Source organism: Diorhabda sublineata, chromosome 7 (genome assembly GCF_026230105.1).
Source record: "Diorhabda sublineata isolate icDioSubl1.1 chromosome 7, icDioSubl1.1, whole genome shotgun sequence".
In the NCBI taxonomy this organism is placed as follows: domain Eukaryota; kingdom Metazoa; phylum Arthropoda; class Insecta; order Coleoptera; family Chrysomelidae; genus Diorhabda; species Diorhabda sublineata.
In genome coordinates this window covers 18,056,000-18,177,895 of record NC_079480.1, presented here as the reverse complement: position 1 = coordinate 18,177,895, position 121,896 = coordinate 18,056,000, and the positions used below count along the sequence as shown (strand labels likewise).

The following is a 121,896-nucleotide window of genomic DNA, read 5'->3' as shown; positions in this document are numbered from 1 at the left end:
TATTCTTCTCCTTTCTTGGAAGTGTTTTATATAAATAAATAAGGGATTGAAATTTTGACAGACACTCGAAAGATTTGGCTTCTAGTCCAGTCAAATTGGCTTGAAAACAGATGATTTTAAAAAAAAAATTTTCATATCTTTAAACCAGTGAAAGCAGTTGAAATAAAAATCGTCAAGAAGATAATAACCTAATCGATATGACCGATCTAATTCCTGCACTATTCATTTTCAAAGAAACATGTTATTAGTTGAAAAATGGATTTTCGAAATTAATAATCAATTTATCGAAAATTTGAAATCATTTTATTTGTCTTGAGGAAACCTATCGGAACTTGCAAAAATTCAATTGATAATAATAATAACTGTTTATTGCAAAAAATTCAAAAATTCAAATTTAGCCTAAACAACCTCTAGTTTCGTAGGTTTTTTGTATACTAGAAATTTTACACTACATTAAAATTCATCAGAGCATCAGTTTTGTTTTCAAAATAATAGAAACCATATTTTGAGCCCTTATACGGAGATATAAAAAAACTGACCTTTATTTTTCACAGTAGCTCTATATTGGCATCTGACATACGCAGATCAATTTTCTTTTGACAAAAGTCTAATTTAACTGGACTATTTGTCATCATGAAATTGATTTGTCTTGAGTAAATACTCATGAGGTACGTCTTAATAATTCGAGGATTACTTTGGCTTACAGTTTATGTAGCAATATGTGCAGTTACTTGCGAGAGAGCCCCGAACGTCGCATCTATGTAGTTATGGGTAAATTGTTAAAGAAAATTACCTAAAATCCAGCTCGTGAAAAACTTCACGTTATCTATTCTATCAATTCATATTTTCATAATCCATCTTTCTATTTTTTAAAGTTTTCTTATTCAATCCTCGTACAATAAAAATAAATGATTATGAAAAACAGTATAGGATTGTTAGGATTTTTGTGAAGTAAGTGCGGCAACTATGTTTTAAGTATCCAGAGACAAAACTTTTGCTAGAGAGGAAGTCAAACATGCCCTCAAATACTGTGCCAATTTCGTGATGATTTTCTTGATAAAAACATTTCTACTGGTAAATGTACTAGTTCTACATATAAGTGACATACACGCAGAAAATTATAAAATTGGTAAGTGGGGTTTGTTTTATTCATAGTAACCTTGAGTAACATTAATTTTTTGGTAACTAACATTAAATTTTTACTTTATCGATCGTTTATCTATCCGTGTTTTTAATCTGTGATTTTTTTAAATTCAAATCTTTTAATATAAATCATTTCTATGTTTGTCTTGGTAAAAGTTTGAATACATACTGGAATGTCTTGAATTTTCAAAAACTATATTTTAGATGAGAAATTTGATATTTTCAAAATTCCATTCACACATTTCATCAAAAAAAAGTTGCCAAATTGACTAATTAAAAAATGTTGGAATTATTAGTTTCTAAATTAACGATTTTTGGAAATTTGCAACTGTGTCTGTTCCAAATACTTGAGTCAACATTTTTTGATATATTGATGTTTTGAAATATAATTGATTCAAAAAATTGGCAAGATGTTTGTCGAAAAATTAATATTATAATAACAAAATTCGAGGAAAATACATGTTTGTATGAAAAATGAAATTCTAATTATATTTATATCTAGTACAAAAAAACAATGCTCACGTTAACAAGCAAATTCGGCAAGATATTTTGTAGAAAGCCCAAATAGACCAGCAAAAAAGTGAGGATTTACTAATTGATCATTTATGACACCAATCCACATACTAAGCGAGAATATTGACTGGAAACGACATTCTCTAATATCATGAAGACTTTTTCTGTTAACTCATGTGAATTGCGAGAGTTATTTACGAGAATTGTCCCAGAAGTACCTTGTCTGACCTGGAGATAACGGTAGTTGCTTGAAAAATACCACTGCATTAGAACGTACATAATATATACATCATATGTGTCAAGTTTGAAGACGTTTGTTTAGTATTTATTTGGTAGCAACCAATAGTGAACGTTTTCAGTGAATGTGAAACTGATCCTGCATTTTCAACTGTAAAATATTGGGTAGCAGAGTTTAAGCAAATATGTACCACCTGCGAAGACCAGCAGGTAACAGAACTGTTGATGAAAGCGGTACTAGATGATCGTCGACTGAAAAGGCGTGAGCTAGCAGACATAGTAAGCATTTCAAAAAGTGCGGTATATCGCATATTAACTAGAAAAATTTGGACATGAGAAAACTGTGTATAAGATAGGTGCCGCGTTTGCTCACAATGGAATAAAAACAGTGTCGTGAAGATGTTTCCCTCGTGTATTGAGAAATATTTCTTAGAACTAAAGCCGTGCTCACACCCGAAACAAAAAACAATCAATACAATGGATTGAGAAGGGAAAACCAGTTTCAAAGGAGGAAAAGGCCGTTACATCTGCAGGCAAAGTCATGGTGTGGTTTTTTTGGGATGCGCGTGGGATAATTTTCAAGAACTATCTCGAAAAAAGGAAAAACTATCAACGACGAGTATTATGGGAACTTATTACAGAGAGTGAAGAAATCAAGCTAAAACGCCCACATTTGGCTTAGAAGAAAGTTTGATATTCGCCAGACTTAGCCCCCTCGGATTATTTCTTGTTCCCAAACTTGAACAAACGGCTCGGTGGTCAAAATTTTCCAACAATCAAGAAATCTCCTTTGATATTATCTAAAAGCAGCTCTACTATTATCATCACAGAAAATTTTGTCGGCTATTCTGTAGTCCAAAACTTACATTTAAGTATCAAAACGTCTCTAAATCTAGAAATGTCAATTTGGCAGAATAACTCGTTTTATGGATCAAAATATCAAAATTTAGTGCTGAAAAAAGATATTTGGTGGTGTGATAGGTGGACCAAAAATGAGAACTTTCAATTAAGTTAGCAGTGTACCACCCGTGACCGCGTATAAGTAAACAAATTTAAAAAAAAGATTTCCGTTTTTACTGCTGTCATAATGATGCGAGCAGTCATAGGGCTGAAAGACGACTTTAAAATCGGTATTAGTGAAACTGAGGGAAGTCACTGATGACTCTTCAATTAAAGCTGCCGGTAAAGTCAGAGAAACTTTTGGAATATGTTTCTTTTTCCTTTTTTCATATCATTCAGTGCTAACATCGCAACGCAAGCAGTATTATGGGTGCAAAGAGACTCTAGAATATTAACTGACAGAATCGAAAGACGCCACTAATTGGTGTTCAGTCAGGAGTGTTGTTGGAGCCAAGGATTTTTGAAAAATATTCTTCCAAATATCGATACCAGCAGTCTTGAGAGCTGCAAGAATAACATAAAATGTCTCCTACGTTGTTGATTCATCTACACATCATACAATACAGTTAACTTATGATAGTTATAAATATTACTTATATAATTTCTGCGATTATTATTACTAAATCAATTTTTCCACTGCGGCTTTTTACTCAAAACTAACTGCGTTTAAACAATAATCAAAAGAAATAAATAAATAGACCCTCCTAGAAATCATTTAGAAGTAATACTGTAAATAAAGCGCCTGTTACTAACAAAATTAAATGCAATTAAACATAAAACTAGAGTTCGCCGAATTTTTGAAATTCCATTGTAGACAGGGCTGGCCTAGGGAACCATTTTGTGAACTTGATCGTATAAATGTAACCTAGATACAAGCAGAAGAAATATTAATTGTTGTACACATAAATAATGGATGATAATAAAAATATTGATAATGGATATAAAGAAATATCAAACGTTCAACAAGAATCTTGATTTTAAAATTTATTATATATCGAAAATTATGCTCAAATTTTTGACTAAATATAAAATTGAAAAACAATTGATTTTGCTCTCAGATAATACAGTATAATGATGGTAAATATATAGTTAAATATACACATACATACAAAATTATGTTATAATTTATTTAAGATTTGATCGTTTACTAAAAATTGAATAAAAGTATGACATTGTCGTACATGTCCTTTCCATTGGTTACTTTTGTAATCTGAAAATCATTTATTGCATTATTATATTAAAAATTATACAGGGTGCAATACAAATCCTTAAATTGATTTTTTCAAAGCTAGTTCTGGAATTTCTAAGTTTAACTAATACTAGTCGAATGTTTCTCACGAATTTATGTTGAATTAATGATATGAGTGGAGCAGAACAAATATACAGTTAATTATTTGGATAGCTTTTGGAACAAATACGTCTTATTCCTAATTATGTTTATTAACGAGCGAATACTTCGTTTCACTGATGTCCTATTTTTGAACGAAAGGAATCTGTTTATTTAACCAATGTATAGAATTAGTCATCCCGAAATATCATATATTAATGTAACCAGAATCTTCAATTTTTTCATTGGAATTGTTCCTATATCATATAATATACTATTTATAAAAACAAAAAGTTGATTTCGATTTGTGAAGAAGTTCACTTTCTACTAGGCCTTTTCCGCAATTGTTTGCCAAACTTATAATTGGCCCTGGAACTTTTACATGAGATGGGTGTCTTTCTATAATTAACTGGAATATAATCTCGAGACAAAAATTTAATACTATGATAGAATAACGATTGTTTCTGGAAAAAATTAAGTTAAATGGAACTATTGGCTTTTCTCAAGATTGAAATGTGATTAATAGTTCTAACAAGTATAAATTATTGAGAATGATTATCAGACAAACTCTAAAAATGCTAAGGAATAGCACATTTTAAATAAAAAACTCGTAGCTTATGTTTTTAATGTAAATAAATCACATGCTAAGAAAAGTAATGATTACAAAAACTTGTAATAGTAAAGTTAGAATTTAAGGTGAAAAAGTGATGTAACCCACTTGAAGTTAGCACACATTCTCATGATAATGAGTCTGACAAAAATTAACGATGGAGAGTACAAAAATTGGAAATCAGGAAAAGCAATTTTTATTTACTCTTCAAATATCGAAGCCCTATTATACGGATTTTTTCGTACTATTTCTAAATTCATACGAGGAAATTTAGGAGGCAATTGCTGGTATGAAATTAAAAAAATTTCTTCAACCCACCAATTTGTCACCTAGGTGTTGACTAGAATGAAGCTTATTTCTTTTTTCTAAAATTTTTATAATGCAATAAACTTCAAATTCTGTAATTTTCGTAGCTACTGAAAATTATGAATTATATTGTTTATTTTTGTTTTTCGCTCTGTACTGTTGGTTTTGGGGAAAAATTTGTAATATGCCATTCGGGATAAATTAATTTTTTGAAAAACTCGAAATTAGAATAAATAAATTCGAAGTGACTATTTTGTCACAATACGTGAGCAAAGGAATATTTAAGATGTTTGAAGAAAAACGTTACAAACCGAATGCATGTTACAAATGAATAATATGAAAAATATTTTTATATACAACAAGTATTTTCAGTTATCATTTTATTCCATTGAAATTCATCTAAAAAAAAAGGTTTGATATGAAATATAGTGACTGTTGTTAAATCCAACAATTCCCAAATGCCAAATCCAATTTATCACAAAAATAAGAAAAAAAAGTTCGTAATTTGTCCTTTGCTAGTACACAAAAATTACAGAATTTCAAGTTTCCAGCCTTGAAATCTTAGAAAAAAATGAAAACTCAATTATAATCACCATTTTCAAGGGTTATATATTGGAAAGGGATGGGATGTTATAGGAAATACCCATTTTAATTTCATCACCTCCTGAATTTTCTCTCATGAATTTAGACACACCCTGTATTTCCCACAAAATTTTCATCCTACTATCGTTATCACACAAACCGCTTGAAATCCGGTTTCATGGGTTTTTTGAGATTTGTAGTAAGAGATGTGAAGTAAGAGATGTATTAGGGTGGACACTGATATAACAAAGATGCACCTGTAGGGCTCGATTTGTGATGGATTAAGAATGGTAGAGTAACATGTAGATCAACAGAAGAAAAAAAGATAATAAAATGAAAAGAACCGAAGGCCAGATCAATAAACGGTTCTTCGCAGAATTCAGGTAGACAGTTACAGCTGTAATATTCCCTTTCATCGGCTATATTATTAATGTGTGCTACCGATGATCAACGTGGGATTCGTAGAAGGTGAAAGTTTTTGAGGAGATGGTTTGTGGTGCAGTTGGCATCTGAGTTATCTTCAAGTGCCTTGATAAGACAGACTTACCATCATACTCTGTTCAGAGAATGAAAGCTAGGATGTATAATAGCTGGCTTATTTTTCTGCCATAGAGGGATTGCTGCAGAACTTTGTTCAACGACATCGGGAAGACAAGCATTGTAGTATGTTGTGTTTCTCAAGACATCCAGTTTATTTTCCAATTAACTTTTTTTTTAGAAACGATACTGTAGAACTGGCTTTTAATTTGTTCCAACTAACATTCGAGTTGTATTCCAGGAGCCTTCTTAAAATTGATAAAATTCTTCATCACGTTATATCTTACAACAATGATAACTAGATGAATCTCTGGGATATTCTTAACATATTATGCGCAATCATGCGATTCTAATTTGCCAAAAATAAACTCCTGGACAAAATTAGTGGCCCTTGCTTATAACACAAAGTTCACAGATTCAATTTTGCAAGACTACATCAGAATAGAACAATCAACTATTGGAAACGGATTCTATTCCTGATGGAACTATGAAACTAGAGTTAGCCTTAAAGCTCCAGATTCACGTGAACGTGTCTGGCGAAGGCAATAAGAAAGGTTTGTTAGCTGTAATATCTTTCCTGAAGTGCCTTTTGATGGTGGTTCTAACATATTTTGGGGAGGAATTTGCTTCGATGCTCGTAAGGAATTGGTCCTTACGTACGAGGTCTATGAAAGACCAATATAATTTAGACAACATTATTTTATATTAATGAAGGACAACGATCGTGCCCACCTAGCTAACCAGGTTATTCGCTACTTATGTCAATATCCCTTTATCAGAGTGGCCACCTAACAGTCCAGGTATGAATCCTATAAAACATCTATGGGACTCTCTCAAAAACGGCAAATTGAGGTTGTGTTAAGGTCATATTCGAATTATTTGTAGGTGTTTATGATTATTTATATGTATCAGAGTTTTATTTGTATTTATATTGTAAATATTTACATTAATTAAAGTGATGCGTCAATTTTATTCAGGAGTTAATATAAAATTGAGTTTTACAAATTCCTATGCTCTTGATACGAATGAATTTGCCGAAATTCCACAGTGAAACTTAAAAAAAAATATGTTAACATGAGCTCTTGGACTAAACTTTCTGATACCATTTCCAGAAATACGTTTTTGTTACGGAATTCAACCTTTTTTTGTTCTCCCATGTAAAAATCATCTTAAAAGTTTACAGGACACAAGATGAATGTAATTCCTTTGAATATCTTTTTTGGTCTCCTATTCTTCTGGCCATTTTTAGCATTTGCTTCATTTCCTGTAAGAATATTCAATATAAAGAATAATCCATAATTCTTCTCAAATTACTTTGAAAATACGATTGCCATATCTTCCCAAAATATCCAAAACGCTACGAAACTTAAACTTACTCCAACATTCTTGTCATAACTTCAAAGAATAGCCCCATGATAATACCACAAAACTGATACAATTTTTATAAAATAGCCAAAAACGATAGTGCCTACGTCGCTGCTCCTAGAGGAATCGTATAAGATGAAGAAACCAATATATTTCAAAGAAAACGATGAAAAATATGATGTTTAATCTATGACTTTTTCGTGATTTTTGAAAATACTCCTATAGTGAATCAATTCATGAGCACTTGGGAGATTCTGCGAAAAGTCCCCTTTATCTTTGATACCGTTAGATCTAAATCAAATTAGTTTGATCTCAGTAACACCAAGCAATACCTCCACACTGAATTTCTCACAGGAAACTACCTTCTCATGAAGAACCTGGTTATAACCAGTCTGTATAGTAGAAACTAACGAATGTGGATTCTATAATGAGAAAAAAAAAACAGTATAGATACGAGGATATATTGAAAATTTCTTAGCCTATTATAGAACTAAACAAAATTTCAATGTCAAAATATTTTATTACTCAACATATTCTCCTCTTAATTGTATACATTTATTATAGCGAACCTGCAACGTCTCTGGAACTTTCAAAAAAACTGTTTCTTTTTGCTCTACAAACCAGATCTTCACAGCTTTTATTACCTCTTCGTTGGAAGAGAATATTTTCAGTTGAGGAAAGAGATGATAGTCGGATGGAGCCATATCTGGTGAATAAGGGGGTGTTCTATTACTTCAAACCCTAAATCACGAATTTTTTGCATGGGAACATGAGATTTGTGTGCAGGGACGTTGTCCTGCAAAAACAAAACACCTTTGGATAGCTTTCCGCGTCTTTCCTCTCTAATTTTTTCCCGTAGGGTGGTTACTGATGTGGAATAGTAATATCCAGTTATTGATCTACCCTTATCCAAAAAATCAATCATGATTACTCAATGGCAATCCCAAATACCTGAAGCAAGAACTTTTCCAGCAGATTTTTGGACTCGAAACAGAGTGTCGCCATTCCATCGATTGTTGCTTTGTTTCTGGATCGTAGAAATGTACCCAAGTCTCATCCATAGTAACAATTTGGTTTAAGAAGTCCACATCGTTTTCAAATCCAGCACAGATCGAACGCGAGGCTTCTACCCTTGCACGCTTTTGGTCAACATTCAAACATTTGGGGATCCATTTCGCAGCATTTTTTCTCATGTCCAAATTGACGTGAACTATATGATGAACGCATTCGTATGAAATATTCACTGCTTCAGATATCCGTTTTAGCTCAATTTGACGGTCTGATAAAATCATGTCATGAACTGCATCGATATTTTCGGGGACTGGCACAGAAACTGGCGTTCCCGATTGGAACGGAATGGAAATTTTTTCTCTTTTAAAGCTTGCAGTCCAATTTTTCACAGTCGCATACGAAGGACATTGATCACCAAGGGTATTAAGCATATCTTCGTAAATCTGCTTACCTCTCAACCCTTTGAAATACAGGTACTTGATGATGGCTCGATACTCCAATTTTTCGATTTTCACAATTTCGGTGGAATCTTTTTTCTTTTAATTCATTGCGTAACTCTGATTTACTTTTTTAACGTCGGAATGTACAATTTCAGGTGCCATATTTGAAGATGAAGACACCAATCAAAGAGAAGCTATTCAAGTTGCAGTGGACGAAATCAATCAAAATGAAAAAATCAATTTAGAACTGATCGTAGAATATATTTCTAGAGATAATCCTTATCAGGCGTCTAAGGCAACGTGTAGCTTGTTGGCGCAAGGTGTCGTTGGAATATTAGGACCTCTATCGGAAGATAACTCAAATACTGTACAATCCATTTGTGATTTGAAAGAAATTCCTCATCTTGAAGTGAGTATCCTTTTAAATGATTCGTTATCATATAATCATTATAAATGAAACCACTTCCAGTGGAATTGAAGTAAAAAAAATTCTAGCGTGAATCTTGGTATACAATTGGTCACTAAGAATGATTTTAATGATAAATAGCGATGATGATAAAGCTAAAAAGTATATTGTGAATATACACTCTACGAGTGTAGAGGATAGTTCGTTATATAGACAACAATATTTTTCCATCAACATAACATTTGATACATTGGTTTGTCAATGCTTTCTAGCTTTATCGCTTCTGAAATACTTTGGTGAACTGTCGGATTTGCTGGCTTCAATTTTTCTGTATGAATTGTCCTCTAAAGTTTGTTTTTACTACAAGGTAAGGTGAAAAGGTTAGATTTAACAACGCCTTTAAAACTGAATATCATAACATTGTCCTATTGATCTCAAACAGAGCAGCCTTTGAATACAGTACTGTTTTATAAGCTATTGTTCATTCAGTTTTTAACATTATACTCGTATCAAAGGCATAAGTTCCCATGTCTTGCCCACGGGTATGCGACAATTTCCACTTGTGCAGTGGCTCTAAAGATTATCCTGTTTGAACCATGACTCTTAGATACTCCATTGAAAAATATTAGTTGAGTTCAATGAAGATATGGTGATTTTTTCTACTTGAAAATGGTACTATTGCAATTTTATCAGTTGGTTGAAAGTTGCCGCTCATCACCGAAGAGTTTAATTGTGTTTAGTGCGTTTAGGTCCAGGAAAAGATTATCTTTCCTATCACTCCCAAACAAATTAACATGGTTTGAGTTTGAGGATATAAGAATGATGTCTTATGATTAATATTTCAACCTGCCCTCCCCTTTATCGATACGTGACTGATGTTTGTTTGAAAATAAGAGGCTTTATTGATGTTGACATTAATACAAGCTACGCTATCTATCGACAATAATTCAAACTTTCTTAAATATTATAATATTAAAAACTCTTTGAACTAATAACAATCTATTATTTAGAAACTCACCTTTATGTCTTGGGAAAATGAATTATATCACACTTATCATGAGGAATTGTCTTTTACAAAAACAAAAACATTTTTATAGCAAGCTACCACTACTAGATTATCGGTGTAGCATTCTTAAGGACTAATTTGCACCAAAAATATTAGTTTTAGTTGTATGAAAATTATTTTTTGTGATCAAATTTTTTTTATTTTATCATTTTCTGTTCAAGACTCAAAATAGTTGTAAAGAGAAAGCTTTCGAGTAACGTTAAAATTTTCATTTACGTTCTTAATGGGATTCGAAGTACTAATCATAGGAATTCTAGGCCGAGTTCAAGAACCATTAAAACTATTTTAAATTCAAACTAACCACGCATTTTTGCTTTTGAAGGACAAAATTCGTATAGGAAATCAAAGTAAATTTGTTTTATAATATTTGACAGTCAACAGAAACTCATCATTTTTCATCTTATTAGATTTTTTATCTAATGATAAATCAGTCTGCGTTATTTTGTAAACGCACTGTATAACCGTGTAACCCAACTTTTTGGATATACATATGTGGATATATATTTTTAAAAATTCAACCTGTGAAATTAATTCCAATAATTCAGTTTCTACTTTTTTATACGGTGTTTTATCTTTAACTGTTAGGTTGACCAAATGTTATAAATGATAAGATTAGACATTATATTTAAATGTCAAGAAAAATGTGTTAACCTTGTCCTTTCAAATTGAACGACTGCCCAAGGTTTCAATCTGTTTACTCTTCTTTTGATAATCAAAACAGAAGTTTTGAGAAACATAACAGTTTAAATCAATTAAACCGCATCACAAACCATTATTTACCCAGGATGTCATACATCTATGTTCAGAAAATCATAGAATTATTTTTCTAAATGACGTGAAGGAAATTGTCATTCCACAATTCCAATGACCAAAATTCTGCTCCTTGATTTTCCTCTATAGTTGAAAATGACACTCATCAGAGTTAAAATCTCATGAATGCCATAATACGAGATAACATTTTATATTTTGAGATACATCTCTTTTTAGGAAAATTATTTCATTTCTGTCTAAATCAATCAGATATATATATATATATATATATATATATATATATATTTTCGCAACAGAAATTTTCACAAATTAAAAAAGACCGTCGTTCCTTGCAATGCTCTCAAAAAATTGCTACATTCGTGAAACTTGAAACACGTCTGTGTGTTGGAGGAAAACTAGAAATTACAATTGCTGGGAAGTGATGCCACATGCTTCATATAACCCTGATCTGTAACCATTTGATTATCATTTATTTTGAAGTTTGCAAAATTCTTTTAATGGAAAAACTTCCACAAATAACCATGACATTCAATCGCACTTGGTTCAGGGTTTTGCTGATAAAGACAAGAAGTTTTATGAGCGCGCGGAATCATGAAGTTGAAAAAAAGGTGGACGAGAGGTCATTGAGCAAAATTGAAAATATATAATTGATAAAAAACTGTTTTATTTTACACTAGAAAACTTCGTCGCCAATCAATACACAACCCACTTATTTCTTTCAATCAATGGTTTATTATGTTTTCAGGTGAGATGGGATGATTATCCAGCCAATGGGACACTTATTAACTTACATCCTTATCCAGATACACTTACAAGAACCTACTATGATCTTATTGCGGCGTGGGGTTGGCAAAATTTTGTGATATTATATGAAAATAATGAGAGTCTGCAACGGGTTGGGGAAATTATCAAACTATTCAATCCACGAAAAAATAGGATAGTTCTGAGGCAGTTGAATATACAGTCAGGAGGTGATTATAGGTGAATATATATGTTTCTTTCAAAAACTACAGAAACATTATTCAATACAATCTAAGAAAGCTCATATTTCAGTAAAAACAGATGATAAAACTAACAGTTTTTCTTCTGATTTCATTACTTAAAGGTATTTGATCGATTTCTATCACCGGTAAATAATTCAATGCAAATAGAGTTTTTTCGAAATAATGGAAATACAATTTTGAATCAACCACATTTCACTAATTTATTGATGAAATTAACAATAAAATTAATAAAAATGGACATTCAGCTCGTCATAGTTCACTTTGTTTCCATTGGTAATAATTTCGCAGTTGGCATAAGTTACAGAACGTATTGCCACAGCGGAGTTTCCAACAGGTGCATTAAATTTCTGATTAGAATAATGTCAAAGTATATATATTTTCCCAACGATCCCATAATAATGATAAAAAATCTTGCTTCCATAATTATTAATAATCCTGAAATGCAATTCACCTTAACAGGTATTGAATCCTGAACTCAAATGCTTGACGTTTTAACTCGAACTTTCTATAATGTGGAGAGGTTTGTTTTTCCAGATTTTCTAAATCCACCCATTGCATTTATCATCACAGAACCTCTGGAATAGGCTTCTCTAATAAGTTGTGTAGCTTGGTATTGAGAGACAGCTAATCCTGAATGAGATCTTAATCATTGTTGCCTTAGTGTGATACAGTTGCAATAGTTTGAAAACTGCAATGTTGAAATCTATGGGTCGTATCACCTGGAAGTTTTAGCATAATGACCCCATTATTGAGAGTAAGTTCAATTACCACAAGGTTTTTCCAATGCGTGCAGTGACCGTCCAAACACAAGTAAAACTTTATTGTCTACTGTTAGGTTCAACAAACTTTAATAATGTTTCTAAGTAACAACAAGGTTTTTATTTATGTAGCCAGTTTCGGAAATTTGTACTAACTAGTCTGGAGGAGCGCCAACGCCCAGATCTGGATTCACTCTATCACGTTTGAATATCAACATCGGCGTGACAAAGTGGCCGGCTGCACTTCCATATACAACGAATGTCGTATTAAAGATACTTTCTTCAGCAGCAACTGTTCCAACTTGGCATTAACCTTTCAGAGCTTTAGAGCTAGATCTTTCCACACTTCTCTACTACAATGAAAAACCCAGTCACATTCATATTAAAGATACATCATCATCATTTCATCAAATATTTTCTCTAGGATGTCAGAAAAGTTTTGTCGATTACATTATTCATATCTAGCAGTAGAAGTAGAGACGGGTTGCCTCAAGGAGAGACTAGAATGGCTTCATATAAAGGTATAAAACCATTTTTTGTCAGCAAGTTCCTTTTCTTTGTTAGGCGGCTTTGCACACACATTCTTTAATGGTTACGCAAAAAATATTTTTTCTCCAGATTAAGTATATGATTGACTAGCCTGTCTTCTAATTCTTGTGGAAAAACTGCAGTTCGACCAATGCTTCTAAACATCTTTGTTAGCTAAATCATACTTCGAGTCGAGATATCTCTAAAATGTCACTTATGAAACATTGTATATACGACACGTTTCATTTAATCCACACTTCTTGGCTTTATAAACTTCTGGAGCTTTTTTATATTAATTTCAGCACTGTTCATACTATTTGGGCTTCTTCTACATCCTATGTAGCCTTATGAAAAAAGATGTTTTCAAAATTGAAAATACTGTTAGCTCATAATTTAATAAAATATTATTGAACAGTTTTGAAATTGCCTGAATTGCACCTGTCCAATCATGGCAATCGATCAGTGGTCCAATTTAAACAACAAACACGTATTTTACAAAGCCGTCCAGGAGAAAAAACATGGTGAAACTAAGAAAGATAAAAACGTACTTAATAACTTCCACAAAAAACATTTTCCTTATGGTTTTTCAAATGAACTATAATATTGAAATAGCGTAACTTACATTTCGCTCTGAGCGGGAGTATGCTACAGTGTTGCCAGATGATACGACACATTTTTAGTTTCAAGGAAATGTACAGTGGTCCAATTCCCCTAATTAAATAAACGCCTCACATTTGCATATTTATCTATTTAAAAATGCTAATAAGCGAATAATGACTATGTTTGATGCTCTAGAAATGGGTAACTAATATAATCTTTGTTTATAGGCGTGTACTTAAAGAAGTATGGAGATCCGGAGCAACACATTTTCTATTAGATTGCAGTATAGAAATATTGGAAGAAGTTTTAAAACAAGCACAACAAGTGGGCCTAATGACTAATAAACATCATTTTATCATAACAAATTTGGATCTGCATACAATTGAACTAATGCCCTACCAATACAGTGAAACTAATATAACGGGGGTAAGTGGAACAAAAAAAGTTTTCGAAAATAATTGTTGATATATTTGATCGATGTTTCACTTTTCTGCATATCGTGTTATGGTTTATAAAGTGGTTGGACTATAGAAAATATCCCATCTTGGTATTTGGCAATATTAATTAGGTTTCAATTGAGGGATAAAACATTTGTCAACCCTCTCCTTTCTGATTACTTATCCCATTATTTCTAAATAGAAAATATACCATGTATGGTACATCATTGGAAAGTCATTTGAAAAAATCTCAATCGTCAACAATTTTTTCCCGAAATACACATTGTCTTGATTAATTTGTAAGAAGAAATCGATTCGCAACATCCTCAAGAAATAAGGTATCAGCGATGCTTAGTCGAGTTAGGAGCACTCCTTTATTTGTTTTTTCTCAATCACCTGGATCCGTCTCAGAACTAACATCGATATGTTTTAGTATTTCCTCAAAATCTTAATTACTACTTCTCAAAATCGAGATGATTCGGTTTTTGTAGTCCATTTCATGAAGAATAAAACCAAGTATATGGAAAGTGCAACGACTCCATAAATAACAATCAAATAAAAATGATCACAGAGGAAAACGAGGAATATTTGGTAGATATGGTAACAAGTAAAGTAGACGAAAGCAGTGAACAAAAGCATTTGGAGAAAAGAGAATATAGACATATATAACAAACTTTATTTAACGCTTTAAATTAAAAAAAAATTATAATCGTTAAGTCGAATAGAAATTAGTGAATTATGTAATATATTTTGAGATGCCTTAATACTTTATTGACTCAGAATTCATAAGATTATATAGAAAAACTATTATGGTACATTTGTATCTCATCTACAATATTTCAACTTTCATCAAATGTACTCAATATATTATTTTCAGATGAGATTTGTGGATCCCGATGAAGAAGAGCTAGGTGAGAAAGCTGCAAAAATCTACGAGAAATCTCAACCGACATTTCCCGGATATAAACTGAGGCTTCAAGAAGCGTTGACTTTCGATGCTATAAAAATGTTCGCTAAAGCTCTAGAAGCTTCTGAGCCTTTGGTAGAGGCTAACCCTATCAGCTGCTACAATGACGATGAGAAGCTTCGATCCGGAACGACTATTGTCAACGAGATGAAGAATGTAAGAATTTTATTCTTTCTAATGTGTGAAATTGTATGCAATCGAATTAATTGGAATAAACATGATTTTTTTGACAAAAAATGCACTAAAATCTAGAAATATGAAAGAATACATGATAAATATGTATAGTTTATCCAATATCAATTACAGAAGACAATCAATATTCTATAAATACGCACGGCACTCATGCCAAAATAAGAAATAAAAAATATTGTTCACTCTTCGTATAAAAATCTCCACTATTTACCATGAAAACATGGAATAGTGAAAAAAATCATGTCTTTTGGCCAAAGCTGTCTGAAGCCGTAGATAGAATTGCTTCAAAATATTCCTGCCAGACAGTTGAAATGTTTTTTTTCTTATGTTTTATTAGCGAAGTTTTTATTTTCCTTTATGGTTTTGTTTTGAAATTTAGTTTTAAAAAAATTAATAGGTTTAAAAAAGGGTTCAGTTTACGTCCGGTACCCTGTTCAAACCAAATGCGTTTACAGGCAGGTACAATTTACTCGTTTATTCACGATTTATAATTTAATATTCAGTTTAAGCAAGTTAACCACGTATAATGCCGCCCAACTTATAATGATTATATTACTTTTTAACGAATTTATAAAATGAGGTACCTAGGCCTATGGTAGATCAAACAAAATTGTCGAAAAATGTTTTTATGTGCAATTGATATTAGAAGAACTATAATGTAAATGAAACTGAAGTCGTTGTTACATATTTACATTATATTGATATTTATTGAAGATTCATATGTTATCATTAGATACTTTTAAATTCAATACACAAAAATATAACAATATAAATTTGCACTGTTCGGTTCTTAAAATTTTTGGCAAATAGAATAAGGAATAAGGTACCAGCTTCCGAAAAACAATAGGGATTCAGATCTAATAGATCAACAGAGGACGCAATATTCATAGTTCGTCAGTTGGTGGAAAAGTCTAAAGAATTTCCAGTCTTGAGAAAAACAACATAGACTATAAGTACCAACGAGTCATCAAAGAATTTTATCCCGGAACCAGAACAAGAATTAAAACTAAGGTAGGACTCATTAAAGAAGTTCAAATTGATACCGGTGTTTGGCAGGGAGACAGTCTTAGTCCAACCCTATTCAACATCATAATGGATTAAATTATCGAGGAAGTCAACAAAGTCGATGCAGGATACAGAATGGGCCACCGCTTTCTGAAGGTATTGTTTCATGCAGACCATGCTATTGCAGAAAATGAAGACGTCTATTATATAAGATGAAAATTTCTGCCGATAAATTTGATATGAGCTTCTCAGTCAACAAGACACAATCCATGGTAATTTTAAAAAAATCCTATAAGATGCAAATTGGCAGTCGATAGCGGAATAATACAGCAGGTATCAAGATTCAATTACCTGGGAGTAAATATATCTAGTGAAAGAAACCTGACAGAGAAGGCACGAACACAAGAGATGAAAGCATCATTAAGGGAGTCACCATCAAGGACCGAATAAGGAGTAATGACATAAGAGAAGAATTGGGAGTACAGGATGTGGTCAGATGGGTCTGGGACGAAAAAAATTCTTGAGGAATCCGATGACCGAACACACGCAGAACTGTAGGCAGACCACCAAAGAGGTGGTACGAGAGCTGGAGTTCAGCTTCTCAGAAAGATCCAGGAAGAGGGCCAAACGTACGGGATTGAATAGTACCTGTTCCCATTAAAAGGGGAAGAAGAAGAAGAAGACTTTAAAACTCAATTTCGTTAACATTATTACAAACTAAAATTTTTTTACAAATCGATACTGTAAATAGTAAAACTTTCGTATTTATCAAGCACTTCCTCCAATTTTTTATCAAAATTAATTAAACTTTCCTAAAAATTTTGGAAATTATTCCAATAATTTATATTTCTTTACAGTTAGAATATACAGGACTGACAGGACCTATAAAGTTCGATATTAAAGGATTTAGAACAAGCTTTGCTTTGGACGTTTTCGAATTAATGGAAGGAGGACAAACTGTTGTAGGTCATTGGAATACTTCAAAATCTCCATCTCTGAATATATCACGATTACGTCACAACGAGGAATATGACGGCAATTCGGATATACGTAATAAAACATTCAAAGTTATGATAACACTAGTAAGTATTAAAAAAATTGGAAACTGTTTTTTTTTTATTTTCTATTTTCATTTGAATCCTTTCCCAAGCCTCGCGACGAGTTAACTTAATAAGTGGAGTTTCGCATTTGAAAAATATCCAATAAAAGTCATGGTGCTACTTTCCTTTAAGTCGAATCGAATTCACTACAGAAAATATTAAAACTGTTTTAACAACATCAGGAAAGAAAGCACTTCCTACAATCCAGCTTGCGTAAAAAATTTAATTATTATTTTGAATAATTAGAATCCAAATGCTCTTGATTCTAGATCTCTTCTGTTTTAAAATTAGTTTTTTTTTAATAATTTATGTAAGATGAAATTTGACGTTTGGACTTTTCTTTAAGTCTTAATAAAAAAATCTCCGTTTTTCTATTTTGCAATTTTGTGGAGGATGTTTTCGTGATTTTTTAGATTCTGTTTGGCTTCAGTTCCATATGTAAGTTCAATGTTATGGTAGGCAGGCATTATTTCGTCCATGCCGGTATAAATTTTTTTTGATAAAGACTTAAAGAAAAGTCGATACGTCAATTTTATATATCTTTAAAAAATTATTAAGAAAACTAATTTAAAAACCGAAGAGACCTAAAATCAAGAATATTTAGATGCATTAACATATCAAAAGGTCTAAGAAATAAGAAATAAAACTATTTATTATTATATAAAACTAATAATTTTTAAATATTTCTTATGTAAATGTAACTCAAACTTAATAATACGGTGGACAAAATCTTACATAAAATATGAGGTGGAGAGCAAATGTACCCCAACATTTGGGCTTATTATTAATTTTCTAATGGTATATAGTTTTAGCAATTCTGTTATTTATATCTGCATGTTGTGTCCCGTTTTTGTCTTTTATTGTTCCTAATAGTCCGGAAGCCGGCAATCTTCAAAGACCCGTGATCGCGAAATTGCAAAATTTTCATATAAATCGACAGCTATTAGTTGGAGTAACAAAATCCACTCAGTAAGCGTCGATTTGTTTGGCCGATTGTATGAAAAAAAAATAATTATTAAAAAAAAATATTTCCTGTCATTGCAGATTTCGATAAAAACAATCCATTTTGTTAATTAATGAACAAAAAATTGGCTTACCAAGCTTACTAAGTAAATGGAAAAAATACTAAAAATCATTCAAAGGTGGAAAGAATCTTCGCGGGAACTACTCGACAATAAATCAGAACATATGGAAGAAATTGTACAAATTGATATAGCAGAGAAGTCGAAAATGTACATTAGTAAAGAAGAGATAGAACATGCAATCACAGACAGAAAAGATACACACACAACAGATTAGCAAAAGGCACTAATGGTACCAATTTTCATAAAAGTGATGTAAAATACTTCAATCAATCGGTTTACCAATTTGTTCCAGCAAGAAGAGCCCGGCTTACCTATTTAATGAGTATGATTGGGAGATAAAACATTGCCACCATTACGAAAACCTTCTTTTCAATTTGCTTATGTGAATTCTATAAATATCGTGGTATACGTACGTAAAAACAACCGGAAATATTGCACATACAAGTTTTATTGTATACGGACTCGATTCTCATCAATGGCAATAAGCCTTCAATTACATCGTTTCTCTCTGTAGTAAGCGTCTATTTAATAATAAAAAATGTTATTTATATCTTAATTTACAGTTGTAAAAGGATAAATAGAATCAAAGGAAATATAGGAAACTTTTTTCGAGTTCATTTTTATTTCAGTTGATTAAAATATCGTAATCAATTTAATAATTTAATAATATATATAATAATATTATATAATACAATAAACGATTATTTATACTAAATTATTATCATTCATATAAACTATAATCACAATTATAATGTTTTTCAACCTCTAATTTTTCATTATTTTCATGTTTACTCAGAATTTCTTCAACTTTTAGTTGAAATTTTATCTCCCAATCACACCCTTCAAATAGGTAAGATAAGCCGTTCCTGCTGGAAAGAATTGGTGAGCCAATTTTTTCTTCATCAATTCACAAAATTTCCTATCCAATAGAACGTTTTTTATCGATATCCGCAATGACGGGAAAACATTTTTGCTTTTCTTTATATATAAATATTTTTTTATACTTTCGGCCAAATAAATCGTCTCTTACCGAGTGCATTTTGTTACTCTAATTAATAGCTCTCGATTTATATAAAAATTTTGCAATTCCGCGATCACGGTTCTTTTGAGATTGGCGGCTCCCGAACTATAGGTATTGGTAGTGTTTGATTTGTTCCAGTGTTTCTACATGCTTTGTTTACCACCTTAATGTTTTCTTATAACTCTTTTTCGATCTTTGCTTGGTTACACGAATACGATAAATAGTAATAAACTAAGGCTCCCTCCATGTCTCAATCCAATATTTGTAGTAAAGCGTTCTGATATTTGGTTATTCTCGTTGATTTTCCTCTTTCGACTAATTTCTTCCATATTTTTTCTCTTGGAGCTCTATCAAAGGCTTCTTTTCTTGTATTGCTTTTTCTGTCATCTGTTTTTTATAAATACTCGATCTTGTGTGCTTCTTCCCATTCGAAATCCACTCTAAGATTCTTCAAGTATGTATTCTACTGTGGATCTAATTGATTTCTCTAATATGTTCCACAATATCTTCATCTCTGTTTTAATTAATGTTATTTCTTAGTATTGATTGAAGTCTTTCACAGCACCTTTCTGAAAATTGCTACCATTAGTGCCTAATGTTAATTTGTTATGAGTGTATTATCTTTTACTATAGTTTTATTGAAAATATGAAACTTTTCATATTTTCCCTTTTTGTCCCATATTTTTGATTTTTTCTGGGGTTACTTTGTCATTTGTTGGTGCTTTTCCATCTTTTCTGTCCGTGATTGCATGTTTTATCTCTTCTACTGATTCTTCTACTAATTTTTACTTCTGATTCCTCCGCTATGTCAATTTATACAATTTCTTCCGTACGTTCTGATTCATCATTGAATCTGGTAAGATTCTTTCCAACTTTGTATGATTCCTTCCTTATTTTTCTAATATTTCTTATTTTTAAAAAATATTATATTGCTCTTCTGTTCATTTGAAATGTCATTTTTTCATGCTATTCTCTTCTTATTTACATGGTTTTTCATTTACTTCGACCACCAGGATGTTTGCTTCAAATTACGTTTCCTTCTGTTTCCTTCTGTTTTCTTCTGTTCCCTTCTGTTTCCTTCTATTTCCTTCTGTTTCCTTCTGTTTCCTTCTGTTTCCTTCTGTTTCCTTCTGTTTCCTTCTGTTTCCTTCTGTTTCCTTCTGTTTCCTTCTGTTTCCTTCTGTTTCCTTCTGTTTCCTTCTGTTTCCTTCTGTTTCCTTCTGTTTCCTTCTGTTTCCTTCTGTTTCCTTCTGTTTCCTTCTGTTTCCTTCTGTTTCCTTCTGTTTCCTTCTGTTTCCTTCTGTTTCCTTCTGTTTCCTTCTGTTTCTTTCTGTTTCCTTCTGTTTCCTTCTGTTACCTTCTGTTACCTTCTGTTTCCTTCTGTTTCCTTCTGTTTTCTCCTATTTCCTCCTGTTTCCTTCTATTTCCTTCTATTTGCTCGACAGCTTTTGATTTAATATTTTTGAAGTAATTCCACAATTCTTCTACATTTTCATTTATTATTCCTTTGTTATTCTGTTTTTCATTAATCTTTTCTTCATATTCCTGTGCGATGTTTTTCTTTCTTAGTTTGTGTGTTTTTATAGATTCATATTGTATTTTTCTTCTTTATTATTGCTTTACAAGGGTAGCTTTTTCTGTTCTCATATTCAAATTTGGCAGATGGACAAAGTGGTCTAAAACTCAGAAACCGAACACACGCAGAACTGTAGGCAGATCACCAAGAGTTGGTACGAGAGCTCTTGTTCAGCTTCTCAAGAAGATCCTGGAAGAGGGCCAAACGTACAGGATTGAACAGTATCTGGTCCTGTTGAAACAGGACGAATTTTAAATACTCTACGAAAGAGGATGCAAGCTCTTCAAGAAATATTTTCCTTCCTAATCCTACGCCAATGGGGGAATTGTTTTGTCAGTTTTTTTTTGATTCTCAGATATTTTGTAGAACCGATTTGGGAAAAATTTTACGAGAAATATCTACAATTACATTCCAATAAGATTTATTATTTTTTAGACAGAACCATACGGTATGAGAGTTGAATCTATGGATCCAGTTTACGGAAATGATCAATATGAAGGATTCGCAATAGATATAATTAAAGAACTTTCAGCTATTAGAGGCTTTAATTATACATTTGTTGTCAGAGAAGATAAAAAAAATGGAGAATTTGACAATAAAACAGGCCAATGGAATGGAATCATTGGAGACTTAATAGATGAGGTGGGTACTCTATAAAAAAGATATTTGTTTGATATACATATGACGATTTTAACACTGCGTATGCATTCAAATTATTCAAGGAAATTTTCTTCAACAAATTTTTAATATAATTATTCAAAATGTTTTATTGTAAAATTATGGAATAAATTGTGATTTGGGTTACTATAGAACCATTGGAGAGATGAGGTACGCCCTAGCAATTAGGCTTCAGTCTAAAACACATAAACTTCTTATTTTTATTTAATAAGGTGAATTTTTGATTCGGATTGTTATGTATTAAAACTCCCTACACATCTTTGGTAAAATAACCAAAGAAGTTATAAGTTATAGTCCTATTATAAAATGAAAGTTACAAAACCATCAACCTTTCCACATAAAGAATATTATGTTCCAACTACTACCACCAAATTCGTGAGGAAGTTTTTAATTTAATTTTTGTTTGATTGTAGAACGCAGATCTAGCGATATGCGATTTAACGATCACCAAAGATAGAGCTGAAGTTGTGGATTTTACAGGACCATACATGATGTTAGGTAAAGTTCACTATTACAAATCGTTAGATTTTTGTAGTTCAGTAGCTTACCCATGGTTTCGCTTATGAGGTTTTGTATGTTTTCTTTTTTTTTGATTTATTTAAACAGTGCTAAATGATATTTGATTTATGTACACACTTAACATCTACCTCCTACTACTAGTTTACCTTCAGCCTCTGAACACGATAACTTGGTTATCGAAACGCGCGTCATATAGTGTAATTCTGAGTGTTGGTGTAGTAGTGATGTATACAGTGTTTCAATTCGAATATTACCAACAGTTCCAGAAAATCCAGCTTAGTCAAAGCCTGTCGGAACAAACATCGTTAAAAGTAAGCTTCATTGATTGATCACTTAATATATCTATCCGTTCATTGAAGAGGAATTTCTTCATCAAAGCATAAAGATGTGATGATATGAGTGATTTGAGAAACGATGTGTCAATGATGTTTAACCAATCTTCAAGATATTCTCTTTGAATTCTTGTGTAAACTGAAAGAGTAAGTTTTACCTCAAATGTATTTACTCGGTTTTGATTATATGTATAGAATAATTATATCTGGTCCTTGTTCAAAATATCAACTTGGTGAACATATCAAATTAAACATTTATTCTGAAAAAATGGAAACAAAGTTCTGATGTCAATGAGAACAATCTACTCAAATCGTTACCTCCTGGACAGCAATCTGACTTCGGCGAGGAATAGCAAATTTTTGAGCAGGGCTTACACGTCTTCATACAAGTTTTTAAGTGAACCACTCTGCAATGTGCGACTCTCTATGTAGTTAACAACTTTCATAACCTCAACAAACCTTGATGCAAGTCATTTGGCATTGATTCAGCTGCCAAAGCTAGACTATGTAAATCCTCTTTCGCAGTTGACGTTAGTTCTCAAAGTGGAAATCGTCAAAAATGAGCTTCTTTGACTGATCCCTTAATATATCTATCAGTTAATTGTAGAGATCAGCATTTAGTTCAGGTATTTGAACGGCTATAATCATCAAAATTACTTCATCAAACCATAAAGATGTGATGATATGAGTGATAAGAGAAATGATGTGTCAATGATGTTTCACCAATCTTTAAGATAGTATCTTTGAATTCTTATGTAAACTGAAAATTTCTAAAGTATTCGTTCTTCATTTTTATGTTTCTCCTCAAATGTATTTACTCGGGCTTGATCATATAGAATAGTTATATCCGGTCCTTATTAAGTTCAAAATATCAACTTGGTAAACAAGTCGAATTAAACCTTTATTCTAAACAAACGGGAAAGAACTTCTGATGTCAATGAGAACAACCTTCTCAAATCTAACTTCGGCGAGAAATAGCAAATTTTTGGGCAGGGCTTCCACGTCTTCCTACAAGTTTTGAGGTAATCCACTCTGCAATGGGAGACTCTCGATGTAGTTAACACCTTTCATAGCCTCAACAAACCTTAATGCAAGTCGTCTGACATTGAATCACCTGCCAAAGCTAGTCTATGTAAAAACCTCGTTTGCATTTGACATTAGTTCGCAACGTAGAAATCAAACTTCAGTTTTTTCTTGGAATGGTTCACTACAAATTGAAACAACGCTCCAATTAATTTCGAAAGGAGATATGTTGGGGAAACTAAGAGGTTCGTTGGTGTCAGGTTTACAGAGCACATCGCTCATTCAAAATATGGATAATCGAAAATCGAGTCATTGAAAATATACATATAATTAATCAAAAATGTTTCCAAAAAATATTAGAGCAGAGCGTTTTCTGTGATTCACTCTGTAAAAAGCAAAATGTACATGTGATGGTACTGAAGTTTTATTATTTAACAAAAGAACTACAAATTAAAAAATTGATTCTATCTACCGATTGTTTCGTATTTTTCTAATTCCAGTTTCATCTTTTCAATTATAATAATATTTCCAATACTTTTTTAGTGAATTTTGTTTCCAAAATACTCCATTCACAGGTTTAGACTTTTCTCTATGTGTTCTCCAACTACAGATTCCTCAGAAAATTGATATAAATTGATTATTATTCTTTAGGTATCAGTATATTATACAAAAAACCTACAAAAGCTCCCCCAAGTTTTTTTTCATTTGCTGATCCTTTTGCATTCGAAGTTTGGAAACTACTGATAGTATCTTGGGTTGGAGTATCGCTCGTATTGTTCGCTTTGGGAAGAATATCCCCTACCGAATGGGAGAATCCGTATCCTTGTATAGAAGAACCCGAATATTTGGTGAACCAGTTGGATTTAAGAAATTGTGTATGGTTCATTACAGGTTCCATTATGCAGCAAGGTTCAGAAATTGAACTCAAGTTAGTTGAATCGTGTTACCATATCTAATTTATCATTAATTTGTGTTATGACTGTTTTCAGATCAATTTCCACAAGAATGGTTGCTGGAATGTGGTGGTTTTTCACACTTTTGATGGTTTCTTCTTACACCGCAAACTTAGCTGCATTTTTAACAACAGAAAAACCCGATCCTCATTTCTCGAATTTGCATGAATTGGTTGAAAATTCAAGGTTGATGAATATTATGGTTGGGGCAAAGGCTGGTGGAGCAACTGCAAATTTTTTTAAAGTAAGTTGAAAAAAAAAAATAACTGGACAATTAATATCAATTGCTAAATATCCATTGTGAAATATAGCTCTAAATCATTAACTTGTTCAAATGAGAGATCTATAATATACGGTGTTTCTGAAAAGTTTCCTTTTTTCTTTTAAACGCTAATACTTAAAGTGATAAACTTTGAGCTGATGAAAATGAACTGCTGTGAGGAACATTTGTACAACTTTATTCATATCTTTTACATCAAATACTTGTTACAAATAAAGTTAATCTTTTCTTGTTAACATCAAACCGCTGAGGTTGCACGAATTTTTTCAGTAACGATATCTGATCTAATTTAGGAGTAAATCATTGATTCTTTCTCAAAAATCGGCCTGAAATCTTGCGAGTGGAAAAGATTATCCCTCAAATGAATTTTGTAGGAATCAGATTACAACAACTACCGTCCTATTGATGTAGCCATTGTCAAGGTCATAAAGAAAGTCGTTAACCAGAAAATCTTGAGATGTCTTGATTTTACTAACGTCATCAGCGACCATCAATACGGCTTTCGTGAACATATATCAACTATATCAAATGCTCTTCTGAGCTTTCCAACATAATCTCCCCTAGAGCAGTTTTTGCAAGACTTACTGGAACACTGAGCTCACCTGCAAATGTACAGAACGTCAAGTTGTCGAGACTCTCTCCTTTGGATAAGTGCAAGCTTGTGGAATCAGCTACGAATTTCAAGATCAATATCCACAAGTATTTTTCTACAACAGGCACCACTAGAACTAATCGAGTGTAATAGTCCTCTTGTGCTTGCTTTTCATCTGAAAAAATCTATTTCAGATTAAACGGAATATTTTGTGCAAGTTTTTGATTTGCTTGTTTGTTTTCTACGTAATGAATTTAGAAAAACAATGTCATTTTGAGTTAAAGACGATAAACATTCAATTCAGTACACCTTACAATGTTAGAAGTAATAAATATTCGACGTGTCAAATTGTGACTTGATTAGCAGCTGCTATGCGACGTGGGACTGTTTGTCTGCAAGTTAATTTGATTCTGACGATCGCTTAAAGCCCGTGGATTCCGAAGAAACGAAGTATGTGATTGATCAGTAGGCTGTGGACTCCAAATTGGAAACCATGTAACGTAGAATAGATATTATTCTCCAATTTGATATCTGATAAGAATATATTCATCATTATATGGTCGTGAAGAGATTTTTGAATTGAAGTCTACTTTGACGTCAACGTTAAACACAGTTCTTCTTCTGTTTTTTTTGTATAAATGTTGCTTGGTACGTTATGAATATGTTGTTGAGCTAGAGAATTTCTCAAATTTTGTTTCCATTGCCATGTTTGAATCATTACACTTAAACCACAACTGTATCACTAAATCTTTTTCATTACCAACAATATAACAACTAAAGTATCATCTTTACAAAGGTACTTTTGTCCATATAGTGATCTCAATCGTTTATAAACCAAAACTTTACGGATTCACTTTTACAATTATATACAACGTAAAATCAAATCACGTTTTTTAGTGTTCTCAAGTTAGTGGTTGAATGATAACAGTTATAACCCACTTTTTCCTGAAACTCAGTATCCTTTTTTGTGTTTGTAGTGACACATTATGTCAAAGTTATCCATAATACGTTTGATTCTATTTATAAAACAGGGGACTACTCTTATCCTCATAATTTTGAAGAGTAGTTCAATGTAGGAAATTACATTAAAACAATCACAACTAGGATTGAGATTCTTAAAAAAACAGTTTAGTTCTTAGTAACGATTATACAATTGTAGTCGACCTTTTCATTATTGTGTGATGTTTTACTTTCAGAGTAAATACGCAGCAGATCCTGATAGCGATTTTGGTAAAATTTATAAGTTTATGTTAGAGGATCAAAAGAAACTCAAAATCATTGATAATAAAGACGGGGTTCAAGCTGCTCGAAAGGGATATTACGCTTTCTTCATGGAAGATAAGTCAATAGAGTATGAAGTTCAGAGAAAATGTGACCTCTATCAAGTTGGAGATAAGCTGGATGAAAAGGGTTATGGTATCGCAATGAGAAAAAGTAAGTTTTGACCTTATAATATAAATTGTTACAGTATTTTCTAATAAAATATCAATGTTTTGAGCTTATTATGATCCTAAGCTTCCCATTTTCGAAATATATATATATATATATATATATATATATATATATATATATATATATATATATATATATATATATATCTAAATAGGTACAATAGAAAATACAAAAAAAGTGCGAATCGTTTTATTGAGAACAATGTGAAAAACTGACACAAAATTTGCATTTTTCTTGATCAAAGTACTCAACTTATCTCGATATTGAATGCCATAGACAAATTATAATAACCAACGTACTCGGATTTTTAACAAAAACTCGAATTCATGATTAAATTGAATTAGTGTCCATGTCCATCCAATATTTCAATTGGTACACGAGTGGTGATTTCACCGATCTCATTTAAAATTCCAAATTACTTATACGTACATAAACTATACAAACTAGATGATTTAAATAGAATTCAATTTTTGAAACTAAAAATTTTCTTTTCCTTTAATCAAGTATTAAAAAATAACAGTAAAATCTATGAACAACAGAAAGGAGCATTCCTACGTCTTCATAATGTGATTGCAGTCTATTGCTAAACCAATCTTTGGCCTTTTCTTCACAAAAATATTCAATTCAAAACATCATCACGTGTTCCAAACATAAAAATTTATTGCAGCCTTGGCATCCGTATTTTGTTCTTCTATTGTTTTTTAAACAGCAGTAAAAACATCTTTGGAAAACATTTTCCATGTTTCGATTCGCCATTTTCTCTTCTAATTTACAAATCTGACACAGTCGAATCCGAAGAGGTTTCGGTAGATACTGCGCCGAAAACAGAAACGCTCGAGTAGAATATGCAAATTTATCACTCGTTTGGATAATTGCGCAATTGCGTTTTTGTCGCACAAGAAACGCCCACACACCAACTAACGCGTCTACAAGCCACCGGAAAACACAGTTTGAATTAAGCATTTTTTCAAATGTGTTTCTACAACAAACGCGTCTTACTCGCCGGCAAACGGTTGCGTTTTTGTCGCACGTGTAGAATGGCCATTAGAAACGCCCACACGCCAACTAACGCGTCTAAAGACGACAGGAAAACACTTGTGTAAAATGCATAATTAAAACTTTATGTTTCTGCAACAAACGCGTTTTATTCACTTCGTTTTTGTCGCGTGTTTAGAATGGACTTTAAAAAACGCCCACACGCCAAGTAACGAGTCTACAAGCGACCGGAGAACACCCGTGTAGAATGCTTAATTCAAACTCTGTGCTTATTAATCATAGCATGCATAATACGTATTATACTACACGTGTACTCTTCTTCTTGTTTTTCTTTTCGTGAATTTCGCTTGCTTGATGTAAGTTAATTGTCTAAGTAGCGATGTATCATAATTTCTTTCTATTGTTATAATACTGTCTCTACATTTCATGATTCAATATTGTAGAACGTTTCAGAAACTTTTTACTTTGATCAACTATTTTTCTTTTCATAACATTGTTTATAAGAACTATGATACAAATTTCAGACACTGTGTGACTTTTTCTAGCCTCCCTACTGTTTTTAGTGCTAGTTTGAACTTTGAAACCAAACTATAGAACTTTGTAAATTTGTAATTTTTAAAGTTCTGTCTTTTTTTCAAGATTCCACTTATAGAAATAGCTTGAGTACTGCTTTATTATTGATGCAGAATTCTGGAAAAATCGATGAAATCAAAAGAAAATGGTGGGAAGAACGTAAAGGTGGTGGACAGTGTTCGGTATGTAATCATAGAATATCTTAGTAAAGCAAACGACAGATTATATATATATTCTTATTTGGTCCTTGGCTTTCATATCTTCCACTCTTTATTTCCATCTTTTTTCTGTAATTTCATTCGCTTTCTATGCTCTAATTATATGGGTTGTTCTTGAGTACATATAGAATTATTATAGTTGTTCTTCTGTGATTATTTGTTTTTGATAAATCTTTTGAAATTAACAATTTCTGCTAATTTGCTCTTTTTCGCTTTTCTTTTTTCAATCACTATTTTTTCGTTGTTGCACCTTCTCTAGTTTGCAGCTATTATTAACATTACTTTCCATAGTACTATCTATTTTTTCTTCCACTGTGTTTCATTACAATGTATTTTGCTTTTTTGTTGATAACTTGGTTATATTTACTTCTCCTCCAGTACCTTGATTACACATTTTGTATATTACAAGTACAAAAGTGCTATTCCGCGTTTGTTCACATTGGAACAAAAACAACGTGGTGGAGATGTTTTCATCAAGTGTTTGGCAATGTTTCACAGAAATGGAGCCACAATTTTGTCCTCGATACAAAAGAACAATCAAAATAATGGACTGAAAAGCGAGAATCGGCTCTAAAGAAGGTTCCATCTGGAAGCATGATAGAGGCGTTGGAATAGTTTCCATTGAACATCTTGAAAAACAAAAAACTATGAACGGCGAGTATCATGCGAACTTATCGCAACAAAAAAATCAAGTAAAATCGACCGCATTTCGCTAAGAAGAAAGTGTTGTTTCATTAAGACAATGTACTAGCTCACAGACTGCAATTCTATGCACCAGATTTAGCCCCCTCGGAATATTTTCTATTTCCAGACTTAAAAACATGGCTCGGTGGTCTAAGATTCTCTAACAATGAAGATGTGATGTCAGCAGTTAATGGCTATTTTGAAGAGCTATCGTTTCTTATTATAATAAGGGTATAACACTTTTGAACATCGCCAGGGAAAGTATATGATACTAAAAGGAAAGTACATGGGAAAATAACTATACTTTTGTCCAAAATTTTTGTGTTTTCTTTGTTGAGTCAAGTACTTCTGTGACCATTCTCGTACTAGGAAGTGGTCGGTATCCGCATCGGCTTTCCTATAATTTCAGACATCTCTTACTCTCAATATGTGTTACATCTCTATAAGGATGTGATAAATTTGATTCTTTGCCGTGCCATTGCTTAACAGTAATCAATTGTGTGAGCCCGAAAATAATGATATTTATCATTATTTTTATTAGTAATGAATTTTTATGAATAGTAATAGTCGATATGTAACGTAATATGCAGCGCCGCTCTTTAGAAATTGGTATCAGTTTCAAGAACTATAAGACTGTCTCTGAAGCGGTATGTGCTGTACTTCTTTTTGATTCTCATTGTACATACTCTATCGAATTATTAATATCGATGGTATTTCAATTACCTACACTAAGAAATTTTGAGAACAAGAAATTGTTTACCATTTACAGGCAGACGCAGAGAATGGAGATGCTACTCCACTGAATCTAAAAGGAGTTGGAGGAGTATTTTGGGTAACAATAGGTGGAACTATCCTCTCTTTCTTTTTAGCGATGTTCGAAACGACCCTTTATTGCATTAAAAAATCTAAGAGATTCAGATATAGTTTTTGGGACGCTCTGAAAGAAGAAATCAAATTCTACTTCAAGTAAGTATAATGATATTGTACGATTTTTCACTTATTAAACCTTTATATGTTTTTTATGATAGTTTGATAGTTATACTCAGGGTGTTACTAAATTTATGCGACAACAATCAGCAGTCAATTGGTCGTATGAAATTAAGATGGGTCTTTCCTATTAATAAATTACATGTATGTGAGACGATTCATAGTGAATGCTGGAAAGTGAGGGTTGCTAATTTAACCCGCGTATAATGTAATAGGAATATAACAGAATTTCAAAATTCTAGCATCACCGACATTCTATATAAAGAAATAGAAAATCAATTTTAGTTACCACCTTTTAAGGGTGATATCTCGGATAAAGGTGAGTTGAGAAAATTTGTGAAGTTGTTGCTACCTGATTAGTGAGCATGGGGGTACACAATGGATCAATAAATCAAAGTGCTAGCGAGGTAGAAGCTCATCATCTAACTCATGTAACTGTTGAGCCCCAACACTCTTACTGCTCCTTAATACAAGTTGTGGTATCATCTCAAGCATCTCTATATTCTTTTGGTACTTCCCCACTGACATACACTGCTCAATCATATCCAAAATTTTACGTTTCCATTACCTTTTTAATTCTTAAATCTGTTGCTTATTATGGATACGTTGAAAGCAAAATTGAATAACACCAACCATACTATGGGGTCGTGATTGGTCGAAATATTATTTTCCATATAAAATTGAGGAATTTATTTAAATAAAAAACCTTACAGATGAGATTTGATAATGAAGCTAATTTGATAGGAATCTATTTCAAATGCCAACGTGCGACAATAAAAATAATTAGGTGTTGTAGTTCTAGAGTTAATTATAATTTGAGATATAACAAAAACGGAAATCCAAAAAGATAAATTGATAAATGTAGATTATATTAGGTTGAGGCCTCGGTGGAAAATCGCGAAATACTATACGTTGACTCTTGTTTATCAAGTCCCAGAGAGATAAATTTAACCCGTTGTATAAGCATTCATAATTCCCTCTTCTTCTACTACAAGTTTTGTATTTCATTCGATAGAAGTCTGTATATTCATCTGTAGTAATCGAATCATTTCTTTCAGGTTTGGAAAAATGGAAAAAGAAGTTGGACTTCCAGAAGAGGCCTCTGGAGAAATGTCTGATGAAGGACCAATGGGATACGGACTGGTAAACAAAGAAAACAGCGCGGAAACATTACAAAGCAATAACAGCAGCAAAAGCAAGAGAAGCAAAAAGAGTAGAAGTCAAAATAGAAAGAATAATTTGAGACCTCCCAGATTATCCGTGGAGCCACAAATAGGCTGGAGACATTCGGAGCAGAAAGCCTGATATTTATATTCTAAACTAACAATATATCAATAGTTTATAAATTGTTTTGATGAAATAACAAGTTTTGAAGGTTTTTGTAATATATTTAAGTATAAGAGAACAAAATAAATGAATATATAGATAAACCAAATTTCTTCCTGTATTTTTAAGGTCTCCTCCCTACTAGAAAATATGACCCAGTTTCGATTAAAAAACTAATAGATGATTCACCGTCAAATTAGACACTACCCACTATATCTGTGGCAGATATTTCATTGATTTGTTGCGTATGAACTTTAAAATATTTGTATTTGTGTCTTTCAGAACAGCTCATAAAATTTAAGTGGTGATCTATATAAATGGCATTTTTAATCTTACAAGGATTGCTACTTAAGCTTTGAGATCTTGCAACACTGTATGAATATATCAAATATGAAATTGTTATCATGAAGATTGAGTGGTGAACATCCTAGGAACGTGTTGTGATACGAGTGCTATTTGAGTTGTTTAGAGATACTTGAAACATTCATTTTGGTCAAAATGGTTTTCCGAATTCAATCGGGGTCGCTTTTCGTTATAGCATGAATGAAGATCGTCCAAAATCAGCTGTTGGTTAGAAAAGAAAACATCGATTCTGCACGTAAACTTTTGTACAGTCAAAACACTGGATTGGTGGTTTATCCGCTGTACAGCCCTTGTTGGGAACCCAATTATTTCTTCTTATTCTCACAGATCAAAACTAAATGACAAGATCAACGTTTCTCTGCACCTGAAGAAGCAGTTAATGCCTTCAAATCACATGTTTTGAAAGTATGGGATGGGAATGGGAAAATGCTTCGACAATTAGTTCAAACATATACAAAAGTGTATTGATCTTAATGGAGCATATTTTGAAAAACAATATTCAGTTATAAATATTTGTTGTTATTAGTCTTTCTAAATACTTGAAACATTTTTGGAAGCACTGAAAAACTTCATTTATAAACCAACGTAAATTTCCAACGTGGGTTTTCCAACCTCAATCTGAAGATGTCAAAAATATGTGCGCATGTATTTAGAGATACTCAATAAAGTCTTTCTGAAAATGAAATTGAGTATCAAGCCATCATTGAATATTGGCTGTTGGAAGCTAAGGCTTCTACGTAAATAAAAGAGCTAGACATTGATACTAAGACTCTATGCCGTTGAACTTAAACGTGACCGTATCAGCTTGACTAACGACAAGTGTTCGGTACAGTCAAAATTTCGAAATAGAGGGTTCTCTTACGTAGATGCTTCATACTGCGAATATTACACGAAATAAAAAGGAAAAACTTGGTGGTGTTGAACTCCTAACATATCCAGCATTTAGCCTGAATATTGCACTTTCATATTACAATTTATTCAGATCTTGCGTGGGAGAAAATTAGAATCTAAGGAGATGTTGAGAATGCATTAGTATCTAGACACAAAAAATGGTTTCATCGAGGTCTAAAAGAGATTATTCAACGTTAGGATGCAACGATAGAATACGATAAGCTTCAATTCGAATATTCAATGCTTTATTTACAAACTGAACATTGGAAGTCGATTGATGGAGAATGTCGAGATGATTTTTGTAGTTATCCCTTCTTTTATATTACTCGCAAATTGACATTCAGTGGAAAATACATATTTTAGCATATAATCAACTGCTGATCATTTTTTTTATTAATCTGATGTGTTAAACTTGACAGGCGTCCATATTTGGTTGTGGTACTCAACAAATCACAAGATATCCCGAAATCCCCGATTGAGATCCCCTACTAATAGTTTTTTACAATTTTCTCTCAACAGATCGCGAAATGAGTAATTGCTCATTATTTTTAATATTATGGGAAGTGCTAGTAATAAAAGATTCAGTTCTATCTAAATTTTATTGATATTATACAAAAAAATTATTTTCCACTGTTACCTTTAGATTTGGGAATAACAAACCCGTAGGAACCGGTTTTGGATTTCGAACTGATACTAGATATCGGGTAACTCGATTCGCACTGTTGTGATTTAGATTCGACACTGCCATTATTTACAGGAAAAACGAAACCATACGGTTGTGGTTTAGATCTTTGGTTATCAACAGGTTCAGGTTTAACATATTCATTGGATTGTGGTGTATAAGAATTTCCATTCAGAAAAGACTTCCTTTTATATCTCAATCTAGCTCTTGATATCGAACTTGATCTAGATCTGGGAGATAGTGACTTAGTTTTTGACTCAATTATCTTCTCCTCTTCTTCGATCATTTCTTTTTGGCTATCCTCTTCGGTTTCCGATTTATTATCTATCATCAAATTTGGTTTACTAGGACTGTTGAAGTTTATATAAGCTAACCATTCTAATTTGAAAATTTTCAATAGAGATGTTTTGGTTCTAACTTTAACTTTACATATATATAATATATGTTCGAATATCACCAGTACAACTGCCAAACAAGTACCGTAAACAGTGCAGGAAAAACAACCTTCAACGTTTTTTATTCCTAGCGGATCTGCTTCAGAAACTTCTTCGTTACCCTAAAAAAAATTTGTGTTATACATTCGAAAACTACTCATCCTCTAGAAGGTGATCTCCGAATGAAGTGCCAGAAGGCAAAATAGTTATTTATGCAACAAGTACAAAAATAAGTGTTTATTGTCAACATGTCGAGTGGAATAAACACTTTTTACACTAGTTGCAAACAAGTTCGTTAAAAAATGGTTTAGTTTGGTGTAGAAAAATAAAAATGTAATTTAAGAGAAAAATATTTAATAACACTGGCCGACAAGATTTTCGTAACACAGGCCTTTACTTTTAAAATGGAATACCCGTCCAATAATAGAAAAAATATTTATTAAGCCCTAACACGTACCACTTTTCAATAGCTCAATTATTCCCGTTTATATTAGCATTTTGTAAAGGGACGAAAAAAGTCCTAAACTGTATTATTCAGAATAATAAACATAAAAATAGCATCAAAAATTAGTATTCTGTTGAGTTTCATAGTAATCGGTTCTCTGTTCATAGTGCAAAAAGTGATGATGAAAATGTCGAGTCAAACGCACCGCAGTTGCAAAACTTCTCCTGACAAATTTTGCTATATTTGTGGAGAATTTATGGTGAAATCGCTAAATGTACTAGTACTTTGTATCTATACATTGTCATTTTCTTTAGCTTGAAATATTTCTTGTTTGTTTGCTTTACGAATCCTTCCGCTACCGTCAACGATTTCCATTTGTCGTGTCGTTTGAGCTCTAGTATATCGCAAGAAGTGTTGCGGATTATCTCCTGAAGCAGTAACCTGTGTATAGCTAAGGATTCTCCAATTAGCAAAAGTGTTTTTATCAATACTTTTCATTTCGGTAATTGATAAAAAAAGTGGAATATGACTGGGACGTAATTTCGTAAGCTTCGTTCCTTGTTTTTGAACATTGCACTTTTACAATTGATATCGAACCTACTTTTTGACTTCTTGAAGCTCATCTCTATAACGCCCCTACGATGCCATATATTACAGGGACCAAAGATAGATTGTTGATTTCTCCAGTTTTAACTAAAGTATATTGGAGACGTAATGAGCAAATTCAAATGCAGAGAACTATTTTTAATATTATTGATGGTTCTAATACTGGGAAATGTGATTAAAGATTAGTAATGGTAGATCATTCTATGAAGTAAGTATAAGTTGATTAGAATTGACGCTAGCCTTGTGTATGGAAAAAAAAATTTGCTGGGTTCGTGGAAAATTAATGCTGGATGTTACAGGACTCTCTTTTTTTGTAGTGCGCTCAAAGTTCAACGTGGATGCTATTGGGAATTGAATGTGAAAAAATATTTTTTGAAAAACAACGGAGTTTGGTTAGGCAAAGGAGATGAAAGGGCAGACCTACCAGTTCACTAGGCTACGAAGAAACCTCAAAAAATCAGTTAAACTGATAAATGGAGCGATAAGATCTGAGATTTGGATTTAGCGATTGGTAAATCTTGGAGAAAGACTGTGAAATTTTACTGTGAATTGACTACTCTCATGACAAAAGCCTGTTTTTAAGGTGATATGGAAGGATGCAGTAGATGTTTTCTCTTTATTTTATTATGGGTCCGATAAAACTTTTATACTATTGAAGTAGGGTAGAAAGGTGTGTTCTTCCGAAATTTTCTGCTATGAGATATCGCCTCCGTACTTGGTTCAAGGTAACAAGATCGATTAAAAAAATGAATGAATCGTTCCTCTAGACGTCTTTTTTGTAAAGAGGCATTTGGTAGTAGACGACTGTTGATCTAGATGAGGGAATGTGAAAAACGATAGCTTGAATTTTTGGTGTATCGATTATAAATCTCCATCTCCTGCATCAAATCGAGAATTACATCATGAGATTTCAGGATCATAAATTGAAACTAGCTAGTGAGAAGCCTTGTGGAACGCCTGTCTGGATTGTGAATAACCCATTTTGATACTTATAAGATATAGATAAATAAATTTATATGATGTTTGACAGACGGATACTAAAAAGTTTCCTAACAAGTCTGCTCTGCCAGACCTAAGCGAAAGCTTACTGCATATGCATGGAAATGACAGCACAGAATTATTTGTTCGGTTTCTATCCTAGATCAAACGTTCAAAGCTTTCACCAATGTCATTGATGTGCGATATAGGTGGTAAAAGTCAAGTTTGTGAAAGTTGGTGAATGAGAATTGAGTTGGCAGATTTCCAACATGGATAGAAGTATGAAAATGCCAAGCAGACTTTGACGAGGCCACAGATGAAGGAGAAGATCTTCTCGAGTAGTGTTTTTTAAGCTTTCTTTGAGGATTACGTCTTTTTTGACATGGGAGTTTCTTCCACATCTACATGCTGATTGAATGACTCCGGTGGTAATAGAGTCAGTTGGCTGTGTAGTTTTGAAGACAGACGCTTTGTCTTGAAGTTTTGATATTTTTAATATGTGACTGTCCTCTTTTGGCATATGAGCTTGTCGACAAACTATTTTTTGAGCCAGCTGTAATGGCTTCGTATTTCTCCATTTTCTAACCCGACTTTTAAAACGATTCAATCATATCTTGTTTAACTGTATTTTCTCAAAAACTTTCTCTAGGAAGTCGGACCGTCAATGGCGTTTATTGTTGTTAATGGAACAGTGAAGTCCTATACATGGAAGATTGAGGAATTTTTGGAATTACTTGACGCGTATATTTAGGTCTTCGAAGTCCGATGATCAAGGAATTGATGAAAATTTGATACGATTGTGATAAAATTATTTTTCACAAGAGATACATACAGAACAAGCACCTCCACCTCTTCTTTCTTCCCACCACTTGGTTTTCAAATCATCAAGGAAATGGTTCTGTTGAAGTTTCAATATTGCTAGACTCAATCTTTTTCTATATGGAGAACCTGAAGAAACAAAATTTGATCAAAAATTAAAATATTTTCAACAAATATTTATAATTATGTACACATTGTCACTTACAGAAATAATTTGAAAGAAGCATATTTTTTAATCTAAGCTAAATTTCAACGGGTGTGGTTGGTGTTTTCATGCATTTAAAAATTTTTATGGTACAAAAAATCACATTTGCCCCATGCAAAGTAGAAAATTGACCATATTTTGGGGTAAATGTGAAAATTTTCTTTGGCAAAGAAATAGAACGTAGGTGGTTTTGAATATGGTCAATACAGCGTCTCGATACCCAACAGGCTTACATAGCACACCATTTTAACAGAATTATTGGAGGGAGATATGAATCGTTTGATGCTATGCAATCCAAAACTCCCTACCTGAGCCTCCTGACATACAAGATAATGTTTTTACCCCTCAACAATTGCTCGCACCCTACAAGAGTCATTATTGAATCCACTGTATTAAATAGAAAGTCAGCTTTAGTTGGGTTATTTAACGACATATCCATAACTTAGCTCTTTAAGCTTATTTCAAAAATTATACACAACAAACGTGCATTCTTTCTAATTTTCTGCAAATATTTGCGCTTTTTAAATGATAAATTTTCCATGGAGCCCGAATATCAGACGTAATATTTTATTTCAATAGCTTCTTCAATGATTCCAATTTGCTCTTTAAGCTGTAAAGCTTCTTTTCATCGAAGAGCAAACCCATTAGAGCTCGAGTTGCACTCATACTAGTAATGGGATTCTTTTGCCTTTAATTAGGTGGAATATAACTAATAGGTATATTCTATGCTTGTATATAAGTTTTTTTTTTCATTCAATACATCATTGATAACATTGACAAGATCTTCTTTAGTATATTGCTGAAGTCTTTCGTTTTTTTATATAATTTCTAACCGTCGTGCATCTGAAAAAAAAAACTATGGAAGTTCTAACAATTTCGATATGCCCCCACAATTACATATTTTAGGGCAAATTTAAATACGCTCACTATTACCCCCAAATCAAGTTTACAATTGAACTGTCCTCAATTTTCCTGGGACATTTGTAAATTTATTAGACAAATACCATATTGGACACTTATCTCATACGCAAATTAAAAATTTCAAAAACAGTAAAAATGTTCTACAAGTTCTTAAGCAGCCTACCCATAGAAATATTTCACGCTCGAAACACACCGAATGCAGCAAGGTCCAGGGCGTCACTATATCTACTCGAACCGATTTCAACTGCCAAATTCGAGAAACATGGAAGTTGTTTACAATTGCCTTTGTTTACGATTACCACAACTGACCCAATAAATTCTTTCATCAGACTGAATAGATTACGTTATTTTTTCTAATGTTACCAAAGAGTTACCCATGTAGGAGGCCCCAGACTTAAACGACGGAGCTTAGCTTGGGGAAACCCAGCCTTGGCAAGAGAATAATATCCCAAGCTTGGTTAGTAACTCTGGGTAACGTGACCTCGGTCATCCTATAGTCAATCAGGCTTGGCAGAATTCTGAGTAACCTGACCACGGCCATCCTATAGTCAGCCAGGCTTGGCAAAGCTCTAAATAACTATATGTACTGTATAGTTTTGTACTAATATCTTATCCATAATTGATATCTTAACATTAGAAGTAATTATTTTCGATTAATAAAATTCTTTGTTGCAAAGATAATAAAACATAGAATAATAAAAAATAGTATCATCAATAAGTGGAGTGCATCGATAGAAATTTGTCATAAATCTATAATTTTATTAACAATATACTAAAAATCTATATTTACAAGAAACCAGCCTGACCCACGGCTGGAGACCAGTCTTGGGTTTATCTAGGCAACCAGGCCTGGTCTAGACTTGCAAACCAAGCGAAAGACATTGTTATCATCCCTAAGTCCTACCAAGTCTAAGTCAATAACGGCTTCCAAGCTAGTGCCAGAGTTGTATATACTTGGCCCAAGTCTGGGCCTATACTGAGCCCATCTTAGAGTCCTCTATAGGAATTCGCAGGTCACATTTCAAACGTAATTTCAAGAAATTATGGTAATTCATTTGATGAGCGAAAAATTTTAATGAAATGTTAGAAAATCAATAGAAATAGAAAAAAATTTGACGTGATAGCCTAATTTTTTCCGTCAAAACTACTATAAATTTACATTTGGAAGAATGCTCATAATTCACCCGCTATAAGGGTGGTTTTGCATACTATCTACATGTTTTAATGTACTATCGTCTTTAGAACTTGATATACATGATAATGAACCACCTCAAATTAGAATATTACCCTTTCTCATCGCTATACCATATCCTTTTTGATCAAGATTATCTCCATATTGTTCTAAAGTACAATGCCTCTGTGTCGCATACTCGATAGAAGAAGATTCCATAAAAAAGGCGAATGGTTCTTTTTCTGCTCTTGCTACGCCAAGGTCGTTCTCTTTTGGTAAATCTTCAGGATGATGTAGCATATGTTGGCCTACTTTCCAAAGCAGCGTTCCCTCTTCTGCACTCTAAAAAAATCAATTTGTTCAGGACGATTTCATAATCGCAAAGTTTACAAGTCTTTTCAACCACTCGCCATAAACCATGAGCTAGTCGACAAATAAGAAGTTCATATCTAATCCAAATATGTATCGTAGAAGATGGTGGAAAGTTGTATTACTGCAACACTTCTAGAAAACTGATATGAAATCTTTAATTGTTTCATATTATATAACAAAACTAAATTGAATTATTAACCGTTCGTGCAGGAACGGAGATATTACAAACTGTTTGCAATCGAACAACTGCAATAATGTACATTAAAATAGTCCAGGAAAAGCTTTGGAATCTTGACATATAGTGTACAGAGACATAATAATGAATTTCACTCTCTATCTCTCATGTTTCCTTTGTCATTCTCAACTTCGATTAAGTATCCTTACCGCGCTCTTTCTCTCTCTCTCTAATATTATCTCTACAGAGATGGATCATACTTCTAGACCTCATTATAAAACTACTTTTGAGTTGCTGTATTTTTGACTGTGAGTTATATATATGTAGTGCGGTCCATGAGTTCTTGGTAGTAAATACATTTCATTCGCAAGAACATTTATGCACATGTTAACAAGTCTGAACAAGCTTTGCAAAGAGTTTTCACTGCTTCGATCTATTTTGTTGAAGTAGAGCTTGAAGGAAGTTTTTTTGAAAAATGTATATATATATATATATATATATATATATATATATATATCAGTTTGACGTTACTTGGTAGTTTCAATCTTAACAGTCCGTCGTACATGACATTCCACAGGAGTGGGCCTAGAACAGAGCCCTGAGATACACCTCCTGTAATATCGTACTCCTTAGGACCATTCTTCGTGTCATATTTGAGAACTCTATCGGTAAAGTAGCTGGCTACTATCCTACACAGATATGCTGGAACGCTTTTCTCTCGTAGAGCTTGCATGATGCAGTTCCAGTTGGCGGAATTGAAGGCGTTTTTGATGTCTAATGTCGCCACCAGGCAATACTTCTTTGTGCCGCCTTTCCATCTGGTTCCTGCGATCGCTTCCTTAGCGATATTAACAACCAGATTAATGGCGTCCAGTGTTGATCGTCCTTTCCGAAATCCATACTGGTTGTCTGCTAGGAGTTGATCGACTACTTCTTCTATTCGTTGATGAATTATACGCTCTAAACTCTAAAATCTTACCTGCTGTATCTAACATGCAAAGTGGACGGTAAGATGACGCTTCATCCGGCGGCTTTTTTCCTTTCGGAAGCAGTACCAGTCGTTGCTGTTTCCACTTCTTTGAGAAGGTCCCTTCTTTGAGGCAGATGTTGTACACGTCTAGGAACAATGTCGGTGCTGCCTTTAAGATGGTTTTCAAGGCAATATTAGGGATTCCGTCCAATCCCGGCGCATTATTATTTCCTACACGGTTACAGGCCTCCATCAGCTCCTCTTCAGTGACAGATGGTATGTGGTCCAGTTCACTTGGAGCCAACTGGTAATCGAAGTTTCTTTACTGTGGGAACAGCGCAGTGACGATTTTTTGAAGGAGATGAGATGTTTTTTCAAGTGGGTCATGACCACCTTAAAAGGTCTACCTCACACGTCTTTGTCTACCTCGTATATAAGTTCTTTCCAGCATCTTCTTTTGCTCTCTTTAATAGCTTTATTCAGCTCATGACGCGCTTTTTTGTACCCTGCGACTAACTCCGCTGAGTTGGGCCGTTGATAGCCGCGCTGAGAGATTCTTCTCTTCCTGTGACACTCTTTACGAAGGCTGCTGATGTGGTCGTTCCACCAATGTACTGAAGATCTTGAGTTCATGCCACGTTTACGAGGCATACTTGCATCACAAGCATGTGTTACTCTCCTCATCAGGTCCTTTGTCTGTTCTTCCGCACATCCAAAGTTGATCGGATCACTGTCGAGAGCTATTAGCAATAATTCTGGGTCAAAAGACTTTACTTTCCAACCAACGTTGTTAGATAACTTGATATGCCTCCAGTTCTGGTTGCTTGATATTTCCCAGAATATTGCATGATGGTCGCTGGCGGTGTAGGTATCCAATACTTCCCATTTGTCGTTACCTTTAGCAAGGCTACTACTGACAAAAGTGAGATCTACAATCGAGCTTGCGTCGCTCTTGGTATAGGTCGGCGTATCACCGCTGTTGAGCAAGACTACATCTAGTGTAATAAAAGCCTCCAGCAGTGCCTTCCCTCGTGCGTTGGTATGTTTGCTACCCCAGTCGACTGCCCAGGAGTTGAAGTCTCCGGCTATCGCTACTGGATGGTATTGTTTCGCATCTTCGATTAGTCGATCCAGGAAATCAGTGAAGTCACCAATAGAGAGGCTAGGTGGTGCATAGCAGCTATAGAAGCGGATGCCCTCTACTGATGCTGCTACAAAGCCGGCATTGTTGTTGTCGACTGCGTTCTGGAAAGGGAGCGTGCCACATGACCAGATGACAGCCTTGGATGTGCTGTCCGATTCCCAGGGTTGGGTGCTTAGGTGTTTATATGGCTCCGCTATCAGTACCAAGTCATGCTCTAATTCGCGCACCGTCTGCATGAGCAGATCATGCGCAGCCTCACAATGATTGAGATTGAGCTGCAGTATCTTCATGTTCTTTTGCTTGTGATCCTCTGAAGTGCCTCTTGGAATACCGGGCATTTGTGACTGCCGGCATTGTGAGCAGCATTCTCTGCGCCTTGGTTCTCAGCGCATAATGTACATTTGGCTGGATTTTTATACCCGGCGATCTTGCGCCCTTCTTGTCCGCACCTGATGCAAAGCTTAGAACGATCTACTTTGCTTTTGCATTGAGATCCATGATGCCCAAAGTGCCAGCACTTGAAGCATTGGATCGGTCTCTTCGTTGCTCTAATTCGGCAGTTTACCCAGCCGATCCGAATTTTACCGCTTCCTTCCAGGATCTTCTTCGCTGCAGCTGCTGGTAGAGTCACAACAGCAATATGAGTACCTCTGTAGACTTTTCGGATCCTAATTGCCTCCAGTGGTATCTCGCAGGACTCTCCAATTTTCATCTGCAGGGCGGCTTGGGTATCCTCCCTGGTTGTGGTATCGTCAAGATCTCGAAATTCGAGATCTTCCTGTGGGCCTTTACAGATTACTTTGGCGTCTTCCTGTAGGATGTCCACAATAGTTTTCTGCAAGGCCTGGCCTTTATCGGTACTTTTCCTAGAGAGCGTTATCAGCATATTTCCGGCCCTGGTTTTGTGGATCTTATTCACGGTGGTACGGACCTGCTCTTGGGGGACGTCCTTCTTTATTCGACGCAAAATCTCTGCGTACTTCGCCGGCTCAGATGGGCGGATGATTAGTGCATCTGGCTTGATCCGCTGACGCGGTTTTCTGCGCTTAGGCTCCGGCCGGGACTTCTTCGTTGGCTTCTCCTTCCGTAGCTGTTCTTTCTTCTGCTTCTTCAAGTCTTTCTTGGACTGAACAAGCTTCCAAGCCGTTTTGGTCTGATTCTTGTCCGCGTCGAGCGTCGCTAGTTTCGTCGGCGGACTTTGTTTCGCGTCCAGCTTCTTCGTCACTTGAGTGTCCACAGGATCAGGTCAACTCCATACCCTTTTGTTATTCTTCTTGGGGACATTTTTATTGAGGTCACCAGCAACTGACTCAGTGTCAGCTTCTGCTCCGGTGTCCATCGCTTCAACAGGTGGTAGTTCCGCTTGTTTTGGCGTCGCCGTCTGCAGTGACTCGCTTGGTTTTAAGGTGACGTGGCCATGCCGCTGTTGCATTTCCTGCCATTGTTGATCCTGATTTTTGAACCTTCTCAGGGCACTGCAGAGGTTCATTGACGTCGTTTTGATTTCCTTGTGGACATTTAGCTTATTTTGAAGGAAATCTTACAGCCCATTAACTAGCTTTTCCAAATGTTCTAGCGCATCTGTTCTCTTCTTCTTCACACTGAGTAGTAGTGCGTCTTGCTGAGCATGAGGCACACTTCCTCCATTCTTTTGTGATTCTTGATTAAGGTTCTCCATAAACTATGATATGACTCCAAAGCAAAAGGTCGTCTCCGAACGCGATGCCTCCGGAAGTGGGGGGGGGAGATCCCTCCTACAGCTACCCCCATTGCTGTGAGAGTTTCTGGCCCTGAAGCGGGAAATTTCAACCGCTTCGACCCTGCACCTGCTTCCTTCATCGGCTTCCTCTTGCTTCCATGGGTGCGGCACGTAGATGCCGGGAGCTACCATATACACCGCGCTATAGGGATCATATCGCACATCGCATCAATTGAGGTATGCGCTTGCTTCATGACATTCCATGCGGTCTTGCTTTTCAAGATAATTTCACACGAATGTGACTTCAAAGAGATGGATCTCCCACCATATAGCACTAATCTGACGCCGTACGACTATTTTTTTAATCACAAAGCTGAAGGTTGAGTCAAGGGTTAAAAGTTTTAACATTAAAGATGAAATTGAGTGGAAATAAAAGAGAAATATTTGAAAAGTAATCATATTTTCTTATTGAAAATGTTCCTTTTTGTAGATATATACATAGACGAATATATATATATATATATATATATATATATATATATATATATATATATATATATATATATATATATATATATATATATATATATTGTAAAAATATCCATAGTAACAATAGTATTTACCATAAAATAACGAACAGTTGCTCCACCAAATTTAGCACCATATTTAATGTCATGTTGATTGTCGTAGAGGCTCTGAAGATCAGTAAAAAGTTTTATCGGATTCTCTGTCGCTAAGAAACAAGCTAAATTGGCTGTGTACGACGCACTCATTATTAAACAAAAATACCACCATATACCAGAAGCCATACGTGTAGATATTGCACTAAAAGGAATATTTTTATGAAAAAAAATTGCTAAATGAATAGGAAATTTCTTAGTCTATACTGAAAAATTTAAATTTTCAAAATATGTGAACAGTATTTTAAGCCACATCTAGTTAGTAATGTTGCAGACTCCGGACTACAGGTTTCAATTTTCGCTCATTTATTATATTAGCCTACTGAAACATAGATGGCGGAAGCACTCGTTTACACATTAGTATTAATGTGAGTATATTGAGAACGAATTAAAAACGAAAGAAAGGATTGTTCATCGCCGAGCGTAAAAAATCTATATGTTGAAAATCAAGTTACAATCAGTACGCTAGAATTAACAAAGTTTTAACGAAAAATATAAGGTGTCATCATGACAGATTTTTAAGACGCTATTTTTTACTAAAGATCAAGATGCTTTTGTGTTTGGGTTGGACACAGTGAAGATTTACGAAAAACAGTGGTGATGGCCACAGAAATATTGAAAAAGTGTCTACATTGTTGCCAGACGGATAATATGTCAAAACTGACATTGTAATAATAAAATTTGACATTTCAATGGCGAACGTACTCAGAACGTATTGTTATACGAGTGCTATTTGAGTTGTTTACAGATACTTGAAACATTCATCTTGGTAAAAAATAAAATTAAATCGCAAACATTTTCGAGCGATGATTTTATATGACTTTCGACGTGGTTTAAGTAAGCAACTCGCTTCGACTTTTGGCGATAAAACAATATTTCCAGTTCCTCTAGTTTTCCTAATTCAATGGTGGTCACACTTTGCTACAGAATGAATTTCATTAAGGTCGTCCAAAATCGGCTGTTATGTCAAGAAACGTCGTTGCAATGCGAAAACTGATATTGCAAGATCACCATGTGACACACCATAAGATTGAGGTATATTTGGGCATTAATTCCACTCCCATACATTCAATATTGCATGATTATTTGGCTGTCAAAAAGATTTGTTGGCGTATAATTTAATAAACGCTGAAAAAAAGCTCGTTCATAAAATCGTGACAGGCAGAGAATCATGAATCTATGCAAATGTACCTGAAACTAGACAACAATCGACTGTATCACAAAATTAGTGACTAATCTATCAGTCTCAACTTCATTTAATTGTTTTAATTGTATTTCCAAGAGTCTGTCAAATACGAATCTTGTAGTGTAGGATTTACAATGCCCATATTTCATAAATAAACTAAAATTTGAATATGATTTGTTTGGCATCAAATAGCAATTACCACCGGCTTTGATGGTCCTGTAAACTCCAGCGGAGGTTCTGCTTATGACCGAATACAACTCTTCAACTTGCCACCTACAAAACAGTTTACCATCCAGTATCAAAATGTTCGAGGCATGATTTTCGAAATGCTTCTATAGGCTGTTCCTTGCTATTACCAAAAAATGGTTTAATCCCTTCGAGAAAACACTAGTGCCAACTCTTTCGACCTGTCGAATATAACTAATGTACTTCCATGGTTAATGTTATTGGACTCAAGATAGTTTTGATGGGAGAGGTGTAGCATTTTACGTTAATTTATTTTCCCCCAAATTTGAACTCAGATGTATACGATATATTTTATAATATTCTTACAAACTGTGTCATTATGATGGTCTAATTATTAATATTTCCTAGGGTGTCTAGAGATAGTGATAAGAAAAAAATGAACAGGTGTACTCAAAAAAGCATTAGAGATTAGTCTTAACAAATTTAGTTTGAGGTGTAGGAATTTTCACGTATGAAAACCGACTTATGAGACACCCTCTGTATTTTCATGCTAAGAATTTGTTTCCTCATGATTTGAAATGAACATTCGTCTATTTCAGTTCTACTTACATTGGAGCTATTTCAGATCCTTGAGCTAGTAGAGCTCCGGTGGCGAACCATAGTGCGTTCGAAAGACTGAACTGGTTAACCAAAAATTCAGGCTCTTCTATGCACGGATACGGATTCGTCCATTCGTCGGCGCATAGTCTGCCCATGAAATAGAGCGCAACAGATACCGTAAAAAAAGCTACACCCAAACATATCCAAGTATCCAAACCGAATGGATCGGCGAAAGAAAAGAAGCTCGGAGGCGCTTTTTCGGCTTTTCTAAATAAGATACTTATACCTAAAAGTATATTGGAGACTAGATAATTCAAATTCATTATTATGAATTACTGAGTATTTTTTATGGTGACAAGCTTTTGAACATAAGAATAGAAAGAACTAGTACTACCTAATAAAGGAAACAAATTCTCGATATTTCCGGACAAAATTCTGAATGTAGAGTAATAAAATCGGTTTTTATTGCTCAAATATTGCTTATAACATAACGGACTCGTCAAAAATAGAATATATTACTTACTCACTCAATCCGTCTTTTGTTCAATTTCTTACTATCTTATCCTTCGTTTTTGTTCTTCTATCCAGCTCCTTAGCGATCTTCTTTTCTTTTTTGGGGAGTTCACGCTTCATAGATCTTTCTTATTAATCGTCCTTCTCCCATTCTCCTAACATGGCATAACCATCTCGATTTTCCTATTTCAATTTCTATGTTATCCCTTATTTTATCGTATCTTGATTTAATATCTATTTTCATCAGAAATCTCATTTCTGTATTTTGTATTTTACTTTTTTGTTTCTGTGTGAGTGTCCAAGTCTCAGATCCAAACGTGAATATGGGCGAATATCCATTTCTATTAAATTTGTTTTGGTATTTTTTTCTTAGGTAGAAATTATGTCTGGACTGCATTGAATAATGTTCCAGCTGCTCCAGTTCTTCCGTTTACATCTAATTCCAATCTTCTATCTTGTACTAGTGTTATATCAAGATATTTAAAACTTTGCATGCATTTGAGTATTTTGATTTCATCTTATGTTAATTCTATTACCAGCTTAACGTCTTATTAGTTTTGAGTTCGTTTATTTTCATATCCATTATCTGACCATCATTGAGTTTAAGATTTTCTCTCTTCCGCAATTATCACCATGTCATCTACGTGTAGTATCTCCGATATTCTGATGTCTTTCATTTTCCAATGTTCAATTTGTGTTTTTGTTTTTTTTTATTCCTCCATCTACACTATGGTGAATAATAATGAACTTAGTCTACATCCAGTCCTTTTGTTTTTTTCGAACTTATTCGTTACCTCTTGTTTAACTTGGACATACTTTTTCGACTGTTTATATAAATACTTTACCATATTAGTTTTTCTCCTATAAATCTTCGCTTATCTGGTTATCTTGTAGTTGATTTACATCTTTCGAAAAATTCTTCGGTATCTTTTATTCTTTTCATATTTTTATCTCCACTGTTTTCTCTTTCTATTCATTCTTTTCATCCAGTTTTAGTTACCGCTTCGCCACTGGCTATTTTCTTTATCACTTGTTATGGACCTTCTTAAAAATTCTTTTCACTTTTCTGATTTTGTACTTTTTTTTCTGTTCCAAATTTTCTCCGTTTGTGTTACATAAATATTAACTTTTATTTTATTTAGGTTAATTAATAATTTTGTTACTCATTGTGGTTTTCTTCTGTATATTGAAATTTTATTTTATTTGTATCTATATGGAGTTATTGTTTGTTTTTTCAGTTTTTACAAGCTTCTGTCTAAAAATTGTTACAATTTTTCAACAATGAAACATTCCACTCTCTCCCCCCCCTTCTCTTTCTCTAACCTACCCAGCTCGGAGAATTGATTTTCTCGTTAAATGCTTTATATATTTATCCTCACTTTTTCAGAGAGAAAATAATATCTGAAACGAAATCATCTTGATTCTTTTCGAAAATTTTCAAGCTCCGTCTATGTTGTAAGTATTTTCACTTTGAATTAATATAATTTGTGCACTCAGTAAAGCTCACTTCACTTTCCTTTACTTTTATTTTTATTTGTTACTTGGATACTATTTATCATTCACTTCATTTCACTACAGAGCTATTTTAATATTTTTAATCGATAATTATATGTTTTCGCCCCTTGTTTTGTTTGTGTTGTCTGTCATTTAAATTAATGGCTTCTTTTAGGCAAACTATTCATTTGAATTGGGTTCATAATAAAGTGAATTTATTACCTAAAGTCATGAAAGGATCTGTGAAATCAACTACTTCTTCTCTATCTGATGTTATTGTGAAATCGCAAATAGCCAAATCAGACACCTAAAAAATAACACACAGCAAGTGAGCAAGTTTTCAAAAATATATAGCTTTTGGAAGTTGTAGAGATCCTTCAATAGGAAATTTCAAATTTATAACTGCAATTATAACCAAATAATTTGATGAATTGAATCATATCAAATTTGAAAAGCGTTAATCCAATAACTCACGTTGTTTAAAAGGTCTCCAATCATTCCAGTCCACTTTTTTGTTTTGTTATCATAAGCTCCATTACTTTTATCCTCCCTAACTATGAATGTATAATTGAATCCTTCCATTTCTGCTAACTTTTCAATTAAATCGATAGCATAACCTTCATACATTCCATTTCCAGAAAGATGATTGGTTGTTAACTTTAACATACCATAAGGTTCTGTCTGAAATTATTTGAAATAATAATTATAATAACGATAAGAGAATTTTATTATTGTTACAAAATTTATTACAATACAAAAAAATATTAGCATTTCACATACAGCTTGTTGACTTGACTTGAAACTCTAGGAATTTCTTCATTTCTGTCGGGCATTCAAGTGTCTCCATATGTTTGAACGCATCAACCGCTTCTTCATGTATAGAATAACGTTTACCTCGCAATTTATTTCTGATCTGTGAGAATAAGGAGAAATCTTTGGGTGCCAAACAAGGACTGTACGGCGAATGACCCATCAATTCCATGTTTTAACTGTTTTTGACCAAGATCAATGTTTCAAGTATGTGTAAATACCTCAAATAGCACTTGTCTGGCAACAGGCTCTGAATACGTTCACCATTACAATTGTCAGAATTAAAGATGACAATGTGTGGTGTATGGTTACGTGGAAGTTTAACGCTAAGGTCTTATGCATACTTACCCCAATCTGGAATACAGGGTGGAGAATGAATGACATCTTCTGAATCACTGGGTTTATAATTATACCAAATATAATTTCTGTACCTTTGTTATTTTTAATAGAATATCCTGTATATGGATACATATCTGAAATTTACATGAAATTTTATTATATTTTTGTCTCAAAACTTTCTTTCGAAAAATGCATAGTTTTTGAGTTGCAGACCCTTATAAACTATTTTTTTATGAGAATACCCTTAAAGGTATGAAAATGGTTTCTGTTCATTTGCTTTTAGCAACATCAGACGTATTTGAATCTATGTTGAAACATTTTTCATTTTATACAGGGTATGTATAAATAGTATTCTAAGTTTAACTTCACAAATATCCAATTTCTTTTTTTTTTAATAGTACCACCAGGTTTTTTATATTTTAATACATTCAGGGGTAACAAATAAGGCAAATTCATGTATACATCCCTATACCCAAACCTCACCGTTATCCAGATATAAATGTTTTCAGTAAATTTTTAAAGATGTAGGTGTGGTGTAAATTTTATTTTAACCCGATGAAACAACACTAAGAAATAAAAAAGTATTTTTCTTTATCTTGTCAAGGTCTGTAAAAAAATCGAATCAAATTGTATTTACTAATCCTATTCCAACTTCCAGTCGTTTCCGAGATATTTGAAGTTTTAAATGTTTAATTTTTTATGTATACTTTTAGTAGACTTTGTAATAGATGACACTTATTTAACTGTCATTAGTCAATTGTTGATACTTTCGAAAATCGTTTAAATGACTCGTTCTCAATGTAATAAGAAATGAATAAAATTTAAACCACATCTGCATTTCTAAAAATTTACAGATAGCATTTAATATCTGGATAACGGTTTAGTGGCTTAGGGGTTTAGGTATAGGAAATTATACATGATGTATTTTCCTTATTCTTCACCCCTGAATGCATTGAAATAGAAAAAACCGGGTGGTTCTATTTAAAAAAATAAAGAAATTTAATATTTATGAAGTTAAATTTTGAACAGTTTTTATACACACCCTGTATAGAATGAATAATTTTTCAACACAGATTCAAATACGTCTGACATCGTTAAAAGTAACCGAATAGAAACCATATCCATATCTTTAAGGATATCTTAAAAAATAATTTATAAGGGTCAAATTTTTTACGAAACTATTAATAACTCAAAAAGTATGCATTTTTCGAAAAAAGTTTAAAGACAAAACTACATTAATATTCCACGTAGATTTCAAAATATATCAATATATAGGATGTTCTAGTCAAAATAAGAAAGTTACAGTCGACTGCCAGTAGAACTGGAATTCAGCCATCTTAGTACTTACTAGAGTGATTTGTACAACGAAAGATTTATTCCGCAAACTTTCCTCATCTTCTTCCTCGATAGTATCTTTAGCTCTTGTTATATTGAGACCCTTTGAAAAACTCCATGTACCAACATCTGTGATACCTCCCTCCAATAATTCAAAAACTGTCAATTCGAAATTGCTGCGAAAGCCTTGGTTATCGAATTTAACTTGTCCTGTTAATCCTTCATATTCATACTAGAAATTAGATGGATAATTGAGTTTGATCATCATAAACAAATGGATGAAAAAATATTGAATAATTATCCTAGATTTTTGTATAACTACTATGAAATTGATAGTTGCACGACGCGACGATTAATAAAAGACCTTAGACTGTGGACCGAAAGGAAATTTTGAAAGGTGAACTTCTATATCTCTCTGCCTTTGATGGGACACGGCTTAGTACAAACACCTCTACCCCAGCAACCTTATACCTGAAGGGGTAGAAATGCATTAAGTAAATGTACACACGAAAAGAACTTATAATATTGAGTTTAAATTGCTCTATTTCACTCACAAAATAAAGTTTTTTGATAATCAATTCATAGGAGAAAACCATTAATAAATAATTAATAAAAATTACCGATTTCATCATGTTGACCAGACTAAAGCCATGTTCCCAACTATTGGTGTCATCGCATTGTAAACTATTATTATTCTCAGCTACTATTCTAATTGAACTTGATTTCTGTCTATCAATGAAAGAGTTTGTAAACATGGTCATAGCGTCTATGACTAAAGCAGTTTCTGAAGTCAATTTCCAAGCTGAAAGTTCCAATAAATCTGTATCCTTTGAAAAAAACTCTTGTGCTATTTTTTGTGTATATTCTTTTTCAGGGTCCACTAATCTGATCTGGAAAAAATATTTTCTATAGACTACAGTAGAAGAGTTTGGAAGTAGTTCAATGAAACTATACTGATCATAAGTAATCAATATAATAATAATCACGAATAATTTACCGTTTTTCCAGTGTTTTGTCATTTATTCTATAACAGATATCGCAAAAGGAATCAGGTCCTGCGAAGGATTTATCAACTTCTATTTTAACAAGTCTGTCAGTTATTTCGCTTCCCCACGCTTTAGCTTGTCAAATTTGGATTCTATGATATTGCATCTTAGAGCTCTTGGCGGTATGACTATCAGACAAGATTATAATCTCCTGTTTGCGATTATTTTTTTATAGGTCGATCTATAATAGAAAATTTCCACAATTATATATATTTGTGCTTCAAAATACTTGGTGTATTGCTCAAGCTTTCAGAGTGTTTGGTTCTGACTAACTGACTCTTATTCTAACATTGTTTCTTATTTTGGAGCCATCTATTTACAATTTGTTGGCATTTCTCGTTTAGTGTTTTGATCCTTTTAACTTCTATAGCTTAGTTTTGAGGTAAATTTTCTCTTGAAGCCAAGTATTTTCGGTATTTCATCCTGATTTGTATCTCAGATTCTTCGAGACTAGTTTTTCTTTGTCGACTCCTCATCTGAACATTCTAAGAGAAGTTTTTTCGTCACTATTCCTCGCTTCCCAATACATTATGGAGATATGTAAGATTCAAAATCACTTCTAGTGCATATAATGATTATCGTGATATTTATACCTGTTCTAGTACCCTAAAAAACTGCAAATAGTAACGTGTTCAGACAGATCATTCTAAATTTCGATTTGAACAGCTGCCAATTGCGCTTGATTCTCTACCACAGGAACTCTGTAGTGCAACGGAGCTTTTTATCTAACGTGATCAATTGGATCGACGTATGTAGAATATATTGTCAATTTACTACATTTTTGTGAACGAGGTTCAAGGACTCGTTTAAATAAGAGGTTAAATGGATACTAGCTTTATTTTGTATGAATGAAAAGTCAAATCTCGTGAATAGAGTGAATTGGAATTAGTGCAAAACGTCTAATGTATCCATTCTCATATAAAGTATCATCAATGGCTACTAAATCCATTTGTGCTTCAAAATTAATCCCAACTTAGATCATTAATGAACTTTAAGCAAAAGGGAAATATAAATTGTCTGTTATACTCTATTCTACCCTTTAATAAATCGACTCATTTGTAAACAGAACATATAGTTTGACAAGTTTATTCTGGCTAGTAGATATAGTCATTATAGCCTTGGGGTTTCTCCGATTTACAGGATTTTGATTCATCCATTTTTTAATGGGTTTATCCCGTATTATTTGAACATCTCATACGAGAATCGTGATCTGTACCGGTGTGGACATCTGCTCTGTAAATACTGTTATATCATATATTGGTCATAACTAGCCGTGGAGATTTTGAAGTAGTCTTTTTCTTACGAATCTTCCAGTTTAGCACCAATGAGCCAAATTTTGGAAACTTCCCGGAGGTTGTTTCGTTCTTGGTCAAACAAAACACCCAGACACGAGTGGCTACTGGCTTGGTACTTGCATAAATTATATCTTCTGTGATTTACCCGCTTCCTCCTTAAAACCTGCGTTCCCCGGTGTCTACTTTTCATTTTGATTCCATGAAGGTATTCACTTAAGTGATACAAGCCACGTGAGAATGCTTACGTTGTTTATGCTCAAGTGGAAGCATTTATCAGATTTTTTATGCATTGATAGGAACAGTCTCGAGTGTAAAATACCGGATATAGACGCCCATTTAAGAAATTAGGTGCAGTTTTTCATTTTCTAGAGATCTGTTTTCAGGTCTTGTGAAGAAAGTATAAGAAACATTCAAAAATTCATTCAGTATAAATTTTCTCGTTTTCATTTAATTATATAAATACTTACACCGGTAATGTTTGCGTTACTATATTGAAACGGCATCAAATTTTCAGTATGAGCATCCAGATTTGTTATTAGATAACTGAACCTCTCATTCATAAGACCCGCTTGTTGTATTTGAGATAAAACTTCGAACAGTTTTTCAATGCTGCAATCTAAAACGATGTATGTTTGTTCCGTGGCTTTCAGCTTTCGCATTGCTGTTCTGAAAATATAAAAATATAGTTAGAAATTGGGAAAAACTAACTATATTTTTTGACAATATTATATTATCAGATTCTGATAACCATATCACTTGGGGCTAATAAAGATGCCGATTCATTCTAAACTACCACGACGACAATGTTTGGGTGTACCTAATATGTGAGCAGAAGGAGGTAAACGAAGACCAAATAGTTGGCAATGCTTACCATCGTAAACATCCCTTTAAACACAACATCTATCTAAGTTGGAATTTCTGGAATCGTTGGCGATATTCATACTGAATACACTGTTTACACCAACACTCACAATTACACTGTCGATAACTTATCGTCTTCAAAGGCTGAAGATAAACTGTTTACCTTTAGTCTTTGAGGACGATAACTTGGTTGTCGAAGCGCGCGTCAGACACTGTAATTGTGAGTGTTGGTGTAAACAGTAGGAACATCTGTCTGTCAGGCGGAAATAAGCCTTTTTCGCAGGTATGATTCTGATTCAAGGACCGATCGCATCCGCTGATACCGGATGTTCACTACCTTTCGCCGGATTCTAAGCAGGTAGGAAGCCTAGGAAGCCTTTTCCTCTAACCTACACCGTCTCATAGGCGGATGTTCTCACAACCGTCTCGGTTTTGTATCGTTTTTCACTGCCTGATTTATAGTTTCTTCATATTTTTCATCTTTGTATTTTCATATATATAGTTTTATTACTTATTCTTATGATTTTACTCCATACTTTGCTTTTCTTGTTGTTATTCGGACTAATACACTGTTTTTTTTTCCATTATTATTCAGATTTATATCATTGTGATTTTTAAATAGTTCTAGACTATTTAAAAAGAGGAACTGAAAATTTGTATCAAAATATACCAGAAGAGTGTAAGATGGCCTGTATAACATCGATACAAAAAAAAACAACTAATTAGAATACAACAAGAATTGATTAATGTGATAAAATTCAGTGCCTCCTTTGGCATTTGATTGTCCATTGTACGACTATCGAGTTTGACTATGTGTCACTATGTGATGTAGATCATTTGATGAATGATAATGAAACCTCTTCACAAAACCATTTTTTTAAACGTGGCTCCATCTCTAAACAGAACATATTTGAAACCACATCGCCATCCTATATTATTGTGATGGATGAAAATATCCATTCTGGAACACCCTGTAAGATTTTGGAAAATTTTTATATCTGAAGAACATTAATGGCTGTGATACCTCAAATTTTCATCTCGATATTTCGAAGGAAAAATGGAAGAATGATGAAGATAAAGAAGAATGATAAGAATGATAAAAGATCTTATAGAAACGGAACACAAACAGCAAGAAAATGAGGAACAAGTCATAGAGAAAAATCAGATGAAGCAATCCAAGTAAAAACTCTAATTTATACTCTTGTAGAATGTATGAGATCTTGTGTGAAAATAGGTAATGAAGTATCAGAGCCATTTAGAACTGACAAGGGACTGCGATAAGGATGCTGCATCTCTTCAACGCTTAAGATATACGGCACCTTCGCTCAAATAGTGTCAAAAGTTATAAAAAACGAAGTGTCGAGTTATAAGCGTTTAAAACTTCATCCTCCACATCAAAAACTGACAAAGTTACCGCAAAATACAATTAAATTCATTCTTTGAAAATGTTATCCCTTTAAGCTTCTTCAATGAGAGGGGTTAATATTACCAAACTCTCATTATTTTTCGATTTGAATTATGACATAATGTTATTTCAAATCCATTTTTCAACCAAGAAATTTATACTAAAATTCCTTAACACAACGACGACAAAATCCAATCGTCATAACTTACCTGTAATTACCAGAGTTTGAGGGATCCAACTGAATTATTTGTACAGGAATTCCATCGTTTTGAGCATCTTCAATGAGAGAAGATACTCTCACCAAACTTTCATTATCATCGTATAGAATTGTGAGGCTTTTCCAGTCCTTTGTTGAAATAATTTGGTAATAAGCATATGATAAATATTGAGGATGCGGATAGAGATTCACCATAATATCATCACGCGTAGACCAGTAGTTCCATCTACGACAAACATTTTATTCGTATAGAGAGAAATGCTGCTTTTATATTCATTCATATGATTTCTCTTGAAAATATGATGCAAAAATACGTATATTAAGTAATTTCTAGATATCTGAATGAATGATAGAATGTTGAAAATAGGATAAAGCGCAAGAGTTGGTTAACAATCGTGAAATTCACAAGGACAACCTGTACAATCTTAAAATAGCAATAATGAATTTTTCAATTGATTCTATAGCAAAAACGTACTTTCTGTTTAACATTCTGAAAAAAATTATCATAAATTGTAATTATTTTCCGTCTAAAAGCTAAAGCAAGTTATAATTTAATAACGTTTCCATTTACATATTTGATTCATTTTTCAGAACATCAAGAGAAAAATAAATTCGTACAAGATAGAAAAAGGAGGAATCTCCGTAGCTTCTTCCCCTTCTTCTCCCACAGTTCACATTTTATGAATATTATATTTTCTGATATGAACTAACACGATTTATTTCAATGTCTTCACTTTGTAGCTCTGTTTGGTACTAACATCGGAATCCATCATTGTTTCATCTTCTTTGTTTCATTGTAGATCACTACGTATTGCGAATTCCCAAGGTAAACAGTTCTTGACCGGGTGTCTACATCAAATCAAGCCCTTCTATGTTAATTTACAAAGATGGAGTGAAAGGAGTATTTGTTGTTATAGGTACAACTGCAAAAATAGTTGAGTCCGGGAAGTGATTTAGTACGGTACGAGATATTTAAAGACGAGGCGACGAAGGAGCCGAGTCCAGAATATCTAATCGAGTACCGCAATAATAATTTCACGGATGTATATTAATCCCTAAAACAAACACAAAAAATATTTTCTGAATGATGGTGATTGATAATGAAATGTGATTTTGACTTAGTTTTTTGATATGGAAATAACAGTTGTTTTTTAGAAGCATTCTTTTCAAACCTTAAATTTTCAGTGAAAACATCAAAACTCTTCGTTATGATCTGAATACTCGATGGTCAAATCATTGATTATGGTTAATGAGAATATCAAAATTTTCCGTTATTCTAAGTTGACAGCTTTTTTAAAAAAACAAAGTGTAGACTACCATCTAGACCAAAGAAGAACGCACCAGACAAAGGATATTTAGCGTTGCTGGAGGTTTTCGAAAAGAAGTTATTTATAATTTAGAAGTAGACGATGTAGAGGATAGTAGTTCTTAGCTAGTAGTTTGGTATTTGGTAGACTACAGAAAATGCGTATGTCGAAGAACTGGAATACACACTGTTGGCGGGGCACCTAAAAAATTGCTGGATTCCTCTTGAGCATCCAGAAAAGTACACTGGACATTGCTTCAGAAGGACGTTAACATCGTTAGCCAACGCTGTGACTGATATCAATATTTTAAAATGATATGGTGGGAATAAAGAGTTCATCAGTGGCTGAAAAATATGTGAAAGATTCCGTCGAGAGCAAAAATCAAGTAGAAAGAATGATACAAGGGGGTGAATCTTTTGTACAAGTGTTAAACCAAAACCACACATCTTCCAGCATTGTTTCCCCAATGTTTCTGGTAGTTGCACCATTACTGTTAACATTCAAAAATGAATATAAAAGAAAGTTTAGCTACTCTGTATTAATTGGTTTCTAATTTCTAATTATTTCAAACGAGATTTGGAGAATTTAAGAGTACTTTAAAGTACAAAGATACCGCGCCATTTTCCGGACTCAAATTATTACTGTAAAGTTTACTTAATTTTTGGTATAAGAGAGTGATGGACTTAATGCGCTTCAGTAGTCTTCAGAAGAAAAAAGATACTGTAATTCTTAAGCATACCTTGTAATGAGCAAATGGATTTGAATGGTATAGTAAACATAGCAACAATGTAGTGTACTTTTTTCAGGTTGATAAATTAGTAGTTTATTAGAAATCGCTACTTGTGTGTAGTTCGTAAGTCAAATCATCTAGCATTTATGTGAATTAACATAAAATGAGAAATAAACAATAAAAATTACGTTGAACCTTTGAATTTGTTATAAGAGAGAAGTCATTTTGTAGTCATTTACAATCCAATTAAATATCCGTACCAATGAGCATACTGAGCAAAAGCATTGTATTACTTTCAAGTGTTTGTAACAGATTTTCATACTTCCTTGACCTTTAATTGGAAATAAATATTTTGTGACGCTAGATTGTCTAATTATTCATATTATATAAACAGAGTTGGAAAAATTTGTCATTACCTTGTTACAATATGCGGAATTTCCTTAAAATCGCACAAAGATTGCACAACAGCAATATTCTGCAGTGATTTCGGACCAAAAATTCCTATGACTCCTTCATCAAAAATTGAACAAGTGTTAGTCATCACGGAGTAAGGATTATCCCACGTCAAGTTGTTCCTAATTATTGGCGCGAATTCAAATTCGGTTCCATTATAATTTTTATTAGCAGTTTCTATAGCAAAGTTAAATGCTTTTTCAAAATTTTCATTTGCTTCGAATACAGCACCTAAAAAGAAAATCTCATTTATCTTGAACGAAAGTTTATATTTATGAGTAGAGCTTATATAATCTAAACAGTATGAAACGACTCTTTCATATACTGAGTATGGCTAATAAATTACAGAACAGAACAGAAAACTTGAAGGAATAGATGAAGAAATAGAAAAAGAATCTCTAGAATACCAAGGGAGACAGAATACAAAAAATTCGGAATGGTATACAAAAACAATAAACGAGCTGATACGAATAAAAAGAAAGCTTATAATAGATACCTTAACTGACGTAAAGCAAAAGACAGAAGATTGTACATGTACTAGAGCAGAGAAGTAGAAAGTCATAGAAAGTAAAAATAGAACATGGGAAAAGAAATATGAAGAAAATGATAGGTATATTGGAGAAACGAATAAGGCAATGGCATGTAAAACAATAATAAAATAAAAACAACAAAATAATTCCTATATAATAGTAATGAATGGTAGGATCATTACAAATAACTGCTGACAGAGAAGAAAACACGATTTGACCTACGATCTTACGATATTCAAGCTGATATCCAAGAAATAGAAATACAAGAAATTCGGAGAGCTTCACAACTATCAAGAAATGGAAACGCAGAACAGAACATATAGGAAATGAAGAGATACGAGTATGCCCGAGCAATAATTAGATCTATAATCAATTATGCAGCCGAAACTAAATAAAAAATGATTATATTTCAAGAACTGGGAGTAATTTGGAGTTAACTAGGCTTCGAAGAGAAAAATACAGAGACAGAGCTCTAACATATGGATATAATCGAAAAAGAAACAGCAGGAGAGAAAATCTGTAGAGGAATAGAAGAAGAGAAAAGTGGAATTTGAAGTTCACGAAAAAGATTATTAGATGAGGTAAAACAATACTTAAAAAGAAAATGAAAGTTAAAAATTGAGGCTCAGGATCGGGTAAAGTGGAGATGTGTGATAAAAGAAGCCAATCTCCTCCATGGACCATAGTGTTTTTTATTTCCGAAATGACAATTGAACGTCCTCTGAAATAAGTTATCATTTTCGTTTGAGATTTTACGGTTTTTGACCTTCTTCTTCTTCGTGTGGCGTATCTAGTCCCCTTGACGTTGGCGATCCTGATCTGTCCTGCCTCTCTTATATCAGTCCATTCACTTATATTCTTCAACCAAGAGGTTCCTGTACGACCTTCAACTTTATCCATCATAATCAACTGGAGGATACTAAACCGGCTTACCACGCATAATCTGTCCCAAATAAGCTATTTTCCTGCATTTAATGTTATTCACCAACTCACGAATCGCATTTGGTCTGTTAAGAATTGCATCATTTGTTCACATAGCTGTCCACGGTATCTTGAGTATGGTTTGTGTCCAGCCACCGTTAATTAAATTGAGAATAAACTTACAAATGTTCTCCCGTAAAAATGAGTGTGACATAGCTTTGTATATATGCACATTAATATCATGAGAATATATTGAGTAATCTGGAGTAACTTTCAGTGATGTTGAAAAATGAAAATGGGACAAAGAACAGTCAATTTCTAAGCAGTAACTGATTTTATTCGGTAGAATTTATGATGAGTGCACAAAACATTTCAAACTTGTCAAACAAAAATATTTACCTATATTTAGAATATCACATAAAGAGCAATGAAAAATACAAGCTACAACAGCTACTGAAAACAACATCATTACTCTCACTTTGTCTGTACTAAATGTATTCAGTAATTATCGAATGCATCTCGTTGTATTAGACCCTTACTGGTGTTATAATAAAAGTTGGCACAACTTCCCATGGTTTGGCTTGAAACATTCCATTTTTTTGTGTCTGCACCTAATTTATAAATAACTGTCATTAAGTTGAACTATTTCTACAGCACAATAATTACAAGTAGTTGGAAATATTTCTTAAAAATATTTGGAACATGGATTGAAAACTTTTTTGTATCCATTATACAAATTGTTTTCTCGGACGTTGATGAATACATTGATGCATTTCTTCTGATAATTGTTATATGACATCGAGATTGTAACAAAACATAATGGGAAATATTCGAAAATCTCTTACGGAATTTTTAATTATAGCAAACTCATTGCTAAGGAAACTTTGATAACAGGGAAACATAAATAGTTTGTTAATCCAGATGAATCCTCAATATTAAATCATCCTTTTAAGGCAGAAGTACAAGTAATTGAGACTTTATTATTAGAGAAATTTTATTAAGTTGAATGAGTTCAGAACAGAATTTTGTGAAATAATTATTGGTATTCGGAAAACCAATTGTTCAAATATTATAAATGCCAGTAAGCAAATAACTATATACGAGTACATAGTGAGGATGAGTGAGTTTCTAGCGTCAAAAAGTGAATAGAGTGCGCTCGCAACAATCTTTATGCACAGACACGTTATTGATAAGTCTCAAAAATCAACAGAAAGTTTATAATGTTCATTTTCTACTAGACCAAGATTAACACCAACACAAATCAAAAACATCTTGGACACTGTGTCTACGGCCACTTGCGCCTTACAACGAGAAAAGCTGCAGCTTAGACCGACTTTTCCACAACAAGTGTTCAAAGGATCCAACATGAACATTTAAAACTGACAAAACTAATTGCGATGTTGATCGAATTTTCCGCGCAGTGCAAAAGCAGCGTCGAGTAGAATGTTGTGAGCGATTTTTTAACGGGTAATGGAATTTATGGTCTTTACTATTATCCAACATCGAAAAGAGATTCCATAGAGTGACATATGAAAAGAGAGTCTGTTACAAAAAAAGCAAAGGTCACGTGAAGCGCCAAAAATGTAATCGCTACAATATTGTCGGACTGAAGGAGTATCCTTTTGATTGACTTCAAGGAACTGTAATCGCGGAATATATCTCTGTCCCACTAAGGCATTCGCCTAAAAAATTGTCGAAAAAAGGCTCGTCAAAATCACCCAACATGTGGGATTGCTTAATGATAATACTGTCCAACCAATCCACACTGCTTCGATTTCCAAAACTATTGTATACAAATGTGGCTTTACGTAGATCGAATATAGCCCTGATCTGGCCCCGTTCGTTTAATTTTTGTTCATAAAGCTGATGGTCCAACAGTTTATTTATATATGACTTATTGTAAATAGTTAATGTACAAATCGAATTATGCAATTTCACTTCTTGAGAAATCTCAAACTAAAGTGTCACAGGACTAGGCCAGGTATTCAAGCATTTTCCCTCCGAATTCTTTAATGCATCTCGGATTTATTTGAAATTTTGACAGATGGTAGATATATATCCAAAATTTCTCACCCAAAATAACTGCAGAAATTGAAAAGTAAAATAAAAAATGCCATTTGAAGTTTTTTCGCCAGATCAATAGTTTCTGAGTTATTCGCAATTGAAAAGTAGATTTTTCGTAGAAAAACGCATTTTCAATAGTTTTTTTTTCGTATAAATCTGTAATCATGCATTTTATCGATAAAAATGTGATGAACAAAAATGAAGCTTATATAAAAACAAAGAAATTGAGCTATATTTTAAAATCTCAATGTTCTACCTATAGCAAGTTATAGATACTTGAATAGCTTTTTTTACGTAATTGAGCATCTAACCTCAAATAACGGGAAAATGGTACATTTTTCAACAAAAAGTCGTGGAATACGTTTTAAAGAACTTGAAAATACCTTTCAAATTATTACTGATAAAAATCGTTTCGACTGAAATTTCAGTGAGATATGATGTAAAATAGTTAAAGCTAGAAAAATTGCACTAAAACTAATGCCATTTCATTAAAAATCAAAATTAAACTCAGTCCTTGTACCAAATACTATACTTGAATATTTTTCTAGGCATCTGAAAGTTTGGCTGATTGAAGAATACTTTTTTTTGATTTTTTAAAAAAATTTTTTCTGCACATTCTTTCTCCATAACTATAGGAGATACAAAAACAAATGAACAATCAAATTGAATCATTTTTTATGACGATTATTCTGCTTTACGTATTTTTTTATAGCATGAAAATTGACGGAGTTATAACCAAATTAATCTGTCACTATAGTGCGAGGATTGCTTATCTACAGCCTTTTGAACCTTTATTAATAAAATGTGGAGGATCTCAAGCCTTTCTAATATATATAGGCTTGTAGCTCTGAAAATTACCCTAGAATAGTTTTTTGTAGGATGTGATAGCTTCAAAATTAATGGAGTTACATAAAAAGTAAGAATCTACTAATATCATATTTATTGAAATAATTTGATAAATTTTGAGAAAGTCCTTGTACATATCGCAAGGAAAATGTTTGATGTTTCGTTCCTGTTTTGTTTTTCAATTGATTGTAGTATTTGTTTATCCTTTTCTTGAATATGTTTTTGATCATTTTTTCCAGATAATTATTTTCTTTCAATGTAGTTTTTGCTTTTTGAATAGCTAATTTGAAAACAGAAGTGACCTAAAATTGAGAACATTAATATATCAAAAGGTCTAAGAAATGAGAAATTGAAGAAAACTGACGTATGTTTTGAGAATCAAATATTTTAAGCTTTAATATGAATAAAAATCTTCAACGGGTTGCTCGTTAATTGAACAATTGGATAAGCTGTGTAACAAGTATCTACATAAATTTCATATACACTGAAAAAAGACATATCTTCAAAAACTTTAATCTTAAAAGGTTGAGTTCTTCATAGGTACAACAGAAATATTTTCAACATTTGGTTAATAAACATCATAATCATAATATCCACTTTTGTTTGCTTAAGTCCAACAATGGACTACTTATAATTCTATACTTTGAATTTTTTGTCTACCTGACAAAAACTTGGGCAAAACTCCGCCAACAAATCCTCCTTAGGCCAATTGTAGATCTGTTGTCTGAGTTCGTATTTTCATTGCATACTCCTCCTTAGTTGATCTTCAAGTTTTGATTAACTCGTAGCCATGTAGGTATACGATTCGACTGACTTTGTTCTTCGGATAATCTAAAGGAATATGTAGAAATAAATATAGAAACTAACACATATTTCTCATCTCAAAATTTAATTATTTCATTTACATTTCAAGCTATAATATGGATAAAAATCTTCAACTGGCTGCATTCTCCTTATTTGAACATTTGAATGAACTGTGTAACAACGAAGAAGTATGCTAGAGCATTGTCAGCAACCTTAAAAGTAGAAAAAATTATAGATATCCAAATAAAAACAAAAATTAATTTCATTATGCGTGTGCTAATAATAAAATTGTAGAGAGATATCATTAGCATATTGGTTTTTTATACTATCACTTTTTGTATCCACTTTTTCGGAATCTTCCAAGGAATATTTTTGTTCCCAATTTTCATAAATGTTTATATCTCAGCTATTAGAAATTGTGGGCATACTGCAAAAACCCGTTATATACAAAATCTATAAATTCGAGATAATTGAGTTTAGTTTGTATTTACTACGAAAAATTTGTAAATGAATTCAAAAACTTTCTTGTATTTAAAATATGGTTATATTTTTACTATTGTTCATATCAATATGAATAGAAACACATTATAATATAAAAATAACAAAGAAAAAATAGACTTACATATTTATTCATTTGTAGCCTAAGCAATGTATAATAAAAGTAACGCGTTATTAGTACCGTAAAATCAAATAAAAACGTTCTCAAACTAGGTCGGGCATGAAGTAGTAGAGATCAACAATTTTGTCAAACTTTGTGAATGAGGTTAATAATCAATCTATCACGTGTTGGTACTATCTCCAGCCTACCATGAGAACGTTTTTTTCTTAATTATGCTACAGAGTGCTTCGAAATAGCACTCTAATATCTTGGGAATTGATTCTATATGTAAATATAAGGAAAAAAGTTGGTATAACAAAACTTTCGCCCGGATTCCTGATCCACCAATAATAAGATGCCATTTTGAATGTCTCTTGTCATGCAAATTTGTTTGGTCTATACGTATTTTGACCTGAAAAATTTAATAAATTAGGTTTTTTGATCTGTAACTGAAATAGTTAACCGACGTAAAATACAAAAAACTCAACTCCAAAATACACTTTTTTTATGAAAATCAAAACATAAATGAGCAAATTGTGTAAGTACTTTTTATTGAGAATGTATACATCATTCTGTTTAAAATTAAATTTTCTGTGAATTTTATTTGGAAGTTTAATAATGCATTTATTAGGAATTTAATGAAGTTATTTTACTCCAAACGTGAATAGAGTGTATTTTGGAGTTGAGTTTTCTGTATTTTACGTCGTAACATAAAAACTATCACAGTTACAGATATGACACCTATTTTATTCAATTTTTCAGGTCAAAATACGTATAGATTGAACAAATTTGCATGACAATTTCAGACCCGAGGCATTCAATATGGCTTCCTATTATTGGAGGATCACGAATCCGGGCGAAATCTATCGCTCACTATAACTCGCTAACGAAGCGTTTTTGGAAGTTTTGTTGTACCAATTTTTTCCTTATATTCATGTATAGAATCATGTTCCGAGCAATTGGAGTGCTATTCCAAAACTCCCTGTATAAAATACTAATCACTTTATCTTCGCCTTCAATTGCAGGAACGATATCTACTGCTGTTATTGATGTTGGTAAGGATTTGTACCAACCGTAGCATTCCTCAGGAATGTCTCCTTTTTTGTACAACTGCAATAAACTATTTTTTTTCTTCTATGTTATAGGAAGTGCTTTTGAATATAAATTCTTGAGATTTATTTCTTGAAAATCCTTTGGTCGCACTTTGCCATAACCCTGGCCTGTTTTTTTCGTACCTAAAAGATTTCACTTTTAACCAATTGACTGTTGCTTCTTCAGTATTCTTGTTTCTCTTCTTTATTATATTTTGGGATAAATCCGCCAAATCTCTTAAATCTGAAAATAAAATTTTGGAATCTTCATAAGCAGAAATCTTTTTGTTCCTTAGGCGATTGGATCTTGCTAGCTTAAAAATATTCATCCAATGTTGAAAATTGTGAACAGGAACACACTTTTTTGTTGTTTCTATGGCACTATGCCTGCTATCAACTTCCATGAATGTATGTCCACTTTCTAAAAAGTTGTGTTCAATAGTGTCCAAATTCGTATCCTGAATCAAGTAAAAAAAAGTCTGGCTATATTCTGGTTACGACTTTGTCTACCATAATTATCAGAATAAAAACAGAGTTACTCGATTCCAGGATCTAGTTTCATGATATATTTTAGAAGACAACTTCCTATCTTTGAGCTTCCACCTTTTCCTTGAAACTCACGTAGCTCATAAATTGTACCTCGATATAGCGAATTCCTTGATAAATCGAAGTTTTTCTATTCCCCTTTAATCTGCCTATCTTTCCTATATTATTTTCACCTTTACCTTGAATTTTCCAAGATTCCTTAGCTTCCATAGGACCCCTACAAAACGAGGTTTTTGTATGGAAACCTCTACATATCGAAACCCAGTCGAAAAAATCTGAAGCTTTTAACCTGAACAGGTTCTGAGAAGAAGTTAATTAAGTTGCTTGATGCCATGTAGATGGCTTCGAAAGGCGTGGACAAATGTGACAGAAAAAACCGTTGAGAATTGCTTAATGAAATGCGGGTTTAAACGGAAATATCAAAATCGTGAAGGAACAGTTGAAGAAGATGATATTGCTGTTGATGCATCACATAATGTAGATGAAACTCCTGCACATTGGAGCGAAATTACAAAGAGCTTAAACATTGAAGAGCCCACTTTCAAGGAATTTGTGAGTTTGGACGATGATCTGGCTCTGAAAGACTCGCTTTAGTGACTTAAAACGATTTTTGCTGTTTAATTTGTGGTCGCTATTAGCGACATTTTATACAACCAAAACCCGGTAAGATAATCAAAATGTTTTCTCTGTTCAGCGTTTGATTAGTTATCTATAAGTTATTATACCAAAAAAGATTGAGTCCCATTACAGGATATGGTATGCTATGAAAACTGCATTAAACAATTTTATGGAATTGCAGGGTTTTTTTAGAACATTGAAAATAAGTTTTCATACTTAACTGTATTTTTAGTTTAACAAAACTGGACTTAACGGCTTTTTGCAGTAAGCTCATGAAGTTATATTTCAGATTTAGGAATAAAGAAATTAATTATAATAAAAACCAATCAGGATCTATTAAAAAAATCAAAATTATTATTACATGCATCAAAAACGACACTGTCAACAATAGTTAAACACTTCTTTAAAACTCGCCGCAATATACGAGGGTTGCTACTTAAGTATTGAGATAGACAAAATAAAAACAGATATTTATAATTGGATATGGCTTTATTGCTTTCCATAATATTATATAATATAATATCAATACCCTTTTGACTGCGTTTGAACCAATTGGCGAAGAATTTTTTCCCTTCCGATTGAGGGACTTTCAAAACATGTGATTTGAACACAATAACCGCTTCTTCAGGTGTAAAAAACCGTTAACCTGGAAAATTATTTTTGATCTGCGAAAATAAGAAGAAAGAATTTTGCGCGGATGATCCTTCAATTCGATATTTCGACTGTTCATAAACGTTTGTGTTTGAATTGATGTCTGAGAGCTTTGAAGTGTTCTGTGCGCGAAAAAGTTCTGTTGTATTTGGCACATACAGTGGATTGTTGTTTAGTTCTTTAGTTTGCATAGATTCCTGATTCGTCGCCTGTTACGATATTATCGACGTTTTTTCAAGCACCGCGATTTAGTTTTATCGAAGTTTCGTTGGACCAATAAACACAAGATTTATTTGAGCGATTGTCGAATTATATGGTATCCAACGCGGACAAAATAGCATTTCAATACGTTCTGAGTACGTTCATGAATTAAATTTTTAACTTTATCACGTTTGGAGTAAAATTACTTCGTAAAATGCCTAATAAATGCACTCAACTTTCAAATAAAACTTACAAAAAATTTAATTTTGAAGAGAATGATGTGTATCTTCAATAAAAAGTTACTCACACAATTTGCTCACTTTTGTTTTGATTTCCAACTTTATGATGGCAATGTGAGATTAGACATGTTCAAATCAGTGTTGCCATATCTTAAAATTGCTTTTCAGTGCCTAGTAACGTATTGAAATAACTACCAGAGATGCTGATACTGACACGTTCGCATTTACTTACGTACTTCGCACCTTTTCACACACATAATAACATAACCTCTAAATCTATTCGGCTTGCCTCAATTCCAAATATTTTCAATAGTATTTTTGAATCTAAGCTATTCCTAAAAACATATTAATATACCTCGTATGGTTAGTTGCGACGTCTAAATGCGTCGGCAACCAATCTTTAGCCCCGTGACAAAAAGTATGACTTTAATACATAACTAACTATCATTTCTCATGATTTATCATTATCATCATCGACACAAATATGTAGTTTCTAGTGAACTTACCGATGCCAAAACTGGAACTCCAAATTCAAGATTTCCAACTTTTATTATCAATGATTCTTGCGTGAAAACTTGTGTCAAAAGTTCTATCTACAATTAAAGCCGAAATTAACAATTGCTACAGGGACAACATCAAAGAAATGTGTAAAGTCTTAATTACGATCTAAGTTATTTCCATCACCTTTTTCTCCATATTATGATTTCGATTATTTCTTCGTACAGTACTCATCAAAGCAAGGTTAATCATATAAACGTTGATTGTTGCTTTGTAAATAATAAAAAGTTGATGATGAGAATAATTTATAACGAATTTTTGTGGTTTCTCAATTTCAATTAGTTTGTTTCACATAATACGTCATTTGGAATGTTCACAATTACTTCACATCAATCATAGACATTTGAGTATTTCCCAGCTATGAATATCTACAACTGGAGCTGGTCAAAAAATTGCCACAATTCATTCTCTTGGAAAACTGCTTTCAGTATTTCTATGGATAAGTTATAGAAATACCAGGAAAATCCATCTTGAAGTGAAAAACTTGGCCGTATGTGCATCACTAGAGCTATAAGAATTTACTTAACTACAGCATAAAGACATTTTGAAGATATCTGATGAATAAGAAGTTAGATATTTTCACATTGACGTAATTATGAAGAGCTTTTATAATGGCTCTGTATAATCTGTATGATGATGAGAGAAAAGAAAGATTTGAAAAAAATCGACTAGTTATCATTGTCAGAATATTCTCAAGAAGATCAGGAATGGACAAAATAGTCGCGTGAATGTACTAAAACAACCTTGTATATGAACCCACTTAGCCGTAGCATAACCCAACCTTTCGACTATTATTTAATAAATCCACATGTCATCCGTTGTCGACTTATTCCTTTCACAATCATCGCATAATAGATTTTTCAAGTTTTCTCTACTGTTGCTGTGTCTTTCATTTTTTTTCGTCCAGCACGTCTACCCACCCAAACAAGTAGTAAGAAGACTTCTTCCAGGCTGTCGCTAATCTTATATTCCTTGCGTAGATTCATTTACATAAACTTGTGACATATGTGTCATAGGTCCAATCGACAATCAGATATTGGGTAAACTCAAATTATTTGTTCTATCTAAAAATTTACATTTGTATATCTTGGGACGATTCTGATAATCTTTCTCGTCTATTTAGCTGTTCCATCATTCTCAGAAAATATTTTTTTCACATCTCAGGAGTTTCATTTTTTAGCAATCCTTGTTTCTAGAAGGCTTCGCAGCTATCTCCACTTACCGTGGACTATGCATCGTTCTTGACTTTATCTCAGTTTGGTCTTCATCTATCCATATTTTTCATTAACTTCAACGATACTTCCATTGGAAAATATCGTCTATATATGATTAGTCCTTATTTTGAAAATGTTGCTGCAGTATTAACATTTAGGTTTTCTATTCAAAACAGTGCGCTTAGCTTTTTCCACAACATGTTTCATGTCTTCACCTCTTTAATCACCAGTAAGTCCCAATCGACCTATGTCTTTCGATTCTTTATTTCAATGATAATTTATACAACCTGTCCTATTATTTGTACCATTTCACAAGTTCTTATGGTGGACCTGCTTTTCACTGAGGCTGCCACTATCTACGTTTCAATGTAAAATAGTCTTCTACTAGATTCTCTGTAGAATCTTCTTCATGTAACCTCTACATGATTTACTATTACTAGAAATCATCTGCTACGGCATTTATGGATCCAGTCCATCAGCATAATTATTCCTCTAATTGTGCATTTTTGCTTCATGACATCACGATGGTTGTCGAACATGACATTTCTCATCCATCTTTACTGTGTATTATGTATATTTAGATGATGATTACTGTGATAAATTAGCTTGTATACTTTGTTATTTTGAATAGAACATCCTGAATTCTAATAAATTTTTGAAATTCATGTGAAACTTTAGTATACTTTTGTTCAAAAGTTTTTTTTGAAAAATGCATACTTTTTGAGTTATTAATTTTTTGTAAAAGATTTGACCCTTGCCGATCCTTATAAATTATTTTTTTACGAGGATACCCTTGAAGATATGAAAATGGTTTTTATTTGGTTGCTTCTAGCCAGGTTAGATGTATTTGAATCTATGGTGAAAAATTTTTCATTTCATATAGGGTTTGTATAAAGAGTGTTCAAAGTTTAACTTCATAAATATCAAATTTATGTATTTTTTTTAATTGAATCACCCAGTTTTTTCTATTTTAATGCATCTCTGAAAATTTACAAAAAACATTTAATATCTTAATAACGGTAAGGTTCAGGTATAGGAAAGTGTACAAGAATTTGCCTTATTATTTACCCCTGAATGAATTAAAATAGAAAAAACTGGGTGTTTCTATTTAAAAAAATGAAGAAATTTGAAAAAATAGAGTGACAAGAAAAATATAATTAGAAATAATAATATGTGAAAAGGGCTGTAAGTAATACCAGTCACCGAATTCAGAAGGCTGTTGACCTGGTGGGAACATTCACAGAGAATGGACAATTCAAGAAAAACTTGACAACGAAGCAAAAAGGTTGTATGAATATATTTCTTTCATTTTTTATCCTTAGACCTCTATATATGTTTATATTTCTAGATCGTCTTGATTTTTTCTGTTATAAAATTTTTGGAAGACAAATGAAAATTTGACACCTCGATTCGAAATTTTTATGAAGACTGAAAGTAGTCGAAACGTCAAATTATCATCCGTATTTCAAAAATAAGAAAAAAACTAAATTTGAAACAGAATAGACTTAAAATCGATTTAAATATATAAACATATATAAATATATTTCGCATAGATATGATAATATTTCTTTGTTGATCAAACTCACCTGACTAGCTTGAATTTTAGTTAATTTTGAAAACGGATATTTCTTTAGAAGTATTATCACGTCATGTGTCTGAAAAAACAAAAAATTTCATGAAATGGTAGTACATGTATTATGGTGGGTCCACACGATACAGAATTCCATAAAATTCTGTAGATGTAAATTCTCATAGAATTTTGTCTGTGCAAACTAGACAGTACAGACAAATATCGGTGCGATCCAAAAATCGAAGTATGCCTGTAAGTCTGCTTGTAAGTCTGCGTATTTATCGCAGCTAAGTATCTAATTTGAATTGTATTTTCGAAAAGAAAAGAATGAAAAGTCTGTACAGACATTCCATGCAAATTTTTGGGTAAAATTTTTTACTCCGACTTCATAGTCTGTACAGATATCTGTACGAACAAAATTCTGTATCGTGTGGACCCACCATTAGAGATGTTTTCCTTGGAAGGGTTTCGTTTGGAACTTGCTTGAATATTTAACAAAGAACAAATATAATATGATGACTCAATTCATTCAAACATCTTTAGACAACCGTCCAACTACGAGTAAACTGTATATGCTATTTAGTACGCAATAACTAAGTTAAAATTTGACAAAAATTGAGATGACATTTAAAAATTGAAACATTATAAATTCTGCGTTTTCTATAGCATCTACATTCTAAGTTGTTTAGAATTAAATTCAATTTTTTTTCGCAAACTATTGTTACATACGACGATTACTACATAAGCTTCGAGAGATTCAAATGAAAAAATATTTTTAATTGGTTATTCCCTTTCCGTTAAGATCTTGTACTACAAATTTGTTTACCACCCATTTTATTAAACTGATCTATCTCTCTGTTTCATAGCTCTTGAATTCTATTTATAGCAGACAGCTTTTTGAGGAGAAAAACGGCTTCTTTTAGCTCTCGTATGTAAAAATTATTAGTATTGTAATTATATTTTTTTGTTTGTGATTTTTCAATAGTTTCCATCCTCTAAATTTATCCAGTGGACAAAATCGATAAGAAGCTCCTCATGCGAACAAATTAGCTCCATAATCTTGTAATTTCTCTCTACTCATCAATTTTTTGGTTAACTTCTTCTTCTCTTGCCTTCTGGTATCTTCCATGCAACTCGTTTCGAGATTCTGCCTTCTACATTCTAAATGACTTATCCATTGCGATCTTCTTGCCTTCATAAATTTCATCTCCCATCCCAACTTTGTCTGCTTTCCTCCAAACATTCTTCTCAATATTTTTCTTCCCCAGATTCTCAATTTCGTCATTATCCAAGTTTCACAAGCGTATATAAGGTTGAGATCCACTCAACAGTCTCTTTAGTAGATCTTTCGATGTTAATATTTCCATAAACTGTTTTATCTTTATCGAAGTGTAGGTCTATTTCGTTAGCTGCTTTTGTTATTTTGTGGCTTGTTCCAAAGGTTTTTTCTGTTTCTTGCAGTCAAGAAGCTCATAGAATAATCAAACAATCAAGTCGTTTATACAACAAATATCAAACTAAACGTTAAAATACTAAAATTTTACTCACTTTGCCTTCAACTGAAGAGAAAGCTTGTGCCATAAAATACGCGTCAATATGAAAAAGCACAATATTCAAAATGATGTAGTCGTAGAATAGTAGAATATTTCCATTATAATATTTTTCAAAGTTTATTAAAAAAATGAAGAGTACGGCTTGTATAACAATAGCCGAAGCAAAAAATATATAACTTCCAAATACAGTCATCACAGAAGGTAGACAGGCAAAGTAATTATTCTTTAATTTCAAGTAAAACATTAAGAGTTTATTGAGCTTAGTAAACACATCACGTTGCTCGTATTCATCGACGTATCTAAGATTACATTCTATAGTTTTAGTCAAACTATCAAATATTTCTTCATAAATACGCACTAGATAAAGGCCGTATAATAAGAAATAAGCAAGAAAAGTCAATCCTACTTGTCTCCCGAACTGATATATAATATTTTTAATCGAAAGTTCCCTATATGTATTATAAATTGCGAAAAACGTGATATGAGACAAAAAGTAATATGAAATATATCGAAATCTAGATTTCGCTCTACTGGTAAATCGTTCCGATAAGAAGTATTCGATACCGAAGTATTTTCTATTTTCTACCAACCTCATTAATATCGTTAATTGTATACTATGAGTATTGTAATTACGACGAAATATCCACATCAAACAGATCGATGGTATCATTTGGAACAAACTTACAAAATTATAAAACACATCCCTAAAATGCTCAGCTACACTTAATTTGTTTATAGATTCACCCACTGTGAATATCAACCAGGTCAGAAAAAACAGAAACCATTTCGATGAAAAGTTCGGTTCAATGTATGTCTCAACTTCGGAATTGATATGACGACAATGGATAACTGTAGAAGAGAAAAGTATAAAACCGAGTTTGTTTATCGGACGAAGGATGCATTGGACGCAGTTAGATGTTTGTGACATGTCGAAATATTTTTTTACAATAAAATAGATATATCACATGTCGTATCGATACACCGACATTATTTTTAATGAACTAATTTAGATGGATATCTAAATGATGATTGATATGTACTTTTATATTAGAAGGTAACTATTGTCAATGTCAAACGCCATGTATACAGAGTGTTTCCGGAGTGAAAACGACATATAGAGAGACGATTAAAACCAAAATACATTTTGTAACAACGAAAGTGCAGTTCCTTGTGAAGAGAAAATGGTAAAAATCGTAAAACATAGAATTTTGAGATTATTGAAATAAAATAAATTGAAACTCACCTGTGTATAATCATTGTTCAAACTAGAACGTACTAAACTGTGAATCCAATACGGATTCTTGATCATGTAAAGAAAACAATTCATTATAATTCTACAGGTAGGGTTGGTATACTTATGTCGTCTGTACTAGATCCGGATTTCATCGACTGGAGATGTTTCTTAAGCTCCTTCCAGTAGTTAGTTCTCAAAGAATTGAATTTCTTCTTCACATCATCTTTGCTTGCCCGATGGCAATTCTCTCTACAATTGGATACATACGACGATAAACTCTGTTTTCTTGATTTTTTCATTTTTTTTTACCGCCATTAAGGACACACGTGTGTACTCTTCGTCAAGGTGAACCACAGACCTAAAAATATTGGGCAATAATGACCCTACACAATGCAAAGGAAAAATATGATGCAATAAAACTCAAACTCACACAAACTTTTGTTCAATCATTGTGCAATCTTCAATATTAACTCTAAAAGGTCAATAATATTGCGCAATTCGTAATATTGCGCAATAACATTGATTGTCTAGGGGGGCCGCCTTATAAGAAAAGTTACTAAAGGAAGTGATAACAAAACAAAAATGTATAACAAAACAAAAATGTATATGTTACGTCCCAAGCCCGATCTTGTACGAAGTCGAGCTTCGTACAATGAATTTGTACGAAGTCCGATCTGTACAAGCTATTTTGTACGGAGTCGAGCTTCGTACAATGAATCTGTACAAGCCGATCTGTACAAGCCATTTTGTACGAAGCCGAGATTGGCGGACTTCGGACAGAGATGATTGTACGAAGTCGACTCTGTACAACGCTGGTTGTACGGAGTCGGAGCATCGATACACACTCGGTAATGAGCGCATTATTCCGAAGTAGTACACGCAACCTAACCTAACAATAGATGGTAGCCAACTAGCCGGACAACATACTTTCAATCACAATAACTATGTTTGTGTTTACTAACATCTTAATAGCGCGCTCATTACTCATTACCATTACTCCAGTGTTGTACAGAGTCGACTTCGTACAATCATCTCTGTCCGAAGTCCGCCAATCTCGACTCCGTACAAAATGGCTTGTACAGATCGGACTTCGTACAAATTCATTGTACGAAGCTCGACTCCGTACAAGATCGGGCTTGAGACGGAACATATAGACCAAATAGAGAAGATGAGAAAGTAAATAAAGAGTACAGGATAAGTCGGAGCCTTAAACCTTCATCCGGCATTAGAAAAGATTTGAGGAGATAAAAAGAAAAATAGGAGGAAAAGAAAGGGAAGTTAATCATAGTTTCTTTCCTGTCAAATTGACATTTTAGAAAAGTATACATGCATTGCAGCGTTCAGCACAATTATTTTCACATGTGAAGCTGAAGCTAAGCTTTCAACATTGGTTTAAATACCATGTTTTAATGGAAATTCATTTTCAGACTTTTTCTTTTATTGTGGATGGACTATACAAAGTTTTTTTCCAATCAAAAACGTATATGTTATATCGATTGATTCTATTGACAATCTCAACGTACTAATTTCATTGTCCTAAATATTTCATGTGAGAAAAACTTATACTGCTTAATAAATATTGTCAAGTTCACTTTCATTACTAGGTGTCATTCAAAACAATAATTAGTTAATTGGTTGATTGAGAATTACGTTATTTGTTGTAATGAAATAGGAAGTACCAATTAAAAACTAACATTTTCTCAAAAGTTGAACAAAAATAATTCAGACTGACGTATACTTTAGCGAAACATGTTGGTGGCGGTGATTATACGGTGGTTTTCAGTTTTATATTTCACAATTTTTGTTAACGGCACTTTAACCGGTGAATTAAAAATCGGTATGTATAATAAATTTCAAAAAAGGCGTTGATGCATTTTCTTATTCATCAATTTGAGATTCACATACTAAAAAATAGCTTATATTGAAAAAATTAAATTTAGTAGTTGCACGGCTTTTGTCTAGGAATAAAATAGTTTTAAAGCTCTTGATTGGCCAAAAGTTTTCACCTGTGATGTATATTTTTAGGACCCAGATATTTTGTCTTGATGTTTGTATACGAATCGTTTCCGTTCTGGCAAATTCAGATTCGTAACTTGTAGAACTAGTGAAAGTATTGTATATAAATTGCAAGTCTTCATAGTCTAGGTAAAAGTTTCATTGCTGCCGAACTATAAATATCTCAATATACCGTGATCTACAACGTGAAAGAATATGCATCAACCAGGAGATTTGACAATAGAAAATGTTCAGGGCGGCTCCCAAATACCACAAACGCTTAAGAAAAACGTATGGTAATGATCAGTAAACGTGTTCTACGACTCTGGGGCCCAGAGATAGCAGCTCAGATCAATGACTGGGGGATTTGCCTTTGGATACTTTAACAGTAAAAAGGTGGATGAGAGTCCTCTTGGGAAGAGTGGTAGTGGAGAAACCTGTTTTAAGATATCAAGATAAAATTACGAGATTGCAATGGGTTAACGAATATAAAAATTAAACGCATGCAGAGTAGTAGAAAGTTTTATGGAATAATGAGTTGAGGTTTGAGGCTTTTGGATCTAGAAGAAGAGTGTTTGTACTCAAAGGAAAAACAAATGCTAGATCCATGTGTAACCTTGCCTGTGAAACACGGCAAAGGCTCGGTGATGGTTTGGGGATGATCTGTAGAAATGACGACTGGAGACCTGGTGAAAATTGAAGGAATTTTAAAGAATCAGGACTAAAAATATAAAAGGAAAATGTAGAACGTTCTGGCTGGCGCATGATTGGCAGGATATCTATCTTCCACCATGACAGAGATCCCGAGCATTTTTTGTTGGACAAATTGGACAGGGAATTCAGATAGAAATATTCTACTTTCACTTCACATCTTTGGAATATTCTGAAAAACGGAGGGAACCAAATAGACGACGATTATTTGTCGAAATTGTTAAAGAGAATGCCAAAATTTTGCACTGGAATAACATTTTAAATATGAATATCAAAATCGATCGTATTTGTTGTGTATCACGCAAACTATGGGGTGATCAAAAACATTTCACCGGTATATGATACAGAATGTAGTTCATTTATTTGGATTACGTTCTCTATTTATATTGAATACGTACAAGTTTCCCTTGAATTTTCAGCTGGAATTTTTGAAAATATTCAACTCCATCAAACAGCGTTCGCCTACTCCAACAACCTATATAATTTCGAGAAGGAATCCAAAGATGTTGCAGTTTCTCATATAGTGGACTCCAGTATATTGAAAGATGAACCTTTCACAGCCCTCAAAGGAACTTGTTTATTCCTCAAACAAGGCATAGTAGGGTTAGTATTCATCATTTTAGTTTGTCTACCAAAATATTGAAACAGTTTATTATCGCTAGTGAATCATAGAAAAGTTCATATTTTTTCATCTGATAATGAGGGTTGTCTTATTAAACTTGCGTGTTATGGACGGCCCACTGTAAAGTTTTGACTTTAACTTTTTTTTTATATAAATTATTGCGCAGCGATTCGAATAGCGTTATTCAAGACTGGATCCTCCCATAAGCAGCCTGGAACGATTTACAACCGCTTGTGCTGACCACAACATTAAGAAATCGTGACCTTAAGTTCGAGTACAACGACAGCTCTGTGAGGTGTGAAGAGTGACTATTAATCAGTGGACAGTGAAATGAAGATTGCAGGCAAATAATCTTACCACTGCGATTGATCCAAATCTCACTCCACTTCATTGGAAAGCATGCCTGCGTTTTTGCACAAGATCTCGGAATTGTACGTTATAACAAAGAGGATCTCGCCTGTTTTCAGATAAGACCATAATATGCCTCAATGTTAGCTACCGATGAAGGAAAGTGTACCGAAGATAAAGAGAGTGATTCACGAAATTTGAAATTTTCATAAATTTATATTCATATTGAAGCATATTAAATTATCTTATACAGAATATTTTTTTGATTTGATGAATAATTCGAAAAAAAATATAGTTAAAGTTGAAAGTTTACAGCGGGCCGATTTCTAGATAATCAAATATATTCTCCTACCCCAAAAATAACAAAATATTTCTCTGAGATTTGATCACAGTAGAGATAATCTTTGTTCTTCATGCAATTGTAGGAACGTAGTGAAACAACACTTAGATCACTCGGGAAATACTGTGTGTTCTATTTGATTTTTTTTTGAATCAATAAATAAATTACACGTTTCGTGAATAGAGCTTATTTCCTTTATACCACTTGGTATACCAGAATTCACATCGATTCCAATGTGAGGCCAGTTTTTTATCAGCAGATAGAGTGGTGAAAAAGCAGAAATTAACAGTTCAGATATCTTCATTTGAGGGCTTGAGCACTTTAGTCACAAGGCCATCACCAATCTTCAAACTCTATCAACCTAAGCAATCAATCGCAAACACTGCATCGTCTCCATCTTCATAAATGGCTTGAAGGCTTTCGATAGAAAGCTCCTGACTCTCTGACTGCCATATTGAAAAAACAAATTGATAAATTTACATCTCATTCACAGTTCCATAAATGTCAAACCCGATTGATGCTTATCTCAACCGCTCAGTTCCCTCACTGGTTTTCAATAAGACTTCATACTAGTCCTTCATCTATGAATTACTAATACGGGTGATATCCCAGATCATCATAACCCCTTTAAGGGTCATTGCAGTTATCAAAAAAATTCCAGCCATCGTTTTCAACCATCTGGATAACTGCCTTGTAATTTCTACTCAAGGCTTTGGGGAAAGCACCTCGAGATCTGCAGAGAAGCCGATGGGAGTGGATAGCCGATCTGAACACTCTAAGCACAATATACGAAGACAAGTCGATCTCATCAGTGTACTGAGAAGGAAGCTCTACTTCAGACGTATAAGGCCCATATATAGAGCAAATGCCTTCTGCAGCTCATCACTACCAACTGAGAATGCTTTTATCTTGCAAGCCATTAATCGTCAGGCAAGAGCCAAGCTAGTTCAAGTCACAACTTGTATATCAATATTGTCATAATTTCGATTCTACCTCGAATCGTCTTAATGACCTCCAATCACTTTTCAAAAAGCTGTTTGGTTAGTTGAGCATTTTTTTTGCTCCCATTATTTTAGTGGATACCACACCTTTCCATAATCCAGCACAATTTCAGTTTTGCAGAATAAAATTTTCCTATATCAGTACCATTTCATAATACCCCCAAACCCTGCAAAAAAATATCCATATTACTCAACAATATAAATCAACTCACTCTCAATTCTCAAAATTAATTATCTTAGCAAACAAATACTCATTCATAATTATTTTACAATGAAGGTATGAAAATTTTTTCATTCAGTTTCGTCCTGAATATAATGCCCGAATCGCACAGCCATTTTTGACTCTAAAAGATTGATCAAACTGTCTTAATGTTAGTCTTTATTATCATTTTCTACTTATTTCATTCAAAATGTCTTTACAGTCGGTACAAAGCCTATGTTAGGCTAATTATCATCTAACTATGCCTTTTCCAATTGACTATTTTTTTATACGACTAACGTCCCATAAATTCGAAGATGATCGAGTAGACAAGTTCAATGCTACTAATGTTCTATCCTTTTGCTTAAGTTATTGTCATAATTGTAAATATTTTGATGGAAACCATTAAGGATTATTGTATCCTAATGGGAACCCACATCATAGTTAATTGTGACTCCAAGTGTTCCTTAGACACTTGAAGTTCCATTAACGTGTCAAATTATGTAATTTTATACAAAAGGTTTTTAGTATTTTAAAGCGTCGTCGGATTATTGAAACCATGTTTAACTAATTATTTTATTGTTTAATAAATAGTTTATTCCAAAGTAGTTTTTATATTTTAATACAAAGAATATGATCAACCACCATTGGATAGCACAAAGATATACACTATAGACTTGATGGTATCTTTTTCTATTAGATTATTTGGTCCTCAATCATCGCTTAATTTGGATATAGTACAATCTTTAACTGAAAGAAAAGACGTTCCTCACATCTTAACAAGATGGGTGAATCCGTCACAAATGGGTTTTCAAACAATCAATTTCCATCCTAGTCCCTTTAATTTGGCTGAAGGATATTTGAGTATCATTGAAGCATTAGAATGGGAATCTTTCACTATTCTTTATACTGATATAGACCATTTATTACAAATAACTGACTTGATAGAAAGAGCGAAAGACTATGGAAAAATTGTTTATACTGAAAATGTAGATCCTTACAAAAACGGAGATTATAGGTAAGTTATGTAAGTTATTTTCATAATTTTTTTGAAATTTTAAATCATATATATTAGAGTGCTTTTTTCAACTATTTATTTGTCCCATCGTGAAACTTTGTTGCAAGTTCCCAAAAAAAATCCATAAAATTTTTGTCCTTAAAATAGATATTGAGTAATCGAATCACTGCTCTGATTTTTTATTTATAAATTTCTATAGCTCAGAGGCATTTTTTTAGCAACGAATTTTTTTTTCATATAATGATCTACAAAAGTGTGTGTTGTGGAAAAGCCATAACACGAACCGGAGAGGTAGTAAATGCCTCTTAACTTGATTTTTCCCATGAAATTCGCGTTTTTTGAAATTACTCATTATACTTTTGATGAATCTGGTGATTATTCCACTCCGATGACGAGACCTGTTTTTTTGTTTGACACATAACAGTGACAGGTCGTTAAAACTCATACTGGAGTTCATTTCGACATCCGTTCTTCGGATCGTACTGACTAAATACTAACAAACCAAATACGGAGTACCGCCATCTAGTTGAAATCTGAAATCCTGTTCTGAGAGACAGTAACAGACAATTATAGTTCGAGTAAAACTCAGTAATCATATTTTGCAACAAAGTTCATGAGGTATAGAAATACTTGTAGCCGCATTTCGGTCCACAAATCTTAGTTCATGTTTTGCATCAATTCCTTTGAATACTTTGATTCCGTTTCCAAATATTTTTGCGTCTTAGTAAACAACATGATTATTATATAAAAACTAGTGACAATATATTCTATTGAAAAATTCAATTTTCTAGATCAATTCTCAAAAATGCTGCAAGATCTGGTCAAAAAAATTTCGTTTTGGATTGTCCTATAAAAGATTTAACAAACCTTCTCACTCAATTACAACAAGTGGGATTGTTGTCAAGTGGCTATAACTATTTTATGACTAATTTGGATTCTCACACGGAAGATTTAAGTTCTTTCATGTACAGCGATGCTACTATAACAGGGGTAAGAAACAAAAATAGTCATTTATAATACAAGGAACACAAATATTAGATTTTAACCGAAAGATGAAATCTAATATATTTCCTGCGTATTATGGCACACATTTTTTTTGACGGGAAAAACGAAGATTCAATAAATAACAATTTTATTATATTTGAATCAGAAAATTATTGAAATCAAAATTTTGAAGTTATTAGGCTAGTCTTGGTGACACATTTGGGAATAACTCACAACATGCCGTTTAATAATTATAATGATAAGTATGTTTTAGGTACATCTAACGCAGCCAAATGCTGAAATGACAGCTCGAGCATCCAAGGAACTTTGTCATTTGTACAACATAACTTTCAAATTGGATTGCGGTACACCGGAAATAGATACAGAAACAGCTTTGATTCTCGATTCTGTCAGTATATTTTTACAAACTATCAAGAGCCTAGAAATAACTCAAGGTCAAATAATAACTTGTGACAGTGATGACAGTTGGCCTTATGGACTAAATGTGATCAACACTTTGAAATCGGTGAGTTAAGAGAAAATAAATAATAGAATGAAAATTGCTAATTGGAGAAAAATATATTTTATAACCAGAAAAATGCCTGTTATCTACGATGTCATCGATTTTGGGTAACATTTGAAATAGTACGGGATGCTATCTAAACAAGAAGTTGGGCTCATAAGTTAGGTTTTCTCTATCAGCAAATGCTGAAGTTAAAAGTTGATCTTCAGTGTCTGAAGATGATAACTATCAAAACGCGCGTCACACAGTGTAATTCTCAGTGTTGGTGTAGTGGTGGTGCAAACAGTGTATTTATTAATAATTACAAATTTTGATGCTTGTGATACGGATAATATTTCCATAATAAAAAATCGAAACTGTTTATTTTACAGGGGGGAAATATGTCTTATTACCAAAAAATTGCCTGTTCTTTATGAGAACATCGAGTTTAGGCAACACTTGTAGTAGTTCGGGATGCTATCTCATCGATAGAGCGGGTTAAAGCCAAGTTTCACACCTTCAGCAAAGAAAATTTTTCTATAGGGAAATCTTTGTCTCATACAGTAAATACAGTGCGTTCGCAAAAATCTTCATGCAAAATTTACAAGCATCAAGAAGCTTTATACAAAGTTTCAATTTGCTGCTTCGATTCTTTTTATAATAGTAGAGCTCGAACGATTTCTTACAATTAGTCGGAGTTTCGCGCTGCCATAAATTTTTTGACTAAAGAAGGATCAACAAACACAAATCAAAAACAGAATAATGAGTGTTTACGGTTTGTTTTGTCGGGTACGAGAATCATTAGAAGATGATTCACGTACGGGAGGTCCTGTGACTATTTCAGAAAACATAAGACCAGTAAAAGAAATTGTTTCAAGTGACCGGCGCCTAAAAATAGAAAAAATTGCAACACAGACCAGCATTTCCGAAATGAGTTGTCTGAGAATCCATGAGTATTTGAATATAAGAAAACCCAGTGCAAGATAGGTGCCTCAAATTCTCAGCTCTGCAAAAGAAGCGGCGTGTAGAATGTTGTTGAGCGATTTTTAGAGGCTTGCTGCGAGACATCAAGAACCAGGTCTATTATGAAGGGTGATGAATGGTATTTTCCTATGGTTCGAGTTTCCATGCAGTGACATCGGAAAAAAGAGTCCCTGGCAAAGGAAACAAAGGTCAAAAATTGCACCATAAAAGTGATGACTATATTATTTTGGCATTGCGAGAGGATTTTGTTGATTGACTTAAGAGGGAACAAATACGAGTGAAAGTTTTATCAGCACTGATGAAAGAAAATAAAGAAAGAATATAATAAAAAATAATAATTACGGATTTCTTCTTTATATGTACACTAAAAACTCATGGACAGCATTGCAAAATAGTTTTCGTTCTAAAATTATTTGAAATGACTAATTGACGTTATTAGATGTAAAAAAAAGAATTAGAATTTTTCGCAATTGTTGGTAGAGACTAAATTCAACCAATGAACATGACAAATACTGGAAATAATGAAACAGAATTACTTTAGTACTTGGAATTCATCAAACTGCAGAAATTACTTACAAATATCAGACAAATATTTTGAACTATACCTAATATTCACCAGAGCTTACTACACAGTTTGCTGTCAACCCTTAATTTGCTTATTTCTCGCGAAATTATCTCCAAGAAAGTTTATGACAATTTTCTGTTCATACTTCAATGAGTCGCCCTTTGAATTTTAACATAATCTTAGATAATAATATTTTTTGATAATTATTTTCACAGGGCTCTTACGAAGGTATAACAGGAACGATCGAATTCGGTAATGATGGATTCAGAAATGTTTTCCAGTTAACTATTTATCAATTAGAAGGTGCTGTTATCGAGAAAGGTAGTTGGAATACCAGTACCGGCTTAAGCGAAGACGCTGTTTTAACATTTGATGAAGAGCCTCAAGATGATGAAGCAGCAGATTTACAAGATAGAAATTTGAAAGTATTGATAGCATTGGTAAGAATATTTCTACGATATAGAATTACTACTTATTAGAAATGAACCAGAAACTATAAGAAAGTGATAATTCATTTTTCCATTTAATGGTCATTTTCTAATTTCATTTTGAGTTACCACCTTGGATGCAAATTTCGGAATGGTATCGTCGCCAGAGACTACTCACATGTAATAATATTTGAAAGTCTATTCAAAATAATTTTCGATTGTAATGAACGTAACGAAAATACGATTTATGTCGTAATTATGAAGTACACAAAGATCATTTCACACTAAGGAAGAAATAACTGACCACTGACATACTGTTCATCCAATCTAATCTTAAATAACCTTTGAATCTTCTTCATATACTATTTTGTTAGACGTGGCTCAGGCATTTGACAAATTTTGTCTTGAAGGGTTCAAATACAAACTAACTAAACTCTTTCCTACCCAATATGCAAAATTTTCAGAGTTCTATCTAAAATAATGAGCCTTCAGAATGAAGTAAGAAGATTTTTACTCAGACTCAAAGGAAATCAATGCGAGTGGTGTTCCACAAGGTTGTGTTCTAGGACCAGTCCTTCGTCTCTTATATATTAGTATACCCTTTAATTAGAAACCCCACAAAGAAACAGCAAACAATACACAATCAATAAAATTAATTATTAGACAATAAAATAGAGGATAAGCTTAAACAAGAAAAAAATAGTTGCATGTATATTTCAGAAACAGAAAGGAAAAAATAGACAATGAACAGGTACCATATGCTAATGCTGCGAAAAATCTGGGGCTAAAACTTGATGCGAAGTTACATTGGAAGCCTCACATAAAAAATAAACCATAAGAACCAGATATTGAATACAAGAAAATGTATTGGTTGCCGGGAAGACAATCCACTCTGTCAATTTTTAATGAACAAATTGTATAAGAACAAATCCTGCAACCAGCTTGGACATACTGAATTCAACTATGGGGATGTGCTAGTGAAAGCAATACCCAAATATTTCAAAGATTTCAAAATAAAGTGGTAAGGAGCATCGTTAATGCACCTTGGTACTTTTAAAATCGCGATCTTCATAGGGAGATAGAGAAAGCGTCACGAGCAACGGCTCTTGTGAACATCGAAGCAGTCCAGCTCCTCGACAATACGAACTGCAAAGGACGAAGCCTGCCGAGTTACTTATCTAAGTGCTTAGAGCAAAATTCCGAATGTTATATTAGTGTTAGTGTAAACATTAATAATTGTAGTTGTTACAACAATTGAAGGTGTTTCTACTGAGTAAGATCCTCAGTGTACAGAAATTTGTAGTGATTGAGAATTGAAAGAAGTTGTTTATGATCGTGATAATGATCAGATAATCAGATAATATTTGTACTATTCGACTTTCGTTGACAATTTGATGCTAAGAGATAAATATCAAGAAATTATCACTTCTGGAAGTGAAAGTATTATTACTAGTACTCATAGTTAATATCAATAATAATGAAAGATTTTATATGAAATATGTATACGTAGAAAAACAAAGAATGCAGAAAAAATATAGAAGTAGGTCATTTATTCTAACTTGAGGAAAAATGGAACATCATTGCAAATGGAAATCTCTACAAAAATATATTTTGAATAGTTCGCTATATTTTTTTTGTTATTTTGTACAAAAAAACTCGAAAATTCGCTTCCAAGACACATACTTTTTTGTAAATCTGTAGTTATCATTTTGCGTCGGAAATAATTCGCCGAATTTTCATGAAATCAATAGCAACTAACGAAAAAACAACATAGCGATTATCTTTAAGTTTTATAATAATTTTCATTTCAAGACTCCTCCTTATGCTCAACTTAGAGAATCAGCTCGGCGTTTAACAGGAAATGAACGATATGAAGGATTCGCTATAGATTTAATTGAAGAAATAGCGTCATTAGAAGGATTCGAATATACATTTTCAGTAAGAGAAGATCACAAACATGGTGTTTTCGATACATTGTCTGGGAAATGGACTGGTATGATTGGAGACGTAATAGAAGGAGTAAGTTAAAGGATTATATAAATAATTTTCTATGATGGAGATTATCTACTAAATAACATAACAAGATTTATGTTTCGATTTTCATATTTTTCTAGTTCAGGACAAACAGAGTAAGGAAAAATTAATTTTTATCATTAAAACATTTTCTACTTTGATTTTATTCTTATTTTGATGTTAATCATGTATTATATTTTGATAAAGACTTGAAGAGAAGTTTCTTAAAAATTATTGAAAAAACTAATTTTTAAACAGAAGAGACCTAGCATAAAAAACATTTAGATGCATTAATAAATAATTTTCTTTTCATTGCAATAATTCCATTTCATTATATTTTGATATTAGTGAAAAAAACCTGTATGGCATATACATGGATATAATATGGGTTGAAATACATTGATCTGTGGTTGAAAACCATAAATAGTATCCTAAAACATCATGCGATTTTCATTGCAATATCACAAATGGTTTTTTACGTTTATAAGTGATCTATCTTTGATTTTATCGAATTTTGACAATGAGGGGCGGTTTTCACCACTTAAAATAATTTGCACATATTGGTATATGGTTTATTTTGAAGTGAAGGGGTGAATAGAACTTATTTACAAAATTTCACGCAAATCCATAAGTCTTGATGGAATTCTAAGGTGATACCATGATTTTACCGTTGTTCACTGGACTAATAGTGTAAATTTTCATTTTCCTTCGTGTTTTATAGCGGTTTTGGGTGCTCTATCTGCATGTTGAATAGTCTACTACGTTTAAACTCACAACAGCACCCCTTAATTATGTTGGGATCAACCCTTCAAAAGAAATTATTCAATCACCAGAGAACAGTGATGTTGATTAATTGTTTTTATTTATGAATGGGTCGAATGTAGAGCAAAAATGGCTCCGTATGAATGAACTTAGAAGGAGCAGATTTTGAAGTTGTTTCACCAAAATTTACTATTGCATTAGATTGTTTTTACTTTTCATAACTATAGGGACTTTCATGTAAATTTTATTCAGTTTCCACAAGCAATACTCTTAAAAATTGCTACAAATTTAGAATCATCGTAAAAAGCCCCTCGAAGTTCAACTGTGAAACTACGGGTTTACTTAACTACCTTCAAAAATCGAGAGCTTGGAAACAAAGAAAAAAGTTTCGCTGATGCGATATTTTTCTGAATGTTATTGCGGCTGTACTATTCATTGTTCATTCAAATTACATGTTAAGAACAGAATACTGAGTTATGATGAAGTAATGTACAAAATTCATGAGAGGTACGACATTTATTTTTGAGAAAAAGTGCAAAAATACGTCACGTAAAAAAATCAGAGAATTAATAACAACAAAAACAAAATAAACACGATTTTGAATATATGGAAAAATATATGGAAAATTGATTTTGATCAACATACATTGTTTCTAAAAACATGCTTTTTTGGAGTTATTTTCACTTGTTAAAATTTTGACAGATTCATAATCCATAGAATGAGCTTCATAGAAAATGTGTTAGGCCAATGATCATCTACCGGGACATAATTTGTTATATTAGTATTATGTTGTTAAAAATTCCGGAAAAATTAGGAGTTTCTGATCCAAGGGGCAAGGGGGGAGCTTTTGATAGAAGAATCACGTATCGGAAGTTATTTAGGGATAGATATTCTAGCGTCGTCAATATATTTTCTTTGCAATGCTACTACTTCAATATAATACCTTTAACTATTTTTGATTCTACTTTTTGAGCCTGTGCTCTAATTTCAGGATAAGTGGAATAGGCTTCGAGTAATATGACAAATTGCATCGCAATAAAATCATTTTATTCAATAAAAATTTAATGAAAAATAAATACTGCAAGCATTTATCTTTGTCCAATTTTGTATAATTTTGTGTTATTCCTGAATATATGTTTCAGCGTGCTGATTTAGCAATCTCAGATCTTACAATTAATAAAGAACGAGTAGAACCAGTTGAATTCACACAGCCTTTCATGGCTCTTGGTGAGTTTATTTTCTACTATAACTGCTAACTTCTATGGAATATCATATTCCAGGTATTAGTATTCTCTTCCGGAAGCCAGTTGAGCTACCTCCAAGTTTTTTTCATTTCACCGAACCTTTCTCCATAAGTTTTTGGCAATATCTAGGAATTGCTTACGTTGTGATAGTGTTTGCGCTATTTTTGATTGGAAGATTATCACCTAATGAATGGCAGAGAGTTGAGACATGTAAACAGAGCAAAAAGTACTTAGAAACCGATCTCACATTTTTAAACAGCTTATGGTTTGTATCCTCGGCGCTTTTCAGGCAAACAACAAACGTTAAAATCAAGTAAGTTCAATAATATGATACTTTTTTTCATATTTTTCATCACTGTAATCATTTACTTCATCAATCGACTAATTAAAACTAAACAATCTTTGAATGTTCATCCTCATATGTTGCTTTACACAAAAATCTGACTATTCCATTAAAATTCTTCCTTTCGTCAAACCACTTTGTTTAAATGCTAAATGAACGAAAACTTGATGTTCCATAGTTCCATGTTCCATATGAAGTTCCATAATGACAATTCAACTATGGAGCATAAATTCATCAGGGTGTATTTATGCAAACAGTCCAAAAAAACACGAATCTATTTGAACCATAAGTAAAATTTCATAATTCTCATCAAAATCCATAATTTTCTTCTTCTCTTCTAGCTCAATTTCTGCTAGAATAATTTCTGCAACGTGGTGGCTGTTTTGTATTGTCTTAGTATCCATGTACATCTCATTTTCTTTGTCAAGAGATGCCATATTGATTACAGAAGAAATGTTTAATGACGCACCTTCTTTTCTGGAATACGTCGAAGAAAATGATATCAAGTATGGAGCAATGAAAGGAGGATCTACAGAAGGATTTTTCAAGGTAATGCTTCATTGATCTTTACTTTTCTATGAAAATATTCAATTGAAAATTATAATAATAAAACTATGTATCGTATAAATATGTTTTAATAATTGAGTTCGTTGTGAGCTAGTTAACACCAAAGAATATTATTTAGAAATGCTGAACACATTTGTATTTTGTGTTACAAAATTCTAAACATTAAACTATTTATTTATTTAATGCAAGCTGCTGATTTGGGCACATTATGTAGTCCGGTGTGATATAATATACAATAAACTTATGGATTCAATAAAATTCAATAAAAATACGATTTATTACTTTGAGACCATCAACCGTTTAATTGGCGGTATCTTATGAATCATAAATATTTTGAGAATGTTTTATTTCTAGATTGTAGACGTTCTTTCATGCCTTCCGATCTTTTATGTCTCTCATTTACCATGATACCTTGAAGCTCTTCACTTACTCAAAACTCCGATCTTTCATATTTATGGTAATTTCATTCACTTTTTTCTTGCACTACTAATACTATTTTTTCAATTGTTTTACTATCATGATTGCCATTTCTTGTCATTAGCTGTGGGTTTTGTATATACCATAAATTGCACGGACGCTAGTGCAAAGGTCCTTTCGATCAGAGCCTCTTTTATTGCTTCTTCAAAAGCTATATTCTGTACCTCGGGACCAGACTAACGTAAGTCACACTGGAGTAAGTTTTCAGGAGGGCACCAAAACTGTAAGAATTTAACTCTAGGTCTGGCTGCAGAGTTGATAATTGAATCAGTCGGCAAAAAATTATTGGAATTATTAAATATCTATATACTTAACCTATTCATAGATATTTAGTTCAGAATTAACGACTTATTTAATCAGGACTGGACTAACGTTTTTTTAACCGTAATATAAAATCGTTTTAGGACTTAAGAATATGACAAGGTATATTCATAAACACTACACAACAATCATTTTTAATATTTATTCAAATAAATCTTTACAAAAACTAAATATAGAAAATGTGTTTTGGTCTAAAAGGCTAATATTTCATAGATAACCAAACTATTAATCTAGCGCAGTTGTGTCATCCTCAGAAAAGTTCCCTTCTTTTTCGCTATGTGGAATATTTTCGAAGAACGATCTGTATTCTTTAGGAACCCCTTGCAATAAGTTACTGAGGTCTCTGTACTTCTCACTACTTATAGGTCTTTTAGTTAATCTTATTGGTGGGATTGACGCTGGTAATAAAATTCCTTTTTTCCTCCGCTTTCTTTTAAGATCAACAGTTTGGAAGTATCCTCAGTGAAGCTGATTTTATAATAAAGCTTAGTATCTCCTTTACGAAGCTGTAGCCAGACTTCATGTTATATTAAAAATGATTCATTGTTGGTATTTTTCTCCTTTTAAATAAATGTGGAGTCTTTATTCATTAAGTAAAGAAAATCTAAGTCTTTGAGAAGCATCCTTCTCATAACAAATGGGTTCTTTTTAGAGAATGAAGCAATAAAATTTGAGCAGTCATTTGTTGTAAAAATAGTGTGATTTTAAATTTTTTTTGCTCTTTCGATCATCACACTATGCCTGTTTAAATTCTTTCAGTGTCGGAACCTTTTCCAGCAGCCATAAATACATAAAAACCATAAAACCATGTTGATACTCTTGTTCTGACCATTACAGTTATCTGTCGAGACTGTTTTCAACAGGTTTCTCAATATTTCTAAGTTCTTAATTATGACCAAGTAAATAAACATGATGCAATTTCATTTCCTCCTCAACCGACTGTAATTTCATCCCAGATCATACACCACGGTGGCGTCATAAATTGTGTTATTTTGATGTCCAAAGTTTTCTTGAATAAAAGCTTTGGGAATTTTTCAAATCTTCTCATGTACATACATTGAGTGCATTATGGGAATGTTTAAATGATTCGTTTGTAACTTTTGAAACTGGATCTTCCTCACCATTATTATTATTTGAGTTATTATTTTGTAGTAAAGAACACTCAAATAATAAAAAAACAAAAGGTTTTCAAATCAACAGGTTGTAGTAAGTAAACAAGAGTGTCACACAGCTGATTGTTAATACACAGAAAAAAGGCGCCAAAGAGAAAAGAGTATGCCTTGCCCGATGAACATTGCAGCCAGTCTAACGTTAGTCCAGCTATGGGCTTGAGTTTTACTGTATATAACAATTTTTAGCCACAATAACCTAAGTTGATTTACGTTTGTTTGGCTCAATCATAGGTGAGGACTTATGTTGTTACAACTCTTTCAAAATACAAAAGGGGATTTATTAGAGGACTTGAGTCGTTATGACTTAATATGAAACCAAATTCTACTTACAATGGTGTATTAACTTGAAAATTGTAATATATGGACTTACGTTCGTCTGATTCTGAGGTACAGTATTAAATAGTGTCTATATCATTTGCTAAACCTTCACGATTAGTGCTTTTGTTTTTGATCTTCTCATTGTTATTGTTGTGAATTTGATAAGGTTTTGACAGACTACTGATTGCAAATCGAAATTTGGTTCTTCATTTTGGTTTTAATACTATATCTATATTATTCATCTGAATTTCAATCGCTCTATTAGATCAACTGCCTCGTTTCCCTACAATAATCATGTCACTCTCCATTCGTTGTCACTTTACCAATTTATTTCTTCATATCCAATATTTTCTTCTCAACCCGAAGTGATATATTTCTCATTTCTTAATCATAATAATCAACTATTTTTTGTTTTATCTAGAATTCCAAGAATCCTTATTATGAAAAAATAGCACAGTACATGAACGATCATCCTGAAGATATGACAGCTACAACAGCTGAGGGTATTGAGAGAACCTTGGAAGGAAACTATGCTTTTTTCATGGAATCAGCAACTATCGAATATACAACGAGGAGACACTGTAATTTGACCAGTTATGGAGGTCTCTTGGATGAAAAAGGTTTTGGCATAGCTGTGAAAAAGGGTATAATTATACTACTATAAATACAAAGTCTGGCTATTGAATAACGAGACTGCGCGCCTAGAGGGCTATTATAGTATTTGTGCAGTAGTGGTTTGAAAGGAACGTGTTTTTTTCTCATGCCAAAAATCACGTGAATCAAAAAACACCGTATCATTCTCAAATTGGAAAAAACTTCGACTGAGTGCTATGAATTGTTGCAAGGGCCTATGGGGACAATTCTCTATCTCGTGCACGTGTTTTTGAGTTATGTAAGGGCTCTGGTGAGGGCCGAGAGAGCACTGAAGTTGACCAGCCCCCAGGTTGCCCTGTGACTGTTTCAACTGCGGAAGCAGTGACCAAAATCAACCAAATTGTGCGAGCAGATTGTCGAATAAGCATTTGGATAATTATCGAGGCTTAAACGCCGATAAAAAAACGGTTAAAAAATTTTTACAGGAGGAATTACACATGACAAAAGTTTGTGAGAAGTTGGTGCCAAAAAATCATGACCAAAAGCTCTTCCGTCAACGGATCTGCTCAGATTTTCTTGAAAGTTTGAAAAGGTTAGAAAAAGATCTGCTTTGAAAGGGATCCAATTTGAGTCGATGAAAGCGGTAAAGCAAGAAATGGCAGAGCTCCTAAAGGCACTTACCAAAGAAGACTTCCAGAGTGTTCGAATGTAGAATGATTTTTATAATAACACCTTTTTTCAGAACCAGTCTCTTTATTTAATAGCCAGATATCGTATAATACTAACGAAAAATTCCCTTTCCTGAAAGTAATTGGAAATATAAGTGGTGTATTCTGTATATATAATATTTACAGTAAAGGATGCTCTCCACTTAGTACAGCAATATAAGTTAAATCATTTCTTTCTCTTTGAATCTGTCATATCTTGTCTGAAGTTTTTTTAGAAGCTTTAGTTTCCAAATTTGTTATGTTTACATTGTTGCTGGAAATAATATGGTTAGGTGGATTATAAATGCTGATGAATTATTACACAATTGGAAAATAAAATGAAATATGTGCAGTATTGCAACAATCAATAAAATGTTATTCTTTGTTCTCTATTATATAAGGAATTTATCACAATTTTTAGCCAAATCAACTGGGCCTGATCACAAAAGACTGTCTTACATATATGTGCATAAAAGGGGCCATAATAACGTACTATTGACAGCACTAGAAGTGATTCTGAGTTCTTCCACTTCTCCATGTATTGGAAGCTTGGTTGGTAAAATGTCTTTTCGGGATGTTAACGCAGTACGTCGTAGTAATTCATTTGGAGTGAGGACCAAGGCGCTTTGCATTTTAGATTAGCATATTGGACACATTTTTTGTCTCTAATGGTAAAGCAATCAACACAGTTCTGTAAGGTTCTGTTGAAGTAATAAGTCGAGTGTGATGAACGGATTATTGGGACACAAACAACTTCTCTGCTAATTATTCCAGTTTCTTCGAAAGTTCTAAGATAGTCGGACAAGGTTGAAAAAGGGTGTTTAAGAATTTCTCAATAGTATCACATGGATTCATTCTTACTTTTACACTTTGCGTGTCGTTGTATAATGTTTTTCGTCCTCCTATCCATAAGAGATATAGCAACTAAAATAACCTGATCTGAACTTAGAGAACCTAGAATCGCGATAACCTCAAAATGTATTTAACATGTTTGAAATATACAAATAACAACCAAATATCGGCATGCGCGGAAAGTGTCTTTCAATTCTCATTATCCCATTATGAGCAGTTGTTGGTGAGGTAATTACAGAACAATATGATTGTTTTCACAATATAATCTTTGTAAATCATGTTAATGGTGCAAAAATGTGTACTTCGAAAAGAATGTGAAAGAATTCAATTAAAAATTGAAGTAAATTTGTAATACAATTTTTTATAGGCTCACCATTATTAGTTCCATTCAACAAAGCCATTATAAAACTGCAAGCATCCGGAGAGCTCATACGATTAAAAAGAAAATGGTGGGAAGAAAAGTATGCGGGAGATGTATGCGAAGTAAGTTCTTACCAATAATGGATAATGCTTATAACAAAATTAATAAAATTTTTACTCATGACTTGCTATTATAATGTAGGACTCATCAAATTATTATCATATAAATCATATGGGTGTTCTTCATGCAAGTTAGTACCACTTGGTATACTTCACTCAACTATACAATCAAACTTTCATTGCAGAAGCCTCAAACATTATCTCCTCAACATAAATTTCGGACCAATGATAGTTCATGAACCTCAGGATTCACAAATGTAATCTGGGATTCATCAAACTCACATTGTGAAGTTTCCAAAAATTATATCCTCAACATAAATTTCTTACCAATGATGGTTGATGAATCCTAGGACTATATCAAATTTCCATTGTAAAACAATTTGAATTATCTGATATTATGATATTTTGATTTTGAACAATAAATCCTGACAAAGATTTACCAAAATATCATTGTGAGAGCCCATATATTTTCAAATGTTCACAAAAGTGTTCAGTAAATCCTTGAATTCACTTATGTAACTAAAGATTCACCAAATTTTTATCGTAGTTATCTCATCTGTATGAATTTTGGATCAAAAAGGTTGGAAATGATTCAAATTGGAAAATAGCAATTACCAATATATTCAGCATCTCCTCAAACTCCATTTTAGATTTGAGTTATATGTTTCACAAAATAAATCATAACATACATTTCATTTTCACTAGTTTTCACATTAATAGGTATTGTGATTATTAAAAAACGGAATCCATTATTATTTTCTTTCTATTAACTGCCATTCCTTATACATAGAACCGTAAAATTTAGTGAATTTTGTTTCTCTGTTTTCCGAAACTTTTTCCTCCGTTTCACCCAACAATTTAGACAAGATGACCAGATACTTCTTCACTTCCATTCCTAGTTCTTTCTTGAACTTTCGATATTGCTGCAACTTAAAGGTGTATTGTTCATTTGGTTATTGTAGATGTTAGATCTTACTATTCAACATTGTATCCTGACCATTAATATGTTCTCGGTAATTTTCTGTCTGATCAGATCTTCGACGTCTTGTGGCCTAACACTTAAACAACAAGATAATTGATCTACATTACTCGATTGATGATTTTCTCGTCAAAACTGAATAGAAATTGAATCATTATCTAACATTCAATTCGAAATTTTAATACCAGAGTGTTTTTAAAAGTGAATTAACATTTTGGCTGTTTTGCTGTAGGTTTTATTCGAGTTTATTCACGGTTAATAATAATATGGGTTGGGAATAGTGAGCTTTGATATATTTGGCACTTGAATAGTCTCCAAACATTCGATAATGATGATTTTTTCGTTCATTCGTATCATATATCATTCTTTAGAATATACAGCTTGAGCAAACAATGACATTTCTTTTGTTTATAAAGGAATGATATGCTTCATTATGGTTAACTTATGGTATAACATCTTCTATAGCTCTTCGAGTTTCGAGTCAGCATGGAGAGATCTAGAATCATGGGTTCGATATGGCAGTAGAAGAAATTTTGCAGTAGACGTAGTTGATTTCATATCATACGACAGTTGCCAGAAAAGTTTGCAACCTCAATCTGAAAATGTCAGCACTAAAAAATTCATAATAACATGTTGTACATGTTTGTACATGTTTTTAGAGATTTTCTTTAGAATTTCGGCGATTTTATACTGTTAGTTTTATTTAACAAGTGGGTTGTTGTAATATCTAAAATTAGAAATAGAAATCTGCAAATCAATACATAGAAGAAAGAAGATGGTAAGCTTAAAAAAGGATTAGTGGAGAAAGGTTTAAAAGTAGAACATGAGTAATAAGAACAATGAGAGCGAGAATTAAAAAAAAAAACAAGATGGACTTATCGACTGAGGACAGAGAAAATATGCATATTCACTTAAAAGGATACCATTTTGAACGATAAAGATGATTATTAAAATAAAATATATTATTTCTTTCCAGGCCGGAACTTCTTGGATAACCCTTGTATCATGTTCTTCACTATCAATCTTAAAAATAAAAAAAATTCAGCCCCCCTCACACATTTTCTAATCTCAATATGTTTGCAAAATATTTTCAGGAGGACGCTGGTTCTAAAGTGGCTCCGAAAACTGTAGAACATGTCAATGGAATTATAGCGATTACATTTTCTGGAATTGCTATAGCACTAATGATAGCTTTGCTAGAGTTTGTCGTTCATGTCTATCGAATAAGTAGAAGAATGAAACAGCCTTATGGTAAATCTTTTAGTGATGAATTGAAGAAATCTTTTGCCCGAAAACGTACTGTTCAAAGCGTCGAAGATATTGGACTCACCAAACCAGAAAGCGGAAGTAATTTTTCTATAAACAAGCAAGATGCTTGATGCGTACTCACAATTCAATGTTTTTGTCCATATTAGGGAATAAATAAAAATATTACATTTTGAGTTTATTTTATTTGATACGTTTATAACTTTAAAAATAACACTGACAGAACAATTTCATAAAAATGACACTTGCACAACCTTTGCACAATATTTGATTGTCCCTATTTGTTGTATTCCGTCAACTTTCTTGAATATTAAATTATTTTTGCTTTTATGTCGTTTTTCTTCATTATAACTTTCCTGTCATCTCCAATTTTATTCCAGTCACAAGTTTGAAAATTCATATCCATATTTTTGAACCATTTGATAAATTAACTAAAATATTGATTAAATGTATATACTATAAAGAAAAAAACGCTTTAGAAGCACAACAAACTGAAAAATAATATTTGGAGAATGCGGGAAAAGAAAATATCGATTTGATTTCAATTGGCAAATTGGCAAATTGTGCACTTTTTTGCATTGTAATTCTGAACGTGCAACGATCTTTATGAAATTGGAGAAGCATACTTGCGAATTAGGCAAACGGATTCAAAGATGGTTAATGAAGTTAATGAAGTTAATCAAGCAAGCTCACAAGCTCACAAACAAATTCCTATATATATATATATATAAATCAAACTTTATTTTATGAGAAGCTAATTAATACATTGTTGATTTATCCACTGCTTAGACAGAATATTTTTAGAAATTATTGTCTACAAAAATCCTCTAAATTACCCTAACAGTAATAACAATTACTGAATATTCTGAATACCTACTGTAACTAGAAATTAAAGAAAAATTGTCTGAAACGAAACGAAGTTTCCTGCACTATTAAAGTATTCGTCGAAAGAATCCAAGTAAACGAGATCGCAATTTAAATTACAGTGACCAAAATGGTTGAGAGCTGTGGTAGGATCTCATTTCAAACGTTAAATTGTGATATGAGTCATACTTCCATTAATTATACCCCATTTTGTCCATCTACTTCGTTTTACCTGTTTTTCCCTCAATATAATCGAAACTATTGAAATCTTTGGATTCATCTGAGACATTGTTCAAGGAATAAATTATGAAGGATTGATCTTTTTATAGAAAAATTTCCATTTTCTGATAACTATTCTTTAATACATTCATTTCTCACATAAATCATAATGAGGGTTTAACCAGGTAGCTAATTCTCTCGAAAGCGTATCCATTTTCTTCAAATCATAATTTTCTCCAATTTTACAAACGGAATCTCTATTAAAAGTATTATTATTTACAGAAAATCCGAATGATGCTAAAAGTATTTGACAAAACTAGAAAGTCTGGAAAATAAAGAAAATTTATTTTATATTATCAATATTTCCAGCTTCACTGGTTAGAAATGAAGATATTCACCACCAGTTAAAAGTTTATTTTATACAAGAACATGTTTATATTTTGACGGTGTATGCGACAAGTTACAACTTGAAAAGTCATAACCGCTAAAGATAAACGTATTGTTTTAATCAGTGGACGAAATCGACGACTCAAGGTCCCAGAGACAGCAGCACAGATCAATGGATCCAGGAATCCGCTTCTGAGTAATTGTATACAGTGGCCTAAAGAACATTAAAATTGTATTGACAAATAATGGAAGAGAGTTTTATTTAGTGATTAGTCAAAGTCAAGAGTGTTTATGCGCAGGCTAAAGAAAGGATGTTAGATCCATGTGTAATCAAGACTATGAAACACAGCGGAGGTTCGATGATGATTTGGGGATATTTAACTTAATGAAAATTGAAGGGATGTTGAAGGGAAGTGTAATACTTCTAACTAGCACATGATTAGCTGAAAATTAATTTTTCAGCATGACAACGATCCCAAGCATTCATTGAAGCTGTGCGAAGAGTATTTGAAATAATTGGGAAGGAGGAATGTGATGAAAGTAATAGTTGGCAATCCTCAACCCTATGAAGTTGTTGTGTGAAGAATTGGACAGGGAAGTCAGAAAGCAGTACCGTACTTTGACTTCACCTTGACTTCATACTTGAAAATCCTGAAAACCTAACGAACCGACGATATTAACAAAATTGTTATAGAGAATGGAGAATGCCGGAAATAATTAGGGGAGTGTGGGTTACATCAATAAACAAATAGTGAACAATTATAGACTATTAGTATATTATTACTATATTCTTATCTATATTATGTTCTTTGAAATATTAATATTAAAATCGATTGTGTTTTTATTTGTTGTGTATCACGTAAACTATAAGATGGGCAGAAGCCTTTGACCAAAACTGTATATATAATTTCAATAATATACCGAATTCTACTAATATGGAAAAAGGTAATAGAAGTTTTGGGTGAGCCAGATATCCGATTCGCAACGGAAACTTGTGAACAATAGAAACATACAACGTGGAGAGTCATATTGAGATGTGATAAACTAGGGGCGTCACTATAAAATTGCCACCCATAGGTCCAGCTTGTCGTTCATTATTTGATAGAATTAATTTATCAGATCACTGAATAAGAACTTTATAATCTCAAGCATGTTTTGTATCCAATAATTTTGTTTCAAGTTCGGATACAAAATACTTGTATATATATTGTATAAATACAAGTATTGTCAGGATTTGGTATTCTGACTGGTGCGTCGGTCTTGGAATTATAATTTTCATGCTTCCTCTAATAACCCTATAGACATTACTTTGTAAGGATAGAAACACAATTCATAATTCTCCACCTTTGATCCGATCATCATATTTTTCCTCCAATTTTTGTGTTCCGAGTGTAGTATTTTCAATGTCATAGCTTTATTTCCAAGCGTCACCTCTCCTAGAAGACTTTGTATTTGAAAAATACACATTCTCTAGTACTGGTGCAGAGCCTGAGTTCTTCAAAAAATCTACACGTTTCAGTTATTGAAGATTTTCCCTATAGGATTCACGTCCAAGTTTCTACCCACTCGATAAAGTGATCAAACTTTTCTTTTTCTGAGGTGTCCTACATAATTTGAATATCTCCCCTCACTCCTGCTCAGTTCTGTGTAGACCATACTCTATCTACATAAAAATCCCACTAGAGTTCGAATGGGCATCGAGATGATACTGAAACTCCGCTCCATAAATAGAAACTTCAATCTGATCCCTGTGAGAGGAAACGAAATTAGACAGCATCAAGTTGCATGGATATAACAAAAATTATATATCTATTAACTGGAAATGCTCCTGAAGAGCTGAAATGAAATTTTTATAAAATAGCAGCGGTAGAATTAGCTTGGTGCAGTGGGGAATCTGCTGCTTGCTTGTATCGAATCAAACCACGATGGATCTGTATAAAATCAAGTTGAATATAACACTGTATTCAGCAAGACTTGCCAATATGGTTCAATAATGTGTACTGAAAGCAAATTTTTGATAGAAAACAACGACAGTAACGTTTGTCCTTGTCAAGAAGGGGCCCAAATATTAAAATCAACTGATTGTTCCTAAAAATAAATCGTCACTGGAAACCCGGAAATGATCACTAGTATGATGATATGCCCATTGGAAGAAGTACGATTTATAATTGGACAAAATCATCTACCGAAGCGATTGGCTTGAATACCAAAAAAAATTACTAATCACTTCAATAGATCGACTGCGGTGAGTCGATTAGCCAAAATTGGTGTATTACAGCAAGAGCTTATAAAAATTATGGATCACCCCAGTGCCAACTTCATAAAATCCTACTTGATCATTGACGAAGAGCTTTATGATCAAACTATTAACAGCTTGCGTATTAGAAATACAACTTCATCAGTTAGAGGAACTAACACGTCTGAATCTTCACTCAACTTCCCTTCTGAATATTAACTCAGTTTCCCTTCTGAATCTTCATTCAACTTCCCTTATTGTTCCTTGGTTAATTATATATTTAAATAAATTGTTTTTACCTTGTATTTTTGTATAATTAGCAAAAAAGTTTCTATTCTAATAACCCTTGAGCATTGATTAATGCTCAAAAATTTTGTAACAACTTTTTGAAGCTTTTTACTTCAACAAGCAGTCGGAATCTATTATGAATTTTTTTCCAACCATTATGAATGTCCTTGGGTTATTACTGCTAAAAATTGTCAAAAAATAGTAAGGACAGAATTTTTGGATGAATGAATTTTTATGAAAACTAAAATAAGATTCTGTTAATATTTACTAATTGTTAAAGGTGAAGGTGACGCTTTAGTCTCTCGCGCCTTTGTACCTGAATATTTTGTGTACAAGAATGTATGAAAAATAAAATATTCCTATTGGAAATAGTCAACTCACCATATTATACAGACTGAAATACATTGCAGTTTTTATCGAATCGAAAGCAATGTATGAGTAACCCATATGTATAAGATAAAAGCTATATGTGAACTTATTTAAAAATTGGAAGACAGGATGAGATAGAAATGAATTGATTACACCTGAAAATAAAAAAATAAATAACACACAATACACATTCCAAAATCAAATGTTCTAGTTCTCATGAAAATAATCAAATTTGCAATTGAGTCTGCAGGATATTTCAAACATGTTCAACTATTCCCACGTGACTTAGAATCCTATATTCCTACTGGGTTACAGTAGACGAAAATATATTAATGGGTGCCATAAACTCTGTAGATTCATATAAATATGAAAAATCTAAGCTTTATATCAATTAAATGAAACAAAAAACAAATTCTTTGTTAAAAATAACGCTAGCTGGATGAGATTGTGCGAGAACGTCAGGCAAAATAACTGAAATATCCTACAACCATTGACGAGGATTTGGACGTGGTGAAAAACATCAGCAATCTAAATTAAGCTGCCTAGTGAGCTTAAGTACAACAGAAGGAATTAGAAACTAGATACGTTCTGTAGAAAAAGAACTTATCAGCACAACTACAAAGGTTATATGATTCATAAGCATGCGATGGTACACAGACGTGCGTTAGAAAGCCCGTCCATCTAAACATCCACCCCCGGATAAATCCACAATAGATGAACTATCTTTGATACTATTTGTAGACATATCTGGAAGTGCTCCTTTGGGCAAGACGTCATTAACCACTCTGCGTTGAAAGTTTAAATCCCCATTTTCCTTTTTTATGTTACAGAAAAAGCTCTCAATGGAATACCAGACCTTCTATTAGGACCATCAACATGTGAAAGTTAACCACTGACTTTAACCTTTGGGGTTACGAAAGTATGAGGGACACCATCCTTTTAGCCCTTTAGAAATAACGACATTCGTTGCTAACCAAATAGCAACCAGAAAGATGAAAATACTTTCCAGTAATTCTTACAGATGTAGTTTAAGAATAGATTCAGAATAAATAAGATGTAGAAATTATAAATTTCTTCTGTTTGAACATCAATCACAACAATCAAATATTATAATAAATATAGTTTTATTGAATAATGTAGACAATATTGATAGGTTGATATTTATCTATATGTGTATTTGATATTTTTTAATATAATAAAAACTCTATTTGTCACATTTTTTTTGTTTCATTTCTAAAGCCCTATCCTCCCTAAAAATATCTTAAATATCAGACCATCTTTCGATAGTTAATTTTTTTAAAAATATCTAAGGGGGATAGAGCTTCATTTAATTGTATCGGACGTAAGAAAATGAAGAGATACCATTCGAAATATGCTGAAAAAAGCACAAAGGAAACTGTTGTTTCCGTGCACCGTGCACCTTTAGTGCAACTAATGAACCAAGAGATGGCGCAGAAACGGGAACTCAAGTTGAGTGTCTAACGGAAATTGTTGATCTGTGGGAAACACATAAATAAACGACTAATTATACGGAAATTACTCCACGCAAATGTAACAGGCTCCCTACTAGTAGTTACACAGCTAGACTCAGTGTTTCGACTCGAAATCGCCATATTTGTGCCTTTTTCATGCTTAGTTTGTTCTATATTCAAGCTCCGAATTAATAGAGAGCGTGAGCTTAATTGTCTTGCGTCCTCTACTGGGAAAAATGTAGATACAGCAAGAGGATTCTCAAATAAGATAGTGAGCAAGACGGTGCTCGGTGTGAATATATAAAAAAAAAATATTAAATTGATAACCACGTGCTTTTAACATTGTAATATGGATTCCATAATTCAGAATAAAGTCATAAGTGTGAATAGTCGAACATATTTTATTAGATAAAGAAAAGACCAATTTTCAAAAAATAATGACTTAATGTATTGTATTTTCTGACAATTTCGATTATATTAATTACGGTTAATGAATTTATTGGTGGAATTTGAATTAGAAAGTCATCCCGAATTTATTCACTGAATCAATCAGTTCTCAAATATTTTTATTACCAGCATGATTTGTTGCGCAAGCCCATATCATCCAAATGATTCCCATGGCAAATAAAGGTCTATTCAGAGCAATGTATAGTGCATTCAGAACTTTGTTGGTATTCTTACATCTGTATAGATCATGACCACCGAATACACACATGGTAACTATTATTATTGTTGTCACCCATAGAAAAATTGTATATTTCTGAAATAAATAAAACAAGTTTGAATATTATACGATTCTTGGCGACTTATCATTCCTATTGTTGAAGATTAAACTGCCACTGATATCTAGGCGTAACTCATGTTTGGAATATGGATGAGTGAGAATATCCTAACAAAGATAGAGAAATACTTTATTGTCATAAAATTGTTGAAACAAAAGCTTGTCAAAACTGAAGAACAAATATAAAAGTAACTGAATAAAGAGATACGATATGAATAAGCATTACTGAATATCTCGAAGAGAGAGAGAGAGAGAGAGAGAGAGAGCAAAATCAAAACATATTCACTCTACGAGACAATGCATCAAGATTGGAATCTAGGAATAATTCTGCCTAAATATGAAAGAAACAAGCGTACTCATCAAATAATGACGTGCATAATAGAGAAAAGAATCAGAAATTAAGACTGGATCTCTATAGAGAACTCAAGGAAGCAAAATCTATCTTTAGAAGTGAAAGAAACTCAAACTACTTGATATTTGACAATAAGACAATCGAATGATAGATTATAAAAAGAAGTGGCTAGGACAAGGTATTATTGAAGATCTCGAGGAGAGGGAGCAGAATCAAAATAGAGGTACTCTACGAAAAAATACATCTAGATTGAAACCTAGAATTTTTTCTGTCAAAATATGGAAAAATAATCAGCAACAAAAACAATTCCTATTATAAAGGAGAAAATATTGAGACATTTAGACCACAACACTCAAGAAGACTCACGGTCACAAAATGTGGCTTTAGAAGTGGAAGAAACACAAACGACTTATTATTTGACAATATAATAATTAAATGATAAAATGAAGAAGAAAGTACAAAAATAGATAATCTCCTGAGAAAGATAACGATTAGAATGAAATGAATGAAGAAATGAGGACTAGAACACTTAGAGAAGTCACGGACTCAAAATGTAGTGGAGGAAATTGAGAAATTGATGGATGTAACTGGCGAAATTCATTCATGCTCTATAGTTTTGAAGGAAAAATAAGGAAGAAACTTTTTATTTGAAATAATTGTTTTATAAATCTGAAGACAACCAACCAATCAAACCAAAAGATCATACTGCGGATATACACTTCGGTTCATTGAAGTATCATCTAAGTTTTGGCTCAGATTTCTACAATTTTTTTGACTTTGTAAATTTACTTGATATTTGATGTTATGTTTACCAATATTATAAAAAATTCCATTACACCATAATTATCAACCTTTTCTGTCCAGCTATTTTCTAATTTGGCAATAATGGCAGCTTTCTGAATTAAGAGGCATTAAGTACTGAACGCAAATTGATTCTTGAAATATCTGTCACTGACAATGACAATGACATTAGCTAGAAACTCTGATTATAAGATAAATTACCCAATATAGAGCAGTAGTTATTGGCACTGAAACTAGTCTGAACACCATGACACTTACCTCCAGGAAACACTGAAGTGGAGGAAAAAGAGATAGCTATAAAAACGTATTAATACGATAGGATTTTAAACCTTTTGTGTATCATCTACAGAATAATAGAGAAAACACTAGAAAGAAAGTAGATAAGGGTGGAACCAGTTATTAGAAAAGTTTACTGGGGTTAAGATAGGCAAAGAGACTTCTGGAAAACTAAATCCATGAAAAAAGTGTTGAATGTGTCAATCTAGGGAAGAAAAATCTACAAATACTAACCTACCAAAAATTTTGTATGGCCTAAAGAAACATATGAAGACGTTAGATTTAGCAGAGAATGCAACGTAGACTCTATCCACATTCTCTCGAAACCAGAGGACGCACTACATGTGTACAAGATTGGTGGGCTGGTAGATATTGCCTGGCGACCATAAAGCTATTCATAAACGTAATTGAAAGTACAACAGTAGACGCAGTAACCACCTAACCATCTAACCCCCTGAAACTCTCTTAAGGAACTGGTGGCTTACCACCCATATCAGTCGTGTTTGATATTATATTCTAGTAGCTTAGCGGAAAAAGAGGAGAGCGTGAGCTCAGTTCAGTGTTTTAAAGAAATGAAATACCTCAATTCTAATCCTAAAATGAAATGGAATTGGTCAGGGTGTTGTTGTAATTTTTAATATACCCTCACGAATTCTCCGTTAAGTTGCCGCCTCAAATTATGACCTTCCACCATCCAGCCTACATGCGACCATCTAGCATCCTGTAGTGCGGCCTTACTTGAAGTGTGAGAGAATACGGACCTCAAAAATAATACACCTGGGAGCTTGTGGAAGAGAAGATGACGAATTCTGGTATTAAAATCATCTAGGATTCCGAAAATTCTAGGTGATGTGGTATCAATATATCAAATGCAATATTACATGCCGCAATACTTACCTTTGGCAATTTCACATTGGTGTATGCATTCTGAGCTAAAAAATAACCAACCTCCTATTAGCCAAGTTACAGCCCTGGTCTCAGTTTGCATATAGTAATCATTGAAATATGAATGAAAAAACCTGAAAGCAAATAAATTGATACTTGTGTTATGACGTGTTAATTTTATCCTGATCTGGTACTGCATACATATTTTCTTTATATCCTATATAGAAACCTGAAGTGATAGAACCAAAAGTAGCAAGGGTTAATGCACCAATACCAAGTCTAGTATCGAATTGGAGTAACCAAAATATGAATGTTGATAAAATGTATAATTGCATATCTACATCAACATACCAGGAATGGCTAACACACTGTAAAACTGATTAACAATCTTTATAGATCTACATATTATGGATTAATGTATTATACAAGACTGACAAAACTGACAAGACTGACAAGACTGACAAGACTGACAAGACTGACAAGACTGACAAGACTGGCAAGACTGGCAAGACTGACAAGACTGACAAGACTGACAAGACTGACAAGACTGACAAGACTGGCAAGACTGGCAAGACTGGCAAGACTGACAAGACTGACAAGACTGACAAGACTGACAAGACTGACAAGACTGGCAAGACTGACAAGACTGACAAGACTGACAAGACTGACAAGACTGACAAGACTGACAAGACTGACAAGACTGACAAGACTGACAAGACTGACAAGACTGACAAGACTGACAAGACTGACAAGACTGACAAGACTGACAAGACTGACAAGACTGACAAGACTGACAAGACTGACAAGACTGACAAGACTGACAAGACTGACAAGACTGACAAGACTGACAAGACTGACAAGACTGACAAGACTGACAAGACTGACAAGACTGACAAGACTGACAAGACTGACAAGACTGACAAGACTGACAAGACTGACAAGACTGACAAGACTGACAAGACTGACAAGACTGACAAGACTGACAAGACTGACAAGACTGACAAGACTGACAAGACTGACAAGACTGACAAGACTGACAAGACTGACAAGACTGACAAGACTGACAAGACTGACAAGACTGACAAGACTGACAAGACTGACAAGACTGACAAGACTGACAAGACTGACAAGACTGACAAGACTGACAAGACTGACAAGACTGACAAGACTGACAAGACTGACAAGACTGACAAGACTGACAAGACTGACAAGACTGACAAGACTGACAAGACTGACAAGACTGACAAGACTGACAAGACTGACAAGACTGACAAGACTGACAAGACTGACAAGACTGACAAGACTGACAAGACTGACAAGACTGACAAGACTGACAAGACTGACAAGACTGACAAGACTGACAAGACTGACAAGACTGACAAGACTGACAAGACTGACAAGACTGACAAGACTGACAAGACTGACAAGACTGACAAGACTGACAAGACTGACAAGACTGACAAGACTGACAAGACTGACAAGACTGACAAGACTGACAAGACTGACAAGACTGACAAGACTGACAAGACTGACAAGACTGACAAGACTGACAAGACTGACAAGACTGACAAGACTGACAAGACTGACAAGACTGACAAGACTGACAAGACTGACAAGACTGACAAGACTGACAAGACTGACAAGACTGACAAGACTGACAAGACTGACAAGACTGACAAGACTGACAAGACTGACAAGACTGACAAGACTGACAAGACTGACAAGACTGACAAGACTGACAAGACTGACAAGACTGACAAGACTGACAAGACTGACAAGACTGACAAGACTGACAAGACTGACAAGACTGACAAGACTGACAAGACTGACAAGACTGACAAGACTGACAAGACTGACAAGACTGACAAGACTGACAAGACTGACAAGATTGACAAGACTGACAAGACTGACAAGACTGACAAGACTGACAAGACTGACAAGACTGACAAGACTGACAAGACTGACAAGACTGACAAGACTGACAAGACTGACAAGACTGACAAGACTGACAAGACTGACAAGACTGACAAGACTGACAAGACTGACAAGACTGACAAGACTGACAAGACTGACAAGACTGACAAGACTGACAAGACTGACAAGACTGACAAGACTGACAAGACTGAATATAGAATGAAATCTTATGATATGTTACGTGACGTGCAATATTCATTTAAGGACAGCATTCATATTTTCTGGCACAACAGCTGATTTTGGAAGACCTTCATGCACGAAATTCGTCCTGTAACGAAGTGCGATCACGATTAAATTCGGGAAAATAAAGAAATACGGTGGCGGGAGATGGTGCTTCATCACTAAAAGTCGAGGCACATTGCAGTTGGATCAATCTATGTCTAAAATCATAGAAAAACAGTCTCTTCATCACAACGAGTTCTGTTTCTATTAAACTACACAAAATCATGCAAAATGTTCATTATTTTGAGCTCTGTATGTAAGAATGAAATTTGTGCTACTTAGAGCCATTCAGCAGATAATTCAAACCAGAAGCTTTGCTCTAAGGCCAGAATCTGACTGAAAAACAGGCAGTGTATAGGCATTTTCAGTTCAGCTGTAACAGTAGATTGAAAGCTTGCTAACAACTGGACGGAACTATATTATCATCCAAAATGCCAGCTCAATTCTCACTGCTATTCGACTTGCTCATGCGAAGTAACACTACGAGCTTTAATCACGCCTATACGAGTAACGTTTTGTTCTCTGAGGAGTTTAGATTTTGTCGTGCTTACCAGATGATCGATAAAGAAACTAGATACGAAGAACTATTCGTCCAATGCAATCTTGCTGAAAGATTGAGCCATATTGCCAACTTAGGCTGAGAATATGTCCAGTTGTGAACATAAAAAAATAAAAGCTGAAATTAAAAGTCTATCACGAAAATATGTGACCCTCGTATTCGAGCCCCCAATTTTAAGAGTATTCAATCTCAAACGAGATGAGGTTTTGATCTTTTGTTGAAATTAGCGAAACAAAGAAGATGCTTCATTTCCTAAACTGTTGGATAGAGTTGAGTCACTATCTGTTCTATTTTTGTCATGAAGTGAAGGGTTTATTATATCAAATAAATGAAATTATATGAAATACAGGTGAAGAATTCTAGTGACTCCAAAATGATGTGCTTTTCCACTTAAATTCAGAATGAATACATAAAGTACTTTCGTTATATTGTACTTTCTGTAATTTCTCATTAAATTGATAAAAGCATCGACTGAGTGCTATAAATTGTTGCAAGAGGCCTATGGGGACAATTCTCTATCTTTTGTGCGTGTTTATGAATGGTGTAAGCGCTTTAGTGAAGGCCGAGAGAGCACTGAAAATGACCAGCACCCAGGTCGCCCTGTTACTGTTTCAACACCGGAACTAATTGAAGGCAAGATTGAGTATATAGGGCTAAAAAAATAGAAAAAATGGCCCTACATTTAAAAACATAACGATAGAAAAATATTTAATCAAATCGGTTAACAATTTTCGATACACTGACAAACCTATACCATACATTCTGGCCTCAGTAGATGTACTAAAATAAGAGTATACAGAACAATAATACGGCCAACAGTAACCTTTAGAGAAGTAACGATGAATTTAAGAAAAGCTAATTAAGAAAAACTTGAAACCTTCGAAAGAAAAACATAACTAGAAGAGAGACAAAGTAGATTCCTTATGAACCCTGAAATTAGAGGAATCTTTTATAACCAGATTTATGAATGTGTAGTAAATACGCTGTCTAGGCCATATAAAATGATTAAAAAATAATAATTCCTCAAGAAAGACCAAAAAGCTAATGGGAAAGTCAAGTAACAAATGATCTGAACAAAATGGAATCCGTAGATGGTGAAGTAATACCCAGGACAGGAATAAATGGAAAAAGTAGCACAAGAACCATAAACATACTAGAAACTTCAGTTCAGCGAATTGTCTCACCACAAGAAACGAGTTCCTGATTGACCGGTTACTGCTCCTATTAGAATGTACAACCGATTATAGATCGAAGCATACTCAAATGAATAAGGGTAACGTTTTCATCAAGATCGAATTCGGAGAAGGATACGAAGGCCAGATAAAAGAAACTTCTACTGAATATAAGAGGACAAGTAAATGCCCATTTTAAACCATTTAGTTTCTTGTAAATCTTCAAATGTAAGAATGAATCAAAAATAGATGTTTGACATCTCCCACTGAATCATCTTTTGTCCATTTTTGTGTATAGTTATTGATTTGGATGTTCTTATTTTTCACACAGTAAAGAAATTTTAGAAGTTCCAATTTTTATTTTATTGAGTAGACTGGTGTGATATACAAAAACAGTGTAGTCAAATAAAGACAGATTAATGATAGTTGTGTTAGATATGCCTCTATGGCATTAAAATTATTCAATGATCGTCTAGATTGGTTAGTATGAGTGAGCAATTTACAATGTGTTTATAAAGTAACTTTACAAATTTTTCAGTTTCGGGTAGGATTGCAAAGAAAAGTTAAATAGGGTGCTTGCCTCAATGATGTCGAAGCTCTCAGATTGCGTAGTTGCAGGAAAGCGTTAGAGAAGGAAATCGACATGTATCTCAAAAATGTGAAACTCAATATATATCGCTAGTTTTTCACAATATATCAAATTGCAGATACAATTATCAGTGCGGTATAATTATACAATTAGTTCCAAAATAACCGTGGTTTGAAAGTATAATTACTAAAACTTCGAATATGATAGTGAGTTTTCCTAACACTAATTGTTTTAAAATGACATTAGGTGTTCATTTTTTTCATTAGTGGAAGGTTTTTATTGCAACAAAGTATTTTTAAAATTCAACTGAGTTAAACGAACAGGAATGTATTATTCTTATGGCGATTGTGGAGAGACTTATAGTCCAGGAATGTTATAAAACATAATATTATGTCCGTAATTGAAAATCTACCAACCCACTATTATTTTCCTCAATTATATAAGAAATTTCATTAGAGCTTGTGTTGCAGCTTGCAAATACAGCTCAGCGCATTTGAAAATCGACACTTTTAAGCTGACAACTCTTCAATTTTTGCTCGGAAAAAGCTGTAAATATAAAATAGTAGAAAATCCCATGCTTGAAACGCAAAGGAAGTTCATAGACTTCTGTCAATTCAAGTTCAAAAGTTATTTTGCTCAATGATCTATCATTTCGTTTGCTTTAAATTCTACAATCTACAAAGTCCTTAGTGGCAATGTTTTCCAGAATAGGCTGTACCTCCACTGTTTCATCACTTCTAATTCCATTTATGTCTCACGCTCCGAAGTTTCATTCTCTTGAGACACACTGTATTATTGCTTGTCTATGGTTGCTGCTCTGAAAACTCTGTCGTTGAAACGCTTTTGCCTGACTCCACTTTAATTTTTTTTTCCTTGGATCTGTTGGTTTGCAAGCACTCCTGTTTTCGTTAAGCAGTTCTACATCTACATTAAAATCGTCATATGGAAAAAAGTTTGTTGGAAAAGTTGTAATTAATAAAAAGATAAACTACTTTTATGTTCAAACTTTTCATACTACCTCAAAATTTATGTGAAAAACAGCTTTTTCTAAAAAGTCGCTAAGCTTTTTGTTTGTTGAAATCTTCACTTTCTAATGGTGTTGAAAATATTACCATCACAATGATAAACATTCTGTTCTTATTATCATTCCCTTTTTTCTGAAGAAGTCATATCACAAATATGAAAATTTTGAAGAGTAGCCAGTACACAAGAAATCTCATTTGTCCTCCAACACAAAAAAAATTTAAAAGACTACGAGGATGGTCCCAGAAATAACTGACCTGAACTAGAGATGGCAATAGTTGATTGAAATATAACACTGTATTAGAAAGTATATGGTCTATACAACATATGTTCCAAGTTTGAAGACGTCATGTTGTTTAGTATTTATTTGGCAGACATTAATATTGACCGTTTCTAGTGAATTTATAAACATGGGCAAAATTGATCATCATTTTGTTATACAATACTTTCATTTGAAATGTCTTACCTCAACCAATAAAAAATCTCCTTCGTTATCAACAGAAATATTGAATAGCCGAGTTTAAACAGGGCAGAGTTTAAGCGAAGACCAACATTGCAGTGGTCGTCCAAATGAGGTGAGGTCTCCAGAAATGTTAAAGAAAATCGACAAAGCGGTACTAGATGATAGACAACTAAAAGTACGCGAGCTAGCAGATATAGCAGGTATTTCAAAAAGTGTGGTACGTCGCATATTAATGGGAGATTTGTACTTGAGAAAGCTGTGAGCAAGATGGGTCCCGCGTTTGCTCACATCATGAAGATGTTTCCATCGTTTCACAGAAATAAAGCCAAATTTTCGAACCGTTTGATAACAATGGATGAAACGTCGGTTCATCAGCTAACACCCGAAAAAAAAAAGAACAATCGAATGGACCGAAAAGGAAGAATCGGCTTCAAAAAAAGGCAATAACCTTTCCATCTTCAGGCAAGTTTGTGGCGTTGGTTTTTGACGATGCGCGTGTGATGATTTCTATTGACAATCTTGAGACAGAGAAAACTATCAACAGCGGGTATCATGCGAACTCATTGTAACGGTTAAACGAAGAAATCAAACAAGAAACGGGAGCAATTGGCTAAGGTTTAAAAACGAATATTATTTATTAGAGCTGATAGGCTACACTACTATTCACTTCTGAAATAATGTCGTAATTTGATATTTCGAAAATGTATTCTGCCGTTCTCCAGAAAACTACTTTCCTGGCCAATTGTTTGATTTTGTTTTAATTTTAGTTTTAATTTTTTATTTAGAAATTCATTCTACTCTACGCCTCTGGCAGTCTCTCTTTCTTCGTTACTTGTCGTTTTTATGTAGCGAGACGAGAACGTAGTATATGTAGTATATAGACCGAAGTAAGAACGTTTGGTTCTAATAAAAAGAAGCTTTGCTTCCAGAAAATAAATGGGACTTTGTTTCATTTAAAATAAATAGAAAATTTAAATACAAAATAAAATTATACAGTCCACTTCATTCAATACAACATTTTGGTCATTCGAGCCGATGATTAACAAATTATAAATAAATAAAGTTGTGTTGTGCACAAGAAGATCCTTTCAAACTACCGCATCAGGAAGAAGAAACCTGTAAGTCCTTTCCATTTTATTATTTATTCCTCCTCATAGTGTCGTCGATTTCTGATGGAAAAGTTTTTTATTATTGTTTTGCAGTAAATAATATATAGTTCAATACAATTGCAAGATAAAATATTTCAGGTTAACGTTAAACAAAACTATAGGTATTACCTTGTCGGTAAGGCACACTTATTTGACGTAAATTTAAATACAGGTAAAAATTGGTTTCAATATAGGAATATAGTATTGTTCTTTACTTTATTATAAAAAAAATTGCCTTATTTTCTTGCTCAAATATTATCATTCAATATTAAGGTATCGAGATGAATTCACAAGTAATTTGCAATTAATATAAATATCGATTAATACACAACAAATTATTTTGAATTATTCATGTTGTATCTTTAGAAAGGTATTTGCAATATTTGCATCCTAGATCCTAGTAAGAAAGTAATATACTCCGTTTTTTTCATTAGCCAAGTAGACAAAACATTCGGACGGCGCCAGCGGAGCGGCTAAGTACAAAAAAGTCGCAGTTTTTCTGTAAAGTTATTACTAGTAAACAAATCAAAACTCATTTCATAGGCGCGCGATAAAAATAAAATAAAATGGCCGAGTCGGAAAAAATGAAGAATTTATATAAGAAAAGGTCTACTATTAAGGTATCAGTTACAAGGTTTGAGAATTTTTTGAAGGAAATCGAACAAGATCCCTCAAAAAGAATTTACGTAGCCGATAGATTCGAAAGTATCTTTAGACGATTTTGAAACAATTCAATCGGAAATTGAGGAAAATTTAGAAGATACGGAAAGAAATCAAATTGTTTTTGATAAGGATCGTAGAGAATTTGAAAACAAATTTTATGAGTTACTAAATGATGCTAAAACCTTGATGAACACGAACGATGGTGTATCAGATATTGAATCTTTGATAGTCGATAGTTCTAGGCCGCGATCAGGTATATCTCATAATCTAAGATTACCAAAAATTTCCTTACCATCTTTTTCGGGTGATGAAAATTGTTGGTCATCATTTCACGACCGATTTAAATCACTAATTCATGATGATTCGAGTTTGTCTCCAACAGAAAAATTCTTCTATTTGCAATCAGCAGTAAAAGGTGAAGCTGCAAAATTAATAGGTGACTTAGAAACTACTGATTCAAATTATGAAATAGCATGGGATATGTTAAAAGACAGGTACGAGGATACAAAATCTTTGATTAAAATCCATTTAAAAAATATTTTTGATTTGCCTAAAATCAATAAAGAAAATTTTTTTGACTTAAGAAATTTCTTAGACATATTCAATTTAAATTATAGAGCATTAAGGCAACAAAAAGAACCCGTAGATGAATGGGACAGAATTTTATTATTTTTATTAGAAGAGAAACTTGACAAATCAACACGTAAGGAATGGGAAACTAAAATACATAAAATAAACTCCCCGAAAATTGATTTATTTGTTGACTTTTTAAAGGAAAGATGCAGCAAAAATAAAAATATAAATAATAATACCAATGTAAAACAGAATAAAGTGTTAAGTCACGCTTCTTTACAGACTAAAGGTCAATTTTGTATATATTGCAATAAATCTGATCATTTAATTTATAATTGTGAAAGTTTTTTGCGGTTAGATGCAGTCTCTAGGCTAAATTCAGTAAGGAAATTAAAGGGTTGCGTAAATTGTCTTCGCAAGGGCCATTTTGCTAATGTTTGTAGAGGATACAATTGTAGCATATGTAACAAGAAACATAACGTATTATTACATATAAATGAAGCTAGTAATGCAACTAGATTTTTTAATACTAAAGGAAATTTGTCTAATACAACAAATAACGAAAATGAACTTGAAATTAAATCTACAATCGTCAAAAGTGGTGAAACTGCATCCGAAATTAATAGTTTGAGTTCTACAAGTATTTTTAATAACTGTGTTATTTTATCCACTGCATTGATAGATATCTTCGATGTTAATAATAAACCAGTGCGGTGCAGAGCTCTTTTGGATTCCGGAAGCCAAAGTTCATTTTGTACGACCGAGTTAGCACATGCATTGAATTTACCATATAAATCTGTTTCAATTCCAGTAGTAGGTATAAATGCAACAAATTCTACGAATGTTTCTAAAATTTTTCAGGCAAAAATAAAATCAATTCATACTGAATTTGAAGCAAATTTGCCATTTTTAGTCATAGATCAAATTACAGGCAAGGTACCACAGTTTAATATAGATCTTTCAAACATTAAAATTCCTAAAAATTTATTGCTGGCTGACATTACTTTTGATACATCAGCTAAGATTGACATTTTGCTTGGTTGTAATATATTTTACGAACTTTTATTAAGCAATCAAATCAAGTTAGGGAAGAGGCTACCTATTCTACAGGAATCGCATTTGGGGTGGATCATTTCAGGAAATTTTACAGCCCCTTCAATGGCTACATTTTGTAATCTTTCTAAAATAGTCGTTCAGGAACAATTAGAGTCCTTTTGGAAAATTGAGGAAGTTTCTAATACGAATCAATCCGTTTACTCAGTAGAAGAAAATAATTGTGAGGAGCATTTTGTAAAAAACTTTTATAGAGAAGGTGATGGCCGATTTGCTGTTAAATTACCTTTCAAAAAAAACCTATTTTTGGCCAAACTAGGGATATAGCTCTAAAGCGACTGAAGTCTGTAGAAAAAAGGGTGCTGAATAATAGTTACTTGAATACGGAATATTCTAAATTCATGGAAAATTATTTCAAGTTGGGGCATATGTCCTTGGTAAACGAATCTTTAGGGTCAGAAGTTAAATTCATTTTACCTCACCACTGTGTACTAAAATTTAGTTCTTTGACTACTAAAGTACGGGTAGTTTTTGATGGTTCCTGTAAATCCACTAATAATATCAGTCTGAACGACGTTTTGATGGTGGGTCCAATCATACAACCTGATATATTTAATACATTGTTAAGATTTAGAAAGCACCAAATTGCCTTTACGGCAGATATAGAGAAGATGTACCGACAAATAAAGTTACATCCCTCGGATCGACAATTTCAACATATATTATGGCGAGAAGATAAGTCCAAATCGGTTCAAGAATATGAACTTAATACTGTAATTTACGGCTTAGGTCCTAGTTCATTTTTAGCCACCAGATGCTTGAAGCAACTGGCTATAGAAAATTCAAAAGATTTTCCCGAGGCAAGTCACGTTATAGAAAACAATTTCTACATGGATGATTTAATCTCAGGAACCGACAGTGTAGAAGACGCCATTTATTTAATCAAACATTTGATAAATATTCTAGATTCTGCTAAATTTCCACTTCGAAAATGGACGTCAAATAGAACAGAAATATTTGAAAATTTAAATCTGGATCTCTCTTCCTCTGAATTTATGATTAAGGATGGATCTAGTACAAAAACGTTAGGAGTCTTTTGGTTCTCCTTAGAGGACGTTTTTAGTTATTCCGCTAACAAATTAAGTATAAAAACTTATACCAAAAGATCGATTCTATCTATAATATCACAAGTTTTTGATTCGTTGGGATTAATCGCCCCGGTGACAATAACGGCAAAAATTTTACTGCAAAAATTGTGGTCACTCAAGGTAGATTGGGACGATGTTTTACCGGATTATTAAATCGTTTTTAAATTTTTAAGACAACATATGTGAAATTAATAAATTAAAAATATCACGTTGTCTGATAATCAATAATGCCATTGACTTAGAACTTCACTGTTTCACTGATGCCTCCCCAAGCGCTTATATAGCAGTAATTTATATTTTATCCCGAAATAATATTGGCTATAAGGTAAGTTTAGCTTGTGCAAAATCCAAGGTAGCACCTTTGAAAACAATTACCCTTCCCCGTCTGGAGCTTATGGCAGTACTTTTAGGTGCACAATTAGCTTCAAGGCTACTGGAATCAATGAATTTATCCTTTGATAAAATAATGTTTTGGTGTGACTCCACAATTACATTGGCGTGGATAAAAAGGGAACCTAGTACTTTTAAGACTTTTGTAGCTAACAGAATATCTCAAATTCAGCTTAACGATGAACAATGAATGGAGATATGTGCCTTCGTCGGAAAATCCAGCCGATTTCGTATCAAGGGGAGTACAACCTTCAGAAATTAGCTCATATAAAATGTGGTGGAATGGGCCCTCCTTTTTGCCGCATTCTAGCCATTGGCCTTTAGCTCCAAATAATGGTATTACAAATTTACCAGAAACAAAACTTTCTATAAATTTAACCTTGGGAGCACAGATATGCAATGATTTTGACATAATATCTAAATACTCTAATTACAAAACTTTATTGCATGTGACTGCGTATTTATTTACGTTTGCATCGAATTGCAAAAGGTCAGTAACACTCAGAAATTTAGGTGAACTAACTTTGGAAGAAATTAATATCGCTAAATGTACTTTGATAAAATCAGTACAGTACAAGAATTTTAAACCAGAAATAGACAAACTCAAATCAGGAAAACAGATTTCACGTAAAAGCAAATTGCTTCCTCTTTCACCATTCTTAGATTCCGAAAATATATTGAGAGTTGGTGGCAGGCTGAACAAATCTGATCTATTTTATAACCAAAGGCATCAAATTATCTTACCTTGTAAGGATTATTTCACAGAATTAATTGTTAATCATGAGCACAAAAGGCTTTTTCACGCTGGTACTCAAACAGTACTAGCTACCATTCGAAATGAGTTTTGGCCTCTTTCTAGTCGCCAAGCTATCCGCAGAGTTTTACGAAAATGTGTAAAATGTTTTCGAGTACAGCCTACTGGACTAATTCAAAAAATGGGTGAACTACCTTCATCAAGGGTTAACCCATCAAAGCCATTTCATACGGTAGGTATTGACTATGCTGGCCCATATTTAATAAAGGACAGCAAGCTGCGTAACAAGAAATACATTAAGTCTTATATATGTTTGTTTATGTTTTTCTTCCAAGGCCACTCACTTAGAACTAGTTAGTGATCTTACCGCTGATGGCTTCCTTAATGCATTCAAAAGATTTATTTCTCGTCGTGGTTTATGTAGGCACATTTATTCAGATAATGCAAGTACCTTTGTAAGGGCAAATAAGGATTTATTAAAGTATTTTGAATTAAGCCAATCTCTAGTTGTTCAAGAGTTTATAACCGATAACTTGATTACTTGGCATTTTAATCCTCCTTACTCTCCTCATATGGGAGGATTGTGGGAACGTGCAGTTCGCTCTACTAAACACCATTTGAAACGTGTACTTAACAACACTTACCTTACTTATGAAGAATTTTATACTCTTCTATCTCAAATTGAGGGCATCCTAAATTCTCGCCCTCTCCTTCCTCTTACCGAAGATCCTGATGATCTACAGCCTTTGACTCCAGCACATTTCTTAATCGGTACTGCTATTCAAACAATTCCAGAGCCAGCTGTTCCTGCTGACCATAAAATTCAGTTATCTCGATACAAGCACATTACTATGATGATACAGCACTTTTGGACTAGGTGGTCCAAGGACTACTTGAACTTACTCCAGCAGCGACCCAAATGGCGAGTTACTCAAATTGACTCTATCCAAGTGGGATCTATGGTGCTCTTAAAGGAAGATGATACCCCTCCAATGAGTTGGAAATTGGGATGCATAGTAAAGACTCATCCAGGCAGTGATGGACTTGTTAGAGTAGTGACAGTAAAGACTTACAGTGGTATCACTAAACGTGCCATAAATAAGATATGTGTTTTACCTATAGACGATTAAGGGTTATTTGGTTGTACTTATTTTTTACTTGTATATAATTTTATGCTATGTTTATTGCTTTAATGTATATTTTTTTTCTTTTTAAAAGCTGGTACTTTCAAGGCCGGCGCTATGTTTGATTTTGTTTTAATTTTAGTTTTAATTTTTTATTTAGAAATTCATTCTACTCTACGCCTCTGGCAGTCACTCTTTCTTCGTTACTTGTCGTTTTTATGTAGCGAGACGAGAACGTAGTATATGTAGTATATAGACCGAAGTAAGAACGTTTGGTTCTAATAAAAAGAAGCTTTGCTTCCAGAAAATAAATGGGACTTTGTTTCATTTAAAATAAATAGAAAATTTAAATACAAAATAAAATTATACAGTCCACTTCACCAATATCTCGACGGATATTGTATTACATCTCTTCTGAAAAGTGTGACCGATATAAACATCCCCAATAGCTCGCAATTCCTGGGAGAGATTTGTAACCACTGTGTAATTTCCACGTTATTAAGTCTCATCTGGTGTTAAAACATATCTTGTTGGTGCTTGAGACCAGAACTGAAGACAACATCAAAGAGCGTCGATATTTGGTTGATGTAGTTGAACATTCCTCAGCGAACACTTAGTCACTGATAATGTAGATGATTATTTGTTCATATTTTACAAAAATATAATTTGAGAAGTAGCGGGGATATCAGCTGATAGACATCGTAGGTTGTCATCCGCCTTATCAGTTGATCTACATGATGGAAGCCACAATTTTTAACTCAAATCAATGGCACGGATATTTTTTTATATGCGTATCTTCTATATAAACCTCAATTAAAGAAAAAAATAAAAATTGGATTTTTTGGAAAAGCTGTTTTCTATATATTGTTAACTATTAAAAAATAATTTAAATAAACATGTAGCTCATGATTGAGGTTCATATACTGCCCAATTGTGCATTGTAATAAACCAAATTACAAGCTGATTGTTCACAGCTAGTGTATACAGGTTCGAAAAAACTTGTTTCAAGAAAATCGCGTTAAAAAAAAAGTGACAGAAAAAGTTGATGTAAAGTAGTATTAAACTAATTGAAACAACTCACCAATTTATCAGCTATTTCAGCACCATATTACAAACCTTCAGATTCATATGCTTCATTTTCAGCTTCCAACTTTCAAACGAAAAAGAATTTTAACTTGAAATTTTAAATCCATATTTTTGAATAGTTTTACAAGCGATTCATAGAAAAAATAAATTTTTTCAAGCCTCTACACGTATTTTCCACTTTCGTCAATTGATCTTCATTTGAGACCATTGATTATCATGTTTAACGAATAAGTTATGAAGTATAGTGTGATAATAAACTTGATTCTCACCATTTATATAAAAAAATTCTGATATATATTCTTCAATACATTTATTTTGTACATAAATTATGATCAACATTCAACCAGGTATACAATAAATTAGTATTCTATGGAAAAAATGAAATTTAAGTTTTTCCGATAAGGTATCTACTGATTTTGAATAATAATTTTCTCCAATTTCGCAAACGGAATTTCTATTAGAAGTATACATATTATCGACAGACCAAAGGTTGTTAAAAGTATTTGACAATACCAGAAAGTCTGAAAAATAAGGAAAATCATTTTATATCATTATTATCTCTAGCCCAGTTAATTAAAGATAAGGATAAGAATGTAATTTCAATGAGATATGGAGTTTCAACATATTCACAAAGAGTTTATAGAAGTTTAGTTTGGAAACTTTGGATGATATCAGTCAAAGATCTGATTCGCAATGGTACTAATATAGCACATTATAAAATATGGATTGAAAGTACCATTGAAAGAGATCCTTTAAATGACAGCCGACAGTGCGAAAAGTGATTGCTTATGTAAAAGTTTGTTAAATAGTATATTGTTTATCGAATTTCCAACTCGTGTTGTGAACGATACATTTTAAACAACCATAAAAAAACGTTTTTTGGTTATTTTTTTAATAGGAGTTTACCGTAAGGTTTTGAAATAAAGAAGTGCCCGCTGATGGTTGTTGGTCATTTCATGCTTATCAGTTTATACAAAATTTTGAAATTAATGCATATCAGACTGACAATTCTTTCCTGACACTAAGAGTGTAGTTTCACAAAATAGCGTCGGTTGGCTGACAAACAAAATTTCAATGTCAAAATCTTTTATTACTCAATATATTCTCCTCATAATTGGATACATCTATTACAGCGAACCTGCAACGTCTCTAGACCTTTTAAAAAAGTGTTTCTTCCTACTCTGCAAACCAGACTTTCACAGCTTTTATTACCTGCTCGTTGGAAGAAAATTTAAGAACTTTTTTTCAGTTGAGAGAGAGATGATAGTCGGACAGAGCCAAATCTGGTGTTAAATAGCAATCTCTAGTTATTGCTCTACCCTTATCCAAAAAATCAATCATGATTACTCCATGGCAATCCCAAAAAACTGAAGCAAGAACTTTTACAGTAGATTTTTGGACACGAAACTTCTTAGGTTTTGGAGAACCAGAGTGTCGCCATTCCTTCGATTGCTACTTTGTTTCTGGATCGCAGAAATGTACCCAAATCTTATCCATAGCAACAATTCGGCTTAAGAAATCTATATCGTTTTTAAATAGAACACAGATCGAAGGCGAACCTTCCACCCTTACACGCTTTTGGTCAACAATCAATCATTTGGAGATCCATTTTGCAGCAATTTTTCTAATGTCCAAATTGACGTGAACTATATGATGAACTCGTTCGTATGAAATATTTAGTGCTTCAGATATCCGTTCTAGCCCAATTCGAGGGTCTGATAAAATCACGTCATGAACTGCATCGATATTTTCTAGGACTGACACAGAAACTGGCCTTCCCTATCGGTCATCATCTTCAATAGAAAATTCACCTCTTTTGAAGTTCACAGTCCAATTTTTCATGGTCGTATACGAAGGACATTGATCACCAAGTGTATTAAGCATATCTTGCTTACCTCTTAACCCTTTTATATACAGGTATTTGATGATTGCTCGATACTCCAATTTTTCTATTATCACAATTTCGGTAACATCTTTTTTCTTTTAATTTATTGCGAAACTCTGGTTTACTTTTTTGACGTTACACTGATACTTCTAATAAGTTTTTGTTCGTTGCTATAGTAACGCAATATTTTGTTTATGCATGGAACTGGTCTAGGCTAACTAGATATCAATATATCCTCGTATTCTGCCAGAATATATGTTTCTTACCCATCGAATCATATACATAACCTCTAGCAGTTACGCTGGATCACCATTCACAATGACGTTTCAGAGCTCAAAGGTCATCTAAAATTACCTAACCAATATAACCAATAACTGAAGGCTGTAGTGCAATTAACTTAAAGAAAATACCACAAAATAATACAAAAAGAACGACTGTATTTGTTTTTGTGTTTGTGGAAGTTTCATGACCAATGATTTATTTGTAATTTCTAACTTGGTGCTTCTATTATAAATTTTCGATTTGTTGGGATAATATTCTTCATTTTTTTCGTTCAAATATGAGCTTGACATATTTATTAAGAAGAACACCATTTTTTACTAATGCGGTTGACTTGAATATTGAATATATATATATATATATATATATATATATATATATATATATATATATATATATAACTTGTTCTTTGAGGGACTCCTCTGGATACTATGTATTCTTAGGAGCCTTTTTTGTATCTTACTAGATGATTTCGTTGTTCAAGAAGCTATCTAGCATCTTAGTACGATTGACAGTACTTTTCGGATTCTGTCTTTGTGCGTGTATGTTTCTGTATATAAGAATACAACAAAAAAGGAATATTTACATAGAAAATATTATACTTACTATATAATATAAACTGAAATACATTGCAGTTTTTATAGATGCAAACGCTATATACAAGTAACTCATATGTATAAGATAAAAGCTGTATGTACACTTATTTAAAAACTGGAAGACAGGATGAGATAGAATAGATTGATTGCACCTAAAAATATAGAAAACAAATAATTTTTATGTGACTTCTACCTTCCCCAATCTTTAAATTAGTTCTGGTCTAAAATATATAGCCAAATATTTTTGTAACAATTATTTTCAATAGTACTTTTCTTATTGGCCATAATTAGCGGCCTAGTAACCAATAAAGTTTATAACATAAAGTGCTCAAAAATCTCTAAATGGACGTGCTTGAGTTAAATTACGTGGTTGATCTTCTTCTGTTACAAAAGTTATGTTATCTTGTTGTAGCCAATTTTGAGTTGCCCTTATAAAATGGTAGCACGCTAGTCCGACCAAAACATCTAACTTATGTAGTGAAGCAATTGTTCATGTACGTTCTTACCTTACACAACCCATCAAAAGTATGGGTAACCTTCTTGTCGACATCGCACACCAGACCAAAACATGTTAGTCTATAGGGCTGCAATAACTAACAATCCATGAAAAATTTTAGAACGGTGTTTTAAAGAAAGATAATCCTAGAAAAGGACATATGCGTCGAGGTACTACATTCAGCTTTTATAATGAAAGAAGACTTGTTGTTATATGCAGATAATGCAGTTTATAGGAGTTTCCTTCCAGGAACTATCTGCAGAGCATCGTTAATTTGGAACGTAAATTCAATACAAAAAATTCGTAA

The 121,896-nt window shown here is 33.1% G+C and overlaps 5 protein-coding genes across 7 annotated transcripts; 3 read left to right on the top strand and 2 right to left on the bottom strand.

The window, feature by feature from the left end:
* The first annotated feature begins 799 nt into the window (after positions 1-799).
* LOC130446389 (glutamate receptor ionotropic, kainate 2-like) lies at positions 800-32,209 on the top strand. Of its 2 annotated transcripts, none has more exons than XM_056782621.1 (14): positions 800-1,129; positions 9,127-9,380; positions 11,960-12,195; positions 14,332-14,530; positions 15,419-15,664; positions 17,563-17,787; positions 21,923-22,129; positions 22,579-22,663; positions 24,691-24,967; positions 25,029-25,236; positions 27,061-27,298; positions 28,952-29,067; positions 30,557-30,753; positions 31,833-32,209. In XM_056782621.1, the coding sequence occupies exons 1-14, from the start codon at positions 1,045-1,047 to the stop codon at positions 32,077-32,079; spliced, it is 2,820 nt and encodes a 939-aa protein (XP_056638599.1). In that variant the 5' UTR covers positions 800-1,044; the 3' UTR covers positions 32,080-32,209. The 2 variants fall into 2 exon arrangements, with proteins under 2 accessions (XP_056638599.1, XP_056638600.1); XM_056782622.1 differs by having other exon boundaries at positions 24,931-24,967; positions 31,833-32,199.
* A 1,730-nt stretch (positions 32,210-33,939) lies between these two features.
* Positions 33,940-60,473, bottom strand: LOC130446387 (glutamate receptor ionotropic, kainate 2-like). 2 transcript variants are annotated; one of them, XM_056782619.1, is made up of 13 exons: positions 60,283-60,473; positions 58,396-58,663; positions 55,935-56,168; positions 53,927-54,125; positions 51,739-52,008; positions 51,132-51,350; positions 49,109-49,315; positions 48,857-48,941; positions 46,637-46,913; positions 44,599-44,800; positions 39,732-39,957; positions 37,332-37,447; positions 33,940-34,592 (listed from the first exon to the last, which is right to left on the bottom strand). In XM_056782619.1, exons 1-13 carry the CDS (start codon positions 60,350-60,352, stop codon positions 33,975-33,977), a joined length of 2,991 nt encoding a protein of 996 aa, XP_056638597.1. In that variant the 5' UTR covers positions 60,353-60,473; the 3' UTR covers positions 33,940-33,974. The 2 variants fall into 2 exon arrangements, with proteins under 2 accessions (XP_056638597.1, XP_056638598.1); XM_056782620.1 differs by having other exon boundaries at positions 59,896-60,284.
* Positions 60,474-63,746: 3,273 nt separating this feature from the next.
* On the bottom strand, positions 63,747-73,763 carry LOC130447084 (uncharacterized). The gene is made up of 4 exons (XM_056783741.1): positions 73,680-73,763; positions 70,900-70,968; positions 68,048-68,134; positions 63,747-63,809 (listed from the first exon to the last, which is right to left on the bottom strand). Exons 1-4 carry the CDS (start codon positions 73,761-73,763, stop codon positions 63,747-63,749), a joined length of 303 nt encoding a protein of 100 aa, XP_056639719.1.
* Positions 73,764-75,375: 1,612 nt separating this feature from the next.
* LOC130446190 (glutamate receptor ionotropic, kainate 3-like) lies at positions 75,376-95,792 on the top strand. Its single transcript, XM_056782268.1, has 13 exons — positions 75,376-75,507; positions 76,796-76,979; positions 79,587-79,904; positions 80,696-80,894; positions 81,163-81,414; positions 83,155-83,379; positions 85,180-85,386; positions 87,285-87,369; positions 87,423-87,699; positions 88,071-88,278; positions 91,006-91,228; positions 93,105-93,220; positions 95,291-95,792. The coding sequence occupies exons 1-13, from the start codon at positions 75,420-75,422 to the stop codon at positions 95,573-95,575; spliced, it is 2,667 nt and encodes an 888-aa protein (XP_056638246.1). The 5' UTR covers positions 75,376-75,419; the 3' UTR covers positions 95,576-95,792.
* A 19,756-nt stretch (positions 95,793-115,548) lies between these two features.
* On the top strand, positions 115,549-117,253 carry LOC130447083 (uncharacterized). Its single transcript, XM_056783740.1, has 2 exons — positions 115,549-116,355; positions 116,459-117,253. Exons 1-2 carry the CDS (start codon positions 115,549-115,551, stop codon positions 117,251-117,253), a joined length of 1,602 nt encoding a protein of 533 aa, XP_056639718.1.
* The last annotated feature ends 4,643 nt before the right edge of the window (positions 117,254-121,896 follow it).

Coding starts and splice junctions, on each gene's coding strand:
- LOC130446190 (XM_056782268.1), top strand. CDS start 75,420: ATGTTGGTGGCGGTGATTATACGGTGGTTTTCAGTTTTATATTTCACA. Junction 85,387..87,284: donor TTGGAGACGTAATAGAAGGA/GTAAGTTAAAGG, acceptor TATATGTTTCAG/CGTGCTGATTTAGCAATCTC. Junction 91,229..93,104: donor TGGCATAGCTGTGAAAAAGG/GTATAATTATAC, acceptor AATTTTTTATAG/GCTCACCATTATTAGTTCCA.
- LOC130447084 (XM_056783741.1), bottom strand. CDS start 73,763: ATGAATTGTTTTCTTTACATGATCAAGAATCCGTATTGGATTCACAGT. Junction 70,969..73,679: donor TGAACAATGATTATACACAG/GTGAGTTTCAAT, acceptor TTGTTTTTTCAG/ACACATGACGTGATAATACT. Junction 68,135..70,899: donor CTAAAATTCAAGCTAGTCAG/GTGAGTTTGATC, acceptor CTTTAATTGTAG/ATAGAACTTTTGACACAAGT.
- LOC130447083 (XM_056783740.1), top strand. CDS start 115,549: ATGAACAATGAATGGAGATATGTGCCTTCGTCGGAAAATCCAGCCGAT. Junction 116,356..116,458: donor CATCAAAGCCATTTCATACG/GTAGGTATTGAC, acceptor TTTTCTTCCAAG/GCCACTCACTTAGAACTAGT.
- LOC130446389 (XM_056782621.1), top strand. CDS start 1,045: ATGATTTTCTTGATAAAAACATTTCTACTGGTAAATGTACTAGTTCTA. Junction 1,130..9,126: donor CGCAGAAAATTATAAAATTG/GTAAGTGGGGTT, acceptor GTACAATTTCAG/GTGCCATATTTGAAGATGAA. Junction 9,381..11,959: donor AAGAAATTCCTCATCTTGAA/GTGAGTATCCTT, acceptor TTATGTTTTCAG/GTGAGATGGGATGATTATCC.
- LOC130446387 (XM_056782619.1), bottom strand. CDS start 60,352: ATGATGTTGTTTTCAGTAGCTGTTGTAGCTTGTATTTTTCATTGCTCT. Junction 54,126..55,934: donor TCAAACTCTGGTAATTACAG/GTAAGTTATGAC, acceptor TTATATTTTCAG/AACAGCAATGCGAAAGCTGA. Junction 46,914..48,856: donor AGATCCTTTCATGACTTTAG/GTAATAAATTCA, acceptor ATATACTTTTAG/GTATAAGTATCTTATTTAGA.